The 128,628-nt window shown below is 46.6% G+C and overlaps 3 protein-coding genes and 1 long non-coding RNA gene across 5 annotated transcripts; 2 read left to right on the top strand and 2 right to left on the bottom strand.

The window, feature by feature from the left end:
- Positions 1 to 25,186: 25,186 nt before the first annotated feature.
- Positions 25,187 to 30,576, top strand: UPK3A (uroplakin 3A). Its single transcript, XM_083179572.1, has 6 exons — positions 25,187 to 25,326; positions 26,857 to 26,997; positions 27,259 to 27,505; positions 29,608 to 29,687; positions 30,017 to 30,149; positions 30,333 to 30,576. Exons 1-6 carry the CDS (start codon positions 25,272 to 25,274, stop codon positions 30,466 to 30,468), a joined length of 792 nt encoding a protein of 263 aa, XP_083035698.1. The 5' UTR covers positions 25,187 to 25,271; the 3' UTR covers positions 30,469 to 30,576.
- A 5,596-nt stretch (positions 30,577 to 36,172) lies between these two features.
- On the bottom strand, positions 36,173 to 92,313 carry SMC1B (structural maintenance of chromosomes 1B). 2 transcript variants are annotated; one of them, XM_083181287.1, is made up of 25 exons: positions 92,046 to 92,313; positions 85,797 to 85,985; positions 82,967 to 83,079; positions 81,122 to 81,325; positions 77,941 to 78,179; positions 76,329 to 76,587; positions 75,117 to 75,257; positions 72,821 to 72,903; positions 70,433 to 70,640; positions 69,380 to 69,565; positions 66,634 to 66,813; positions 64,858 to 65,004; positions 64,639 to 64,776; positions 63,503 to 63,619; positions 60,053 to 60,159; positions 58,763 to 58,904; positions 58,282 to 58,427; positions 57,650 to 57,803; positions 55,291 to 55,389; positions 52,510 to 52,666; positions 48,628 to 48,782; positions 45,868 to 46,019; positions 43,394 to 43,463; positions 41,985 to 42,064; positions 36,173 to 38,354 (listed from the first exon to the last, which is right to left on the bottom strand). In XM_083181287.1, exons 1-25 carry the CDS (start codon positions 92,152 to 92,154, stop codon positions 38,330 to 38,332), a joined length of 3,600 nt encoding a protein of 1,199 aa, XP_083037413.1. In that variant the 5' UTR covers positions 92,155 to 92,313; the 3' UTR covers positions 36,173 to 38,329. The 2 variants fall into 2 exon arrangements, with proteins under 2 accessions (XP_083037413.1, XP_083037414.1); XM_083181288.1 differs by having other exon boundaries at positions 41,954 to 42,064; positions 92,046 to 92,290.
- A 55-nt stretch (positions 92,314 to 92,368) lies between these two features.
- Positions 92,369 to 113,429, top strand: RIBC2 (RIB43A domain with coiled-coils 2). The gene is made up of 7 exons (XM_083181289.1): positions 92,369 to 92,580; positions 104,305 to 104,386; positions 105,303 to 105,647; positions 107,893 to 108,011; positions 109,773 to 110,000; positions 111,547 to 111,713; positions 113,007 to 113,429. The coding sequence occupies exons 1-7, from the start codon at positions 92,464 to 92,466 to the stop codon at positions 113,086 to 113,088; spliced, it is 1,140 nt and encodes a 379-aa protein (XP_083037415.1). The 5' UTR covers positions 92,369 to 92,463; the 3' UTR covers positions 113,089 to 113,429.
- Positions 113,430 to 116,100: 2,671 nt separating this feature from the next.
- On the bottom strand, positions 116,101 to 120,240 carry LOC146073811 (uncharacterized). The gene is made up of 2 exons (XR_014473314.1): positions 120,192 to 120,240; positions 116,101 to 116,216 (listed from the first exon to the last, which is right to left on the bottom strand). It is a non-coding gene; the product is annotated as an uncharacterized LOC146073811 (long non-coding RNA).
- Between the last annotated feature and the right edge of the window lie 8,388 nt (positions 120,241 to 128,628).

The following is a 128,628-nucleotide window of genomic DNA, read 5'->3' on the forward strand; positions in this document are numbered from 1 at the left end:
TGGGGAGGTATTTTGCAGAGGGAGAGATGCCGGTAGATCACCGGTAAGTGTACAAAAAGTAGATCCTGGGTTTCAAAAGTCCGGCCACCCCTGCAGTAGAAGATACTGGCCTCAATCTCGTTCAAAAAGGGGCTTCTGAATGATCTTGATGGCAATATCTTCCAGTGTGTATGCCTAATATCTTTAACAATGCGCCCCTTTGGGGTCACTCTTTGGGGAGCAGGGTGTTAAACATCCTAAATTATTCTGTTAATGATGTTTATTTTGTAGGTATTATGTTTTGTGCTGTATTATAGTTATTATCAGTTCCTTAGATGTTGGAAGTTCCCTGTCTGATACCCATAATTCCATAAACCTCTGAGCGTCTGATGCTCCCGCCATACTTTTACCCTTAAAGAGACTAAGAAACCCCACCCCTTTAAACATCCTCCCTCCCACCCCTTCCCTTTCCCTCTGCTCCCCTTTCTCCTGAAATAACCAAAACAGAGTCATTTGTTTATGGCGAATTAAAGGTCACATTTATTAATCAGATTACAATATAATCGTAATCGCTTATGTGGCAAAGAAAGCACTGCGGTCCACCAGCCCTCGAACGTAACTGAATCAAGCCGACCGTGGGGGGTTGCCCATGGACCCTTTCTCGCAACTGAAACCGGTAACCGACCTGGGTCCCCAACTTGCCCCCCCCCGACGCCAGGCCTTTGGAGATCTGCACCCCCTTTTTGGGTGCCTCCGCTTCCTGGCGCCACACTTTGGCTGGCCCGCAGGTACTTCCGCGCCCTGTTAAAACGAAGTTTGCTGTAAACAGATCCTTCTTGGATGTTCCTCCTTCTTCGTCCAAGGGTGGGTGGGTGGGACAATCCTTTCTGCCTCACCTGCTGCACTTTCTGACCCTCCCCCTTTACCTGTCCTGTGCTTAAGTATGGGTATACGCCCCCTGGGGAGGGGCCTGCACCCTATAGCCCTCTCCTACCTTCCCCCTTCTTTCCTCCTCCTATCTCTTCCTTACTATCTACTTGCCTCCTACCTAACCCCAGCAATATGATAGGGCACACCTCCTGGCTTTGGGAGCACAGCCTAATAGTTTACGGTCTCTCCCGGCTAGTCGCCTCTCGCTCCTATTAAACCTCTGAGCGTCTGATGCTCCCGCCATACTTTTACCCTTAAAGAGACTAAGAAACCCCACCCCTTTAAACATCCTCCCTCCCACCCCTTCCCTTTCCCTCTGCTCCCCTTTCTCCTGAAATAACCAAAACAGAGTCATTTGTTTATGGCGAATTAAAGGTCACATTTATTAATCAGATTACAATATAATCGTAATCGCTTATGTGGCAAAGAAAGCACTGCGGTCCACCAGCCCTCGAACGTAACTGAATCAAGCCGACCGTGGGGGGTTGCCCATGGACCCTTTCTCGCAACTGAAACCGGTAACCGACCTGGGTCCCCAACTTGCCCCCCCCCGACGCCAGGCCTTTGGAGATCTGCACCCCCTTTTTGGGTGCCTCCGCTTCCTGGCGCCACACTTTGGCTGGCCCGCAGGTACTTCCGCCAACGCTAGGTTCCAAGAACCGCCGCCCGCCACCTTACCGTGACCTTCCCTCACCCTATGACTCAAATATTCAATAACAACCCACTGCACACAATTCACATAAAATTTTGAAACCACAGGAGACCCTCTGCTCGGGTAGGGCGTTAGCTATGCATCAATTCCTACACATCGCTTAAACAGGGTTTTAAATTGGTATACCGTGAGTGGGGACTCATCCGCGTGCGCCTAGAAGGCCTCAGACCCTCCCTTACCCTCGTTGGCTCTGAGCGCCAAGTGATTACCAATATAATCTTAATCACTTAGGTGGCAAAGAAAGCACTGCGGTCCACCAGCCATCGAATGTAACTGAATCAAGCCGACCGTGGGGGGGGGCCCATGGACCCTTTCTCGCAACTAAAACCGGTAACCGACCTGGGTCCCTAACTTGCCCCCACCCCGACGCCAGGCCTTTGGAGATCTGCACCCCCTTTATTGGGTGCCTCCGCTTCCTGGCGCCACACTTTGGCTGGCCCGCAGGTACTTTCGCCAACGCTAGGTTCTCAGAACCGTAGCCTGCCACCTTACCATGACCTTCCCTCACCCTATGACTTAAACCTTCATAACGACCCTCTGCACACAAATTACATAAAATTACCAACCACAGGAGACCCTCCGCTCAGGCAGGGTGTTAGCTATGCATCAATTCCTTTCTCCCAAACCTGATGTGCTTCTTGTAGCTAGCTGAGCACCACCTCCCGATGCATTTATCTCTTTATCCGAACACCCTGCTTTGAACGCTGTGGTGGCTGCACCAATTCTAAACGAGTGCGTACCATACTCCTTTTCCTGCCAACCGTTAGCCTTCACACATCACTTAAGCAGGATTTTAAATTGGTATACCGTGAGTGGGGACTCATCCGCGTGCGCCAAGAAGGCCTCAGACCCTCCGTTACCCTCGTTGGCTCTGAGCACCAAGTATTATTTTACCAACTTAACGGGGCAGGTCTCTGGGTTGCTTCCTTCCCGCAATGCCACCCATTTTCCTTTGCCTTGTTGGTCTGTCTTAGACCTGTGTATCTTGCAGGCCACCACCGTTCCACTCACTGATACATTGTCCGCCAACATGCCTGACCCCTTGCAAGCTTTTGATGCAGCCACCAGCTTGCTAACCCTAAATGCCCCATGGAATGCCATTGTGAATGCTGTTTCAAACACCACCTTTGCACATGTCTTTCGCTGCCGCCATGAGCTGCCCCAGCATTGTCTCTGTAATGGGCCAGCTAGTATCAGGTTCCGTTGGGCTCCGCCTGCCCCAACCTTTCATCATTCAGCTGATGGTAAAGCTCTTTGTAATGTCCTCCTCCCCTGCTACTTTTGTAAAGAAAGCAATGGCTGCCAGCGCTACGCTCGCTTGCGCCCTAGACTTCTCGTCTTTGTACCTTCCCCACAGGAATTCTTTTTGCACTTTGCTTTCCCACTTACCCTCCTTCGCTGCTATTTTCTTATGTTTCCCCCATTCCTCCCAAGCTACCCTGTAGCTTCTACATGTCACAGGCACTATCAAGTCTTTCACCAGCTTGTTCACGCCATCTTGACAACCTGCCATAAATGAGGTGGACATGTTAAACCTTGCAGCTGCGCATGAGGTGCCGCTTCCCATTTTCCCCTTGAGAGGGCATCCGCTATAATGTTATCTACCCCTGGGACGTGCTTGGCGCGAAAGTTAATGTTGTGCCGCAGGCAAACCAATACCAAATACCTGATCAGATTGATCGCTGGTGGGGAGGAGGCACTCTGCCTGTTGACCGCCTGGACCACCCCCAGGTTGTCACACCAGAAGGATATTTCCTTGTTGGCTAACCAGCTACTCCACAACTCCACCGCTACTGTGATCGGGAACAGCTCTAGCAGCAGCATGTTCCTTGTCAGCCCTGCTCCGACCCAGCTCTGCGGCCACTGCGATGCGCACCATTCTCCCTCGAGATATGCCCCGAATCCCCAAAAACCTTGCTGCGTCGGTGTACAGCTGCAGCCTCTTGCTCGACACAGGCGGTGCCGGCAAGATGCGAATACCATTGAATTCCCTTAGAATTGTCTCCCACATCAACATGTCTTCTCTGATTTCTGTTGTCAGCTTAATCAGATGATGCGGCTTACTTACCCCTGCTGTGGCCCTTTCCAGCCCATAGGGATAACCCTGCATGTGAAATTCAGTGTCCCCCACAACGATTGGAGCTGTTTTAGTGTAATCTTGTCTGCTCTGGCATGCTTCCCAATCTGCCTCATAATGCCAGCAACCTTGTCCTCTGGTAATCTACACAGCCTGCTAGTGGTATCTATTTCAATTCCCAGATACGGCAGTTTGTTCATAGGCCCCTCTGTTTTTTCCGTTGCTATGGGAACACCAAAATTGTGGAACAGCGCCTGCGTGGATTTTAACAGCCGCTCGCATGTATCAGTGTTCACCTGGCTGACCATTAGAAAGCCATCCACATAGTGCGCAATTGTCCTGCAGCCCGTCCCTGCCTCAACGCACCAGTGCAGGAACGTGCTGAAATATATATATATATATTTTTTTTTTTTTTTTTAAGAATGCACATGAAATGGCGCAACCCATGGGTAAGCATAGAGCCATATAGTAACTGCCCTTGAACTTTAGTCCCATGAATCCGTGACTATGTAGGTGAAGGGGGAGGAGCCTAAATGCTGATTCGATATCTATCTTCCCCAATTGGGCCCCTACCCCGCAGCTGCGCACTATTCTGAGCGCATCTTTAAAAGACTGGTAAGCGACGCTGCACTGTTGCTTTTCTAAGGCGTCATTCACTAATTTTCCTGCTGGGTAAGACATGTGATGGCTGAGCCTGAGCCTGAATTTCCCGTGACCTGGCCGTTTGGCATGCGCTTTGCACTCTCTGCACTAACACATCTCCGGCTGACCTGCAGCTTCTCCGTGCCGCTGTCACTAATGCTTTCTTCACTATGGCGAATGTAAGGCTCTTGCTACTTTATGCGCATACTAACACAACGTAGAACTCATTCTTGTCAAGAAAGAGTACATTTGCATACTACGCTTTCGGCATCGCCGTAGCTCAGCGTCCGTCCAGGTCATGAGCCTGGCCATACCCCCCGATCCTTAGGCATCTGCAGGTGGAAGAGGAAGGGTTGCACTGCGAGGTGACATAAAGCATGTTAGTTTGTACTGTGTGTAAATACGTTGCACCATGCAGCCTCCCAAAACATGAGCAATAATCCTATAATGCCACCTCCCTGCATTCTCCCTTTTTTTTTTTTTTTTTTTATTTCCTACCCTGCCTCTATCTATATACAAGTGCCTGAATAGCTACCCCCATGGAAATTTGTAGTGTTCCATTAAGCCCCGTTGGCATTAGAATTTTCACTAAGCTTGTTCAGTAAATAGTGCATTACCTTTGTTCTAAATGACCATGACAGAGAACTTGTACTAAGCTTCCAAAGAAGGGGCTGTTATCCCTTGTATTAGCATAAAGGTTATAATATGTTGCCACCACATTGCTGGCAGGTGCACTGCACATAGGTCTCCTTGCACCCTTCTGATTCCTATACATAATTTGATCTACACCCTGCTCATGCTATTGCGCCTATGACTGATTTTGCTGTGATTATTCTGCTTTGTTTATTCCATTTCCAAATTTCCAGCACATTCTAGCCCCTGTGCCCTAATTATATTCATTACTTCTTATACAATTGCATGAATTGACTTAACAGAATTCTAACATCACAGGATTTTGTATAAAGCAGCAGATTAACCCAGCGCTTTTCAGGAAGTAACGTAAGGTTGCTCTGGCCTAGCCAAAGTATAACAGTCTAATATGCAGTAAAATGCTTATCATGCACAAACGTAATAAATTCAATTATTGATATCCTGTATACTATTATTATTGTACATACTAATTTGTATGTGACACCATATTATATTACTGACTGCAGCTTAATCTAACCTGATACAATATATCATTCCCCCATTCAGCAACATACTTATAATACTGTCTATTAATGCCCCTATGATGCCTTACACGCTGAAAATTGCACTATATAATGAATTTTCCTGCATTATATTAACTTTAAATAAAAATAAATAAATAATAATAAAAAAAAAAAAAACATGCGTTCCCATATTTGCATTCTGCCTATCTAAACATATGCTTTGTCATATCCTAATAACACTGCTATGCAATATTGTATTATGTTACCGAAAACTGTATGTAATTCCCCTAGTACATATGATAAGAAACAACTCAGCTCTACCAATGCTCATCTATAATCACACATATCATATTATTGCCCGAATTCTGCATTTGTTTATCATTGCTAGGCATCCTGCTGACTCCATTGTATGCCCTGCCTGGTGGGAGGGGTAGGTAAAGGTATTGTATATATGCCATGTAAACAAGCCCTCAGTAATATAATTAGGGGGAGGGGGGATGGGACTTGTTTCTAACTTGCCTGAATTGGGCCTAATTCTATGCTGTTTTCCTGAAGGCTGCAGCGACTAGAGTATAATAATAAATCCCTAAGTACTCATTTTTTGGCCTTAAACTAGAAGTGTGCATTTAAATAACTTCTGCACTGAATCTCAACTGTACTGTTAGGTTATAGGTGTAAGACTCTATTAGGTGCATTTATTCCTTAGGGGAAAGTTGCTCAGCATAATATAAAACATGTGATAAAATTCTATCTGCATTAAAGATTGAATTCATAAAATTACAGAGACATTGGGAGTTTGTAACAGCAGATTGCAGCAGGGTAGCAGGGTGCCGAATATGGAATTAAGTAAAAGAATAAGAAGGAATACTTATCAGAATATTTCTGTATCATTCCTCTGCTGCCTCCTGGATGTTCTTGCTGGACAATCCTTTCTGCCTCACCTGCTGCACTTTCTGACCCTCCCCCTTTACCTGTCCTGTGCTTAAGTATGGGTATACGCCCCCTGGGGAGGGGCCTGCACCCTATAGCCCTCTCCTACCTTCCCCCTTCTTTCCTCCTCCTATCTCTTCCTTACTATCTACTTGCCTCCTACCTAACCCCAGCAATATGATAGGGCACACCTCCTGGCTTTGGGAGCACAGCCTAATAGTTTACGGTCTCTCCCGGCTAGTCGCCTCTCGCTCCTATTTCACAATAGTGTTCTCCAATTTAGAGATAATTAGACAATCTGACCTATTTACAGATTAATTAGGCCGTGTAACAGGAACACGTAATCTCTTCCCAGCCACACGTGAAGCCTAGATCACATACACTCAGTGTTTACCACACACACACACACACACACACACACACACACACACACACACACACACACACACACACAACTGACATAATGCTGAATAACCCAGTGTGCCTCATCCGGGATGCAGTCAAAATCCCGAATGGGTCATAATACCGACAAGGACAAAATCCCGACATTTAAAATCCCGACAAGGACAAAATCCCGACATTTAAAATCCCGACAGGGTCAAAATACCGACATATAGAATGTACAGGTGAAACAGTCAACATGACTTTCCGTCGACAGGTCGCAAGGTCGACATGGGTTTTTTCACTGTTTTTTGACCTGACATGTGCCGGCAGGCGGTATTTCATGCCCTACCATCCACTAGGGTGTGGTGGAAGAATAAAATAGTGTGCCGAGCACAGCGAGGCACCGTTCCCGAAGCATTGTGAGCGAAGCGAGCTATGCGAGGGGCTGCGGTTCACCTCCAACTGTGTCCATGTCGACTGTGTCGACATTTGGGTAAAAAAACAGTGAAAAAACCCATGTCGACCTCGCGACCTGTCAACGGAAAGTCATGTTGACTGTTTCACCTGTACATTCTATATGTCGGGATTTTGACCCTGTCGGGATTTTAAATGTCGGGATTTTGTTCTTGTCGGGATTTTGTCTTTGTCGGTATTATGACCCATTCGGGATTTCGACCCTTTCGGGATTTTAACCGTCGGGATTTCATACCGAATCCCCTCATCCTGCCCCAGTATAATCCTGATGTGAAGTCCCAAAATTTAGACTTGCTTTACTATTACCCAGGAGATATGACTCTTGTAGTATCTTATTGCCAATTAGATTCTTAGCTTAAGGCAAGGTCCTCACTGCCACTAGAACATCGCAAGCTTGACCTCCAGTAAAATCATATGTCAGATACAAATTGTGTCTGACAAAAAGGCCTAGGAATGTGGAACGGGACGGTACCCACCAGCACTGGAAGACAAGTCCAGATGCTTTGCAAGGCCATCTTAACGTACGGGCTCAATGGGCAGCTGCCTAAGGGCCTCCAAATTCTAGGGGCCTTTGAGCTGTGGACATCTTCCTCCTGAGCTTCTTGAGAGACAGTAGATACTGTAATGCTGACGTCACCATGATTGTGAATCACACACAGAGCGACCAGGCAGCATTCGCTTTCTGCTTCCCAGCCTGCAGCCAGACAGTGAATAGCTGTCAGCATGCTGATTGGTAAATGGTTGGCTCTATCCACCAATCAGAGTTCAGAATTCTTTACCAGCCTCCCCACTCTAGACAAACAATGAATGCCTGTCGGCATGCTGATTGGTGAATGGCTAAAGCTATCCACCAATCAGAGTCCTGACAGCCATTCACTGTATGGAAACAAGTGGAGAGATGGCATGTGACCACAGGAGGGGCGTGTTATGATTGTTTTTGATTTACATTTTTTCCCTTGAATGGGTGCGGAGGGGCCCCAAATGCATTGCTTTGCCCAGGGCCTACAATGCTGTTAAGACGGCCCTGATGCTTTGAGCGCCTCCCATCACGTTAACCAAGCTCTCCGTGATTCCACCAGCCCTTCCGTCATATATTAACGTGGCCGAAGCAATTTGCTTACCGCTGAAGACGATCCCTAAAATGCATCTCAGGTTGTATTGCCATGGTACCAGGGCAGCCACCGGATAGTTATCTGCACTAGCCGGCAATGAGTGAACCCTTTGATGGAGCTTCCACTGGTGTTGAGTATCAAGTACATGAGCTGCAAGTCCTGCGACAAGTGGAGCATACTCGGGCCAGTCTGCTCTGTGGTCATTGTCCACTCGGGAATGTCAGGTTCCGGTCTGTGGCATTACCTATTCACAGGGTAAATACAACAAGTAGGTGGCTCATCTTCTACTCGTGGTCTGATTTCCTCCAAGGTAGACTCTAGGGTGGCAAATCCTGAGACTCCTGACCACACCCGCCCATGTAAGTAAGTATGTCAGGCATTTTTTAATCCTAGTCGAGTTAGGAAGGCTCAGTGAGCAAAGGCGGACTTGACCGCTTAAGAGACATTGGGGCTCCTTCATCCAGGACCTCATTGTTCTTATACCAGCTGGCTGCCTTCTCCTTAAGCAGCCGCTATGGGGAGAATGGTATCATAGAAACATAGAAACATAGAATTTGGCGGCAGATAAGAACCATTTGGCCCATCTAGTCTGCCCCTTTTTTACCCTTCAGGTAAACTCAACCCTTTTTAATCCTTATTTCTTTGTAAGGATATTCATATGCCTATCCCAAGCATGTTTAAATTGTTCTACTGTCTTAGCCTCTACCACCTCTGATGGGAGGCTATTCCACTTATCCACTACCCTTTCTGTGAAGTAATTCTTTCTAACATTTCCCCTGAACCTACCTCCCTCCAGTTTCAGTGCATGTCCTCGTGTTTTATTACTTGTTTTCCTTTGAAGAAAATTTCCCTCCTGTACTATGTTAAAACCCTTGATATATTTGAAGATTTCTATCATGTCCCCCCTTTCCCTTCTCTGCTCCAAACTATACATATTAAGATCTTTTAGTCTTTCCTGGTACGTTGTGTGATGTAGGCCATGAACCATTTTAGTTGCCCTTCTTTGTACACTCTCCAATGTATTTATATCCTTCTGAAGATATGGTCTCCAGAACTGGACACAGTATTCCAGATGAGGTCGTACCAATGACCTATACAGTGGCATTATTACGTCTTTTTTTCTGCTACTGATTCCTCTCCCTATGCAACCAAGCATCTGACTAGCCTTCCTTATTGCTTTGTTACATTGCCTCCCTGCCTTTAAGTCACTTGAAATAGTGACTCATACCTCCCAACTGTCACGATTCCGTCGGGACAGTCCCGATTTTCGGGTCCTGTCCCGACGTCCCACCCGCGGCAGGCATTGTCCCGCTGCGGGGGGTGGCAGTTGGGAGACCCCCCAATCTAGTAGAATAGACGCTGTGCGCATGCGCACAGCGTCTATTCTCGTATGAAAATGAGGCCGCGGCTAATTAGCATAAACCGCGCCCTCATTTGCATACGCCCCGCCCCCTTTTCGGGCGCTCGCGCGGCTTCGCCGCGCAAGTGGCCCTATTTCCTCCGGCCAGAAGTTGGGAGGTATGGTGACTCCTAGATCTCTTTCCTCCTCAGTAGTTTCCATTATAGTACCCTTGATACTATATTGAGCCTTTGGGTTTTTTAATCCCAAGTGCATAATTTTGCATTTTTTAGCATTAAACTGTAGTTGCCATTCTCTTGACCAATTCTCAAGTTTACTTAGATCATCAGTCATTTGATTTACCCCTCCTGGTGTGTCTACTCTGTTGCATATCTTTGTATTATCTGCAAAAAGGCATACTTTCCCTTCAATACCATTTGCAATGTCACTAACAAAGATATTAAAGAGCACTGGACCAAGTACAGATCCCTGGGGTACTCCACTGGTAACATGTCCCTCCATAGAATGCACTCCATTTACGACAACTGTCTGTTTCCTATCCTGCAACCAGGTTCTTATCCATTTAATTTATCCGCTATACTCAGTGGGCCTGGAATCCACCATTACTTCTCCACTATTCTCTCTGCTATTGATGGCCAGAGGACTCACAAGGCCACATCATGATGGCTCCTCTTTCTAGGGACATATTCCGTACCCTTCGGGATATGAAGGCTTCTCCAACAATATAGTACTTAGCCAGATCCCATTGAACTCTCACTACCCCTAAACCACAACCTAATACTTGGATTATGCTGTATGTCAGGTGTATGCATTCGGGCAGACCTTGGGCCTTATTCTAGATCACTCTTTCTGACAAAATGGACAAAACCATGTGCACTGCAGTTGGGGCAGATGTTACTTGTGCAGAGAGAGTTAGATTTGGGTGGGGTTTTACTTCAAAGTGAGATCTATATTGCAGTGTAAAAAGCAGCCAGTATTTACCCTGCACAGAAACAAAATAACTCACCCAAATCTAATTCTCTCTGCACATTTTACATCTGCCCCCCCCCTGCAGTGCAGCATGGTTTTGTCCATCTAAGAAGGAATTTGTCAGAAAGAGTGAACTAGAATAAGGCCCCTTATCCCTAACCTACCGCTGTCATGTCTCCAGGACCTCATTCATGGAGCTGCTTTCACCTTAGTGCAAAGCAAGCTCCAACTCTCTAAGTAGTGTGGACCCGTGCCCCATGATCCACACTACCGATAGAGTGATTCCTATTGGGGATCCATGCACGAGATTTGCCTGGAGAAGAAGGAGGCAGATCTCTGGTCTTGGCGGTCCTGCTTCAGAGTCACCTCACTGTCAGCCGACACATAGACCTCCAGATAAGCAAGACGAGCTACAATCGGGGCTGTAATGCTTCATATGCGCCCCGCTTCTGTCAGACACACACCCTGCAGGGAAGGAAGCAGAAGAATGCAGCACCAGCCTTTACAATGGGTCACAGAATCACATAACATCGAATATGATTCTTGAACGATTCAGCAGACGTGTGACATTCAGACAGGACATGGGATTTGTCAGTAACAATTTATTCTCACTGACAGATCTAGTTATCAGACCAGTCGTGTGTTCAACAGATTGAGTGACATGTTATCAATTCCGCTGTCCCAGGTATGTCATTATATCCAGTACTGGGTTTAGTGAAGCTGCAATCTGTTCCCTGGCTTCACTCAATGGGCCTGATTCAGTCTATACTGACTTTTATTTGGCTCGGAAATGTCGGACTTTTATTTCGCTCAGGTGCTGATGTCATGTGATGTCAGACATGCGCTCCGTGCAGGCTTCGACCCGCCTGCAATTGCATGGGGACACCCAGCGTTTTTCTGGGGACACCCAGCGTTTTTCTGGGTGCACCCAGCGTTTTCTGGGCACACCCAGGAAATGCGGGGCCTCCCCATGCGCCAGCTTCCTGTCCACCCACTGCCCTCACCCTCTGCGCGAACACCTTGTTGACTGTGATAGTCGCAGAGCGGCCCTGCAACCTATTTACTGACAACCCAATGTAAACAGCACCAGCGGCAGCTGCAGCGCCAACCAGGGAGTGGAGGGGGTGATCGCTAGGCATATGTACACATACATGATAACATGTATGTAATATATATGCTGGATCAATCCCCTGGGATCTTCAGCGCTCAGAGAATCCTTGTTTGCTTGATCATAGAGAGATGTGGCGGAGGGAAGCAGACCGGGTCTGATTCGGGCATTCCGCTGGTGGCAATGCAGATGTTTCGCAGTATACTGCCTATGAGTAAGGAATCGGGGACTACACATGCGCCGGATCAGGCCGACACACACAGGAGGAAATCACCAGGGCATACAGAATAATCAGTCCATCGACAGGCCACCCTTTCAGGTGGGTGTTTTCACTCGCTTTTTACATTATTTTAGTATCACCTAAAAGCATCAAAGGGCAAGTTGAAGAGAACTCACAAAATTCTCCAAGTTCTTAAATTCAGATTTTTTTTATTAAGCAGAATGCATTTCCCTATGGAAGCCCATTTCCGACACTGTATCTCAAAATATTGACTTAGTATCTCAAAATATTGAGAAACACAAAATATTGAGAAACTCTCAAAATATTGAGAAACATTCTTAAAATATTGAGAAACTTTCTCAAAATATTGAGAAACTCTCAAAATATTGACTTAGAATCTCAAAATATTGAAATGATTTCTCAAAATATGGAAATCATTTCTCAAAATATTGACTTAGTATCTCAAAATATTGAAATGATTTCTCAAAATATTGAAATAATTTCTCAAAATATTGACCTAGTATATCAAAATATAGAGAAACTTTCGCAATAATTTGAGTTAGGCCTGATAGCTAAAGTCATGTGCACTAGCCTGCTTCCTGCCTTTGCAATCGGAAAAGGGGGAGGCAGCACTGCTCTTAGGCACTGATGCAGAGCAAACAACTTAGATAGACTACAAAATACACATCTGCTTTGCGCTAGTCAAAATCGTCCATCCAAAACTGAACACATTCACTTCTCAAGGTGCGCCACCAACGTTCAATCCATTGATTGACAGTACTTGGACCTAAAATGACACACTCTATACTATTCTCATTCTCACTGCTGTGCTGAAATTTTTTGGTTATTATCCCGTAAACCCAACATTTCTGGTACATCCACCTGTAGACGCTTGTAGCTGTTGGTAAATGAAAGATGCCATTTCTGCCTCATCTGTCTTATTTCGTCTCCGCCAAAGATTTTTTTTTTGTAGCTCTCTCTGCAGTGTCCGGAGGCTTATTTTAATATTATGTGATTCCTCCAGAATTTCACGTTTTGTGTATTCACGCCGAAAATAGTCTTCAATGATTGTATCCATGTTGGTCTGCTAAGATTTGGTTTGAACACTTGCTTCTGTTGCTTTACCTCATGGAAACAGCACATTGGCTTATGCAACCTTTAATGATGTTTCTCAATATTTAGCGATACTAAAGGAGCCCATACACGGTCCGTTGTGGACCGGCTCCGTTCTGTACTATGCGATGCGCGCTCCCACGCATTACATAGTACGGTACAAAAAGTATGTGCTGCACATACTTTTTGTGGTACTTGTTTCCTAGAACGGCGCCCATCGCGGGCATCGCATGTACATCGCATGCCATTATAATGGCATGCGATGCGATGTCCGTGATTTTACATAGAAATGCATGGTAAAATGTAAATCGCGTCGGTCGCATCGCATGCGGCCAAAAAATTGCATGCGATTACCGATTTTACATAGGGAACAATGTTAAATGGCCCAATTGACCCGAGTTCACATAGGGAACAATGTTAAATGGCCCACAGACCCCAAATAGCCACCCTGAAGTGTCAAATGGCCCCCCCAATTGTTAACGCCACCCCACGATCAACGTCAACCTGAAGCGTGGCGAGCGCAGCGAGCCCGCGAGGGGCGGCGGTACGCGTCCTCCGACCTTTTCATACCCCAACTATCCACGTCGGCGTGGAGTTGAGAATAGAAAGTGAGGCGAGCGCAGCGAGCCACCGAGCCCGAAGCGTGGCGAGCGCAGCGATCCCCGCGAGGGGACGCGTATACCTGTGAAGCACGCGAGGGGACGCGTATAGCTGTGAAGGTATCCGCGTCCCCTCGCCACGCTTCGGGCTCGGTGGCTCGCTACGCTCGCCACACTTTCTATTCTCAACTCCACGCCGACGTGGATAGTGGGGGTATGAAAAGGTCGGAGGACGCGTACCGCCGCCCCTCGCAGGCTCGCTGCGCTCGCCACGCTTCCGGTTGACGTTGATCGTGGGGTGGTGTTAACAATTCTGGGGGCCATTTCACACTTCAGGGTGGGTATTTGGGGTCTGTGGGCCATTTAACATTGTTCCCTATGTGAAATCGGGTCAATTGGGCCATTTAACATTGTTCCCTATGTAAAATCGCGGTAATCGCGTCGGTCGCATCGCATGCGATTTTTTTGGCCGCATGCGATGCGACCGACGCGGTTTTTTTTCTTGCGATGCCTAAGATCCAAATCGTGGGTGCCGTTCTAGGAAACAAGTACCCTTTTTGTACTAGGTAAACATCGTATCGGATCGCAGTGCATGCACACTGCATGCACAAGGGATGCGATCCGATACGATGTGTGCTGTTTAAGTACAGAACGGATCCGATGAACGGACCGTGTATGGGCTCCTTTAGTCAATGTTTTATTTATTTATTTACAGTTTCTTATATAGCGCAGCATATTCTGTTGCGCTTTACAATTGGAGATAAGTCAATATTTTGGGAAATTAGCTCAATATTTTGAGATACCAAGTTAGTATTTTGAGATACCAATACCACATTCACACTGCCAAAACGTTTAAAAAAACTGTATTTTTAAACGGGTCTAATGCAGCCCACACACGCGCCGATGCCGGCGGTGCGATGCTGTACGATGGGGTGCGCGCTCCCGCGGCACCTCATCGTACAGTACAAAAAGTATGTGCTGCACATACTTTTTGTACTAGCTTTTTCTAGCACAGCATCGCATCGCATGCACATCGTATGCACAAGGCATACGATGCGATGCTATGTGTGCTAGTTAAGCCCACAACGCACGCTGGAATCGGTGCGTGTGTGGGCTGCATTAGCCTTCACATTGCAGTAGATTACCGTTTTAAATACTGTTTAAGTACCATTCACATCAGTCAACCCGTTTAATCCCCTGAACACGTTTCAAGGCAGAATGCAGGGGACACCCTATCACAGGTCTGTAATCTGTTATTTTTACTAAATACCGTTTCAGAGCCGTTCTCACTGCATAAAAAATGGCTCTGAAACGTATAGGATGTGAAATACCGGTTATCTTTAACCGGTAAATGAACTCTGGCACTTTCCCACTGCAGCCTTAAACGTTTTGAAGTTGGGAAAAAACGGCAATATACCGTTTAACAAGTGCAGTGTGAAAGGGGTATTAGTCAATATTTTGGGAAAGTTTCTAAATATTTTGCGAAATTATCTCAATATTTTGAGATACTACTGTAAGTCAATATTTTGAGATAAAGTCAATATTTTGAGAGAAGTCAATATTTTGGGAAATTATCTCAATATTTTGAGATAATGGGGTGAAACGTAATGGATGAGATATCCCAACTTTTGCGATTTTTAGTCAAAAAATGGCCGAATTTGCACGTTTTTCCGAAAGCCAACTTAATAGGAAGCCAATCCTGATCGGAGAAATTTCAATGCCCGGTCATGATTGGCTGGTGGGCGGGCCTAACTCCCGGTCTGTGGGTGAAACCTCAGATGTAAACGGAAGATCGCAGTGTATGTACAGTGTTCCTGTGGAGCCAGGGAAGCACAGAAGACAGCAAAGGGAGTATGATTTCTTTCCACTATAACCCAAATGGATACTACATATAGAAGAGGACAGGCCATTGGTGGACCCAGAGGTAACGTATGAGTGGATGATTGTAGTATGTAATAAAGTTTCACTGGTCATGTGTCTGTGTTTTTTTCACTATTTGAACTGTTCTTCAAGTACCTTGCTGGGACTACAGCCCGGTATCCACCGCACAGGTGCCCCAGGGACAGCCCCGGGCTTCAACCTGGCCAGGTAAATTCTGGAGGGGGGGGGCCCTTCATTTGGGGGTCCCCACTTCCTCAGGATCCCTGCCAAGGCTGACTGGTCAACCTGGTTACCTTGCTGGCTGTTTGGGCCCGGTGCTGGTTCTTGAAATACGGTGGACCGTGATTTTTTGAAACCAGGACTGGCTCTTTGAGCCCGGGGCTGGTTATGGTCAGCAGGGGGGTCCCCACACCATTTTTCTTTACAATAAAATCCCAAAAAAGCGCACATTACCATGTAAAAAAACTCACATGTCCACAAATTTGCACATTTTCAAGACTAAAAATCACACCATATCGCACTTTTCACCCACAAATTCCCAACCCATTAAATAGACTTTTTTTTTTTTTTTTAGTTCCCGATTTCGGAAAACGCGATAATGTGCGATTTTAGAACCTTACTAAATATCGCTTCCCATTAAATGTCACCCACTAAGTCAATATTTTGAGAAAGTTTCTCAAAATTTTGGGAAATTATCCTTCAGAACCCTTTTCAGTGCTAAGCCTCCTCTGGCTGTACAGGAAGCAGCTGCAGGTACATCAGGGACGGCGATCTGCAAATCAGAACAAATAAGAAGAACGTTCTGTACGCAGGGCCGCGCCACCACTAGGCAGCTCTAGGCTTTTACCTAGGGCGCCAGCACCTGGAGGGCGGCAGTTCGCCCCTCACCCCCAGCGAACTGTGTAAAAAAATTGCTGCCCCGGCGTCCCTGCAGTGCTGGGGTGGTCAGGGGTGTCCGTGCCGTAGGGGTACCTGCGGCGCCGTCATGTGTATAAAGCTGGCTGCGGCCGGCGGGGTCCCTGTAGTGAATAGCAAATAACTAGCGCTATGCGCGCGGCGGTGCGGGAAGCGCTAGTTATTTGCTATTCACTACAGGGATCCCGCCGGCCGCAGCCAGCTTTATACACATGACGGCGCCGCAGGTACCCCTACGGCACGGACACCCCTGACCGCCCCAGCACTGCAGGGGCGCCGGGGCAGCAATTTTTTTACACAGGTACCACCCCCCCCTCCCTCCCCCCGGCACCGGGGCGCCCCCACCCCGACTCGCCTGGGGCGCTCCGGTGCCTTGCACCGGCCCTGTCTGTACGGGTCGCGCAAGGGCAGATGGAAGCTCCAGAACATATTATCCTGTTTGAAGATGGACAGTTAATAACTTTGACGGAATTCTCCATCATTCCAGGTGTCACTGCCCCGCGCCCATGTGAAGTCCCCATTGTGTGTGCATGAAACGCGGCGTCAGATTATCAGAACGACTTGGAGAAACATTTAGTTTCTATAAGATAACAATTCATCTTTAATTACATGAGTTTGCTCATTATCACTGCAATTAACTGCACAGTTTGTGGACTTTTAATTCTGTTAGAAAACATTTCACTCCCACGTACACTAATTTGAGGATTAAGCAGTGCTGGTTTTATCCCTGCGGAGGGGAAGCCGCTGACAAATTTTTTGGGGGGGGTGTCGTCAATATGTCGAAAGTGTCTAGAGTGACAGTCAAAAGGTCGGCAGTCAAAATGTCAACACATGAAAAAAGTTGACGTGTATTCGGTCAAAAGGCCAGCAAAATGTCAACATGAGAAAATCGACATCAGAAAAGGGTCGACGTGAGTTTTTCATGATTTTTGTTTTTTTAAACCGACTTGTTCATACAGATGTAGCGCCTCTCAGTCAGCGCTGGGAATTGGCAGATTCCCTGCACTGGTATACGCTGGCGGAGAGGTGCTCCATCCGATGGGGATGCGCGTCCTGTGTACACGGCGGCGGGCGGTGGAATCCCTGCCCATCTCCGCTTCAGTGAGATGGGTAGGGTTGGGGGGAGGGATACGGGGAGGCGGTGGTGACCAGCGGGGAGGCGGTGGAGGGCGGCTGAGAGCTCCATCAGAACGTGACGCGCGACCGTCTCGTGCACACGAATCCCCTTCCGACGGATAGCGGGGGCTGGCGGTTGGTGATTCTATCGCCAGCTGCCAGCTGAATGATTGGCGCTCCATCTGTACTTTACCATCTCAGTGGGCACAGAGGGAGAATAAAATAGTGCCGGAAGCATGGCGTGGGGGCGCGGTACAGTATCCATGGCGACCTCTGTAGACCAATCAGTAACACCAAAAAAAAGTAAAAAAAAACTCATGTCGACCTTTTTCATTGCTTGTGTCAACCCTTTGACCATGTCAAACTAACGCACGTCGACCTTTTTCATGTGTCAACCTTTTGACTGTCGACCAATAGTGGTCGACCTTTTGGCCCGTACCCGTTTTGGGAGCCGTAACTTACATAGAACATAGAAGACAAGAAGTCGCCCGTCTGGGGTTTGACACCTGTCAGTCATATGAGCCATTAATGGGACTGAAGTCACTTATTTTTAGTCCGGTGCAGGAGGCTGACATGTGACAATGACACAGGAGGATCCTATGGTGATTTATGGGTTCTCGGCCTCACCAGGAGCTGTAATGAAGAAATACCTCACTGTTGTGGGGGAGATGTACTAAGTCTTGGAGAGAGAGAAAAAAAAGATAGAGATAGAGATAAAGGAGACAGAGATAAAGTACCAGCAAGCCAGCCCCTGGTGTCCGTGTGGTATCCGGACTATTTGTAGACAACAAGTAGATAGACAGCCATTAGGTCGACACCATTAGTTCGACAACTCAATAGGTCGACATGCTTTTAGGTCGACATACCATTAGGTCGACATGTCATTAGGTCGACATGTCATTAAGTCGACACTGCCATTAGGTCGACAGTGTCTAGGTCGACAGTCAAAAGGTCAACATGGTTTTTTTCACTGTTTTTTGAGCCGACGTGCCGACAGGCGGTATTTCATGCCCTACTATCCACTAGGGCGTGGTGGGAGAATAAAATAGTGTGCCGAGCAAGACACCGTGCCCGAGCGAAGCGAGGGGCTGCGGTTCACTTCAAACGGTGTCCATGTCGACTGTGTCGACATTTCGGTCAAAAAAAAGTGAACAAAACCATGTCGACCTTTTGACTGTCGACCTAGACACTGTCGACCTAATGACAGTGTCGACCTAATGACATGTCGACCTAATGACATGTCGACCTAACGACATGTCGACCTAATGGTATGTCGACCTATTGAGTTGTCGAACTAATGGTGTCGACCTAATGGCTGTCTATCTACTTGTTGTCTACAAATGGTCCCACATCTGTTCGTGTTACAGGTTGTTTGAAAAATGACAGCTGGTTTAGTTACTTTATATCTGTTCACTTTCTCCATGGCCTAGTAACTAGATCCCAGAGTACCAGCCAATCAGCTTATAACCAGTGGAGGTTTTTACCCTGAAAAGGTACTGGCCGCTACTGCTTATAACTGTAATCCAGCCTGTAACATGGCAATGAGGTGGCTGGTCTCTCCCACCTGGGGTTCACTCGCTCCTCAGTAAGCCAATCACGCAGCAATAAAAGGTCTGGTTTCACGAAGCGCTTCAGCTAACACGGGTTTGAATATCCATGATAATGTCGCTTTCCGAGTGATGACATCAGACCGATATTATTAATAGGAGTTTATCCATACGGAACATTAGTATGATTTGAATAATTGAAGACAGTCAGATTTATGGTATGGCAGAGATGAATCCATACTGCGGGGAATATTGCAGACTGGATATTATTAGCAGGCATGATTTATTTACTGATGATGACGGGCGATATTTCCCAGCAGCTTTATCTTGCGCACCATCAGTGTTACAGGCAGCAGGCTGCTTTGGTGGCTGATTCCCCCGGATGGTTGCAGGGCCCTGCTGGCGATCTCATACCCTATATGAGCACTATGTTGTCACCCTGAATCACCGTTAGAACGTACAGCGGACATGCACATAACAGCGAGACAGCTATATTAGGCTACGTGCTAATTCATCTTTAATGACCGCACCAGGGAAATGCACTGATTCATAAATGACATAAAGGTTTATGTGCATTATAATGGGCCCGGTGTCTGCTGGACGCACCTTCTAAGCAGGACTAGAATGTTATAAAGGCAGAACCTTGCATTTGTCTACGGCAGGGCTTCCTGACCATGGAGGTGATTCTGCTTTGATGGGACGGGGCTGAATTGGGCCCTGTTCCGATGGTGGAGGGTGCAGGAAACACCGACTTAGGGGGGAATTTACTAAAGGACAAGGGCGTAACTACCATAGCTGCAAGGGGTGCATCTGCTATGGGGCCCAGAGCTGAAGGGGGCCCATCTTTGCTGTGTAACTAATATCTTTTACATACATTTATTATCATCAGTCGCTAAATAGGGGGCCCTTACAAACTTTTGCTATGGGGCCTTATAATATCTAGGTACGCCTCTGCTAAAGGAAATTTGTAAAAAATAGGTGTATTTGTATCCAGAAATACACTTATTTTTGACATTTACTTTCCCGAAAATACGGAAATTCATATTCGTATTGATGTGCTATCAATACAAATACGAATTGCCCTATTTTCGGGATAGTAAATGTCAAAAATAAGTGTATTTCTGGATACAAATACACCTATTTTTTACAAATTTCCTTTAGTAAATTTCCCCCTTAGTGTCAATCACCTTACGCATTGCCATAAAAAAAAGTAGAAGGATTTTATCACAGGACGGCCGCACGCATGTGTTCTGTGGGCCGGGCGCATGTGTTCTATGGGCTGCACGTATTTGTTCTATGGGCCGCACGCATGTGTTCTATGGGCCGCACGCATGTGTTCTGTGGGCCGGGCGCATGTGTTCTGTGGGCCGCGCGCATGTGTTCTGTGGGCCGCGCGCATGTGTTCTATGGGCCGCACGTATTTGTTCTATGGGCCGCACGCATGTGTTCTATGGGCCGCACGCATGTATTCTGTGGGCCGGGCGCATGTGTTCTGTGGGCCGCGCGCATGTGTTCTGTGGGCCGCGCGCATGTGTTCTGTGGGCCGGGCGCATGTGTTCTGTGGGCCGCGCGCATGTGTTCTGCGGGCCGCATGCATGTGTTCTATGGGCCGCGCGCATGTGTTCTATGGGCCGCACGTATTTGTTCTATGGGCCGCACGCATGTGTTCTGTGGGCCGGGCGCATGTGTTCTGTGGGCCGCGCGCATGTGTTCTGTGGGCCGCGCGCATGTGTTCTGTGGGCCGCGCGCATGTGTTCTGTGGGCCGCGCGCATGTGTTCTGTGGGCCGCGCGCATGTGTTCTGTGGGCCCCGCTCATGTGTTCTGTGGGCCGCACGTATTTGTTCTGTGGGCCGCACGCATGTGTTCTGTGGGCCGCACGCATGTGTTCTGTGGGCCGGGCGCATTTGTTCTGTGGGCCGCGCGCATGTGTTCTGTGGGCCGCGCGCATGTGTTCTGTGGGCCACGCGCATGTGTTCTGTGGGCCGCGCGCATGTGTTCTGTGGGCCGCGCGCATGTGTTCTGTGGGCCGCGCGCATGTGTTCTGTGGGCCGCGCGTATGTGTTCTGTGGGCTGCGCGCATGTGTTCTGTGGGCCCCGCGCATGTGATCTGTGGGCCCCGCTTATGTGATCTGTGGGCCCCGCTCATGTGTTCTGTGGGCCGTGCTCATGTGTTCTGTGGGCCACGCTCTGTGGGCCGCACACGCATGTGTTCTATGGGCCGCACGCATGCGCATTTGATCAATTATTGCCCAGCATGCTAATTTGCAGCCGTGCGTTCAGGGTCTGATGCTGGGGCTTAACTAGTAATTTGAGGGCCCCATAGCAAAATCTTGAAAGGGGCCCTCTCCCCCATTGTCACTACAATACCCCTTAGGGGGGCAGGAGAGTGAGGGGAATGAGCGACAAAGTGGTCTACGTAATTCAGTGCGCTGTGAATAATGATGGGAGGGAGCTCCCGGGGCTATTCAAATCAGTGCACTGTTATGTCGGAGAATTTCGGGGGGCGCGGGGGTGCCGTCAGCGGCGTAACTATAGCACCTGTGCATGTGGGGGCCCCGGGGGCTGCGGTGCTATAGTTAAACCCCCCCTCAATCCCCCACAGCCTTACCTATCGCGCTGGTCCCGGCGGCTCCGTTCTTCTGCTGAGGACCACCACAAAATGGCCGCCCCCATATAGCACACAGTTCTCTGAAACTGTCTGCTGTATGGGGGTGGCCATTTTCTGGTGGTCCTCAGCAGAAGAACATAGCCGCCGGGACCAGCGCGATAGGTAAGGCTGTGGGGGATTGAGGGGGGGTTTGCATGGGCGGCGGGGTAGGGGTGCTTGGCGGGGCGGCGAGGGGGGGCTGCCTATCGGCGGTTGGGGCGCCCAAAATGTAGCTACGCCACTGGGTGCCGTGAATCATGGGGGACCCGCGAATCGTGGGAGGGGGGGTTTGCAAATCTCGGGAGGGGGCATGGGGGTTCCGCGAGTCGCGGAAGGGGTCCGCAAATCACGGGAGGGGGTCTGCGAATCGCGGGAGGGGGTGGGCGCGGGTGGGCGCAATGAATCTCGGGAGGGAGGGGGCGGGGGGTGCGGGAGGGGCCTGCGAATTGCGGGAGGGGCATACTTGCCTACTTTTGAAAACTAAACTTCCTTGAGGTTACCCTCCTATTTTAAGCGCTGTGTATCATTTAATGTGAATATATGAAAACATTTTTTAATAAATAATAAAAATGAAAATAGAAACTCCCTGGTATGATTTCAGCTGCAGACGGGGTGGTGGAACTGTGTGATCACACCTAGTTAGAAGGAAACTATCCCACACAGATGTGGGTTTACCTTCTATAGAACAACAAAGGAGGTTATTCTGGTTGGTGCGTAAATTTCCGAATTCTTTCGGAGCGGTCCGCACGCCACGCTGTGAGGACATCGTACGAAGAAACGCCCACCGGTCCTCCGCATTTGGACGGACTCACACTTTAAGAAGAGGGCCTGTTTACGGACGACATCCAAACCATGCGTGTGCGGTGGACACACACATATTCTGCACGGTCTTACAGCGTCTGCAAGGTCTTACCGCGTCAGAACGGACGGGAACCTGCCCGTACGCACCGATGCGGTGTATTTTCGCAAAACACACCACTATTATCTGAACTCAGAAATCGGTCACATGACCCACTTATGCAATTAGCCAACCTCATTAAAAAGGGATTGTTTTTAATGGTCATCTATTATTTCTCAAATTGATAATTAAACACTTTACTACCACTTTAGATTAACCCTTACATCATGCTAAGTTCAAAACATTCTTTCTTGCCCCTTTACGCCCATGTGTTATGTATGCATATTACATCATAAATTATTCTTCACATGCAAACACACACATACACATCAACACACTATGTACATCTTTACATTACCCTTCACTAAAGGAGTGGATTGGATTGTGTTCAGGTGACATTGGTTGAGGTGCGCCCGTACTGATTGGGCGTTCCGAATGCCTAGCGCATGACCGAGTGGTGTCCGCAAAGCAATACTTGCTTATGAAGACCGCATATTTCCTGCCTTTTTGTTCGTGTGCATTCGGTGTGCTGTCCGAATGTACGCGTACCAGAATGAGTGCACTCCCTCGTGTACGCCCATGTTTACGCCCAGTTTAGCCCACTTTGAAACTACGCCCCTGTGTACTTCCGAATGACGCCCATAATACGCCCATATCTCCAGAGTGAATGCGGTGCACATTTCTGAAAGGTATTAGTGAGAACAAGTACGGAGACCTTGCGTGGCACATGCGCATAGCGTTGCCTACGCATGCGCAGACGGCTAAAAAACGCCATCCGAAAGAGTTCGAGAAAGTACGCATCGACCAGAATAAGGCCCAAAGAGAGATAAAAATCCCAGTGTCTGCGCTTTTGTCTGTATAGAGTGCAATATGGCTGAGTCACCGTTCCACACAATTTTTAATAAATGATTATTTAACGATTTGTAAAAAAATCTCATTTATAAAACATATCAAAAAATACAATAAATAATTTTCACACAATATTAAATATTATTGAATATTAGATGGATAAATGGACAATGCTCATATAATTTAGGTGGCCACCTATTTCTGTTGGTTTATATGCAAGCTATAACATAATTAATGAAAATAAATAAAAAATATCAAAAATATATATAGAAATAAATAATACGAAATATATATGCATAAAATTATATAAGATAAAAATGAATGTCCCCAGGATTTAATCAAATTCCATATGTGAATATATGAATATAGATTGTCCACCAGGTTGCCAATAAACTACTCGCCTCCAAGCGTATTTGGTTATTTAGCAGGGATAATATTTCCACATATGTGGTACTCACGGACTCCAGTAAATATTTTGTAGCAAGATGGAAAGAAGCAGGGAGACTGAGGGACGATTCCGTGAAGTGTTCACTGCCCCCAGTGGACCCGCGAATCGTGGGAGGGGGGGTTTGCAAATCTCGGGAGGGGGCACGGGGGGTCCGCAAGTCGCGGAAGGGGTCTGCAAATCATGGGAGGGGGGCCGCGAATCGCGGGAGGGGGTGGGCACGGGGGGGGGGGGCGCAATGAATCTCGGGAGGGAGGGGGCGGGGGGGCGCGGGAGGGGCCTGCGAATCGCGGGAGGGGCATACTTGCCTACATTTGGGAGATTATAGTTAGTAGAAGAATTTTGCACAGCGCCCCATTAAGGGGGCGTGTCATACTCCACCCAAAGGGCGTGTCTAGTTCCATATATGGAGAGATTGTGAAAAGAGATTGTAAACGTGGCACCTAGAAGCGTGGGTGTGTACTGCTACATCTGAGAGGAATCTTTTAAAATGACTTATATCCAAATGTAGATGAGCCCCAAAGCAGTCAGTAAGAGATACTATACTTGGTAAAGTGCTGGGAAATGGTGCTGATGATTCAGTGAAAATGTATCTGTCTCTCATTCCTTTTTACCCAAAAAATATAACCGTGTAATGTGGTCTAGGGGAAATGAGGGAGATTGCTAGACTAATGAGGGAGAGAGGGAGATTGCTGCTATTTCAGGGAGTCTCCTGCAGAATGCAGGAGGGTAGGCAACTATGGGGAGGGGGTCGCGGGGGGTCCGCGAATCACGGGAGGGGGTGGGGGTCGCGGAGGGCCTGCGAATCGCGGGAGGGGGGGTCGCGGGGGGGGGCGCGAATCGCGGGAGGGGGGGGTCGCGAGGGGCCGCGAATCACAGGAATGGGGGTTATTGTCAAAAAGAAAGACAGGGACATTAGAGTTAGACATTTATAAAAAAAAAGGACCGGGCATGGAGTAAATATTTCCCCCACCTCAGGTCCCCATGCTCTGAGCTGTTTATCCCATTGTTTTCTGCATAGGGAGATTGTCACTACACCAAACCTTACCATCTACTGCACTGGTTCTTCAATGTGTAATGTGATTGGCTGAGGAGGTGGGAGGAGCCAGAGCTGCAGGTGTATCTGTGCACACCTTGCGAAGGTTCCCAGTTATTACCTGCAGGTTGGATCTCAGGTACACCAGTTACTGGTCCTATCTATGCAGAGCTATGGGGACCATTAGTTGCGTCTTTGTGTCTGTGTGGCTGTTGCAGCATTGTCTGGGTAAGTGGCTTTATATACAACTATACTTCAGTGTAAGGCACCGTGTAGGTAGTACATTCTATTCCTTGTGGATGGATTAGTCAGGGGGGGGCTGCTAACAGGGCATGTTTTCCATCTCTCCTCTGCACAGGCTCAGTATGGTAATCATTATTGTCACCTGTGGCTCATTAACTCTGGCAGACATTAACCCTTTGAGTGCCCAGTGAAAAGTGGCAAGCAAACATTTGTAGTCATCACAATGACCTGTAATTTTACCTTACTGTATATAGGAAATATAATCCCCTTTCTTCTTCTTTTTTATTTATCGCAACATTTTTATTTGAATTTATATAACAAATGTGAGCGACGCTGGGATTTTTATCAGAAATTCTGAACATCTCACACAGAGATACCGGCATTCAAAGGGTTAATGTTATCCAGTAAAGGTTGGAAAATGTGGCTCTAGAGTCTAGACTTTGTCAATTTTATGATCTCTTCTGCTATTGTTGCACTACAAACACCAGCATGCAGTGCTGCACTGCCAGCGCGATATGTCTGTGAATGGTGCCGTTCATAGACCTATCGCTGGTACACGCTGGCCGATTGGTCCAGGGATATATTGGACGATGTGTACGCAGCTTGTGTCAGGCCTTCCCATCCCTGCTGCTCAAGGGGCATTAAGGCTAGATACACACCTAAAGATTAATCTGTCCTGCCTGATGGTTGTCCTATGCTCCCATACATTACCAGAGTCTTGTTCCTAGATAAATCATTCTGATTGAACGGCTGATATATCGGTGGTGCATTGGCCAGTGTTTCTCGGTAGGTCTGTGAACGGTGGTGTGCGTGTGCACTCATTACATATGTCTATTGCGTAGGCTGTGCAACACAGCTGGTGTCCGATATGCCAGTCGGAGGTGATTGACAGCTCAACTGGGCAGGTGCATTTAAGTGTGCCCACTCAGGTGTGATGTCAGACGGAACAGATCGGGCAATGTGGATGGTGACCACACTGCCAGCTCAGACGAGAGATCTATCTGCAGATCAAATGATCTGCAGATATATCTTCTCGTGTGTACCCAGCATACAGTGCAGGTTTTGGTGATATCCAGGCTTCAGATGCTTAAATAAAAAAGAATAATGGAGGCATTAATTCACCTGTGTTCAAGCATGGCTAATTAAAATCCGGGCTGTATTGCTGGTTGCACACTGGTCCGTTGGCCAGGTTGTACCAGAAATGTGTGTGATTTGCGTTGACTATAACACATCTGTTGGCTAATCTATCTGTGCATCGTGCTGTGTGTAATGCACCCACCCGCCCAGCTGTGACATCATGACTGATTGTGCAATGTGTTCACTGTCCAATATGTCTAGAGATAGATCAGCAGATCAAAGATGTGATTTAAAAAAAAAAAAAAAAATTTCATTAAGATTAAAATGACTTTGCTTAATAATAAATCTTGGACCAAGACTTGTCTCTATTTGTGTTGTCTCATTAGCATTTAAATATCTTGAACTAAATAAAATGATTCCTTTGTGTTTATTTCCCAGCACAAACCCAGGTACCGTTACTGGCTAGCCCAAGCATTTGCAGATTTAATCCCACCCAGACTACAATTGCTTTGGAGAAACCTTACTGCTTCTATATAAGTGTAGCGCCAGTCACGGTCTCTCTGTACGTAGTGACAAATGGTAAGTGCCGTATTTTTCTGGGTATGGGTCATTGGCTCAACCAAATTTGTATTTACTGTGTAGACATTCGGGACCACATGTTTCAGGTGTCGATCTTCAGTGGTCGACCCAATACTTGTCAACCTAGTGACCGTATTCCTACATTTTTTTATTACAAAAACAATATTGTTCAGAAACAAAGTGCTACGGTCCCTCTCTCATATGTAGCCCCTGTGAGAACATTGTGGCACGTGAATGTTGACATTAATGTTTTTCTTCCAGGTGCCCCAAGCACGGCCATTTCTAGCGCCAACACCTACACATCAACGGGTGTCGGGTTTACCGCTCCATACTTTGCGGCAACTTTTGCAAACCCCAACTGCACATTTACCTCGGCGATCTCTCAGCTGGGAAACCCATCCGTCGTGCAACGCATTCTGGACACCTACATCATCCGAGTGGGGAATGATGAAAACTGCTTCAATACAATTCCTTGCAATGGGCCACTCAAAAATGGCACGGGTTACAGGTGAGTAAATGTGGCAGGCCTGAGCAAGGGTTTGTGCTGTGTAACAGTCTGTGCACAGTGAGGCTTTGTAGGGTAGCTGGCTTGTTCCCATGATGGGAGAGGTGATGTGACTATCTGTATTTGGTAGAGCATTGCCACAAAACCTGTTGGAGATTTAGGAAATCTATACACAGTATGTTTTATTTTATGTAGCTTCTTCATGATCCCTGTAATCTTGGGGTTAACTTTCCTGGAGGCAGCAGGGTCAGAGTAGGTGATGTCATATATGTGAGAAACGGAATGGAGGCCGCAGGCTGAAATTTACGCAGTGAAAGGAGCAGGCTCCCCTAGCAACACAGAGTATACCAGAAGATGTGTGGTGCTGAGGGGGATTCAGTATGAAATCCCGACCGCCGAAATCCCGCAGCGGGCCCGGTGCCTCGCTACGCTCGGCATGCTAATTTATTCTCCCTCCAGGGGTGTCGTGGACCAGGGCCGGCCTTAGGCAAACTAGGCAATTGCCTAGGGCATTTGGAATGCCTAGGGGCATCAGCAGCTTCTGCTGATTAAAATGATATGCAGCATGCCTATATTCTGTGTGTGAGTGAGGTTGTATCTGCATATGAAATAGTGTATTCGTGGAAATCACTGTAACATAGCATTCCGTATGCAGGTACAGCCACAGTCGCACACAAAATATAGGCATCTGTATCCAAGCAGAGGCAGAGGTCACAGTGTTAGCGGCTGTGCGAGTGCTGTCTGCGGATGGGTTGGTTGTGCAATAGTGTTCGGCATATGTGTAAGGGGCATTATGTGTGTCATTATGTGTATGAAGGGCATTAATAAAGGTTGGCATAATGTGTAAGGGGCATTATGGTTATAAGGACATTAATAATGTGTGTCATGTGTAAGGGGCATTACTGTGTGGTATTATCAGGGGTGCCGAGAGAAAGGGGTAGGGGGTACAAATTACCCAGGCCAAAGTCTGATGGGAGGGCCCAGTGGGGACCCCGGGCCCCCTCCCCTTAAGTGACAGCAGCAGCTGCAGCTCTTCTCCTCTGCCCAGCACACACTGCTTTGTGCTGGGTTGCAGTGTGGCCATGGAGATGGTTAAAATACAATATTTTCTCAGGATTTTTTTCTGAGGGTATAATGTGAATAATGTGCGGAGTAATGTATATAAGGTAAAGTGGTACTACTGTGTGATGTAACGTGAATAAGGGACACCATCGCATGATATAATGTGAATAAAGTTGCACTACTGTGTGGCATAATTTGAATTGGGGGTAAAATTGTGTGGCCATGCCCCTTCCCAGCAAGAACACACCCCTGTTTGGGCTGCGCACCAAATGCGTGCACTGTTTCTATTTAAAATATTGCGGGTAGGAGCACCAAAATGATGATTGCTATGATGAGGGTTGATGGTGCTGGAAAAGGGGAGCAGGGTCAGAGGGGGAACTAGTGGCGGTGCTAGGGAGCACCAGCCAAAATCTTGCCTAGGGCGTCATTTAGGCTAGGGCCGGCTCTGTCGTGGACACCCACGGAGGGAGAAAGTGTCGGGATTCCGAACGCCGGGATCCCGACCGCCGGGATTTTAACTGCATCCCGCTAAGGGTATTCTTCAAAAGAGAATATAGCAACCGATAAGATTCTGACTACTATTTATGTAGTGCAAAAGTTCTCAAAGTTGGTCCTCAGGAGCCCACACAGTGCATGGTTTGCAGGTCTCCTCACAGAATCAAGTGAAAATATTTACTCCACCTGTGGATCTTTTAAAATGTCAGTGAGTAATGAGTGCACCTGTGCACCTGACCCGGTGACCTGTGTGGGGTCCTGACTCCTGAGAGCCGCTGAACTAGTACATTGTATGAAAATGACTTGTTTGCTGCACTTTTCTCTTTAGAATATTTTTAAAAAAATCTGCAGTTGGAGGTCTGCGGCGGCCTGGTCCCAATTCTGATTTTGGCTGTAATGCACAGACCCAAAATACGCTTACCTGGGCAGGGAAATAATTTGAACTTTGTTCAGTTATGTGGTGTTAGACTGTCTACCGCACCGCACCTCACCCCCATCTTATTTACTGAGCAGATATATTCCGAATATATGTTTGTTGTATATTCCAGATTTAAATATTTGTTTTACGATTCAACTGGAAAAATGGTGTATGAATCGGACTGGTCATCAGAAATCACTACTAGTAATGGTATGGAACATAAAAAGCCTATCTATCAACGGTACTGTATATACGTTTATATTGTCTCATCTAGCAGCTCACTTGCTAAAGCCAGTGGCATATTGTGCAAATGACAAGACAAAATAAAGTCCCATACACACTAGGCAATCCTGGATGCAGCCGATCTAGATAATAGCGGGTGATCGACCGAGTGTACACGCTGGACGATATCGTCCAGTGACGTCATGGGATCCTACCCTTCCCCTCCATTAAAAAAAAAAAAAAGCGCCAGCATTTCTGTATGTAGAATAATGTGGTGCTGCTTTTCCACTAATGGATTGCTGGTACATTATCCGCAGGGAAACCTGCCCGACTCTTGGACACCTGGCCTGGAGGACGAAGCGGCGGAATGATTATTATCACCTCTATTCTCAGCGTACTGATGTTCCTCATCTTGACCGGTCTCATCGCAACGGTTATTTCCAACCTGGTGTAAGTATGCACCTGTGATCTGGGGAATTTGTGTAGCCGTTGTCCTGATCGTTCTATTTGGTTGACCAGCTTCGGAGGACGATAGTGATGTGCTAATTGAATGAAACGCGTCATAAAACACCGATACCTGAAAGCTGGTTCTTTCAAACGTTCACAGTATTTTTGTTTTTTTAATCCAAACAGGAATCCGCCTTCTGTTCTAGAAAGTTCAACACATGAATCCCGTACGACGCACAGCGCGCCGCGTAAATCTGAAGGTGTTACATTCGCTGCAGTCGTGGAACCTGGAGAACGATATTCCGCGCAACCACAATCTTAATCATCACATCACGGTTTAAGAACATATTGAACTGTTTTGCATACTAATATATAAAATAAACTGTTTTTTCTTCAATAAGGAACGGCTCATTCTACACTGCAGAATTCAGGCAATACATTTTTAGAACTAAATGTATATTTCTTTACCTCCTGAGGTGAAGTAGCGCCAGTGACCACTAGAGGCCACTGTACGGCCCAAAATACTCCTTTTGTGTGCTTAAAGAGGTCATAACAGAAAGTGAAAGCAACTTTTGCAGGGACATCTGATCTGTTTCAAACCTGCTGGCTATGGAGAGAGGGAGCTGTGAAGCCAGAGATTGGAGGTAGGTATCTTATAGATGAGTTCTGTCCAATTTCTTATGAAGGGTCATATTTTTAGGACTAGAATGTGGAGCACTATTCTCTTATACAGGAATGCAACAGAAACCAATTCAGATAAAAAAAATTAAATTCAGAAGATGGGTAGCACAAGTTGTTCCCTTCTCCAGAGATCTCCCACAGCACAGCCTGTTCTCGCATACAGCATTTGGGGAAACTCTCCTCCCGATCACTCACTCAAATAATGTCACTTTTTGTTCTTGTATGATCATGAACAAACAAATACTGGGCCCATTTGTCTGCATATTTAGCAGCACATATTCCATATCCCCTGTATGTATGATGGAGGCCGGGCTGGATTAAAGGGAGGGCAAAGAGGGTCCATACCCCTGGGCCCCCCTCTAGCTAGGGGCCCCCTGTGGTTGGAATGTAAAAGTTATGTGCATGGGAGTGGGGTAGTGCTGCAGCTTCACCTATCTGCCAATGTGACAATGATTAATGGTGCTGAGCATCGGGAGCCAAGACACACTGACTGCACAAGTGTGCACTGTGCAGTGCATTACTGGGAGTTGACCAAGTCCCATGACACTTTGCACAAGAGGGCAGAGGCTGAGAGGTTTATGCTGAGCTCTGATTGGTGGAGCTCATCACATGCTTCTCAGGCCATGGAGGACAGCAGCAGCATAGTCATAGTAAGGTGCAGAGGGACAAACACAGGGTTTTCATGTGGTATCTATATGTGTGTGTGTGTATATAGATATATATCTACTAGGTGATTCATCGCGCCCTACGGGCGCTCTTCACACCGTCGTAAGGGGCTGCGCCCCCTTAATTTGTGAACATTTGTATATGAGAAAGATGGTTAGAATTGTATGAAAGATTTATGAAAGATGCCTGTATTGCAACTTGAGTTATAGGTGTTAAATAGAGAGCATATGATGTGGAAGGGGGTGTGTATTGTTTTGTTTAATTAAAAAGCGGTTACAGAGTAAGATGTACATTGATAGTGTGGATGGTACAGTGACATTTGTGGGTGTGTGGGGGGGGGACTGTGTGTGCATGTTGTTTAGGTGTGTGTGTGTGTGTGTGTGTGCAATAGTATAGTAGAGTGTTTCTGAGTCAGCGGCTCCCCACTGGCGGAGGTCACGACACAGGAAAACAGGAGGCTGGGTAGTGATAGGGGTGTGTGGGCATAAGGGGGACTAAAGAGGAGGGTGGGAGATACTGTGCAGCTTCTGCCAGTGGGTGAGGGTCCAGCGTGGCAGTACAGGATGGTGGCCCTTAGTCAGTGTCTCCTCCTACTGGGTGGGAGTTCAGGTGCATGAGAGCAGGAGGCTGGGCTATGAGGCATGATAGGGGCATGTGGGCAAAACAGCGTCAGCGACTCCCCAGTGGTGGAAGTTACGGTTCAGGAGAGCAGGAAGCTGGGTAGTGATAGGGGTGTGTGAGTATACGGGGGACTAAAGAGGGGCTTAGGGGTGCCGTGAATTGCGGGAGGGGCGCGGGGGTGCCGTGAATCAAGGGAGGTAGGGGGTGCAGGTGTCGGCGAATCGCGGGAGAGGGCGGGGGTCCGCAAAGCGTGGGAGGGGGCGTGAATTGCGCGAGGGGGGGTTGCGAATCGCGGGAGGGTTCGTGAATTGCGGGAGGGGGGGGGCCACGGGGCGCGATGAATCACCTAGTTGGTTATATATTCTTGTAGAAGGATGGTAGGACGTTGCTGTCATTCAGAATGCATTTACATAAACAGTAATAGTAGCAGTAAAAGGTCTGACTTAAAACACCTACAGTAAAACAGAACAGGTGTTATATATTATACAAAGAATTGGTTGATGATGTGTAGGTTGACGTGCACATAGTTCATAGTTGTCACTGGAAAAAAATTGCTACAAGAAAAAATCAACACAAAGTTCAACACATGTAAATGTTGACATAAGTGTGACACTTCATCGGTGTACATGTCGACACATGAGAATGAATATGAAAACATTCAAAAAAAGTAAAATAAATCTTCAAAAACTTATGTCAACCTTTTTCATTGTCGACCATAGCCGTGCCAGTGTTTTGCATGTGCCAATTAATCCTGGGGTTGACGTGAATCACGCGCGGGGGGGGGGGGTGTCCGCGAATCACGGGAGGAGGGGTCGTGGGTGGATGCCGTGAATTGCGGGAGGGGGGGTCGCGTGGGGGGGGTGTGTGGGTGCCGCGAATTGTGGGATGGGGGGGCGCGGGGGGTTGCAGTGAATCACGGGAGGGTGGGTCGCAGGGGCGGGGGGTTGCCGCAATGACAGGAGGGGGGGGATCAGGGGTGGGGAATCGCGGTAGGGGGGGTACCGTGAACCGCGGGAGGGGGGGCCCGGGGGGTTGGCGCGAATCGTGGGAGGGGGGGTCGCGGGGTGCCGCGAATTGCAGGAGGGGGGGGGGTGGGGCCGCAAATCGCGGGAGTCACCGGGGGTGCCGCGAATTGCGGGGGGTGTGCTGCAAATCGCGGGAGGGGGGTCGCAGGGGGTGCCGTGAATCGCCACAAGAAGAAATCAACACAGAAAGGTCAACACATGTAAATGTTGACATAAGTGTGGCACTTCATTGGTGTCCATGTCGACACATGAGAATGAATATGAAAACATTGAAAAAGTGAAAAATAAATCTTGTCAACCTTTTTCATTGTCGACCATAGCCATGTCAATGTTTTGCATGTGCCATTTAATCGTGGGGATGCCGTGAATGGGGGGAGGGAGGTGCATACCCAACATGACCCTCTCCAGGAGGGACACATTGCTCTGTTTCTGGACTTTCTTCTTAATTTATGGATTACCATCACCTGTGCTTAAACACCTTTCTTATCAATTACCCTGTTTAAAATGACAGGTGATGACAATCATAAATTGAGATGGAAGTCCACAAACAGAGCATTCTGTCCCTCCTGGAGAGGGTCATGTTGGGAGGTATGGCGGTGTGGGGCGCTCACCTGGTGTGTCTGGTGAGTAGCTGTGTAACATGGAGAGGCAGAGGGTGTCTGGCACTGTCTGTGGGCTCACTGGGCTGGTTCTCTGTCATGTGAGTCAGCCATGTGAGTCAGAGGCTCCACCCAGCGTTACAGCTCCAGACACACTTTGAGTGACAGATGTAGCCAAATATATAAGAGATATATACCCTGCAATTACCCATTGACCAAGTTTATACTGCCTTTACTCTGTGTTTTGACAGTGTAATATTCTCCCATGCCGTTTGCGGCCAGTAATGACAAGTGCAAGGGGCTCCCCTGTCTAAAGTGCCCCGGGCCTCCCGAAGGGATATCCTGGCACTGGATGGAGGGACATATATTCCCGCACATTCTGCCCAAATACTGATTTTGGATCCCACCACCCATTGTAGCCTACAGGTTACACATCACATTGTTGGCTAGGCAGTGGGGTTCCCTGGAAGTTGTCGCTGTTCAATGCGGTCATTGGCAAATTGGGGAGCATTGCATCTGCCTAAACAGCCTATGAGGGATCGCAGCAGATATCTGTCCCTCCTTCATACATAGGAGGGATACTTATCACTCTAAAGTCGAGGGGGGAGTGTTATTGCCCACCTCAGCAGCAGCACACCCACTAGCTTGCACCTCTTGTAATCTGTCTGTCTCCTCTTCCTACTAGATTGTAAGCTCCTCCGAGCAGTACCCTCTTCTCTTCACATGTCACTCACAGCTCTCCTATACTCAAACACTCAGTAACCATCTTTGTCTGCATACTCATCTCCATCATTGGCCTCAAGCCTCTAGTTGTATGTTGATTGAGTCCTCACTACTTATATTTAAGCTGTAATGTGTATTGAACTGTGGCACTCTTTATTTGTACTCTATTTTTGTTATTTATTCAATGTTATGCCAAGTTTTGTTTGCCTGTACTGTTCCTTTGTACGGCGCTGCGAAACACCTGTGGCGCCTTATAAATAAAATGATGATAAATAATAATAGCAGGCTCAGCATGAGCTCTCACGCTGTCAGTGAGACGTTTGTGTGCTGCTGCTGCCCAGGAGGGGGATCGGGCCAGGGCCCCCGCCAGGCCCCTACAGCAAGCCCGGCCCGGGTAATTTGTACCCGCTCCCCCCCCCCCCTCTCGTGTGTGGTAATTAGCAGACCTCGTCTTATACTACACAAAACAGCTGGTAAAATCAGATCGTTAATGGTAAATGGCCCTCTATATGTATCAATCCGCTTTAATGGCCAGGTATACTTATGTATACTAGGGATTTATATAGGTATAGTGTGATACCTGGTGTAATTGGGTCAAAACAGGTGCTAGTGGACCCAATGCCGGGACCAATACACTACCATATTATCACATTCTATGGGCTGCCAACAATAATATTAATACAGAATAAAGTTTTTTTTTTTTTAAGCAGCATATCCACGCACCTACGGAGGCATCGCTATTGTGTGACCAGTAGCAGATATTGGTTCATTAGGAAACCTTATGCCAAATACATCAAGAATTAGACTGGTTTTGGTCATGGGGTCTTTTTAACAAAGCAAAAATGGGCAAAACCATGCTGCACTGCAGGTGGGGCAGATGAAACGTGCAGAGTTAGATTTGGGTGGTGTGAGATTAAACTGAAATCTGAATTGCAGTGTAAGGACAAAGTTGTCTAACATCAGTGGGCTACGTGCGAAAGCAGCCAGTATTTACCCTGCACAGAAACAATATACATGTATTTTCTTGCCTTACATAGTAATAGTTTGTTAGTTACTTGCTTTTTTTTGCTTTACTGAATCTTGCCCATTGTCCACAATAGCCGCCAGCAAAGGGCTTAGGTGACCGATGTAAAACTAATAGTAGACAGAATAAGGGTTATTAAAAGTGTTATGAGCTAGAATCATCACCATTACTTTCAAAACATGTGTCCCAGGAAGCAAATGGTGTATTCACAGTATACAATTTTCATATACATTGCAGTCATACCTGCCTACTTTTTATCATTCCTCTTCTGGAGAAGCCCGGAGAGGAGCGAAAGGGGGGCAGGACGAGGCGGTCACCAAGCCCCGCCCTCATGACAGTCAGCCGCGTTAATTTGTGGGGCCGCGTATTGGGGGAGGGGCTAAAGTGATGTGATGTGGGCTTGAAGGGGGTGCAGGGTTAAAGATAGGACAGTGTAGTGTGTGCGGGGAGCCGATACTGGGGAATTGGTAGTGTGGTGTAGTGGGTTGCAAGGTTGGGGATAGTGTACTGTACTGCAGGGCCAATGATTGGTATACAGATGGAATATAGATTATAAGCTCACTGATGTGAATAATCAAATAGTCTCGGTAAAGCGCAGCGGAATATGTGTGCGCTATATAAGAAACTGTTAATAAATACAATAAAACTTCTCTTTGTACATTTTCCCATAGTACAAAATGTGCACAGTTATCAGAGCACAAAAAACTATTTAATTGCAAACAAACATTTCTTTACAGATCAGACCTGAGCAAAGGAAAGCGGATAGTACTGTACAATCAGATTATTTGGCACAATCGTTTTAATGTACAATCCTTTTAACATAAAGAAAATAAATATTCAGTCAAAACCGGTCTGTTAGCCGGCCAATATATTAGAAATCAAACTGCACCGTGTGTGACAGCCATAAAGGTCCGTGGGGCTGAAGACACAGTTCGCCATGTTGAATAAGAGGTCACGGTGTCTCCGACCAAGACACCCCAAGAAGTAAATTTCATCTGGTTCTAGAGTTTATAATGGTTCCAGTCGTTGGTTCCAGTCGTTGGGTCACAACAAGTGACAAATAATTCTGATCTGGTAAAAGCGCTCTAAACAAAGGCAACACTTAAATACAACACATAACTGTTCAAAACACAGAAAAGGTTTCTACGCAGCACTTACCTATCCCCAGCGCACAAATCGCTCTATTGTGCGGCTCAAAATAAATAACAATTTTATGAAAATTCTACAAACAAAAAAATGAAAGTCAAAATCGTATCTTGTGCAAAAAACCTCCGCAGTTACACAATCCAGAGAGACTGGACACAAACGTAACTGAGCTAAGTTTCACCCGGGACAATTGAGTTCCATGAGAAGTGCAGCTCTGCAATAAAGGCCTGATTCAGTGCCCATCACCGAAGTGTGGAAATCACTATTTGGCCATCGCAGTTTCTGAGGCAGTGGTGTTTTGCAGGCATGTCCGGACCACTTAGGGGGGAGGGCCACGCCAGCTCCGTGACGTCACATACAGCCGCTGCGACCCGGAACATTGCTGGCCTGCGTCTGACTTTGCAGCCAGGGGACAACTGATAATGTGTGAGTGTGTCACTGTGTAGCGAAGCGCTCGCACTTTAGCAAACATTTGTGGGCATATAGGGGGGAGGGACCCGGTGAGTGGATCGGTCTTATCCTGTGTTGGGTGGCCCCCCTTCAGCCTATTGCTGCTGATTGCAGTTCTGCAAAGTTTTGCAAAACAGCAACTGACTCTGAATCAGGCCCTAAGCTTGCCAGTGTTTATAAACATGGAACAACGCAGCTAATTACATTGTGAGATTCTTGTGAAGAGGGCACAGAACCCAGTCCGTAGGGGCAGATGTATTAAGCCTTAGAAAGAGATAAACGATAGGGTGACAAAGATAAACATGCAGCCCCTAACCGTATTTTATATCCAAACACAGCCTATAAAACATGATGGTTAGGAGCTGATTGGCTGGACGGTTATAACGATCACCCTAGCGTTTATCTCTTTTTTTAAGGTTTAATACATCTGCCTCCCTGTTCTCAGGTGGCCTCAATACTAATAGTACTTCTGTGAGAGTGGCTGGGACGTCCCCATTGCAGTATCAGGGATCCGCACCAGCCGACAGAACTGATGTATTATATCTTACAATGGATAACCAGGACCTTTACGCACGCTCGTTGCTACATTTGCTGTGGGATGTATCTTATACTACCAGAACCTGATTATCCCACTGGGGAACGGGTGTGGTATAGGATCCCGAAAGTCATTAGCCCGATGTTGGGATCCCGACTGGCAGGACTCAACAAAGCCCCTTGCGGGATCGCTGCGCTCGCCTATTCTAGTCTCCCTCTATGGGGGTCGTGGACCCCCACGAGGGAGATAGCCGGTGGCCGTCGGGAACCCGTCTGTCGGTGTTTTAACAGTCGGGATCCCGACATCGGGTAAGTGACTGTCGGGACCCCGTCTGGCACCCCTGGGGAACGTCTTATATAGCTATTGGTGAAACACTATAGACCCTATACATTTCTGATACCATCTCTTCCATAAGAAAGGATTTTGACCTTTTAACATTGTTTCTCTTTTATACATTTTAAGTGCATATGGTTATTTTTGACACAAGCTTTTGCACGGCTTGTTTAGTAACGCGTTATGTGAAAATAGGTAGAGAAAACCTATACTCAAAACACAATTCATATTAAACTAACAAAATAAATGAACGAAACTGAGGGTACATTTCTGGAATTTCAATACAAGGAGGAACGTCGGACACTGATAGTCTCATTTCTTTCTGGAACTCTCAGAGTCTTCCTCCTCATCGTCGTCATAGATAGTAAGGTCCAGGGTCATCACTTGGCTGGATAATTCGCCTTGCTACATAAAAACAAAAAAACAAACACAGGGTCAAAGTCATATTCTAGGGAAAAAATGTTCCCTTCCAAGAAGCAGCGCTGCTCTCTTATGTACGCCAACCATACTACATGTGGCTTATTTAAGGTCATTATTACGCATGAGCCAGACCAAAATTATGTGAATGAATAAATACATTTACTTCTCAAAACTGATTTTGTGGGTCTGTGTTTTGCTGCCCCTTGATTATCCATAAAATGCACATATGTTAGACAAACGGTTACTGACCCAACCACTAGACTAAAATGTTTCAAAATAGAATTAAAATGCAAAGAACAGTTATTAAAAAAAAGAGGTCTTCTAGTTCCTGTCAATCCGTTTAAATGCTGTACCTGTCAGATGAGACGATTATATTCCTTTTAACTTTTTACTCTTGAAAACTTGTGGGTCCCATGCTTAATAGTGGAAATATTGAAGAGCACTGTTCAATATTAGCTAATAGAAGGTACCGTATATACAGTATGACCATTTTGAGATTATTCTGATATACAGTCCTGATCCTGAGATGCACATAACTCTTAATGCAATTTAAATACATACGCTACTTAAAGTACTGACTATATGGGCAACGTAATTATCTTGGTCGCTTCTCACTTGATGTGGGTTAATGAGGTATTCATACACTAGAACAAATTGGCAGTGAGAGTGTGCAAGCATAGATCGCAGGCGGAGTGCTGGTGCACATACAGATAATAGTGATGGCAGCTGCTATAACAGGCGGAGTGCTGGTGCACATACAGATAATAGTGATGGCAGCTGCTCTCACAGGCGGAAGGCTGGTGCACATACAGATAATAGTGATGGCAGCTGCTCTCACAGGCAGAGGGCTGGTGCACATACAGATAATAGTGATGGCAGCTGCTCTCACAGGCGGAGGGCTGGTGCACATACAGATAATAGTGATGGCAGCTGCTCTCACAGGCGGAGGGCTTTTGCACATACAGATAATAGTGATGGCAGCTGCTCTCACAGGCAGAGGGCTGGTGCACATACAGATAATAGTGATGGCAGCTGCTCTCACAGGTGGAGGGCTGGTGCACATACAGATAATAGTGATGGCAGCTGCTCTCACAGGCGGAGGGCTGGTGCACATACAGATAATAGTGATGGCAGCTGCTCTCACAGGCGGAGGGCTGGTGCACATACAGATAATAGTGATGGCAGCTGCTCTCACAGGCGGAGGGCTGGTGCACATACAGATAATAGTGATGGCAGCTGCTCTCACAGGCGGAGGGCTGGTGCACATACAGATAATAGTGATGACAGCTGCTCTCACAGGCGGAGGGCTGGTGCACATACAGATAATAGTGATGGCATCTGCTCTCACAGGCGGAGGGCTGATGCACATACAGATAATAGTGATGGCAGCTGCTCTCTCAGGCAGAGGCTGGTGCACATACAGATAATAGTGATGGCAGCTGCTCTCACAGGTGGAGGGCTGGTGCACATACAGATAATAGTGATGGCAGCTGCTCTCACAGGTGGAGGGCTGGTGCACATACAGATAATAGTGATGGCAGCTGCTCTCACAGGTAGAGGGCTGGTGCACATACAGATAATAGTGATGGCAGCTGCTCTCACAGGTAGAGGGCTGGTGCACATACAGATAATAGTGATAGCAGCTTCTCTCACAGGTGGAGGGCTGGTGAACATACAGATAATAGTGATAGCAGCTGCTCTCTCAGGCGGAGGCTGGTGCACATACAGATAATAGTGATAGCAGCTGCTCTCACAGGTGGAGGGCTGGTGCACATACAGATAATAGTGATGACAGCTGCTCTCACAGGCGGAGGGCTGGTGCACAGACAGATAATAGTGATGGCAGCTGCTATAACAGGCAGAGGGCTGGTGCACATACAGATAATAGTGATGGCAGCTGCTCTCACAGGCGGAGGGCTGATGCACATACAAATAATAGTGATGGCAGCTGCTATAACAGGCAGAGGGCTGGTGCACATACAGATAATAGTGATGGCAGCTGCTCTCACAGGCGGAGGGCTGGTGCACATACAGATAATAGTGATGGCAGCTGCTCTCACAGGCGGAGGGCTGGTGCACATACAGATAATAGTGATGGCAGCTGCTCTCACAGGCGGAGGGCTGGTGCACATACAGATAATAGTGATGGCAGCTGCTCTCGCAGGCGGAGGGCTGGTGCACATACAGATAATAGTGATGGCAGCTGCTCTCACAGGCGGAGGGCTGGTGCACATACAGATAATAGTGATGGCAGCTGCTCTCACAGGTAGAGGGCTGGTGCACATACAGATAATAGTGATGACAGCTGCTCTCACAGGCGGAGGGCTGGTGCACAGACAGATAATAGTGATGGCAGCTGCTATAACAGGCAGAGGGCTGGTGCACATACAGATAATAGTGATGGCAGCTGCTCTCACAGGCGGAGGGCTGGTGCACATACAGATAATAGTGATTGCAGCTGCTCTCACATGCAGAGGGCTGATGCACATACAGATAATAGTGATGGCAGCTGCTCTCTCAGGCAGAGGCTGGTGCACATACAGATAATAGTGATGACAGCTGCTCTCACAGGCGGAGGGCTCGTGCACAGACAGATAATAGTGATGGCAGCTGCTATAACAGGCAGAGGGCTGGTGCACAGACAGATAATAGTGATGGCAGCTGCTCTCACAGGCGGAGGGCTGGTGCACATACAGATAATAGCGATGGCAGCTGCTCTCACAGGCGGAGGGCTGGTGCACATACAGATAATAGTGATGGCAGCTGCTCTCACAGGCGGAGGGCTGGTGCACATACAGATAATAGTGATGGCAGCTGCTCTCACAGGCGGAGGGCTGATGCACATACAAATAATAGTGATGGCAGCTGCTCTCACAGGCGGAGGGCTGGTGCACATACAGATAATAGTGATGGCAGTTGCTCTCACAGGTAGAGGGCTGGTGCACATACAGATAATAGTGATAGGAGCTGCTCTCACAGGTGGAGGGCTGGTGCACATACAGATAATAGTGATAGCAGCTGCTCTCACAGGCGGAAGGCTGGTGCACATACAGATAATAGTGATGGCAGTTGCTCTCGCAGGCGGAGGGCTGGTGCACATACAGATAATAGTGATGGCAGCTGCTCTCACAGGCGGAGGGCTGGTGCACATACAGATAATAGTGATGGCAGCTGCTCTCACAGGCGGAGGGCTGGTGCACATACAGATAATAGTGATGGCAGCTGCTATTACAGGCGGAGGGCTGGTGCACATACAGATAATAGTGATGGCAGCTGCTCTCACAGGCGGAGGGCTGGTGCACATACAGATAATAGTGATGGCAGCTGCTCTTACAGGCACGTACAAATAATACGCGGCACTGTTGCATAGATGCATCCGTCAGATATATGTATTGGATTTCCGATAAAATGCAACTTGAGTGTCAGGGCCTAAAATGTAATCACTGCTACCACAAAACAACAGCTCAATAACACAAGCCAGCAGCTTGGGGCAGACTTACAGAGAATTCTGTCAGCACTCAAGGAAGATATATTATATCTTTTTGTTCTTTTTAATTTTAATATCAAAATATAGGCTATTTTACCTCTGTGCACACTCCAAATAATGCATCTGACCTGGAATAAAACTCCTCCTTTAGAGAAATGACCACCATCTGGAAGTGCTCTCTGGTGTGCTCTCTGATGTAACTGGTCACCTAAATGTAGATCCGGAAAAGAAGATATTGAGTTTTAGTCCGTTTGTGTGTTTTCACCTATGAAGCAAATTGATTAATAAAAGCAGGTTACCAAGTGTGAGAGTAAGGGAAATAAATCTAGAATTACGGGGCCTAATTCACGGACGCAGCTGCTCAGTGTATATTTTTTTAAATGCTAATGCTGCAAGAAGCGTCTTGCGCAGAAAGATGCCTCCTACAATCTTGTGTGATCCGCTGCTGTGTCCGGGAATGCAGCATCGGATCATATGGGAAAGCATCGTCCTCTTAGAAACTCTTAAAGTCCTCCCATACACTTACGAGAAGTCTCATAAGAATTCCCTTGATCCGCCTGGGATCGCATGCGGTCCTTTAGCAGGAAATATATTGCATGTAATCTAATTCCCCACTGTCGGAGGGCTGCCCGTGTCGGAGGTCGGACCTACAAGCATGGGACTGCGCATCGGATTGGATCAAACGTAAAACACATCCGAATTGGCCACTTTCCACCTGATTTCTCAGCCCGATCCGTCGGAATTGGGTGAAAAGTTGCCAAATCGGACAAGTGTTTGGCCAGCTTAACGTTACAAAAAAAATGTCCGATAATTTCACTTTGTCTTGGCCAGAAAACCTGATTCGAAAGGCTTAGACTCTGGCCAGGGCATGCCTACGAAACAGGGTGGCGTCACACCATCGGGTTTGCGTACTGTTCTGCATCAGAATCATGGTGTGTATGCATCTCCACGCGGGTCTGCTAGGCGGGATGCGGTCATTCGTCAGACTGCATTTAGGTCTACAGTCATTAGGTCGACCCCACTAGGTCGACTGGCAGGAAGGTCGACCTGACTTAAGGTCGACATGGGCCAAGGTCGACATGACTTAAGGTCGAATTTGCATAAAGGTCGACATGAGGAAGGTCGACTGGTCATAAGGTCGACATGGGTTTTTCACTGTTTTTTGAGCCGACATGTGCCGACAGGCGGTATTTCATGCCCTACCATCCACTAGGGCGTGGTGGGAGAATAAAATAGTGTGCCCAGCGCAGCGAGGCACCGTGCCCGAAGCATCGCGAGCGAAGCGAGCGATGCGAGGGTCCGATTCTCATTGCCAACTGTGTCGACATTCGGATTAAAAAAACAGTGAAAAACCCATGTCGACCTTATGACCAGTCGACCTTCCTCATGTCGACCTTTATGCAAATTCGACCTTAAGTCATGTCGACCTTGGCCCATGTCGACCTTCCTGCCAGTCGACCTAGTGGGGTCGACCTAATGACTGTAGACCTAAATGCAGTCTGACGAATGATCCCATTCCTGCTAGGCAGTGACTTACTTTGCCAATGTTACTGTTATCCAGGGCCGCATCTACCTCATCTAAAATGAAGAATGGAGCCGGACGAAAGCTGTAACAAAGAGAAAGAAATGTACCAATGATTACGTTTATTACACCTTCATCTAAAACAAAGCATACATTATATTGCTATATTTCGCAAAGTTATTGTATGCCATGTGTATTGGCCAAATGGGCATTGACTATGGCTTTATCAGCTTACCATGGTCCCCAGGTCTTTGCTATTTTGTAAGTAATCCCCACTGAAGGGTCTATCAGTCAGTTACAGTATCGTGGCTTTCACGTCACACCACCTCGGTGGCTGCAAAATCTTAATTGTATAGTAAAAATATAGGGACTTGTTGCAGAACCCTGGTATATATACTGTATAATGCACTTCAGTAGTAATTCTGTAGTACTATCTGGTCAATAAAGGCATTATTCTCATGTGTCTATAAAATGCTCACTAATGGGTTACTTTTGTCGCACATGTAAGAAGAGGAGTTGTATAGACTATAAACTTGCAAGTGGCAGCTATTCCCAATAATGTAACTGTTTTAAAATCGCAACTGGACACTACTTGCAGACCTTCTGTCCTCTCAGCCCGCTCTTGACCGCCAGGCTAAACAAGGTCAGGTGCCAGGCGATGGACATCACTTTTAATAGGACGTATTTTATTCCATCCAATGGACGGCACATATGCTTCAAGTGAATTCAAAGTTCATGTCACCATCCTGAATGCGGCCCGTTGTTTAATTGCCAAACGATGGAAATGTATTGATCCTCCCTCTGGCCAGCGACTAATAAATAAAATATGGCCAGTGGCATCCATGGAGAAAATATTTATTTATTAATTAACAGTTTCTTATATAGCGCATACAGATTCCGCAGCGCTTTACAGAGAATAGTTGAACATTCACATCAGTTTTCTGCTCTTCCCATTAGAGTAGCCACTGATTTACCGGAGTACACCCTGATTTACCTATTTATAATTTTTTTTTTTTTTCTTTCTGATCCCTGCGGTTCGGGCCCAAACTCGCTCTCTTTCTATCCCCTCCCATTTCTCCCCTTATCCTCCTCTTCTTCTTCTCTCCTTTTCTTTCTTCCTTATCTCGTTTCCACATTTTTTAAAAATATTTCTTCTATTTGGTTCACAACCTCATTTGATGCTTTGATACTTGTGTAGTTTCACGGTGGCACTTCCCTGCGGATCGCATCGCATGCAAATACCGAATGCGCTTTGCATATGATTTGCATACGTTTTGATACGCATTGCTTTTTAGTATGCCCCCACTATCCTAATTTTTCCCCAATTTTCTATGTATTATTCGCATCCATGTTTCACTGTCTTTAATTGCAAAACTAAAAATAAACTTGTTAAAAAAAAAAGTTCATGTCACCTTATTGTCATGACCTATCTAATAGATCCATTATACTCCAATGAGCATGGGAAAGCTTATGGAATATTACAATAGAAGGTAGTATACAGAAACTGAGGGGTAGATGTATGAAGCAGTTACAGGGGAGGAGAAATGATGAAGTGCCTGGTACTTTATCACCGGCCAATCAGCACCTAACTGTCCCTTTTTAAACCCAGCCTGTAACTTAACAGTCAGGAGCTGATTGGCTGGTGATAAAGTACCAGGCACTTCATCACTTCTCCTCCCTTATCACTGCATAGAAACATAGAATTTGACGGCAGATAAGAACCACTTGGCCCATCTAGTCAGCCCCTTTTTTAAACATGTTACCTCAAGCCATATTTGATCCTTATATTTTTGTAAGGATATCAATATGCCTATCCCAAGCATGTTAAAATTGCTCTACTGTATTTGCCTCTACCACCTCTGATGGGAGGCTATTCCACTTATCTTCTACTCTTTCTGTGAAGTAGTTCCTCACATTTCTCCTGAATCTTCCTCCCTGTAGTGTCAGTGCATGTCCTCGTGTTCTGTTGCTAATCTTCCTGTGAAGAATGTCTCCCACCTGTACCTTGTTAAAGCCCTTGATATATGTGAAAGTTTCTATCATGTCCCCCCTTTCCCTTCTCTGCTCCAAACTATACATATTAAGATCTTTTAGTCTTTCCTGGTACGTTTTGTGATGTAGGCCATGCACCATTTTAGTTGCCCTTCTTTGTACAGTCTCTAATGTATTTATATCCTTCTGGAGATATGGCCTCCAGAACTGAACACAATACTCTAGGTGAGGTCGTACCAATGACCTATACAGTGGCATTATTACTTCTTTCTTTCTACTGCTTCATACATCTACCCCTCTATGACATTGGGAGAGCACAATGAGGATGTGCACCTGTATACAGGTACATTTTGGCCAAATAATGTGCTGCATGGCAGCGAGTAACTGCGATGGGATGAAATTGTTCCCTATGGATCTTAAGAAAATTATTTAACAGGCAAGAACAAAAATGTCCTCATTATAATTGGGCTAAGGGGCTGTTAGTGTTGTAGCCTTACCTGTGAATAGCAAACACCAGAGCCAGCGCAGCCACGGACTTCTCTCCACCAGACAAGTTGTCCATGGGCATAAAACGTTTTCCTGGAGCTACACAGTTATAGCCAATTCCATCAAGATACGGCTCCTCTATATTCTCAGGACTAAGAAAGGCCTAGGAAAAAAAAGCTCAGGCTAGATGACGATATCCGGCGTGCCCAAGTCCCTAAGCTGTAGGCTGCGTATACTATTACACAGGTCACAGGATCCATGCTGTTTCTAGTTCCAGAAAACAAAATCATAAAACTGATCCTGTATCATATTTTTTCCACATATTGTAATACAATTCTACTGAACCAAGGTTATAGAACTCTATTATTTTATATGGAAAAAAGAGGATGGGTGGAGCGCTGTGAGCAATAATTGGTTAAGAATAAATTTATAACATGAAAAATTTATTAAAAAAAAATATATAAAATAATCAACTAGTGCTATGCACTGAGTAGGTATAGGTTTAGAGTATTGGACACAATGTGTTGCACAAATAAACAATATGTAACGAATTACATTATAGAAAGATATGCATTGATATGAAAGATAAAAATAGATAGGTTGTAAAACTGGGTCTGATACTTATGGTCTGAAGTCCCGTTTACCCCAGGGTGGGGAGACAGAGGTACAGTTGGGGTGATCCTGGGATCATTCCTTGGATTGCTGGGAATAATGGGAGTCCATAAACCTTGCCGGATTTTTCACGCTGGAGGATGCGGTTAGAGCCCCTGATGGAGTGTGGGGAGTCCTCAACAGTATTGCGGAATTTGTAATCCTGGATATGCAGGTGGTGGTTCCCAAATTGGTGTTAAAGCTTTGTAGCCCAGAGTTGTGGTACTCAGTCTCCAAATGACTGTGTTGCAGATAAGTAGTAGGGAGGGATCAGACCAAAGATGCCCAATTAAAATCAGCAGGTGCTCCCTGGAGGGAGCACCTGCTGATTTTAATTGGGCATCTTTGGTCTGATCCCTCCCTACTACTTATCTGCAACACAGTCATTTGGAGACTGAGTACCACAACTCTGGGCTACAAAGCTTTAACACCAATTTGGGAACCACCACCTGCATATCCAGGATTACAAATTCCGCAATACTGTTGAGGACTCCCCACACTCCATCAGGGGCTCTAACCGCATCCTCCAGCGTGAAAAATCCGGCAAGGTTTATGGACTCCCATTATTCCCAGCAATCCAAGGAATGATCCCAGGATCACCCCAACTGTACCTCTGTCTCCCCACCCTGGGGTAAACGGGACTTCAGACCATAAGTATCAGACCCAGTTTTACAACCTATCTATTTTTATCTTTCATATCAATGCATATCTTTCTATAATGTAATTCGTTACATATTGTTTATTTGTGCAACACATTGTGTCCAATACTCTAAACCTATACCTACTCAGTGCATAGCACTAGTTGATTATTTTATATATTTTTTTTTTTAATAAATTTTTCATGTTATAAATTTATTCTTAACCAATTATTGCTCACAGCGCTCCACCCATCCTCTTTTTTCCATTTTGTAACCGTACCCGGGGACTGACACCCCCAAGTTAGGAGCAGCTTGACAAAACAACCCACAAAGGCGCCCTCTAACTACTGGCCACCAGGCCACGAGTTAAACCCCCATTTTCTCTATCTATTATTTTATATAGCGCATACATATTCCGCAGCGCTGCACAGAGAATATTATGCCGTGTCTTGCCTCCTGTCATGCAAGATCACCCAAGCGCAGTTCCGCGGCCGTCACAGCCAGTTGCAGTTCTGTCACGGCCCGACAGTGGCAGCTGTGGGAATAGTCAGCACCACTTACTGTTCATACATTTACCAGTACATCAGCACATAGCAGCGCCGATAGAGACTGGGGTACATAATGCCAAAAGCAATGAGCAAACCCCCCTGGCATCATACATCCATGAAAGCTATACCCTGTAACGGCTGGTACTACACCTACCACAGAGCGGGCAGATACAAGAGGTTGGGTGGCAGCCAGATTAAATTCCTCTGTGGATCGCGCATTCTTTTCACAGTTCAAGAAACCTCAACTCCAGAATCTTTCAATAACAGACCCAAGACTTAGCTCTTTACTCAAGTTTTTTTACTATTTAATTAAAAAAAAAACAGATACAGCCCACATGCTTAGTTCTTTGTTCTGGTGATCTTTTTTCGTTTCATGTGCTTTTATTACTGTTATTATTTGTGGTCTTATTATTATTCCTGCAGCCACGACTGGGTGATCCTTGAAGGACCGCCCCAAATTATGTCTAGGGAGGGGGGTGAGGGAGGAGCGGACATGCCAAGCAAGGCCTTCTGTGATCCTGAAACCACTAAAATTTAATGAAAACAAAAATTTTTTAGGAAGTCTACGAGAAACAAAAAACAGCCTAAATACCCTAAACTAATGCTTTGTGGAAGCAATTTTTGAAATAGGGCGGGAGGGGTGTTTGGTATGTAAAGAACTGTTGGGAATGTGCGTTTTGGGTACAGTTGGGGTCATTTACATCTTTAATGCATTGTGCCACGTACTGCCACGTGGGTATCACTCTTCAGTGGATCACAGCAGAAAAAACCTGAGCTTTTGCCTGCACTTTTCCGTTGCACTTTACAATTAGAAACAACAGTGATCAATCAAACTGGGTAAACACAGACCGGCATCGAGGTAGGAGGGCCCTGCTCGCAACCTTACAATCTGTCATTTAAGATGCGTGAACAAAGTAACTGAAGTGATACGAACCTGAGCACTGACGTTTCTGCAGAGCTTCTTGTAGATTTCATCGATAGCTACAGAAACGTGCTCAAAGCAGTGGATGAAAAGATCATATCTCTTCTGCTTCACCTTGTCAAACTCTCTCCTGCACAGAGTTGCTTTCTTTCTGCTGGCCTCAAACGCTGTGAGAAAAACGAACGCACGGTCAGTAGAATTGGAAGCGAGGGAATTCTGTGTAGTACAGCAATAGGCATATCGCTCAAAGCATTGATCTAAAAGGTAACATTAAGAAAACTATTGGGCTAATGATAAAATCGTCCAGGCTCGGTACTCTTTAGAACAGGGGTGGCCAAACCTGTCCTCAAGATCTACCAACAGTGCATGTGTCTCAGGCCACCTGTGGATCTATAGCAGGAATGAATGCAGCAGGTTTGAAAATGTGACAGTTAGTAATGACTACAGCTGTGCACCAGCTAGGTGGTCTGGGAAATGTGACAGTTAGTAATGACTACAGCTGTGCACCAGCTAGGTGGTCTGGGAAATGTGACAGTTAGTAATGACTACAGCTGTGCACCAGCTAGGTGGTCTGGGAAATGTGACAGTTAGTAATGACTACAACTGTGCACCAGCTAGGTGGTCTGGGAAATGTGACAGTTGGTAATGACTACAGCTGTGCACCAGCTAGGTGGTCTGGGAAAACGTGGACCGTTGGTAGATCTGGAGGACCGGTCTGGCCACCTCTGCTCTAGACAGTTACATTCTGCTATATTCAAGATAATTTCCATTGCAAAGAGATTGACAAAATACACTGGGTTAGCCAGAAATGCACCATTTTCAAGGAATCCATTCAGGGCTTCTAGAGAAACCCCTCTTTACACATGGGTTGCAACATTGTGCAATATTGTAGTGCTCAAGTTCCCATTTTTACAAAAATATGCCTAGTGTAGTGGTTCCCAAAATGTTTTGAATCACGGCACCCTACAGTATCAGAATTGTGTTGACGGTGCCCCCAAGGCCAAAAGTTTGTTAATGAGAAATTTTGAGGAAACAAAAAAAATAAATATATAATTTAAGTAATTTTCAATCTTGGCCACTATTTCCGACAGGGGAAATCGAATCTGCCGCCTACACAATGCTGCAGTTTCAGGCAGCATTGAAGGCGGATTTTGACAAGACAGATCCGACTTATAAACCAGTTGGATCTGTGGTGTCAGAAACGGTCGTGGATTGTCGAATTCAATTCAGATTGTCAAATTTTCGAGAATCCGCAACCCAGGATTCCGACTATGGGGACATTTATGACAGTTGGAATCCCGCATTGAATACTGCCCTTAGTGTTAATGTAATACTTACAGTAGGTTTCGTTTCTGTTTGTCCACATAGATTATGTTTGGCAGCCGCCATCAATGATTTTGCCTATTACATTGACCATAAATATTTTGAATTAGTCCTAGCACCACTGCAAGTTCCCCAAGGCATCCCAGGGTGCCACTGGCCTAGTGGGTGTCCAAGCGCCACCCTGTGGCCTTGTCTAGTATCATTCTTCCCCAGCATTTTCCACTAACCCTTGTAGATACTCCTGTAGCAACTGACCCAGTGGTGAGGAGAGGGAGGGGGGGCAGTTAGTGAGAGAGAACAGGCTGCTGCAGCAGTACAGCCTCTCTCCCCAGCTCAGCACACGCTGCTCAGTGCCGTGTGCTGAGCTGGGGAGAGAGGCAGTGGCAGCCTGTCCTCTCTTCCTGTGTCCAATCCCACCCACCAGCACCCTGCACCCCACTGCCGCCCGGAAAAAAAAAAGAATATAACTTTTTCTTCAGAGGGACATGACCACGCCCCTTCTTGTGACCACGCCCCCATTTTTACCAGGCCCGGCGGACCTGTCGGCGCCTCTGAACTGACCCACTGTAGTGTTAATTCTCCCTGTAACATTACCCCCCATCCCTGCTGCATATTCCTATAACCCCTTTAGCACTTCCCTTCTAGCACATACTTTGTACATACTTCTACATACTTGCCCTGACTGTGCCATTACCCCCCTTCTAGTAGAGCCCGGTGCTACAAAACCAGAGGGACACCATACTCCATTCTTACCACGCATCTTTAGAAGCAGGGCCTGCTTCGCTTCATTAAATACAGGAGACCTCACACACATTTTGTTCTCTGTATTTCTTGAGCTGGTTATGAGACACCTCCAATTTTTTTTCTTCATATTATTAAATATTACACACAGAAGCCTGCACAGACCACTCTGATACATGCAGACATCTGAAAACTCGCAGCACAGTGGGTCATTAGCGGTCCCCGCGTAGAATCCTGACACTATGGCCAATGACATCTATACTCCTGGATGTGGCTGCTGAACTATACCGTTTGTAAACTCGCATAATGTGTAAGCACTATATCGCTTGTCAGGGAGTTCCAGCGAAATCGTTGATGACATTGCATTGTTTGCGGTGTCGTCTGTGTGTACCCAGCATTAGCATACCTCCCAACTGTCCCGCTTTCCAGGGGAACAGCACATTGTTTGTAGACGTGTCCTGTGGCGGCAGGGGGTGGGTGTGTGTGTGTGTGTCAGTTGGGAGTCACCTGCTGAGAAGCGGTGAATTGGCCAAGTACACATCCAGCCGCATGACTGGGACTGAGCATTACACATTTTTCCCAAATCTTTACCAACTTGTTGCCAACTGCTTTTGAGCGTATACTGACACCTTGTGGAAACTCTGATATACTACATGATAAAAAAAATAATAATTGAAAGGTAATAAAAAAAAAGTGTCATCAGTTCCTTGGGACTTTCCTCTTGTTTATAAAACTGATCCTATAGCTATACTAAAAATATATAGTGTGTATATATATATATATATATATATATATATATATATATATATATATATATATATACACGTTGGGGAAGAACCGTCACTCAGGTCTAATCTGTGCTTGCAAAGCTGCAGTCTTTGCTCAGGTGCCGGCAGCTGAGGGGTTAATTCCTCAAATACACTATAGAAATGAAGCGGCACTCTGAGGCTGTTTAGTAGGTAAAGATCGGACCAACTTTAATCCATAGCTTAGGCAGCTATCTACATTTCGGGGTCGGCACACCCCGTTGCATACAATATCGCATCTCATTGCGTCTCGGTTTTGCGATGAGATCTAGTACAAAAAGTATGTGCTGCACATACTTTTTGTACTAGATCTCATCTCATCGCAAAAACCGAGATGCGATGAGATGAGATGCGATATTGTATACAATAATTGTAACATGTATGGGCACCTTAAGCTATGGATTAAAGTTGGTCCCATCTTTACCTACTAAAAAGCCTCAGAGTGCCGCTTCATTTCTATAGTATATTTGTGCCCTCATAGAGGGCCTTACCCGCTCCCGGAGTCCGGCCACGCTGCCTGGGGGAGATTCCGGCAGTGCTAGGCGCTGTGTGTCTCCCCCGCCGAGTACCCCTCTTGACCAAGTCGTGGGGGAGTTCCAGCGCCGGCAGGAGTGATATGGCCGCCCATGCTGCCGTCAATGATTGACAGCGGGGCGGCCTCAGCCGCATAAGCGGCTCGTGTAAAAAAAACAAAAAAAAAGCTTCATATGGGATTACCTCAGGGAGGTAACCCCTGCTGATAAAAACGATGCGACAGCTTCCTGCTGGCACCAACAAAAAACTGAGGAGATCAGCCTGGAGGCAGGGTTATAGGGGAGAGGGCGGGGGCATTCTGGGAAACTTCAAAAGAGCTTCGCTGATTGGTGCCACGGACCCCTGGATCCGCCTACAACCCCGATGTCCCCTGTGGGACCCATGGATCCCGAAGAAGAAAAGGCCCTTTATATCCGCCCACTTTCTCTCTGTCTCTATGTGTCACTTAATGCTGTGCCGGTTATATTGTTGCGTAGAATATAATGCTTACCATTTGAGGTTTCGTTAAACTTGTTACTGACGTTCTGCAGCTTTTCCATCGCCTTTAAGTTTGGAGCCGCGGTTTTTAGTAAACTATTTTCATGGTCGATACATTCTTGACGCATTTTCATAAGTTCAGCCGAGATTTCGCTATCGGTCACTAAGCCCTGTCATGGGAATACAGAGCGCACTGTATAATCAGTAACGGTGCAGAATGTAGGAATATAACAGAAACCCTACCCTACCCTACCCTACGACAACATGTAACAGGAACTATCGACCTTATAGACAAGAGGTTCGCAGAAGAAGAAATCCTCTGCCCAGCTATTTACCATCATAAACCAAGGTGATCAGAAAACCTTGTCGACAATACTATTATGTATAATACAATTTATGAAACCATAAGCTGCATGGTGGGTGTCCCGTGTATAATCAGAATGCACTATGTAACTCCATCATCCACACTGTGCAGCGGCTGTGTACATCACAGATCATTACAGGAGAGAACTCATTTTACTGTGCATCCCTACGGGTGTATGAGGTGAAATAAAAAACACCGGGCAGATGTATTACACCTGGTGAAGAGATAAAGTGGGAGGTGATAACGCACCAGCCAATCAACTCCTAACAGTCATCTTCCAAACATAGCTGATTGTGTGGTGCGTTGTTACCTTCCACTTCATCTCTTCCCCAGGCTTAATACATCTGCCCCAATGTGCCTGTAATGTGCCACACTTATGAGCATTCCCACATCGTTTGAAAGGCACATTGCCAACATAATTTGCAATTGGCTAATATAAGTCTATGATAAGGCCATGGGCGCTGCCAGGTGTAGATAGGGAGGGTTATAGTTATAGGGGTAGAGGGAGAGGGGGGGTGGGGGTGGGTTAAGTCTAGGCACTAGAGGTAAGTCACTAAGGGGGAGGGTTAAGGTTAGGCTGCGGGGGAGAATGGTTAGGCATTAATGGGGAGGGTAAAGCCACATACACACGGGGCAACTGCTGCCTCCGCGCTGAGCGACGAGCTTAAGCATGATCGCTCAGCACATCGTGTGACCCTAGCAACGCTGTGTGCTGAGCGATCGTGCTGAGCAATCTAGCAGGAAAGACCATGCAGGGCATACACACGGATTGATCCATGCTCCATTTCTAAGCAATCTAGTCCAGGGTTGCCAACCCTCCCGGAATGGCCGGGAGGATCCCGAAAATCGGGTCCCCCTCCCGGCCCCCCGGGAAGGGGGGGCAACCCTCCCGGATTCCGGCTGTCCCCTCCCCCCCTCATGTACCTGGTGGTGGCGGAGGCTTTAAATTGCCGTGATTCGCGGCATTTCGGTGAAAGGGGTGTGGCTAAATATGCAAATCACGCATATTTAGCCCCACCCCCCTCCCCGGAGACCCGCATATTGCAGTATTTCCATTACTGGGGGCAGGGACTGATGATGTCTCCCTCAGGCCCCGCCCCCAGAAGTGATGTTGACAGTCTCCTCTCCGGAGAGTAGATTGTAAAAGTCTGCAACCCTGATCTAGTCAGATCGCTTAGAAATGGGGCTGATATCACTTGTGTGTGTGCCCTTTAGGCTGGAGAGGGTAGGGTAGGATTAGGCTTCAGAGAACCCTACAATGATTTTACACAATGTCATGTGAATACGACCTTTCGCGCCAATATATTGTTTGTACATTTTGTAAAGTGGCAAATCGTATGCGTTTTCCATCCCGTGAGTATCGGTCCGGAGACCCTAGATCACTAGCGCTGCACTACTGATTCATCGGAATCGCATGGAATATGGAGTGTTATTTTGTGCATGCAACATATCGACCGGCATTTCCAGCCCCCTAATCCAGCCCATCAAATATATTGATGGTACAATTGTATACCATAAGATATACTGCATGCGATTTATCGTAGCTTGAACAATCGCATGTATAAATCTAATGCAAAAATAGCACAAAAGTACAAAATCCTACTGGAATCACACCCGGGAAGGTTCAAGGGAAATCGCATCTGATTTCAGTTCTAGTGTATGGGACACATTAGAGTTAGGGGGGTAGGGGGAGACGGTAAGTATACTTGCCCAGCCCCAGTCAGGATTGTGATCATCAGGGCTGCCCTCAGAAAATGTGGGGCCCGGCACTGACAAAATCCCCCCAACCCCCGCCATGTATTAATAGGATACCTGCGGCACCAGCAGTGGCTTCTCCGGCTTGGTCTCCCGAGTCCTCCGGCATTCTGGGCGCCTGCACTGTAAGCTGTGCAATGACGTCACACCATGCGTGGCTTACAGTGCATTCCTGCTGCACTGACTATGTATGTCCCCGGGCAGCAGGAGGATCCGGCCGGGCCTCGGTACTGTCTATGTGCGGTGGGCTGCGGAGGACCTGCTGCCAGAGCGTCCGGGACAGTTGTACCCAGAGCACCCCACTGTCGGCGGCCCTGCTGATCATCGGAATGTTGTTTTCGGTCTGCTGACTGCCGGCATCCCATCCGCCGCCCTCCTGTTTGTTTTACGTCCGCTGATTATATTTTTTCTTAATGTGCTCTTGCAAACCACGTTTCCTCTACAATAATTGTTTATCGCAATGCAATTACTTTAAGACTTGGTTTAATGTTAAATTTGGATTTTGCAATCTTGACAAAGTTCTACCCACTGAGATATAAAAACTATAACGAGAATGTTCTCATTTATTTGATTGATTAATTATTTTTAAGCATCAACCAATCATTCATTTCAGTAGTCATAGTTTACATATTCCTATAGGACATGCAGCATAGAGGAATAAAAAACAAAGTTTACCTTTAAATCATTGGAAAGAGCTCGATAATCAATGCAAATGTTCTTTTCTCTTTCATAAATATCTGCAGAGGCCAGAGTACTTTCAGATTCTGTGTCCAGCTAAAAAACAGAACATGTTTTAGAAGGATATTGCCTAAATCCTATTATTTGTCCCTAAGTTTAGAAGGTTATTGGCGCCTGGTTATGGTTCCTGCTCCTATAATGGGAGTAATTATTGGTGTCCTAGTTTATTTTAATTTATACAAATTATTTATCAATTCTGTGAGTAAAGTGCAGGAATCTGTAAGTGTTAATCATACAGTAAGTCCCACATCAAATAGTAAAATCATCAATGCAATGGTTAATGTAGCACCGTTATAAAAACTTGGGGCACACCTGTCAATGGCCATCCCTGGGACTCTTCTGGACAATTGAAAAGGTTTTAAATGACAATTATGAAGCATTTTTCTGAAGGATTTCAGCTGCAATTTTTTTTAAGAGCAAAATCAGGTTAGATTTCCATTTTCCCAAAATGAGCGCGTTAAATCTAACATTAAAATTATATGTGAAAAGCAAAATGACAGAGTATGTGCAAAACTAGCTACTGACCGTGGCTTCGCCCGAGATGAAATAGTTGTCACCGACATTTTTTATTTTGTTTGAAGTGTTATGGTCGAATTGCCTTGTTTCGAGAGTGTCCCACATGACCAGCAGATGGCACCAGCACCTGCACACCAATGTTACTGTGTGCCTGTGCACGGACTGCTATTCTATTCAAGTGAACGTGGGTCCAAAGCACCTCTACGCCCACCCTGTACCTTCAGCGTGCATGGTGCCGCACCTATTTTTGGATTGACGATGCCAATACATTTTATTTTCGTTATTGCTCAGCCTTAGGGGCCCACTTATCAAACCATATTTGCGGCTAAATCCCCGAAAATGTTTAGCTGCAAATATTAAGTATCTCCTAAATGTATCAAAGGGGGACCGCAGCAGGGATCTCCGATCCCTGCTGCGATCCTCCCTGCAGCGCCGCCGGCCGCATCCCCATTCTGATATGGCAATTGCCCATTGTAGCCTATGGCTACACTTCGCACTGCCCGAGCAGGGCAGTGCGGTAAGAGGGGTCGGCGGGCGTCAGCGCATAACCGCGCATGGGCTGACCTCCCGGCTTCCGGGTTAGGGCTTCGCAGGGACAGGCTCCTATCGGAGCCCTGTCCCTACGCCCTTAAAAATGATACATTGCCCCCCTGGGCAGTAATATTCTGCCCAGATCGCATTGTAAAATGCGATCTTGATAAATGCGCCCCTTTACTTGTCAGATCAAGATGAAACAAAGTGCAGGTTATTTCTGAGAGTTTTTGTTGAAAAATGATTTCATGAAATTCAGTTCAGTAGTTTTTGTGCTGATAACTGTAGCAGGGGCTTTCAACCTTTTTCAAATCGCGGCTCACCAAACAAGATTTTAAAATTGTCATGGCACACCATCAGGCCCTCGTATGAACAAAAAAACAGTTGATTGTCCCCATATGAAAAAACAATCACACTGGTCCCCACAGGAAACAGAAATAAAAATACATTTGCCCTTACATGAAAACAAGAGACCAGTAAATAACAGTTGAACTGGTGGTGGCTGTAAACTGGTTTGGGCATCTCCAGATCTGGGGGCACATTTGAGAACAGCTCAAGGCACACTAGTGAGCCACGGCACAGAGGTTGTAAAACGCAGAACTTTAGCATAGATAAAGAACTTTAATAAAAGTATAGAATGGAAAGCCAGCCTTAACTATTCTATAATAGAAATAGGTACTTATGTAATATCTGGGCTCCCGGTTTTCTTATGAGACCGCGTGCGCTCGCCACGCTTCGGGCACGGTGGCTCGCTGCGCTCGCCACACTATATAAAATCAACTCCATGCGTAGTTGTATAGTAGGGGTATAAAAAAATGGGGTGCATTTAACATGGGAGCCCAGATAATACATAAGTACCTAGAAATATTTATGTCCACTGCAATCAACAGGTGTATAAAGAGGGAGGAAGCTGATCTCTCGGAGTTACATTTAAAAGTAACTAATAACCCTTTCACATTGCAAAAATAACCCGGGTCGATCCCGGGTTATTGCCGGATCGAGCTGGGTCTCTGTGCCAAGAAGAAAGGGCCCTTTCAAATTTCCAGCATCCCAACATTCAGACCCCGCCCCCAATGACGCGTCAATTCTCCACCCCCACCACCCATCTGGCAAACCTGGCAAATGCCGGGTCAATGTGAGGACCTAAACCTCTCAAATCCTGGGTCACTCCCGTGACGGACCCATGTTCAAATCCCAGGTGAGTCCCAGCATTTGCAATGTGAAATGTGCAAAAAAACCAGTGCTTTACCTCTATATCTGTGATGTCATCCAGGGAGCCAGCGAGCAATGTTACTTGTATATCTTGTACTTTGCAATCCAGAAGCAAATTGTGTCTTTCTAATTTCTTCTGTTCTAGCAGACTTTCAACAGTCATTGTTTCCTTCTGCTTCTTGCCCACCTCCCTGCAGACAACACACAAATATATATATACAATATATTACAGAAAGGCTGCTGTTGTTTAGTGCCGGCTCTGTAAAGTACATCTACAATGTGTCTGCTTTTGATAAATAATGTACACTTGTCTTTAATTGAAAAAGCAAAAATAGACACTTGGGGGTTATTCAATTAAGGGACATTTCGTTGACAGTTTGAAAATTAACACACGGTCAAAAAAAAACACACGGATCGGCAAATTAGTTGCCGATACACATGTCTTCAGCAAAATTGCAGATGTTTTATAGTTTTTTCAACGATGCCAATTACAAAAAAAAGAATTGAATTGGCATCGGCAGAAAAAGACTAGAAAATGGAAACAATTGAATACTGAAGTCCGTTTGTTTGGCTAAAAAGTCTAAAAAGTCAGAACACAATGAATGATGACAGATTGTTATACGATTTAAGCATTTAGATGTATTTAACTGTATCCTGGAATTCTGTTACCTGCTGATAGTCAACAGTTTCTTTCGTATTTCTTCAACAATCTTCTGAGCATCCGACACCTCTGATTTCTTAAGAGTTAACTGGTTTTTGAAGTCTTGTTGCTGAGTTAATGTTCTCTCCACCACGTTGCGAAACCGAGTTTCATCCTAAATGATGTCAGTGAATCACTTTCAAATGTAAACCGTTACACTTTTTTTATTTTATCAGTCAAGGTTGTAAAATAAATACAATTAAAAGTGACCTATCTTAACCCTTTGATTGCCAACGATGCTGTGAGAGATCCTCAAAATATCTGCCAAAAATGCCAGCACGCTGTGAAGTATTTATTACTGTATATTTGCGTTCCATGTTTTAGTGCGGTTGTATTACCATTACTGGAATAGGCGATGAATTTCTGGTGGGTGTTCAGATGTAACTGCCATTTTTTAAATCTATCATGTAAGATATTTTCTAGGTTGCCTTTATAGAACAGTGAATGCACCTTTTTAAGCTTGGCGATTTCCTCTTCTTCATTACCCAAAGCGTCTTTTAGCTTTTTCGTCTTTTCTGTCTCTTTCTTAAGCTGTCCGCGACTATATCCAAGTTGAACTTCTAAACGGGTCGCATGGTTTTCAAATTCGAGCCTGGGAAATGGGGTAATTATGAATTCATCGTACTTTATCTACATTTACTGTAGAATAGCACATCTGACATAAAACAAGATTTACAAAACACCATCGCCCCCAAAAGGAGATCCGCAGGTACAGATACAGACACATAAGCAGTACTATTTTTCTGGAAAAATAGGTTCAGGAACTCTGGGAGGTGTTTACAAAAACCTATATCGATAAATTATATAAACACACATATATAAAATTCTGAAAAGAAGCCACTCAAGAAGAGCTTAAAAATAAAACTTATTATATGGAAAGTACGTCATATTTAATTAGCGGTTCAGAAACTGAGGGGTAGATGTATGAAGCGGTGATGAGGGAGGAGGAGTGATGAAGTGCCTGGTATCACCGGCCAATCAGCTCCTAACTGTCCCTTTTTAAACCCAGCCTGTAACTTAACAGTCAGGAGCTGATAAAGTACCAGGTGATGGGGGTCTGTGCATGCGCGAATATGCTAATTAGCAAATGCCTTCGGCGGGTATCACACTCGCCAAGGCGTTTCGCTGTCAGTGGAGGGAAGGGGGCGAACAGGGGGCTGGTGCAGAGGAACGGCACCCTGGGAATGCAGGCAGGTCGACGCCTGCTCAAGCCATGCGGCTGACGTCACATGACATCAGCACCCGCCCCCTTTACCGCCATCTTTGTCAGAAATGTAAAAAAAATTGCGAAAAGAATCATTCGATGGTCGCCATCGAATGATTTGTCACCTGTGCAGCCGCATGATAAAGGATGTGTAAGCTTACACATCCCCTTGCATGCAAATGCGGGGACTCGTGCGGCGGTGGGGTCGGCTGGTGGCAGCGTTTACCTTCGCTAGACTGCAAACATACGCAGCCTAGCGAACAGGTCTGAACGAGGCCCATCCTTCCTTGAGCATCGGTTCTTATCCAATGGCTGGAGAGCGACAACCTTCCAACAACAAAGTCACAAAGGTGCTTGATGTCTTCCATCTAAGACTGAACTTGCCATAACGACTTCCTCCGGGGTTTTTATTTTATTGTAAATACACAATTATTTATTTATCATAAACTGCAGATAAATGTTATAAACGGTATATCACAAATACCCGCAGTAACTCATAATTCAATTCCCTAATCATCATAGTCAAGTAAAAAGACCTTTTTCTGTCGGTTTCTTGGTGTTGCTTCACATACTGCTCCTCGTAATCTCGAATGTTGGCTACTCCAATCTCCTCACAGAATCTCCGGAACACTTTATCCTCTACCTTTAAACACATATTAATACATAAGCCCGCTGTACTGCTTTGAAAGGGAGAGTGAAAAATCAAAGACGGAGACTAATATATTTTGAATTACTAACAGTTTGTGGTGAAGCCTTTTACTTTGTTATTTTAATAAAAAAGTTCAGTGATATATTTGTTAAATGACAAGTATATACTGTAAATGCCCAATAACAGTACTGTACTTATATAAACTATGGATAAATCCAATTAAACTATCAGTATATTTTTTGAGCGTGCGTGCGTGCGGTGGGGTTATTGGAGAATATCCACGCAAAAACACAGTGAGAGCATACAAACTCCACACTGCAGCAAGCAGGTGAGCATTGTGGATTACTTAGAAGACTAAAAAGCCATTCTTTTGGACTAAGAAAAATAAGATAAATGTTATTACCTGTTAAATCCTTTTCTTGGCATCCATAGGGCACAGCTTTTACACTGGGTATTGATGGGGAGTCGGAGTCTGGGCATTAAACGGTTACGTTTTTTTCTCCCAGCAGCACAGGCTCCCTCTCTCCACTATACCCCGCCCCCAGCTACTAGACGACCAGTTATGTTAACAAGGACAAGGAGTGGAAAAAGAAGAAGGATAAGAAAGACTGACACACACTCAGATCAAAACATGGAAGAAAAAAGGGTAATCAGTTCAAAACCCTTACAAGCCAGGGGTACCCAATGTCCCCTATGGATTCCAAGAAAAGGAGGGCTTAGATCCGGATAAAAGCTTGGACCCTGTGCCAGAAGATCTGGGCTAAGAGGAAGGAGCAGTGGTGCATTGATGGAGAAGACCTGCTTAACAAGCCATTGAAGACCGCTCGCCACGAGGATTAAAGTGCTGCCTTTCAACTTCAGCTTGTGGAGAACGCGTCTGAGTGCCAGATGTAGCAAGCTTCAAATAGTGGAGAGTGATAAACAACCAGCCATTCAGCTCCTAACTGCCATGTTACAGGCTGGGTTTGAAAAATGACAGGTAGGAGCTGATTGGCTAGTTGTTTATCACTCTCCTTTTTGTCGCTTTTTGAAGCTTGAGACACCTAGCCCTGATTCATTGAAAATGGAGGGAAGATGTATATGAGTGGGAAGGTCCACTGGGCATCAATGTCTGACAAGCCCCAGCAGAGAAGCAGGAGCTGAAAGATGTCTTGGTGTAAGGCTCACTCTCCCTAAAACCATCCGAGTTCGACCGGCATCCCGCACCTCCGGCGAATTCGGACTCTATACACCCTACCGCTTGAATGTAGACCACTCTCTGCCAACTAAAGAATGTGACTCACCTCCTTCATGGCACAACAACTTCAAGTGCCCCACTGATGTTTATGTAGGTGACATCTGTCCAACTGAGCCCTGACCGTCTGATGATGGAGAAGGGGCTATGCCCGGCAAAGAGCTCTGTAAACTGCTCTGAGATTTAGAAGCTGTCCACCAACCCTAAAGCTTTTGCCCACAAGTCACCGCCTCCCACCCTCAAAGACTTGCACTGGTGGTGAGCAGGACCCAGTTCTAGATTCAAAAGGGTGGCCCTTGTCTAGTTGGGTCTGTTATAGCCACAGCAAGAGTGAGAATGACAGCCTGTGACTTGAGACGTACATGGGATTTGTTCAACTGAGTCAAATCTCCATTTGTCAAGGACAGGAGTACTCTGCCATGTCACAATTTGGGACCAGAGAGACAATACCTGCATGCAAGAGTGGATCAACACTTCACAGTGACTCAAGAATGTGCAAACTTGGTCTACAAGGACTGACGAGCGTCCATGAGGAGGAATACGTTCTGAACTCTTGTTTCCAGGAAGGTATCGAAAAGAACTTTCACAAAAAGGAGCCTTTCTTAAGAGTCTGCATTGGAGCGCAAGGTACAAGCCACAAGGCTCTCCTGGCAGACACAGCAGAAGATGAAATCTTAGGTATTATAATGACGATCAATGGCTGCCTTGTCAAGATAGGAACCTGCTTCACATACCTGTATGTGTTCCAGAACAGAGACTATCTTCTAGAGAGATTCCACCTATCGACCAATGACTATAGCCATTAAAGCCTATGCAAGGGCTGGTGGTGCGATAGCTCATTCATTATAGTAAATCACCTTAAGGACGTTTTTCCGCTCCCTCTCCTTCAGATCCTTAAGGGAGGAGTGTTAGGGTGGCCATACACACGCAGATTTATCTTCAGATCTGGCTGGTTGGAACAAAAACATGGTTATGGATGAGAGCAAATGACAGTTGACCATTTGCTTGGAAATGCTGGAAAACTGACAAACTGTCAGTCATCCATAACCATGTTTTTGTTCCAACCGGCCAGATCTGAAGATAAATCTTACTAGTGTATGGGCACCTTTAAGGATCAGAAGAGTAGTCGATTTGCCTGGCTGGGTGATGTGAGTATCTACCTGCAGGGGGAATTCCACTTGGTAGCTGATAAAAAGCAGCAATGCGCTTAGAAACTTGGAAGCCCTTGTTAGGATAAGACCATGTTTCTGATAGGAGGTCTTCAAGCTGCGCAGAGAAATGAAGCTCAGCAGCCACCTACTTCTTTAAACACCAAGGCATCTGAATGGTCAGTGTCCCTGATCAGAAGTACAAACTTGACTGCCTTGATCAGGGCCCCAACATCCATGTCCGAAGCCATGGCTATGCCCCCTTGCCATGCCAGGACTGTCAACAAAGTGGGTAATTGTTCCTTCAGATTGTTGGAATTGAAAAATAAACAGGAATCTACCAGCATCAATCCATCTGTTTTACTGTACTATACCAAAGTTCTGCTCTTTATCCACCTCTGCTGTATTCTTTTCAGTATATGACATTATTTACTTATTATTCAATAACTGATGAAAGCGTCAAACAGTGAAATAATTATTTTACTTACACACAAAGCCATAAACCAAACTACACCAACATACATATCTTCTCTTATCTCAAAATATCATCCAACACGACCTCTACGCTCCTCCCAAGATCTGCGTCTCTCATCCACACTCATTACTCGCTCCCATTCCCGACTGCAGGACTTTCTTCGGGCTGCACCCACTCTGTGGAATGCCTATAAGCGTTCCCTAAAAACTCATCTCTTCAGGCAAGCTTATCAAATTCCAGAACCAGTCATAGAACCTTGCATTCTGGTGGAATCGATGCAATAAAGAATACAGTATCTATCCTTATGTATCAATACCTATTTCCCTATAGATTGTAAGCTTGCGAGCAGGACCCTCCTACCTTTTGACTGTCTGTAAATACCCTGTTTTGTTGTATCACTGTCCCCTATGTAAAGCGCAATGGAATATGCTGCGCTATATAAGAAACTGTTAATAAATAAAATAAATAAAATGTATCCACCTTATTCATTTGTTCTTCAATATCTTCAATTGTCGCTCTTCGTCTTTCAAGTTCCTCCATCAACATTGCAAGTTGAGAATCAAAATTTAGGAACTCACTTTCCAGCCTGGATCTCTCCTGCAGACGATAACAGAAATGACATAAAGAGGAATAGGAAATGAATGAGTACAGTCAGTGGAATCGCTACAGGAGGGGATAAGAGGAATGACACCGAAATGCCGGCTCCTGCTCAGTGACGGCTGCACTGTAACATTATGTGCAGCAACTGGCTCCTATCACTGTGTAGGAGCCGGCAATTCAGCCAAAGAAGTTTCCTGGTGTATCCCGCATCTTCCAAAACCTAGAGTGATGCAAATGGGGTTCTGTGGTGCAAAGCCACCCCCTTCTGAGGGTACACACACAGATCACTCAGAGCAGGACTGGGTGTCATAGGAGTAAGTGACGTTCCTGAATACAGTACAATGTTATTCTGTAGTCTGAGCAATATAAAACTGATGTTTGTCATTATTCTTCTTATTATTGTTGTTACTTTTACTACAGATGGAGACGGCCTCCTTTAGCGGGGGTCTGGCGGCCGGATCGCCAACCACCAGCCCCCGGAAGGGGACGCGCACATTCCCTTCTAACTGAGCTCCCCGCCGCCGGTCCCCACCTCCCCCACACTGGGAAGCGCGTCTCAGTCAGGTGGAGCGCCATCTCGCCAGCGGGGGCATTCTGGCGAGCTCCGGCGCTGGCTGAGAGGCACTCCATCTCTACTTTAAGGCGTAACATCTCGGAACTTCAAAATAACCTTCTGTTACCCTACTTTTATATATTTATCTTATCTATAATACCCCAGTAATAAGTAAAATGAAGCAAGAATACATAAGTAAGAGTAGAAATGAAGGCCATTCATCATTATTCACAATTCAGATCTGCTAATTCTGCTTTCTTTCAGGAATTGTTACATTCTCGTTAGATTTGGATGCCAATCAACCTTAATGAGAATTCACTAAGACTATCCTTATGTACAACAGAGATTTCAGTCCACAGAGATATTGTAAGGTCGGTGGTGGTGGTGTTGTGAAGAGGAGGCAGGTATAAATCTGAATGCCATTCTAATTTGAGAATAAATGAATACAAATGTACTTTATTACCGCAAAGAGGTTTGCAAGATGTTTCTTCTTAATGGCTTCCAGCTCGTTCTGAGAGTACTTGAGACGAGTTTGGGTCCCCTGCGCTTGAGCTTGCAGTTGCTTTAAATCACTTTCCTTCCTGTTTAACTTCATTAGCTCCTAAGTGAATTAAATTAGTTTTAGAGAATATACATAGATGCCTATAAGAATAGTAAATGGGAGCGGCAGTGTGATATTTACTTTCAGCTCGTTCATCAATGTATCTCTCTTTTCCTTCAATTCGTTTATTTCCTTCTCATCCCAGCGTTTAGCTTTGAAGCGCAAGTCACTTGATCCTCCAGATATTACACCCGATTTCAAGAACAAAGTTCCATCCAAAGCAACAACCTGAATAACACAACATTTATAATGAATAACACAAAACAATAGGAAGTTTCTGCTTTTCAAAAACAGGTGCAGCTGAATGTCTGGGGCAATCGCCAAATACCACAAGGATTAATGTAAAACAAAACCAAATCAAATAGTGGCACCAGCGCACTTAGTTGGGATTTTCAAAAGTGTTGAAGATGGTCACGGTTGTCTCCTCCTTGGAATTTTCGATCCTCAAGAGTAGCTCAAAGACACGAGAACACAAGACGCTCATGGTGCCCCATCAATGGGTTTCTGAAGAGGTATTAATCTGTGTTTTGAAATAAATATATAGGTCTCTCTCTCAGGCCAGGTTCGTTTGTATGTTGTTACAAATAAAATTCTCCTTCCTCACCTCATAATTTCCGTATGGGGCCTTGAGGGAGGCTTTGAGCCGAAACGCGTTGTTGGTACAGAAGAGTGTGTGACCACTTGAGAACTTGGACTGTGACTTTTTGTTGGACCTTATCTGGATGGTGTTACCCCAGTTTGACATCCACCACCTGATGAGCAAATACAAGCGTCTCATGTTTAAGGCCCCATACGGAAATGATGAAGTGAGGAAGGAGAATTGCTTTTCATTTGTAACTACGATCTGGTATGATTTCACAATTCCCAACTGCAATAGGTGCGGTGCTGCCACTATTTGTTTTGCTGTACAACATTTATAATGCCCAGTGGGGATTTACAGTTGTTTTGCAGAGGTCAAGACTCTCAATCCACCAGATAACCTGAGAATAGTACCCAGAAAGCAATAGAAATTGTGGGGCCCAGGACTGGCCAAATATACAGCGGCAACCCCCCCCCCTAAAAAAAAGTCTGTCACCTTCTAACTGGTCATGGCACAATAGTCGAAACAGCCTGCAATACAGTGTAAAACCGTCTGCAATACAGTATAAAACAGCCTGCAATACAGTATAAAACGGCCTGCAATACAGTATAAAAAGCAACCACAGTTCCTACGCTGCTTGAAACCACTTGTGCAGCAGCTTGACTGCCGCACCCATTTTATGAGCAGCAGCCAGCCCAGGTCGGGAGTAGCTCAGAGCAGCAGAAGGGCTGGAGAGTTACTGTACTCAAGCACAAGAGAGGAGGGAAGCAATAGCCCTGTATCAATCCAATGTCTAGGGCGGTAGCGGGCAGCAGCCGCTGTGAAGTTGTGAAGTCGGAGCCGCCTTGCTTCCTCCATGGGGCTCTGTATGTGCAGCGCAGTGGGGCGGGCTGCAGACTAATCGCCGCTGTTAAATGAGGGGAGATGGCGGCCACTGCCGACCAGAAGACCCGCGGGCGCGATGGCGGCTATGTAGACAAACGAAGGGAGGTGCTGGTAGACATGCGGGGATATAGCTGCCCGGGCCCTACCTTCTGTCAGAGTGGCCGGGCCTGGAACAGTTGTCCCCATAGCACCCCCCTGATGGTGGCCCCGAGAGGGATTGTGCTCGACTTAAAGGCATCTCTGAATCTGTCCATTAATGAGCAATCTTTTCACTCTGCTTTGTAGTAATGCTTTATACGTCTTTTGAGACATACAGCAAACATCAAAGAAATAATAATAAACAACATAAAATAACGAGCAGGCGATGTGGAAGGTACATGTACAATACGTACTTTAAGCCGTTCCGGGCCATCGAATGCAATGTGTCTCGCCTCCTGTACGGTCTCACACACCAGGCCATTCCCACACACAAAATGAATGACCTTCTTTAGATGAGCACTGGAACACTGAATGACATCAATCATCATTTTGCAGCCTTTTATTTGCCGAAGTTTTTCGTTAATTGGTTTTATCTGCAAATAAATCACATCCTTATTTATAGCGATCAATCAGGAGAACGCAACACCTTATAACCGGGATGGCCAAACCTGTCCTCAAGATCTACCAACGGTGCATGTTTTCCAGGCAACCTGTGGATCTACAGTAGAAATGAATGTAGCAGGTTTTAAAATGTGACAGTTAGTAATGACTACAGCTGTGCACCAGCTAGGTGACCTGGGGAATGTGACAGTTAGTAATGACTACAGCTGTGCACCAGCTAGGTGACCTGGGGAATGTGACAGTTAGTAATGACTACAGCTGTGCACCAGCTAGGTTACCTGGGGAATGTGACAGTTAGTAATGACTACAGCTGTGCAGCAGTTAGGTTACCTGGGGAATGTGACAGTTAGTGATGACTACAGCTGTGCACCATTCTAGGTTACCTGGGAATGTGACAGTTAGTGATGGCTACAGCTGTGCACCAGCTAGGTTACCTGGGGAATGTGACAGTTAGTGATGACTACACCTGTGCACCAGCTAGGTGATCTGGGGAATGTGACAGTTAGTGATGACTACAGCGGTGCACCAGCTAGGTGATCTGGAAAACGTGGACCGTTTGTAGATCTCGAGGACCGGTTTGGCCACCCCTGCCTTATAGTATAATGAATTTTGAAGATCTACTCAACTATAAACTAAGGGGTTCTGTTTACTAAGACGGGATGTAGCCCCTAGCAACATATTTATATAGCACTTATTTATAAAGCACCTTCTAGAAGACAATAGATAGATTCTGACTGGTTGCCCATGGCAACATCCAATCTTCAATAGAACTCTAAATTAAAATACCTAAAATGTAATACAGTTAATTAAAAAATTAGATTTATGTAATTGCGTTAGTCCTTTTATCTGAATCCATTTTGGGAAAATAGTCTAACATTAAAACTTACGGATTCCCTGTACCATCATTCTGCTACATGGGCGATGCTATGATATCTGGGTATATTGTGCATACCAATAGTTATAGCCAGTGGCATAAGTCCCAGAGGTAGAGGAAGCATTGGCATCCAGACTCCAGCTGTCAGGGGGGCACCAAGGAGGAAAGACCGAAGGAACTGCTGAGCATGGACAGATTTTTCTCTGCACATGTTTGAGTAATATGCTGGAGTCACTGCTGGCTGCGGTCCTTCCTCACAAGCTCCCTTGTTAAACTCCCAACAGGAGCTATGGGGGGGGGGGGGGGGGGGAGCGCAACAAAGTTATGCTCGCCATCTATTCTATTCTCCCTCTATGGGGGTCGTGGACCCCTACGAGGAAGAATACCCGGTGGGCGTCGGGACCCCGAGTGTCGGGATTTTAACGTCGGTGTAATTACGGTCGGAATCCCGACTGCCGGGCACCCATCCGGCACCCGAGATAGCGTACAGTCCAATGAATGTCTTCAAGGGCTCCGACAGCAGCCAAACCAGCGACCACAGTAGCTGTGCTATTACTGTGCTTGACTGCTACCAGGTCACCTATAGTTGGGAGTTTTTTTGGGGGGTGTTTTGTTAAAATTGTTAAATGCTGAATAAACAGCTTCACTTGCAGTACTTGGGTATGCTAACCATGTCATTGGGCAGTATTCAATGCCTCAGATTCGCCGTATTTTTACAGCGAATCTGGCAATTCGCCGGGGTAACAGCGAATTTTCTGTCAGAAAAAACAATTCGCCCTATTCAATGGAGCCAATTCGCCATATACGATTCGCGGCAATTTCGAGGGTGGTTTTCAATGGGGTTTTTAGTGGAATTCGCCGAGAGTGTATCCAATGCTCAAATGGAGAACTGCTTTCTTCATTGATTTTCACCATGATTCTCCGTTTTACATTCGTCATCTTTCTTAGGTGTACTAGAATGTGATCTTTTAAAATAATGCGTTTTTTGGGTGTCAAAAAATCAGATTTTTTTCTGTGAAGGGGCATGCTTTTTTATTGTAGCACATGAATATATTTAAAATTTTTTTTTTTTTTACACATTCGCCAGCAGGATCGGGACCAGTGAGTGCAGCGGCTTCTATCCCAGCCCCGTGCCAGCTCTAGGGGGGCTCTCCCTGTGTCCCTGCCAGCCCTCCTTCACCCCCACAGTGTCCGGCGCAGGCAGGGAGGCTTCCATCTCCCTGCCTGCAGCCGTCCCCCAGCTCCCCGCGGCATTCGCCGGGGGTTTAAAATTTGCCGCCAGGGGCAGAGAGCCCCTGAGGCGTTGAATAGGGCGGCCGGGCGGCTGCCGGGCGAATCTCCTTGAAGGGAGAATTGCGGCGAAAGCGCAGCGAATCCTACACAGGATTCGCTGCCGGCCGCGATCCCGGCCATTGAATACTGGCCATTAAGTGCCATCACCTGTGTCCCCGCCGAACATGCAGTCACTGACAATATTGTCTGATTTTTACTGCATATAGAGTAGAAGAACTTAAGCAATACACACACTCAATGAGATACCAAAGCAGGATCGTTTCATTGACACGAAACACCATTTGGTTTTACTCAGGTGGATTTAGTAAGTTTCAACTTTATAAAGTGCTCGTTAACTTTCTATACAGCAGTTCACAATAGATAAAACTCACCTCCAGGTAGTCGAGAGAAAGGAAAGTCTCCCGCTCTGCCCTTTCCTCCTTGAGAAAGCGAATGCAGTCGCGTGCCACCTTCTCAGATGATACAACAATGGCATTCATGTAGGTGCCAAAGACTTTGGTAACAGCAAGCTGATATTTTTTATGGATTGGGCTACAAAGCTCAAATAATCTGCCAAACTTCAGACAAAAAACAAAAATGTGTACAATTAAAATCGCTGGTATTCTGTCAGAAAGCAAAGGTTATGTAAGATTGGTTATTGTGCTAGATACAAGGTCTTCACATATACTACATTTTTAAAATGTTGTGCAAAATTCCAATTAAGTAACTATTATATCCTGTAAAACATTATTTATTTAGTGTTCACACAAGGCTGCCCACTGCCCGATTTTTAAAAGGCAACATGCACCCTGCCCCTCTAGCAGCGTTCTGCTAAAACAGCCTGCTGGGGAAGCCCAGCGCCGCTGTAGATGCCAGACGCTTTTCAGCTGTGACTTCGGCGGGGGCAGGCCTGCCCCTTATCAGAGGCTTTCGTCCCTTTCGTGACGTTGGAGGCCCGGGCCCGCCCACAGCGGTGACGTTTGCGGGCCCGGTCCGCCCCCCTTATGCTGCCATCAAAAAATGCAATGTAGCAGTTACCAGACAATTACATGTTCATTCATGTGGACCCAACGCCTTTATGGAACCACCACCAGCTTGCATGATGCCTTGAGGACAACTAGGGTCCATGGCTGAGTCGGAGGTCGGACCTAGAAGCAGGTCTGACCTCCGACTTGGACCCCTCTTGTGGCTGCGGAGAACAGGGAACGCATGCGACCCTACAGCCCGGAAAGGTCCCGGACGGATCTGATGGCCATACACAGCTGCAATACATTGCAGTACTCTATGACCACCTTTACTCTGTTCCAAAGAAGTACAAGAGAAAAGCAATTTAATGGACAGTACAATCCTTTAGTAATCCTCTTTTTGAGTAGCTGTATGAATACAGTCATCTTCAACAATAGTGACCGGATACATATGCCCAATTCTCCAGCTTATATCTTTACCACAGAATCCGGATACATTCTCTTCATGCTCTCTAGAATCTCTGCTTTCATTTTCTGGCGGCTTCCTTCATTGTAATCAATCCTGGCATTTTGCAGTTCGCTAACAGTGCTATTTAGTTCCTCATTGACCTCGGACATCCTCTGTTTCCCGAATTCAATTTCATGTACGAGATGTTCTTCTTGGTTCCTGTAGTCTTCCAGTGATTTTCTTTATTATAAAAAACAAAAACAACACACATTAACCATCTTATCCCATAAATAAAGCATTCCATGATTAACAGTATACACATTTAACAAGTAGCTGCAGCCTACAGTATTTATCCCCTGCATAGGGAATTCTCTCCCCTGTGATGAGCCTGTTTGGGAACTTTTGGGGCTATCCAATTGCAACTAATATTGCAAACTAATTTACAATATTACTCATTTTTTGATGCCGTAGGGCAGGACAGGCCAACCCAACCTGTGGCTCTCCAGATGTTGTGAAACTACAAATCCCAGCATGCCTTGCCACAGTTTTGACACTCCCTTATAGAAAAACTGTGGCAAGGCATGATGGGATTTGTAGTTTCACAACATCTGGAGAGTCACAGGTCGGCCAGAAATTACTAGCTGCACTTTGGGTGCATCAGCTAGAGATCTATAAAGGGCCCCATACACTACACCGATTTTGCACGATTTCATTCAATTACAACCTTTCGGACCAATATATAGTTTGAAAAGTGTCAAATTGTTTGTGTCTCCCATCTGATCCAATCCGATGCGCGGTCCCGCGAGTGTTGTATAGGAGCCCCTAGATCGCTCATACTGCACCAGTGATTTATCGGAATCAGATGAAAAAAGGAGTGCTTTTTGCACATGCGATATATCGCAGAAAGTTTGATTGGCATTTCCAGTCTAGTCCCCTATTTCAGCTCATCAGATTTATCTTATGGTACAATTGTATACCCTAAGATATATCTCATGCAATTTATCTTGGCTTATTCAATCGCATGAGATATCGCTTATGCAAAAATGACACCAAAGTACAAAATCGGATGGAATCACTCCCGGGAAGGTCCAGGGGGAGTTCAAGGGAAATTGCTTCCGACTTCAGGGTCAGCTATATCGTTGTAGTTTATGGGGCCCTTAAGATATGCACAGTTAGTGGTCCCTGAGGACTGCTGCAGCGTGACTTGGTAGTGCTCAGCGTTTGTTTTATTTTGCAAATTTTTTCATTAAAATTCACAACATGATGCTCACAAGACACACAAGCAGACTATGCTGATTAAAATGATATGTGGTAACGCTACTACATCAGTACTCTACATTAAATCTGTACACTGCAATACATGCCCCCAATATGGCACACTACATCCCCCTCCACGCTATACTACAGTACATCACTACACCCCCCTGCATACCGCACTATTTCACATCCCTGCATTACATTACTACATCCATTACTTTACTACATCCTCCCTACATAACTTCTCTACATTGCCTCTGTACACCGCAATACATCCCTGCACTACATCCCCCTACAAGCCAAACATTACTACACTACATCCCCACTATGGACATCCCTGCATTACATCCCCCTACACGCCAAACTACATTACTACACTACATCCCCCTACATACTACACTATGGACATCCCTGCATTACATCCCCCCTCCACAACACACTACATAATTGCACTGCACTACATTCCATATAATAACATTTACACATCCCGCTACTGAACTCTACATGCACTTACCATGATGAAGCCCTCTGTCCACTGGAGTGACAATGTAGAGTTTAAGTGGGAGGGGGGCCTGGTCCTCTGGCCGGCAGAGAGCAGAATGGAGGGGAAGCAGTAGGGTGAGGGGACGGGATTGGTCCTCAGGTTGGAAAAAAGCAGGCTAAAGGGGAAGAGGGTGTTTCTATGGCCGATAGCAGGGTAGGGGAGAATCGAATGGGCTGAAGGGGAAAGGCCTGGTTTTATGGATGCGTTTCAATGCTGGAATGGTCATAAGATACCTGTGGCAGCAAGAGCAGGACCAACTCCCCCTCAGCGGCAGGAGAAACTGAAGAGGCAGAGAGTAACAGCCAGGTAGACATGAGGGAAGGGAGCCCCTGCCCCTCCCCTTTTTCCACCTCCAGCCAGACCTCATTCAGCATCTTCTTTGTCACTGCCTATGGTACAGTGGTGCGGCCGTATGGTCTGACTCATTGTTTCAATGGCTGTGCGCCCTATTATCCGCCTTTGATTCTGTAGTACCTCTGCTCTGATACTAGATTTCCTACATTCTGTGATTTGATATTGGCTCCCACATTCAACTATTTATTTATACACTTATATTTTTTACATATGGAATGAAGGGTTCAAATATACAGTAAGATAGCTTCAAAGAAAGAATACATACATGCACGTGTTGATGTAATCTTCTAATTTCCCTATCTTCTTGCTGTACTCTTCTATCTGTTCCTCAACACAGTTTTTATTTGCCTGGGGAAAAAATAAGGCAAAACCGCTCTTTGATAATCCCATGTTCTAAATCAGGGCTGGCCAAACCGGTCCTCCAGATCTACCAAAGGTCCACATTCCCCAGACCGCCTAAGCTGGTGCACAGCTGTAGTCATTACTAACTGTCACATTTCCCAGACCGGCTAGCTGCTGCACAGCTGTAGTCATTACAAACTGTCACATTCCCCAGACTGCCTAGCTGGTGCACAGCTGTAGTCATTACAAACTGTCACATTTCCCAGACCGGCTAGCTGCTGCACAGCTGTAGTCATTACAAACTGTCACATTTCCCAGATCACCTAGCTGGTGCACAGCTGTAGTCATTACAAACTGTCACATTTCCCAGATCACCTAGCTGGTGCACAGCTGTAGCCATTACTAACTGTCACATTTCCTAGACCGGCTAGCTGCTGCACAGCTGTAGTCATTACAAACTGTCACATTTCCCAGACCGGCTAGCTGCTGCACAGCTGTAGTCATTACTAACTGTCACATTCCCCAGACCGCCTAGCTGGTGCACAGCTGTAGTCATTACTAACTGTCACATTTCCCAGATCACCAAGCTGGTGCACAGTTGTAGTCATTACTAACTGTCACATTTTCAAACCTGCTGCATTCATTCCTACTATAGATCCACAGGTTGGCTGATATACATGGACTGTTGGGAGATCTTCGGGACAGGTTTGGCCACCCCTGTTCTAAATACACTATACTAAATGTGATTCATGTTTTGTTCAATACTCTTAGTAAAGCCGATACATATTAACATACATTAGGGACAAGTGAATATATTGTATACTACATGTAATAGGGTTCCCTGCAATGAAGCAGGTACAACAGTATCTGTAACAGCTTGGGAGGCAGCAGATATGTATATTACAATTTACAGAAACTCCGTGCTAAACAGTCCATCACAACAAACCATGAACTTCAGTGGGAGAGAGACTTGGGGAGTCCTCCTGATGAAAACACATGGTCAGGGGTTCCTAGGTAAGGAGAACGCAGGCAAGCTCTATCATAGATGGTATTATTGCCCATCTGATTATGAAAATGTACGCCTAAACCTCAGACCAGTGTTGGAGGACCTGTGGCGAAGTGGGTTCTTATATTTGGTGGTCATGCCCAAAGATGACCTAGTTCTGGGAAGAGTTGCTGGTCTCCTTTCCGAACTTCTAAAAGTACCAGTATCCAAGTCTCCTTGGTCGTTTCTCATTGGCTGCCCAATAGAGGGATTGAATAAATGTGACAAGCTCCCTATGCATATCCCAAATACGGCCCGATGCTTGATTGCCGGACATTGGAAGTACCTAGGTCCCCCTTCATGCCAACAGCTTTGGAATACAATTTGGGGAATCGGAAAAACAGAAGGATACTGACAGGGTACATAAGTGTTTCACATTTACCAGCATTTACTACACATCTGAGTAAGAGGCATAGTATGACATGGTTCTCCCATCTCACACATTCCCAACTCAAAAGTTAAGGTATGGGAGTAGATGGATTATAAATTGCTGCAGCATCTGAAGTGGGAGCATTCTATGGTAATGCTAATTGACGGTGCAAAAACCAGGTGGTATTTTCAAACATCTTTTGGATAAAGGATTGGGTGCCACTATCTAAACTTAATATCACCGTTTCTCATTTTCTGTAAAAACGTCTCACTCCCTTCTCTATAGTCTGAAGTCTTTCCTGAGTCTGAGCCTGTCTCTCAAACAAGTGTTACCCATTTGAATTCCACTATGGTGGGAGACTTATTAGATATCCAGTGTGTGAATATCAGTTCCTTGACTATTGTCAGAAAAACCGTCAATGCTGGATAACTGACATTTAATTTGGGCCTAAAGACCATTCTTTAAATTAGAGAAACAAGCATGGAAACAAGCGTTATATGCCAGTTTCACCTGAAATCTCAAATTCAGGTGATTAATAAGTTTATGCCAAAAAAATCAAACCTTCCTACACTCCCAAAAATTGTGGAATAGTGTTTCCGGAATTTGGGATCTTTTGTGCTGACAGCCTTTCCCACTGGGAACTCGGATTCAGCCTCCTTCTTCATCTTTCTGCCCCCCCCCTCAATTCCCCCTACCCATATCCTTCTGCTGCCCTCTCCCTTTCCTGTCTTTTGTTTTACACTTTGGTCCTAATTCAGTACCACACCCCTATTTATTAACGATTGAGCTTAGCAGACGATGTACCTCTACTTCTTCTTGCCTCCTCTTATCGGCTGCTAGCTTTTCCTGATTCGTCTTCTGTTCCCACCGATGTTTCTCCAGTTGCTGCCCCAAAACGGCACTTTTCTTTCTCGATTCCTCCTTCAGTGACCTGTACTGATCTAACTGTGAAGGCAAGCGTCAACGGCAGACATTAACCTCATACTGTAGCTATACTGTGAATTGGACAGCTCGTGATTGTGTTCATTCAATGGAGTCCTACCTGATCAAGTTATGCAGCCCACACACGCACCGATTCCAGCGTGCGTTGTGGGCTTAACTAGCACACACAGCATCGCATCGTATGCCTTGTGCATACGATGTGCATGCGATGCGATGCTGTGCTAGAAAAAGCTAGTACAAAAAGTATGTGCAGCACATACTTTTTGTACTGTACGATGAGGTGCCGCGGGAGCGCGCACCCCATCGTACAGCATCGCACCGCCGGCATCGGCGCGTGTGTGGGCTGCATTAGGTGGGCTCCTCTTTTAAGGGGGTGATTCAGGTTAATTTGCAAAAACAAACTCCTTCAATGGACAAACCCATGTGAAACTGCAGGTGGGGTAGATGTAACATGTGCAGAGAGAGTTACATTTGGGGGAGGTTTTTTTTTCTTTATTTTTACACTGCAATTTAGATTTCAGTTTGAACTCACCCGACCCAAATCTAACGCTCTCTCTGCACATGTTACATCTGCCCCACCTGCAGTGCAGCATGGGTTTTGCAAACCAAACAGAATCCGATCCTTAGGCTGATATTCAATCTCCCGCCGCCATTAAATAGCAGCGGGGTAAATAGCAGCGGGCCCCTATTCAATGCTGTCTTCCCCGACAGCATTGAACAGGGATCTCAGCAGAACGGCCGGGAATTGTCGAGCTCCTGGCCACAGCTCGACGATTCCCGTCCGCTTCTCACTGCCACGCCCCCTTCTTGGCGCTCAGCAGGCGGGACATAGAATCCCGCCTGCAAAATCACTGTCAAGCCATCTGAGAATGGGACAGGGTCACGGCTGTCAGGCCAGCCCGACAGTCGTGATCCTACATTGAATACCCCCCTAAGTCTCCACTGATAACAGCTTGGTAGGATTTTGGTTACAGCACACAATACAATTTATTCAAGGGACAAGGCTGCAACTTCCCAAATAATTACGGTTATTATTAGAAAAGTCTCTGCGCTGGTAAATTCATCTTCTGTTACCTGACTTTGTTCCAGCTCCACGTTAATCTGCCTTTTCGCACGCTCCTCTTCGACTTTTCTATCGAACTCTCTCCTGGCCTTCTGAACCTCATCTATATCTCTTTCTAGATCAGCAATCTCCTGGTCCAGTTTGTAGCAGCGTTTTTCACTGTTCTTCACGGAAGATTTAGTCATTTCGACTTTCTTTATTTGGTGTGCAGTACTTTCTTTTGCTTTAATGTACTGGGGCCTTGACTGATTCAGAGATCTGTCTTGAGCCCTAAAACACAATTAGAAAAATGAGTTTAAACTCCGTTGCTTTCCTAAATATAGAGATTAAATATAAAGACAGATCTTCTAGACAGTTTAAGTTCCTTCTTAAAAGTTTCTATTATGAACAAAAGACTTACAAATTACCTCTGACACCTAGGAAGAATGGTTTTACCTCTGTACTTCTCAGTCAGTACCCTCATCATCCTCACTTCCTCAGTGCAGCAACAATATCGCATACCCCAGCTTTGACTATGGATTAGGGTGGGCAATCCCGGGATCGGCGGGATCCCAGGATTTGGCCCCTAAAACACCGGGAATTCAATCCCGGGATTAGAGTCTAATGCCAGGCAGTGTCTGAGTGGGTGACTGGCTTCTCCCATCCCCGGCAGTGTGGTTCTGCGCAGCGTGAGGACGTCAGAGGTCACGCAGCGCAGCCCACACAGCGGCCTCGTTCTAGGCATGCTGCCCTCCCGCCCTGGCAGCCTGATTCAACTGCCCGCCCGGCTGGCTCCATTCGACCACCTGCCGGGCTCCATTGTCAGCCATCCCATCTGGCTCCATCGCCCACCCGCACCGCAATGTAAGTAAAATGTAAGTAAGTATGCAGGGTGGCCAGGGCGGGTTTTTGTATTAGGGATGCCAATCCTAGGAATGCTGGCATTGGGCATTTTTCAATCCCAAATTCCGGGATTGAAAAAATGCCCCGGGATTGGAATCCTTACTCTGGATTTATCAAAATACAATTAATTCTTTACACAGTTGTGCTTTTCACATATTCATTTTGTTAGATATGCTGAAAAACTCGTCTTATACCCCTTTCACATCGCACTTTTAAAACGGTATATTGCCGTTTTTTTTCCATTTTAAAACGTTTAAGGCTGCAATGTGAAAGTGCCAGAGTTGATTTACCAGTTAAAGTTAACCGGTATTTCAACACGGTTAAAAAGCAGAGTCCTACACGTTTTAAAGCCATTTTTTTGGCAGTTTGAATGGCTCTATTTCAATGGCTTGAAACGTGTCCCTTGGGGGTTAAACGGGTTTAATGTTTGAATAGTATTAAATGATTTTTAAAACGGTTTTCACCTGCAATGTGAAAGGTCTCAAGGCTCTGACCCGTTTTAAAGTCCCATTTAAGAATACCGTGTCATTACCCATTTCTGCAATGTGAAAGCAGTATTGAACTGCCTAAGATCAGGAGCATTAACATGCTGCCCAGAAATAATAAGTGTAGTTGGCAGAGTTAGGATACTGCTGGGTAAAATATAAAGGACTTCAGTAAAGGTGACTTATTTTTTTCCTTATGAAAGCACTAAATGCAATGTCTATCAATGTCGTATCATTCGAACCAATGACTGCTTACTTTATTTCTTTTTCAATTTGCTGCATTTCCCTGTTCAGCCTCCCTAGTTCCTTTTTAGAATCTTTTAACTCTGATTCAACCTGTGAAAGCTGCTGTTTCTGGATATGATTGTCCTGTTGTTTCTTATTCAAATCCCTCAGTAAAGATTCCATTTTTTTCTCGTTGTAATAAAGCTGAAAGAGCTGGAGCTGCACCTTGCTTTCCATCGCTTCCTGCTGTAGTCTCTTATAGTAATCTGCCTGCAGATAGTCATCCATATAAACAGGTCTCAGTGTAATGGTGTTAGGAACATGAGGTTCACATACAATACAATAAGCCCCAACCTTTATTTTTTTTCAGTAATATTAAATGAAAAAAAAATGAAAATGATGTAAATTAAAATATACAGGAATTATTTAGTGACCGGGGGGATGTAATAAGGTGTGAGAATCAGAAAGTGAGAGATTCGGGCAGTTTTCCCATAAATTTTTATTTTTTTTAAAGCGGCAATCATTTACATGGCAAAATCAACCTGGTTTTACAGTGTACATTAGGCCGACTTGTCCTTAGGACAAGTCAGACCCAATTCTCCTGTGAGCCGCCCGGCAGCTCCCCGGGAGGCTCACATACAATTTGGCACTTGATGAGCCAGTTTTTACATGTGATAAATCGCTTGCGATTTATCACATGTAAAACAAATGGGGAGCTGCAGGGCGGTGAGGAGCAGTGGGGCGGGCAGCGGCAGTAGTTGGGGCGGGCAGCGGCGGTAGTGGGGGCGGGCAGCGGCAGTAGTGGGGGCGGGCGGCGGCAGTAGTGCCTGGCCGGCATGCTGTGATCACAAATAGCAGCGCTGCCGCTGTGGGACGGGACGCACAGTGGCGGCTATTAGATTTTCAAAATACCTGTCAAATGACCGGCCGTTCTGTGATTGGCTGAGAGAGCTCTCAGCCAATCACAGAACGGCCGGTCATTTGACAGGTATTTTGAAAATCTAATAGCCGATACTGTGCGTCCCGTCCCGCAGCGGCAGCGCTGCTATTTGTGATCACAGCATGCCGGCCAGGTCAGCATCACTCGCCGCACCCGGCACCCGCCAGGAACTCATTTGTGAGCCGCCGCCCGCCCCCACTACTGCCGCCGCCCCCACTACTGCTGCCGCCCGCCCCCACTACTGCCGCCGCCCGCCCTCACTACTGCCGCCGCCCGCCCTCACTACTGCCGCTGCTATTTGTTATCACAGCATGCCGGCCAGGTCAGTGTGTCTGCCCGCCGTGCTCCCCCGCCCCCCCGGTGTCTGCATGCATATGCCTGACAGGTGGGCAGGCATATGCATAGCATACAGGGAGGTCGGATGATCTTATGTGCTGACCGTCCGACCTCCCTGATCGGGACCGCGCATCAGATCGGATCATATATCACACACCTGCGATTTTGGGGCGATTTCATCCGGTTATCGGCCAAAAGTGCCGAAATCGGATGAAATCGTCCCAAAATCGTATAGTGTATGGGGGCCTTAATTGATTGCCGCTTTAAAAAAAAAAAGGAAAACTCTCACTTTCTGATTCTCACACCCTATTACATTGAACCCCAGGTATTTGGGGGGGGGGGGGGGGGGGTGTGTGTGGACGACCCATAAAGTTAAGTAAATAATTGTCATACAAACAGCAAGGATCTCTGGGGGCAATTCAGTTGTTCTGCATGCCCCTGCTGTTCACATATAGTAATGTGCGTCTATCAGAGCAATTCACACATCTGTGTCAGCCTGTCAAATAAATTCATACAGAATAGTCTCAGCACTTGAACAAGTGCTGTCTTCAGTATATTTCTTTTCAGGTACAGTGCGGTGAGCATCAATCAGTTCCCATGGCTTCCTCCACTGACCAGAAGCCCTCCAAGCATTACCCGATATTGAGATCTGACTCTGAGAAACTACCTCCACCTCATCATCAAAGTTAACCAGACATCTAACATACATTTTCACTTACTTATTAATGTAAACAAAGGTGAATCCAGGGGTGCACCGGACCACCCAGTAGACCGCCGTCCACACACAATTTAAATAAATGACAGCCGGGCAGAGAGAGCTGTGCGCTGCCCGGCTGTATAGTCTAAGAAGGTCCATCGATGTTTTTAATTCTCCCGTTGAATCGCGAGCCAATAGGAGCTCCCAGTCCGGCAGCCAATCAGGTGCGGCCACCAATACCGCTACTCATTGCTGCCAGACAGCGAGCTCCTATTGGCTTGCGGGCCTGGGGGAGAATTGAAAATATCGCTGGACCTGCTTAGACTATACAGCCGGGCAGCGCACAGCTCTCTGCCCAGCTGTCATTTCTTTAAATTGTGGGCGTCAAGCGGCTGTCGGTCTCCCTCTCCCTTGGCAACGAGCAAGTCCCTCCCCCACTTGCCAATGACCAATTTAACTCCCCCTTGGCAATGAGCAATCCCCCCCCCCCCCGGCAACGAGCAATTTCCCTCCCCCTTTACAATGAGCATTTAACTTCCCCTTGGCAACGAGCAATTCACTCCCTTTTGGCAACAAGCATGTATTCCCCTTGGCAACGAGCAATCCCCCCCTCCTCCGGCAATGAGCAATTTCCCTCCCCCTTTGCAATGAGCATTTAACTCTCTGTTGGGGCAACAAGCAAGTAACGAGCATCAAGTCCCCTTGGCATCGAGCATGAAGCCCCTGACATCGAGAATGAAGCCCCTGGCATCAAGCAAGAACCTACTAGCAATGAGCATGTAGGTAAGCGGCACTTATGCGTCAAATATGGGCATTATAGAGTTTGCTAAATGTGTAACGGGCATTACGGTGTGTGGTTTAATGTGTAATACCACGCCTCTTTTTGTGATGCTACACTTCCTTTCCATAAGCCCACGCCCCCTTTTCGCTGCACGGCGTCGCCATGCAAGGGTCCAACCTAGTTGAGTATTTGGATCTTGGTCCAACCATTACCATATTTCTAGATTCGCCTATGAATGTAAGTTGTGCTACGTAAACACGTTCTTGTATAGTAAAAATGCAAAACATTTTTTATAAAGAGGAGCGCGGGCTGCACGCAAAGAATTCTTAACTCCTTGGTCCCCTGTCGCCGAAGCTTCACCCACACCCACTGGGACCACCATCGGTATGAAAGAGAAATAAGAAAAACGGTGAACTCGCAGAACAAGGCGCCGGGTTAGGTAGATGTGACACACTCACTTCATCCTTTTCTAGCCGGGCATTTTTACGCTCAGCAGCTGCAGTTTTCTTCTTGGCATAGCTGTGCTGAGCATCTTCCTCAGCCTCCAACATCAGCTTTTTCTTTACCGCGTATTCTTCTGCTAATTCTGCTGAGTTGCTGATCTGTTCAAAAAGATGCGTCCTTTCCTTGGGCTTCTTCATCGCAATAGACTCCACTTCTCCCTGCCATTGTGCAAGTTTAAGCATAAAAGCAACATTTTATATACCCTACATTCCTAATCAGGGAAAAGATCAAGGGCCAGATTCTCTAAGCTTCAAAAGTGATAAAAGGGAGAGTGATAAACAGCCAGCCAAATCAGCTCCTGTCTGACATTTTTCAAACACAGTCTGTGACATAGCAGGCAGGAGCTGATTGGCTGGCTGTTTATCACTTTCTATTTTATCACTTTGAAGCTTAGAGAATCTGGCCCCAAGGAAGTAAGTACTATATTTAAGGTGAGAGCAGGGGAACAAGGACATGACATGTAAGGCCGGGGATATGACGCAGGAGAACGAAAGGTAACGTTGTAACACGGTTGTGTTAAAATATACTCAAACTATATCCAAAGCCATTGTTGAGCTTTACTATAATAATACACGTTACCTTATTTTAAAAAGGTTACTTTTATCTATACATTAGGTAATATTTATGGGGATGGAGGATTGCAGGCATTGGATATACTGCAGCAAGGAATTCATCTATGGTAACCCTTATATCAGTTCTCAAAACTCGCCCATTACAGATTTTAAGGATATCAATGCTCGACGCCAGATGGTTGATTCAAATTGACTGAGGATCTAATTAAACACATTAGACGATATTTTAACAGGCATGCACGATAACGACAATCGGTAACAATTATTTTTGTGCATATCATCTCAACGCACTATGGGGGGATATGCAATCCTCCACCGCCATATTTGACGGGGGAAATAGCGGCGGGTGCCTAGTCAATGCGGTCTTTACTGACAGCATTGAAGAGGCATCACGCCCTCTTTTCGCCGAACAGCAAACGGGACATTGAATCCCGCCTGCCAATTTGCTGTCGGGCAAACTGCAAACGGAGCCAGGATCACGGCTGTCGGGAGGGACGGACAGTCGTGATCCGGGATTGCATACGCCCCCTGTAACGTTAACGATGCGCAATCACGTGGGTCGTTAGCGATTCCCTCTGTCGACTTTACATGAAGCTCAATCGACTATATCGTTAACAACAGCTATAATCCTAGATGTGACCAATGAACAAAATATTTTGTGATGTCTGTTGCAAAACCGCTCGGTATGTATGCGCTATATCGCTTGTTCAAGGGAGTTCAGGGGAATCGTTGATGACATTGTATTAGTGTCCATTCTAGCACCCGCCATCTTTGAAAACCCATGCAGTTCCTCTTCCCTGCCTGGAGTGTCGTTGTCTGCTCTGGTGTTTGTAGCACAGGTCTGGTTTGCATATCAGTGCTGATATACAGACCACACTGTGCTAGAAGCACTACAGCAGACAGCGACACCCCAGGCAGGGAAGAGGAACTGCATGGGTTTTCAAAGATGGCGGGTTCTAGAATGAACACTATTGTATCATATGCAGTGTTGTTTAATGTGCAGCCAGCTTTAGTCCCCTGTGCTCAAGAATGGATATCATTAAAATCTCTTCGCCGGTAATGGTGGAAACTGCCTTATATTGATTCACAACTTCAGCACAATAATAACAGACCTCACTCTATGCTGATGTAGGCCTAGTTGAAAGTGAATACACTAAATATTCCTAAACACACATTACAACACCCCACGGCTATATTGGATCATATTAGTGAACAGCGGTGCCTTACCTGAAACACCAGGCAATTCCTGGCTTTTACAATGATTCCAATCGTTTCAAGCTCAGCGACATACGCTGAACGTCCTACATGACTGTTATTGAGGCGATATTCTGAAGAGTCTCCTGACAAGGAACATAGGATTGTTAGGCTTATGGTACATATTTTTGCCCCTGAATCTATGTGGGAACACTGGACCATGGGGATATAGAGCCGCTGCCCCCTCCTTTAGGAATTTGGCACATTAAACAAATTCACATCTCTTCAATATCCCCATTCTGCAGGCATTTTCCTAGCCAGAGAGAAACCAAAGCAAGATAGGTGGGGAAACATCACTCTCGAAAAACAATGACATTTACCCACTGGGTGCATCTAGTCCGTTCTAGAACACAGACGTACCTGGTTGTCTTATTTGGTCATTTCTATTGGGAACAGTAGAAGTGAATTGAGTGGATACTAGAGGCTACATGAATACACAAATATCTATTAGGCTTTAGTATACTACAGCCTGGAACTGGAAGTCTGTCAAACCATAACATTTCGTTTAATGGAATGGAACACATTCATTACAGCACGGCCTCCAGTTGACACATAACTTACTGGATTCATGCATTAGTGTTTGATGAGGCCCTGAGGTAGGTTTAACATGTTTTCGTATCTTTTTGATGTACCCATATAGGTGAAGGCCGTCAATATACCAGAACAACAGAGTAATGTCAGTGCCAGCGACTGTCCCTGCACAAACAGAACACTTGAATTGTTCCGTCGAGGGCCATATTTAATTAGTGAAGCTCTTTCTCCGATAAGCCCCTGACTTTTTCTCTATACTGATTGTTTCTAATAGACACTTTGCTGCCCTCCGTGAGGGGCAGAATGGCTTACTGACACCTGAATCTCACCTGTACCAGCAGAATGGCTTACTGACACCTGAATCTCACCTGTACCAGCAGCGTGAGAGGACTGAAACAGGCCTGTGACTTTAGCAAATTAGCCAGCAGAAAGTAACTCTTCCCAAAAGTGGCCTTGCTAATGGTCATCTACTGTCCAGCTCCAAGAACAGATCATCTGAAATAGGATATGAGTACAGTCTACTCACACTCTGAACCAACCTCCTGCACCAAAGGCATCTATCTATCCATCTATCTATTTATCTATCTATCCATCCATCCATCTATCCATCCTAGACACTTTGAAAAGTTACGATAAAACATTTCCAGGTTTACCTGATATGAATCCCTTTATCAGGCACGACAGATAAAATGAGACAAGACTCATACAGAATACACAGAACAGGACAATTATCCTGCAAATGATAGAACACCCAACATTATTATTATTATTATTTTATTTATAAGACGCCACAAGTGTTTCGCAGCGTCGTACAAAGGAACAGTACAGGGAGACAAAACTTGGCATAACATTGAATAAATAACAAAAATACAGTACAAATAAAGAGCGCCACAGTTCAATACACATTACAGCTTAAATATAAGTAGTGAGGACTCAATCAACATACAACTAGAGGCATGATGCCAATGATGGAGATGGGTATGCAGACGAAGATGGTCACTGAGTGTTGGAGTAAAGGAGAGCTGTGAGTGAAATGTGAAGAGAAGTGGGCTTTGACAACAGGAGGGAAGAGGGCCCTGCTCGGAGGAGCTTACAATCTAGTAGGAAGGGGAGACAGACAGATTACAAGAGGTGCAAGCGAGGGGGTGGTGGTTAGATAGCAGGATGTAAAAAGGCAAGGGGTCTGAGAACCGGCTGGTTTATGCAGTGGAAGGGTATGCTTTGATGAATAGGTGAGTTTTCAGTGTCCGTTTGAAGCTTTGCCAGTTCGGGGAGAGTCTAATGGAGCGAGGGAGTGCGTTCCACTGAAGGGGTGCAGCACGGGCAAAGTCCTGTACTCTAGCATGGGAAGCAGTGATCAGGGTGGAGGAGAGACGACATTTGTCAGCTGACCGTAGAGGGCGGGAGGGTGTATGAATGGAGATGAGGTTAGAGATATATGGAGCAATGGAATTAGAGATGGCCCTGTATGGGCCGCATTTATCAAACAATATTTGCGGCTAAATCTTTCGGGGGTTAGGTGCAAATATGAGGTATCACCCTGATGTACCAAAGGGGGACCGCAGCAGGGATCAGAGATCCTCCCTGCACCGCCGCCGGTCGCATCCCCGATAGGTTTCTATGGGGAATGCGAAGCTGCTCGATATATCAACATGGAGCTGCAGCGCTTCGTATCCTTGGGCCATCGCCATTCTGAGATAGCGATAACCTATTGTAGCCTATGGTCAGCAGGGGGTCTGCGCTAACCGCACATGCGCAGTGATGCTAGATCGCTCAGCAAGCTCGCTCAGCACACAGCGCTGCACGGCCCTATGCAAAAGACACTGCCACAGCAAATAATTCACAATATTAAATAGCAGAGTTACAATCTTATCATAGAGCAGGCAGGCAGGCACACTAAAGCAAAACTGTCACCTATTAGTAGATAGCATTGTGATCAAATGTCAGCTGGTATGCTGTGCAGCGTGGAACTGGGCAGCAACAAGGTAGCCAAAATCCTGAGCCCCTTTCCCCTCCTCCCCTGGTGTAGTGGGAACCAGGTGTTCTGCCTCATCTGCTTGCTGCGCACTACATTTGCTCTTGGACGCTGCATCCATAAAGTAGCCCCCTCTATTTGTGGAGGTAAGTCCTTTTTATAATGAAAATCCCCCGCTGTAATGATATTTCCCAGTTAACCACTAGTTGTTTTTATCTCTCATGAGAAATACACCGGAAAAACATCGCTGAAGATGGACCAGACAATAAGGACGTTGTTGTTACATTTACTTCATACCTAGAATGATCCTGGAAAAGGTCCTTTCCTCCCCGTTCTCCTCAGAATAGACCAAGTGCACACTGGCTGTGGAGGACACCGCTTTCCCTATGTTTGCTCCATGAATAAGTTCTCGAAGACTTTTTACTCTTAAGTTACTTGTTTTCTCGCCCATCACAAAACTAAACGCATCCATCAAGTTTGACTTTCCTTAACAGAGTAAAGATAATTGTATCAGTATTGCAATCAAATGACAAATTAAAAGCACTAAAACGTATATACTGTATATAAAACATGTGTCTTCCTGTCATGGCTCCCAACATTCTAAATGAATGAGTACTTGTACTGATGTAATTGTTGTGTTCATGGTAAAACCAGAATGCAAAACAATGACCTTGCTTGACCCATAGGTATCAGTCAATATTTGAGACATAAGGCCATATGTAACGCAGCCCGTTAGATGGGATACGGTCATTAGGTCTACAACTATGTCGACAAGCATTGGGTCGACATGGGTCAAGGTCAACATGGGTCAAGGTCAACACAAGCATTGACTGTCGACCTAATGTCATGTCGACCTTGCTGCATGATTTCTCCATCTTTTCCATAGATTCAGGAATAGACCTGAGAATTACCAATGTAGTGTTCACTTTAGCATCCTGCATATTTCAAAACCCCTGCGGTTCCTCTTCCCTGACTGGGGTGTCGCTCTCTGTTGTGGTGCTTACTGCACAGTGTGGTCTGTATTTCAGCACTGGTATACAGGTATGCTAGAAGCATCACAGCAGAAAGAGTGACACCCCAGGCAGAGTAGAGGAACTGCAGGGGTTTGAAAGATGCAGGGAGCTAGAACACAGCTAGGGAGTTAGGCCCGCACACCAGCCAATCATGATCGGAGAAATCCTGATGGCCGGACATGATTGGCTGGTGGGCGGGCCTTATTCCCGGTCTGTGGGCAGAGCACAAGCTGTAACCAGAAGATGGACTTGTGGCTACATCATTGCAGGGGTCTCGGAGAAGCACCGAAGCCGGCTGGTGAGGAACCCCTCATGGATTCTACAGGAGAAGGGGACCGAACTACTATCAACATAGTTAAGTATCTATATGTATGGGCTTCGTATGTAATAAAGTTTTATTATTCTTGTGTGTATTTATTAGACCAGGGCTTGACAAATTTCTAAAAAATCTAGGAGCCAGGATGAAAATGTAGGAGCCAGAAAAAAAATAGTGACAGTGTGCGCCAAAAAGTAACACCATAATGCCTATTACATATGTCACATACCACAATGCCCATTACACATTATGCCACACTCCGAAAAACCTTTTGCATACTATACCACACACAATAATGGCCATTACATATACAATACACACCGCAATGCCCATTACACGGTGAACCAAACACCGTAATGCCCATTACATATAATACCACACAACGTAATGCCCATGGCATATTATGCCACAGTGCTGCTTACTTACATGCTCATTGCTATGGGTTTCTGGCTTGAAGCCAGGCAGGGGCAGACTGAGAAAAAAATGACGGGGGTTTGCCTCTGGTGTCTGGTGCCTCTGGTGTCTGGTGCCTCAGGTGTCTGGTGCCTCTGCGTGAGCAGCGGGTCCCCGTGGCTGGTTATACTATCAGCACTTACAGTAGCCTCGGGTGCCCCTGTTAAAACAAAGACACTAAACAGATGGCCCCGCAGTGGGATATTATGTTCAATATAACAGCCAGCACGGCGGCAGCCCGGCAGAGCGGTGCACAGCTCTCCCGGCTGCCGCTGCATCAAAGCAGGTCCGCAGCGTACCTATTTCAAAACTCAAGCACGGAGCAGCATTGGTAGCTCCCGATTAGCTTGTGAGCCGCCTTGACTTATGTAATAGTCGTGCCGCGGACCTGCTCTGATGCAGCGTCAGCCGGGAGAGTTGTGCACCGCTCTGCCGGGCTGCCTGTTATAATGAACATAATAACCCACCGCGGCGCCATCTGTTTATGTGTCTGAAACGGGCACCCCAGGCTGCTGTATGTGCTGAAAGGATAGCAAGCCACGGGGACCCGCTGCTAACGCAGAGGCTGCTGCCAGCTCCCAACCTCTCCATGTCCCTCTCCCGGCAGCCGGGAGAGTTGTGCCCTGCACTGCCGGCTGCTGCCATGGTGGCTCTTACCGTATATCTAACAGTATAACCCACAGCGGGGCTCGCTGCTGTAAAGCCACCACTCTGCCCGGGGGTTCTGCTTCCTGGCAAATCTGGTCGCCAGGAAGCAGAATCTGGTCGCCATGGCGACCTGGCCCCCGGGTTTTGTCGAGCCCTGTATTAGACTATTTGTACTGTTGTGGGACTACAAGTCCCAGCGCTCTCTTTAGTGCCCCGCATGCTGAGACTTGTGGTTCTCCAAGTCCCTGCATGCGGTGCAGGCTTGCTGGGACTTGTAGTTCCACAACAATACACCATAGTAATTCTGGAGGGGGGGTCCCCACTTCCCCAGGATCCCTGCCCATGCTGATCAGTAAGGGGGAAAATGCTTTGGCCGGGGGGACTTGTATTAAAAGTCTCCACCTGGCTGTGGCGTTACCCTGCTGGCTGGTTGGGCCCGATGCTGGTTCTTGAAATATTTTGTCCCCTGTATTTTGGGAACCAGGACCAGCTTTTGAGCCTGGTGCTGGTTTTATAAAATCCAGGGGAACCCTATTTGTTTTGCCCTGTGATTTTATGAAACCAGGACCGGCTGTTTGAGCCCAGAGATGGTTATGCTCAGGAGGGGGGAGAGGTTGTTTTTGTTATCACTTTTTCACGTTCCCAGCCGCCATGCTGACATGGACATTCGCCCGTCCCCATCAGATGAACTTCCTGTCCACCAACCTGCGGCAGCTCAGGAGATCTGGCGGTTCCACAGGCTGGCTGACATGCGCTCCATCTGTATTCTAGCTTGATCCCTGATATTTTATGGCCGATGTGGATTTGTTATGTCATTGATGGGGAGAACCAGATGTTCCCCCTCCATCGATGACACAGAATTGCCAAATAGGTTTTTTATAAAAAATTTCCCCAAGGACACAAAACATGGCTCCGCCACCTACACCCAAAAAGCCCCACCCCCATGTTCTGCTTGGCCCATGGACCAGTCAGTCAAAGAAAATGGATGACCATTGATCGGTAAGGACATTGGTGATCACCAATCACATGGTTTGCTGCCATCGATGGCAACCACCGATGGTGATCACCGTAATGGCCATCCCTAAGGGCTATTTCACACGCTCCGCCATCTGCAGCAGATTGACCCCTCAGTGAAGGGATGGCCATCAGGTTCATAATCATTGAATGTTAATAGCGATGTAGGTTATTTTTGCCATCAATGGGGGAAAACCAGGTGGTACCCTTAATGGCACAGCAAAACCAAATAGTTTTTTATTAATTATTTTCCAAAAGGAATGTTTTTGCCATGGAATAGCTAAACAAGAAAAGCGATGACCATCGATCAGCAAAACCATTGATGGTCAATTTCGTCAGATGATGCTATCGATGATCGCTTACAATATCACCATCAGTTAGGATGGCCATTGGTGCAGTCGCGATACTGCAACCAGCCATCGATAATAATAAACTATGTGATGGAGGACCACCGATAGTTTTACCTATCGATGGACATCCATTTTCTTTATTCGACTGACCCATGTGCCAACCAGAATGTGGGGGTGGGGCTTCACAAGTGTCAGAGTTATGCTGTGTCCTAGGGATGGCCATTGGTGCATCATCGATGGTGATTCTGCAACCAGCCATTGATAGCATTAAACTAATTGATGGATAACCATCGATAGTTTTAGCTATCGATGGTCATCTATTATTTTTTACTGAATGGCCCGTGGGCCTATCAAAACTCAGGGGTGGGGCTTCCAGGTTCAGAGCTATGCTCCATGTCCCAACACCTTGAAAGAAAAATCGTAATATCGGTTCTCATCTGCCATCGATGTAGGGATGTCATTAACATTGGCCTAGGGATGGCCATCCACAATCGATGTCACCAAAACATCGATGGTTGGGACCAAATGCTTGATGTTTTGGGCAACAATATGTGAGGATTAAATAGTTTTATGCCATCGATGAACGACATCCGATGGTGATTTCCCCCCCCCCCCTTCCAGTCCCACAGTCCGTCTCCTGGCAGTGGCTACCACTGGTCTGGGTCTCAGTTGGCAGCCAGCGATGCGGCACTGGGCAACAGCTACGATATATAGCCGGACAGGGGCGCAGCATCGGACCGGTGTCGTTGGCTGCCGATGGGCTTGGCTGTGTTCATATTCGGCTCACATCCGCCCGCCCAGCTGAAGCACTACCCCTTCCCCTAGCTGTACATAATACTGTTCTGTAGTGACACAACTTGCTGGGAAGCTTCATGCTTCCAGTGCAGCCACTGAGGATGGCTGATCCTGCCTGTACTGTACGTGTGTACACCTACAGTCCGCCCTGTGGCCCGGGAGGTTCGCGCATGCGCAGCTTGATAGCTAGGTAAAGTTTCCACTGCGCATGCGCGCACCTCCCAGCGGGGCAGCCCATCCTGTTCTTCTGCGCATGTGCAGCTAAGCGATGGCGGGAACCATCAATGGCCAGTGATACAATGTTTTATAGCCATCGATAATTCCTGCCTTAAAAGCCATCGATGGAAGATGTGTCAATGGCCATCCCTACATCGGCCATAAACCATCAATGATTCTGATGAATCATGATTTCAAATCACAATGTCGATGGTCATCCCTACTGTGTCCTAACACTTTAAAAAAAAAAAGGTACTTGTGTATTTTGGCGGCACCCGATTTCAGCATCGTACGATAAACGTATCGTATCGCATGCCATGTACCCGATGGCATGCGATGCAACGCGATTTTGACCCCCTATACGATGAAAAATCGTATAAGCACCCTAAAGAGTGCTTTTGAGCACCCTAATGGGTGCTTACAATGTTAAATGCACCCCCACGCCACCGCCCCACTATAAACGTGAACCCGAAGCGTGGCGAGCCCGCGAGCGGTGGCGGTACGCGTCCTATGACCTTTTCATACCCCCACTATCCACGTCGGCATGGAGTTGAGAATAGATTAGTGTGGCGAGAGCATCGAGCCCGAAGCGTGGCGAGCGCAGCGAGCCCCGCGGATACCTGTGAAGCCCGCGAAGGGACGCGTTTACCTGTGAATGTATCCGCTTGCGCTCGCTGCGCTCGCCACACTAATCTATTCTCAACTCCACGCCGACGTGGATAGTGGGGGTATGAAAAGGTCATAGGACGCGTACCGCCGCCGCTCGCCACGCTTCGGGTTCACGGGGGGGGGGGGGGGGGGGGTGCATTTAACATTGTAAGCACCCATTAGGGTGCTTATACAATGTTTAATCGCATCACATGGCATTGTATGCCATGTACAATGGCATACAATTTTCAAATTGTATGCCATCGTACACTAACCAACGAAATCGCGTCGCATCGCATACCATCGCATGCTTAATGGTATGCGATGGGCGCCACCAAAATACACAAGTACCAATTTGATTTTGTTCTCCCTCAACGATAGCAAAAGTATTCGACATCGGCCATAAACCATCAATGATTTTGTATCATCAATGGCCAACCCTAACCATCAGTGGCACTTTAGGACATATAAAACTAAAAGGAATACACTGAACACTGGAGTGTAGTACTGTTGTCCTCGGTCTGACAGGGTGTGGATCATAGGATAGACATGAACTAAATCGACGCCACTAGGCCGAAATGCAGGATTGCCAACATGAGTTAAGTAAACAGGGTCATTAGGTCAAAATGGGGGTCTCTTTTTGTTTTGGTCCCAAATTTCCCCGCACATGACTCGTCCATGATTCGGGGACAGTGTCTCGCTACGCTCGGCACATGGTTTAATTCTCCATCCATGCCCTATTGGATGGTAGGGCCTGAAAAACCGCCGACACATGTTGGCTCAAAAAAAAAAAAATGCTTGTGTCAACCATGTCGACCTTCCTGCATGTCAACCTAATGTTTGTGTCAACCATGTCGACCTTCCTGCATGTCAACCTAACGCTTGTAGACCTAGTGGCCGTATCCCGCCTGACAGGTCAGTGGGGTCTGATATAAAACCAACTTTGTGGAGCAGCAACGGAGATCTGACACCACAGTCCCGACTTTAATGTAGAAAATCGGGACAGAGCACCAGCAGCGCACATGGCAAGGACTGTGTGGCAGTTAGATAGCGGCTCAGGGGGCGACCCCGGCACTGGGTGGGTGACTTTTACCTGAACCATTGGGGCCGATCACACAATTGAAGCGCCTGAAGGGCCCTATGGTTTGCCGCCCCCGCCACGACTTAAAGTCTTCCAGTATGAGGTGGCTGAGGACGCCCATGTCCCCGGCTGCACTGGCTTGGGAGCGGCGGAGGGAGCTGCACGGTACTGGGAGATAAAATGGTTGCAGCTTGACTGTGACTGTGTTCTCTTCGGAGAGTTTCCCGCCAAGCGCCGGGCGTGACGTCACTCGACCCAGAGACAGGGGTGGGAAGCAAGGGGCGGGGCGGTGTGGGAGGCGATGGGGCGGGCCGTGTCAGGGAGGGGAGGGGCTTCCTGCTCCCTAGCAACCGCGTCCTGGTCTCCCAGGCGACGTGCAGCAGCCGCAGCAGCTGTGGTGGCGGCCGGTGTTGGGGCAGCAGACATCGCCATGGAGAAGCTTTCGCTGTCCCGGGACCTGGCCGAGGCCGCCGCCCTGCAGAGGAGGAAGGACGCCGAGCGGCAGCGGCAAAGCCGGGTCTTCGACGCTGGGGTCCGGACAATAGGGGTGAGTCCGCCTGTTTGCTCCGGCATCCTCATCTGCCAGTGCTAGTAAGCGGCTGGGAAGTAATGCTGGGCTAGCCAGCGGCTGGGAAGTAATGCTGGGACTTGTAGTACCCCAGCAGCAATGAATGGGATCGCATGTGATACATACATGGCCTTTATTCTGGCCACAGATGGTATGCCCAGCGCTTCCATGGGTGCGCCCATCATTTTTGTCCCCTATGTCCCCCCCCCCCCCCCCCCCCCATCCTGGGGCAAATGCCCCGGCGAGTGTGAAACTCTCCGAAGACATTCGCTCTAGGGGTTTGCACATGTGCGTATTCCTAACATCAGAAGGAGGAGCAAATTTGGCCTGCAGCGAGCGTGTCTGAATTGCCCCTACAACCATCCGGATTCCATCAGGCCTACCGGCCAATCCGAGAGGGTAGGTAACCCTGGGGTAATGGGAGACCTTACATGCACAGCAGCGAATAACCAAGTCGTGTTTTCTGAATGTTCATGTTCTGTAATTAAGATGGCCATGTACCGATGTTCAGTATGGGTCTGTGACATAGTTTACAGTTCTGCAGCACACTGTCAGCGATTGACCGCCTGCTGACATCCGGGACATCGATGGCACACCAAAACTAAGGTGCGTCACCGCCGATGCTGAGGAATGTCGATGCCAGGATCTTAAGCAGCAGACGCATTGCACTTCCCCATTGGTCAAGCAGCCAGCCAGTGGTGTCGCAGGTGTCCTAGGTCGCAGCTCAGATCACTAATGCAAACAGGACTCGGCGTGCCATATTAGTGCTGTTGCTGCTGCTTCCATGTAAGCAGCAGCGACAGCTACGCCATCCACATTTCGAATTAGGCACAGAGTGAGGACATATGCTGAAGGCGAGCGGTACTGTACAGATGGAGTAGATTACAAGACGTTTACTGTGAAAGATGAGTACACACGTGATCACAAATCAGACATTGGGGGAAATTTACTAAGATGTGTATTCTACTTCACATGTGATGTTGCTCTGGGCAACCAATCAGAAGCTACTTCTTATTTATTTAGCACCCTCTAGATGAAGATAGTAGACAGGACCTGATTGGTTGCCCCTAGCAACATCACATATGAAGTAGTATACACATCTTATACCACATTCTCATTGCCGCCCCTGCAAAAACCCGGGTTTTTGTTTCCAGGTTTTTGGCAGGGCACAGAGCATCTCAGCTCTACAGATCCCATTCATACTGCACCTTAGACCTGGGAAATTCCCGTGTCTGCCGCAGTCACACTGCTTCCCCTGGTCTGCCTGCCAACAAGTGTTTGGAATCTAAGAGCAGCTTTGATTGGCTGTTGAAAAAGTATCTTTGATTGGCTGTTTAAAAAGCAGCTTTGAACAATGCAATGAGCTTGCTTTTTTGCATCTTGTGAGAAAAACCTGGGTCTGGCCCGTTCACACTGCCATACACCCGTGTATTACCCAGGAAAAACCCTGCAAAAAACCCATGTGTAATTCCCAGGGCATTACACCCGGGAATTTCACTCACACTTGTTCACACTGAGACAGGACACGTGAAATTACTGCTTGCCCTGGCAAAAACCCGGGGTTTTGCGGCAGTGAGAATGGGGTATTAGTAAATTTCCCCCATTGTAACCAGCGTTGACCAATGCCTGTTATTAGCCTGGTGCTTTATGCGATCTGGACCCATACATACAATGGGGGAAATTTACTGAGAAGGGAGTTCTGTTGCTATAGGCAACCAATCAGATACTGTTTATTATCTTCTTGAACGCGCTAAATAAATAAGACGTTGATTCTGATTGGTTGCCCATAGCAACATCTCATGTGAAATCTTAGCAAATTCTGGCCAATGAAGCTACTTCCAGAAAAAAGGCTTTAGAAAGGCACCTTAATTATGTGCCTTAGCATCTGTGCCAAACTAGTACTCAAAGCGTGTTTAAATTTGTATATAAAGTTGTATGGAAACTGCATTGCAATACTATGAACAGTAGATGGCGCCAGAGTTTATGGTTTGATGACTTTATTTAATCCACCACCCAAGGGGCTAATGCCCTGACGGCGAGCTATCGGCACATAGAAATGTGCCTTTTTGCAGATGACACAAAGATATGCAACAGAGTAGACATGCCAGGAGGGGTAAATCAAATGACTGATGATCTAAGTAAACTTGAGAATTGGTCAAGAGAATGGCAACTACAGTTTAATGCTAAAAAATGCAAAATCATGCACTTGGGACTCAAAAACCCAAAGGCTCAATATAGTATCAAGGGTACTATAATGGAAACTACTGAGGAGGAAAGAGATCTAGGAGTCACTATTTCAAGTGACTTAAAGGCAGGGAGGCAATGTAACAAAGCAATGAGGAAGGCTAGTCAGATGCTTGGTTGCAGAGGGAGAGGTATCAGCAGTAGAAAGAAAGAAGTAATAATGCCACTTTATAGGTCATTGGTACGACCTCACCTAGAGTATTGTGTTCAGTTCTGGAGGCCATATCTCCAGAAGGATATAAATACATTAGAGACTGTACAAAGAAGGGCAACTAAAATGGTGCATGGCCTACATCACAAAACGTACCAGGAAAGACTAAAAGATCTTAACATGTATAGTTTGGAGCAGAGAAGGGAAAGGGGGGACATGATAGAAATCTTCAAATATATCAAGGGTTTTAACATAGTACAGGAGGGAAATTTTCTTCAAAGGAAAAGAAGTAATAAAACACGAGGACATGCACTGACACTGGAGGGAGGTAGGTTCAGGGGAAATGTGAGGAAGAATTACTTCACAGAGAGGGTAGTGGCTAAGTGGAATAGCCTCCCATCAGAGGTGGTAGAACAATTTAAACATACTTGGGATAGGCATATGAATATCCTTACAAAGAAATAAGGATTAAAAAGAGTTGAGATTACCTGAAGGGTAAAAAAAGGGGCAGACTAGATGGGCCAAATGGTTCTTATCTGCCGTCAAATTCTATGTTTCTATGTAAGTGCCGATAGCTCGCCATCAGGGTATACAACTAATCTGTTTTACTCGCCTGTTCCCTGAGGCGAGATGGAAACGGCAAGTGTGGCCATAAAAATGGTGAGGCTCGCCACAAAATGCGGTTTAAGGGGATCTTCGCCGGGTTTGATGGCGAGGATGGATTATTTTCTGCAAGGAAAAATCCCATCGCCAGTGGGGGGTCTGTAGGATATAATAGATGTATTATGATCATGGTCCGTGGTCAGGACATGTTGGGGTGTAGTGTCCTATGTCTGTATAGGGTGTAATTGATGTATTATGGCCAGTGGTCAGATCATGTTGGGGTGTAGTGTCCTATGTCTGCATAGGGTGTAATAGATGTATTATTGCCGGCGGTCACGACATGTTGGGGTGCAGTGTCCTATGTCTGTATAGGGTGTATACCTCCCCTATCTTCTGTGTGGGGTGTAGTGTCCTATGTCTGTATAGGGTGTAATAGATGTGGTACTTGTTTCCTAGCACGGCCACAATTGTGTGGATCGTGTACCTTTAAGTTAAGGTACACGATGGACCCGATTTCCTTTGAAATCAGGTCCATTTTGCCGGCAAAGGTACAAAATCGGGGGCATCGCGTCGGTCGGGACCATTAACATTGGTCCCGACGCGACCGACGCGATGCCCCCGATTTTGCCATAGGCTTCAATGTTAAAATATTTTTTAACATTGAAATCGTGAGGATCGCGTCGGTCTTGTTCCATTATAATGGCACAAGATGAGATGGACTTGATTAAGTCCATCTCACCTTTAAAAAAATGTGAAAAATGTGAAATGGGCCAATATGACCCATTTCACATTATAGATGTCCCTGTCGTCACCCCACGATAGACGCCAACCCGAAGCGTGGCGAGCGCAGCGAGCCCGCGAGGGGCGGCGGTGCGCGTCCTCCGACCTTTTCATTCCCCTACTATCCACGTCGGCGTGGAGTTGAGAATAGAATAGTGTGGCGAGCGCAGCGAGCCACCGAGCCCGAAGCATGGCGAGCGCAGCGAGCCCCGCGAGGGGACGCGTATAACTTCACAGGTATACGCGTCCGCTCGCCACGCTTCGGGCTCGGTGGCTCGCTGCGCTTGCCACACTATTCTATTCTCAACTCCACGCCGACGTGGATAGTAGGGGAATGAAAAGGTCGGAGGACGCGCACCGCCGCCCCTCGCGGGCTCGCTGCGCTCGCCACGCTTCGGGTTGGTGTCTATCGTGGGGTGGGGTTTACGTCGTAAAATTTGGGGGTCTAGGGAATATTTCACATTGAATCCAATGTAAAATCGGGTCCCAGGGACCCGATTTACATTTCATTCAATCAAAAAATCGGGTCGGTCGCGTCGATCGCATCGCATGCGACCAAATCGCATGCGATGCGATCGACGCGATTTTTCCGACACGACCACCCCGATGTAAATCGGGGTGGCCGTGCTAGGAAACAAGTACCATAGATTTATTATGGCCAGCGGTCAGGACATGTTGGGGTGTAGTGTCCTATGTCTGTATAGGGTGTAATAGCTGTATTATGGCCAGCGGTCAGGACATGTTGGGGTGTAGTGTCCTATGTCTGTATAGGGTGTAATAGATGTATTATGGCCGGCGGTCACGACATGTTGGGGTGCAGTGTCCTATGTCTGTATAGGGTGTATACCTCCCCTATCTTCTGTGTGGGGTGTAGTGTCCTATGTCTGTATAGGGTGTAATAGATGTATTATGGCCGGCGGTCAGGACATGTTGGGGTGTAGTGTCCTATGTCTGTATAGGGTGTAATAGATGTATTATGGCCAGTGGTCAGGACATGTTGGGGTGTAGTGTCTGTATAGGGTGTAATAGATGTATTATGGCCAGCGGTCAGGACATGCTGGGGGTGTAGTGTCCTATGTCTGTATAGGGTGTAATAGATGTATTATGGCCAGTGGTCAGGACATGTTGGGGTGTAGTGTCCTATGTCTGTATAGGGTGTAATAGATGTATTATGGCCAGTGGTCAGGTCATGTTGGGGTGTAGTGTCCTATGTCTGTATAGGGTGTAACAGATGTATTATGGCCAGCGGTCAGGACATGTTGGGGTGTAGTGTCCTGCGTCTGTATAGGGTGTAATAGATGTATTATGGCCGGTGGTCAGGGCATGTTGGGGGTGTAGTGTCCTATGTCTGTATAGGGTGTAATAGATGTATTATGGCCAGCGGTCACGACATGTTGGGGGTGTAGTGTCCTATGTCTGTATAGGGTGTAATAGATGTATTATGGCCGGCGGTCAGGTCATGTTGGGGGTGTAGTGTCCTATGTCTGTATAGGGTGTAGTGTCCTATGTCTGTATAGGGTGTAATAGATGTATTATGGCCAGCGGTCAGGACATGTCGGGGTGTAGTGTCCTATGTCTGTATAGGGTGTAATAGATGTATTATGGTCAGTGGTCAGGACATGTTAGGGGTATAGTGTCCTATGTCTGTATAGGGTGTAATAGATGTATTATGGCCAGCGGTCAGGACATGTTGGGGGGTGTAGTGTCCTATGTCTGTATAGGGTGTAATAGATGTATTATGGCCAGTGGTCAGGACATGTTGGGGGTGTAGTGTCCTATGTCTGTATAGGGTGTAATAGATGTATTATGGCCGGCGGTCAGGACATGTTGGGGGTGTAGTGTCCTATGTCTGTATAGGGTGTAATAGATGTATTATGGCCGGCGGTCAGGGCATGTTGGGGGTGTAGTGTCCTATGTCTGTATAGGGTGTAATAGATGTATTATGGCCGGCGGTCAGGACATGTTAGGGGTATAGTGTCCTATGTCTGTATAGGGTGTAATAGATGTATTATGGCCAGCGGTCAGGACATGTTGGGGGGTGTAGTGTCCTATGTCTGTATAGGGTGTAATAGATGTATTATGGCCAGTGGTCAGGACATGTTGGGGGTGTAGTGTCCTATGTCTGTATAGGGTGTAATAGATGTATTATGGCCGGCGGTCAGGACATGTTGGGGGTGTAGTGTCCTATGTCTGTATAGGGTGTAATAGATGTATTATGGCCGGCGGTCAGGGCATGTTGGGGGTGTAGTGTCCTATGTCTGTATAGGGTGTAATAGATGTATTATGGCCGGCGGTCAGGACATGTTGGGGTGTAGTGTCCTATGTCTGTATAGGGTGTAATAGATGTATTATGGCCGGTGGTCAGGGCATGTTGGGGGGGAATGGGATCATTCGTCAGACTGCATTTAGGTCTACAGTCATTAGGTCGACCCCACTAGGTCGACTAGCAGGAAGGTCGACCTGATTTAAGGTCGACATGGGCCAAGGTCGACATGACTTAAGGTCGAATTTGCATAAAGGTCGACATGAGGAAGGTCGACTGGTCATAAGGTCGACATGGGTTTTTCACTGTTTTTTGATCCGAATGTCGACACAGTCGACATGGACACAGTTGGCAATGAGAATCGGACCCTCGCATCGCTCGCTTCGCTCGCAATGCTTCGGGCACGGTGCCTCGCTGCGCTCGGCACACTATTTTATTCTCCCACCACGCCCTAGTGGATGGTAGGGCATGAAATACCGCATGTCGGCTCAAAAAAACAGTGAAAAACCCATGTCGACCTTATGACCAGTCGACCTTCCTCATGTCGACCTTTATGCAAATTCGACCTTAAGTCATGTCGACCTTGGCCCATGTCGACCTTAAGTCAGGTCGACCTTCCTGCCAGTCGACCTAGTGGGGTCGACCTAATGACTGTAGTCCTAAGTTCATTCTAATAGATGACCGCATCCCGTTGGGGGTGTAGTGTCCTATGTCTGTATAGGGTGCCGGTGTAATAGATGTATTATGGCCAGCGGTCAGGACATGTTGGGGTGTAGTGTCCTATGTCTGTATAGGGTGCCGGTGTAATAGATGTATTATGGCCAGCGGTCAGGACATGTTGGGGTGTAGTGTCCTATGTCTGTATAGGGTGTAATAGATGTATTATGGCTGGTGGTCAGGACATGTTGGGTGTAGCATCCTATGTCTGTATAGGGTGTAATAGATGTATTATGGCCAGCGGTCAGGACATGTTTGGGTGTAGTGTCCTATGTCTGTATAGGGTGTAATAGATGTGTTATGGCCGGCGGTCAGGACATGTTGGGGTGTAGTGTCCTATGTCTGTATAGGGTGTAATAGATGTATTATGGCCAGCGGTCAGGACATGTTGGGGTGTAGTGTCCTATGTCTGTATAGGGTGTAATAGATGTATTATAGCCAGCGGTCAGGACATGTTGGGGTGTAGTGTCCTATGTCTGTATAGGGTGTAATCAGTGCTATTTTTCAGCAGGAACCAGCAGGAACTCAGTTCCTGAACCTCTAATTAAATATGACATCATCAAGAACTGAAAATGTACTTTTTATAAGATAAGTTTTATTTTAAAGTCACCTGTGAGTGCCTTTGTTTCTAAATACAATATATACATCTATCTCTCCCTCCCTCTCTCTATTATATATGTTTTTTTTTATTTAATTGATCCAACCCCAGACCTGGAGTTCCTGCACCTATTTTTACAGAAAAAAAGTACTGGGTGTAATAGATGTATTATGGCCAGCGGTCAGGACGTGTTGGGGTGTAGTGTCCTATGTCTGTATACGGTGTAATAGATGTATTATGGTCAGCGGTCAGGACATGTTGGGGTGTAGTGTCCTGTGTCTGTATAGGGTGTAATAGATGTATTATGGCCGGCGGTCAGGACATGTTGGGGTGTAGTGTCCTATGTCTGTATAGGGTGTAATAGATGTATTATGGCCAGTGGTCAGGACATGTTGGGGTGTAGTGTCCTATGTCTGTATAGGGTGTAATAGATGTATTATGGCCAGCGGTCAGGACATGTTGGGGGGTGTAGTGTCCTATGTCTGTATAGGGTGTAATAGATGTATTATGGCCAGTGGTCAGGACATGTTGGGGGTGTAGTGTCCTATGTCTGTATAGGGTGTAATAGATGTATTATGGCCGGCGGTCAGGACATGTTGGGGGTGTAGTGTCCTATGTCTGTATAGGGTGTAATAGATGTATTATGGCCGGCGGTCAGGGCATGTTGGGGGTGTAGTGTCCTATGTCTGTATAGGGTGTAATAGATGTATTATGGCCGGCGGTCAGGACATGTTGGGGTGTAGTGTCCTATGTCTGTATAGGGTGTAATAGATGTATTATGGCCGGTGGTCAGGGCATGTTGGGGGGGAATGGGATCATTCGTCAGACTGCATTTAGGTCTACAGTCATTAGGTCGACCCCACTAGGTCGACTAGCAGGAAGGTCGACCTGATTTAAGGTCGACATGGGCCAAGGTCGACATGACTTAAGGTCGAATTTGCATAAAGGTCGACATGAGGAAGGTCGACTGGTCATAAGGTCGACATGGGTTTTTCACTGTTTTTTGATCCGAATGTCGACACAGTCGACATGGACACAGTTGGCAATGAGAATCGGACCCTCGCATCGCTCGCTTCGCTCGCAATGCTTCGGGCACGGTGCCTCGCTGCGCTCGGCACACTATTTTATTCTCCCACCACGCCCTAGTGGATGGTAGGGCATGAAATACCGCCTGTCGGCTCAAAAAAACAGTGAAAAACCCATGTCGACCTTATGACCAGTCGACCTTCCTCATGTCGACCTTTATGCAAATTCGACCTTAAGTCATGTCGACCTTGGCCCATGTCGACCTTAAGTCAGGTCGACCTTCCTGCCAGTCGACCTAGTGGGGTCGACCTAATGACTGTAGTCCTAAGTTCATTCTAATAGATGACCGCATCCCGTTGGGGGTGTAGTGTCCTATGTCTGTATAGGGTGTAATAGATGTATTATGGCTGGTGGTCAGGACATGTTGGGTGTAGCATCCTATGTCTGTATAGGGTGTAATAGATGTATTATGGCCAGCGGTCAGGACATGTTTGGGTGTAGTGTCCTATGTCTGTATAGGGTGTAATAGATGTGTTATGGCCGGCGGTCAGGACATGTTGGGGTGTAGTGTCCTATGTCTGTATAGGGTGTAATAGATGTATTATGGCCAGCGGTCAGGACATGTTGGGGTGTAGTGTCCTATGTCTGTATAGGGTGTAATAGATGTATTATAGCCAGCGGTCAGGACATGTTGGGGTGTAGTGTCCTATGTCTGTATAGGGTGTAATAGATGTATTATGGGCAGCGGTCAGGACATGTTTGGGTGTAGTGTCCTATGTCTGTATAGGGTGTAATAGATGTGTTATGGCCGGCGGTCAGGACATGTTGGGGTGTAGTGTCCTATGTCTGTATAGGGTGTAATAGATGTATTATGGCCAGCGGTCAGGACATGTTGGGGTGTAGTGTCCTATGTCTGTATAGGGTGTAATAGATGTATTATAGCCAGCGGTCAGGACATGTTGGGGTGTAGTGTCCTATGTCTGTATAGGGTGTAATCAGTGCTATTTTTCAGCAGGAACCAGCAGGAACTCAGTTCCTGAACCTCTAATTAAATATGACATCATCAAGAACTGAAAATGTACTTTTTATAAGATAAGTTTTATTTTAAAGTCACCTGTGAGTGCCTTTGTTTCTAAATACAATATATACATCTATCTCTCCCTCCCTCTCTCTATTATATATGTTTTTTTTTATTTAATTGATCCAACCCCAGACCTGGAGTTCCTGCACCTATTTTTACAGAAAAAAAGTACTGGGTGTAATAGATGTATTATGGCCAGCGGTCAGGACGTGTTGGGGTGTAGTGTCCTATGTCTGTATACGGTGTAATAGATGTATTATGGTCAGCGGTCAGGACATGTTGGGGTGTAGTGTCCTGTGTCTGTATAGGGTGTAATAGATGTATTATGGCCGGCGGTCAGGACATGTTGGGGTGTAGTGTCCTATGTCTGTATAGGGTGTAATAGATGTATTATGGCCAGTGGTCAGGACATGTTGGGGTGTAGTGTCCTATGTCTGTATAGGGTGTAATAGATGTATTATGGCCAGCGGTCAGGACATGTTGGGGTGTAGTGTCCTGTGTCTGTATAGGGTGTAATAGATGTATTATGGCCGGCGGTCAGGACATGTTGGGGTGTAGTGTCCTATGTCTGTATAGGGTGTAATAGATGTATTATGGCCAGTGGTCAGGACATGTTGGGGTGTAGTGTCCTATGTCTGTATAGGGTGTAATAGATGTATTATGGCCAGTGGTCAGGACATGTTGGGGTGTAGTGTCCTATGTCTGTATAGGGTGTAATAGATGTATTATGGGCAGCGGTCAGGACATGTTGGGGTGTAGTGTCCTATGTCTGTATAGGGTGTAATAGATGTATTATGGCCAGTGGTCAGGTCATGTTGGGGTGTAGTGTCCTATGTCTGTATAGGGTGTAATAGATGTATTATGGCCAGTGGTCAGGACATGTTGGGGGTGCAGTGTCCTATGTCTGTATAGGGTGTAATAGATGTATTATGGTCAGCGGTCAGGACATGTTGGGGTGTAGTGTCCTATGTCTGTATAGGGTGTAATAGATGTATTATGACCAGCGGTCAGGACATGTTGGGGTGTAGTGTCCTATGTCTGTATAGGGTGTAATAGATGTATTATGGCCAGTGGTCAGGACATGTTGGGGTGTAGTGTCCTATGTCTGTATAGGGTGTAATAGATGTATTATGGCCAGTGGTCAGGACATGTTGGGGTGTAGTGTCCTATGTCTGTATAGGGTGTAATAGATGTATTATGGCCAGCGGTCAGGACATGTTGGGGGTGTAGTGTCCTGTGTCTGTATAGGGTGTAATAGATGTATTATGGCCAGTGGTCAGGACATGTTGGGGTGTAGTGTCCTATGTCTGTATAGGGTGTAATAGATGTATTATGGCCAGCGGTCAGGACATGTTGGGGTGTAGTGTCCTGTGTCTGTATAGGGTGTAATAGATGTATTATGGCCGGCGGTCAGGACATGTTGGGGTGTAGTGTCCTATGTCTGTATAGGGTGTAATAGATGTATTATGGTCAGCGGTCAGGACATGTTGGGGTGTAGTGTCCTATGTCTGTATAGGGTGTAATAGATGTATTATGGCCAGCGGTCAGGACATGTTGGGGGTGTAGTGTCCTATGTCTGTATAGGGTGTAATAGATGTATTATGGCCGGTGGTCAGGACATGTTGGGGTGTAGTGTCCTATGTCTGTATAGGGTGTAATAGATGTATTATGGCTAGTGGTCAGGACATGTTGGGGTGTAGTGTCCTATGTCTGTATAGGGTGTAATAGATGTATTATGGCCAGTGGTCAGGACATGTTGGGGTGTAGTGTCCTATGTCTGTATAGGGTGTAATAGATGTATTATGGGCAGCGGTCAGGACATGTTGGGGTGTAGTGTCCTATGTCTGTATAGGGTGTAATAGATGTATTATGGCCAGTGGTCAGGACATGTTGGGGTGTAGTGTCCTATGTCTGTATAGGGTGTAATAGATGTATTATGGCCAGTGGTCAGGACATGTTGGGGTGTAGTGTCCTATGTCTGTATAGGGTGTAATAGATGTATTATGGCCAGCGGTCAGGACATGTTGGGGTATAGTGTCCTATGTCTGTATAGAGTGTAATAGGTGAATTATGATCACAGATTTTGACATTGCTGAGATCAGCGGTTATAGTCACATGATAGGCCCCTAAAGTTGATAAATCTATTTCTTTCCATAGACAAAGATCTCCAGTGCCACCGATTATAGAAGCTGTTATTATGTTATTTATTTTCATTGCAATTACTGTATTTTATTTTATAGGTTGATAAACAGGGCTTAGATGTTCAAGTGCATGATAAACAAATCCAGAAAGAAAATGAAAATAAATGGCAAGAAGCATTCGGTATGTATCTTTTCTTTTTGTGTTTAAAACTGTGCCTTATATCTATCAATATTTGTACTAAAATAATGTGAAAAGAGTGTTTTGGTTTAGAATTTGCTAAATTCTCTTCCAAGCCCCTATATTAGCTTTTTTTGTTACCTAATACGACCACATTTACTATGCTTTTAATGTGAATTTGTATCTGACCAAACTTACTAAAGCTAAATTGTGAAAAGCATCTTGAACGGAGCCCTGTGCTATTAATGCCATCTGCAGATAGCGTTATCCAGGCTTCCCTCTGGTTCCCCTACTCTATCTTAGCCTTCCTTGCCTTGCAGAAGTCAGATGCGGCGCCTATTGTCAGCCAAGTGTGTCTGATACACCAGACGCCGTTCACTGTGTGAAAAAAAAAGTTAGTAAAAATAAATAACACTTGTCACACCAGGTAATGGTGATTGGATGTTTATTAATTTATTTATTTATTTACAGTTTCTTATATAGCGCAGCAGATTCCGTTGCGCTTTACAATAGCTTATCTCTGTGCTTCTGCTGTGAACCCCATTGCAGTAAAGTGAACTCAGATTCTTTGAAGCCAGCATTTCACTTTACTGCACTGGGTGTCATAGAAGAAGCACAGGATCATATAGGGTGGAGATAGAGGACAGCCATGAACATTTAGGGTTCTTCTCCCTTAGATAAACAGGTCTTCAGTGCACTAAGCTTCAAAATTGATAAACAACCAACCAATCAGCTCCTGTCTGACATTTTTCAAACACAGTCTGTGACATGGCAGGTAGGAGCTGATTGGGTGATTGTTTATCACTCTCCATTTTATCACTTTTGAAGACCTATGTCTTGTATGTGCAGTTGTTTCACCTATTTTAAATCTATGTAAACCTATAATGCTGATCACATCTATTTACTCTTCTTCACTTAGATGCACAAATGGTACAAAATGACAAGGTCATCTGCTTGCTGGACGAGCGACAGAAGGAGGACATCAGGAACCTGAACAAGTCCATCAATGAGTTCAGACTGACATTCCAGAAGGAAGAGGACCGGCGTGAGTTTGATCTGTATGACCCACAGGCCTTAAAGAAAGACCTTCCGGCGCGTCTTTCTGACGACGACCCCCGCTGCAGCATTTCTGGGCTCCAGCGGCTGATGGGAGAGGACCTTACCGAAAGTGAGAGAAAGAGGGACCAACAGGAGCAGCTCAGGGAATGGTGCCTGCAGCAGCAGCGGGAACTGGCCAAAGCATTAGAAGACCAGAAGTTTGCAGGTAAATAGTGGACTCCGGGACTTTGTCAGAGGGGGGGCGCTATAGTGATTATTGTGACCACATGTGCAGATCTGGGGCTGGGATGTTGCTCGCGGAGTGTAAACGCCAGAACAAGATTGGCAAGCAGCTGTTTGGGTGCGGGGTGGGATGCTCTGTCTTTAGTCCCAGCAGATAATCACAGAAGCTGCCTGCTCATATTTACTTAACCCACTGTATAGATGGAGCCCCTCTCCTCTTTGCATGGGCTGGCGATTCTATCGGTAGTCGTCGGAAGGGGACGCACGCGCACAAGACGCTCGCTGGCCCTGTTCCGCAGCCTCCCCCGCTGCGATCGCTGGTCCCCACCGCCGCCCCTAACCCTGCCCATCTCCCTGAAGCGGAGACGGGCAGGGTCCCGCTGCCCAGCCACCGAGAGACTGGGACGCGTGTGCACGTGAGATGCGTGTGCACGTGAGACGCGCGCACACGTGAGACGCACGTGCATCCCAGTCTGATGGAGTATCTCTCCGCCAGCGCTCACCTGCGGGGACGTTCTGGCGAGCGCCGGGCAAAGAAGTACCTTTTATATGTTTTAGCTGTGTTATAGCATCCACCTCAGAATGCGTATCCGGACGGCGGATCAATCTTGTTTAGGTTGACAATACCATGATCGACCACTAGTGGTCAAAAGCATCTAGTTAGACGCCTAAACTTGGTTGACGGCATCTAGATAGACATCGATGGGATCGTGGTGGACAGTAGCAGGTTTTTCATGTTTTTTTTGGTGCAGGTCCAATTGGTTCACACTTTACTAACCAACTAGATAGTAGATTTTACTATGAGCTATGCGAGGGGGCATATACATAGTGTCCATGGGGACCCATGTGTCATTGGAACAATAAAAACATGAAAAACTTGTGTCAACCTTGCTAATGTCGACCCATCGATATTCACAGGCATCGATCTTCCGTCGCTGTCTAACTAAATGCGGTCGACAAAGTTTAGGCTTCGAACTAAACGGCTTCGACCACTAACAGTCGATCACAGTATGGTCGATTCTATATCCCAGAATCCTTTGAATCTGATCCTTATTACTTTAAAGCTGATATGAAATTTTTTAAACGTCCCCTTAGCTAAGAAAGCAATTTTGTAATACAATTAGCTAATAGGGATTGGTTTGAAATCCCGGTGGTCGGAATCCCAGCGGTCAAAATGCCGATGCCGGAATCCCGACCGTTGAAATCCTGACAAGGGGGGGACGTGGAACTAGTCATTTGCAGCTGATCTCAGACTTTTTTTTTTTTTAAAGGAGCAGTCATTTACTGGGCGTGGTTTTTCTTTTTAAATGACTGCCCCTTTAAAAAAAACATTCAAGATCGGCTGGCATGCCAAGCATCCAGCAATCTTGAACTTTATATCCCGCCTGTGGTCTTATCTCACTTCTATCGGCCCTTCTGTTCCACAACCTTCAGCATATGTACACCCAGTGCTTTTGTCCATGACATGTTTAGCCTGCATTCTCCAAATAACCATACCACCCAACTATGTGTCCTGGAATCAGGGGTGGGGCATCATGGGGAGGTCTGGAGTCTCATATAGAAGGGGCGTGGCCTAGCGACACCCCCGTTTGCTTCACTGTGGGGTCATTGATTCCTATTGGGAACATGCCAACATTTTGCACAGTAAGATTCCAAACAGATCCTGACTGTACCATGTGCTTTATTCAAAACCATGTGCACTGAAGATGGGGCAGATGTAACATGTATAGAGAGAGTTAGATTTGGGTGAGTTATTTTGTTTCTGTGCAGGGTAAATACCAGCTGCATTATTTTGACACTGCAATTTAGATTTCAGTTTTAGCACACCCCACCCAAATTCAACTCTCTCTATACATGTCACATCTGCCCCACCTGCACATGGTTTTGCCCATTTTCCAAACAAATGTGTACTGAGCTCAGATCTGAATAAGGCCCCATGTCCCATTGCCTTGCATGCATTGCTAGAACAGTCGTTGTCGCAGGCAGCCAATCAGCTGTTCCGGCAGATCCTGGGTACTTCCTGTGTACTGAGCACGTTCTCCTGGCTCTTACCACTGTACAATCAGACCAAGCAGTGGAGAGTGGGGTGCGCAGTTCCTGTAGCGGATACAATGTTCTAGCAAGAGAGCGGCTGCTTGCGCTGTGTGATGGTGATGGGCAGTGTATCAAGGCTGGGGGGGTCTAGCCCCCTCCTCCCTAATCTCTAATCATTGCCTCTCATTGTACAGGCAGTCTATACGACAAGATGAGGATTGAGCTGGACAAGAAAGCCATGGAGTTACAGAGAATGGAGGAACAGGCCAGGCGCGACGTTTGTACTTTCACCAAAGAATTCAACAGAGCGCAGGTCTGACACAAAAATACCCAAAAACCCTCATGTCGACCTTTTATGCCTCGAACCTTTTATCTGTGTCGACCATGTCCACATAAACGCTGTCAACCTTTTGACTGCCAACCCTTTATACCATAACCTTTTCACCATGTCGACTTAATGCATATCGGCCTATTGGACCCGATTCAGAGCTGATCGCACTGCTCCGAATTCGCACAGCGGGCGATTTATCTGTGAACTGCGCATGCGTATGGGCCGCGATGCACATGCACGACGCTGGCCGGCGATGAAGTCCCGCTACTTTTTTCTATTCACAAGCCGAACCCAAGGTGATTGACAGGAAGTAGGGTCTGGTAGCGGCGATTGGCCGTTTCATGGGCGTGTCAGATAAATAACACTGGGAGTGTCAGGGAAACCGCAGGCGCGGCCAATCGTCAACAGCCTGGATATGCCTGTATTCATCGCAGCCGCCAAGTCAATCTCTGGCTACTCCTAGCTTGCGATGGCCGGTGCCCAGCGGAAAAATCATTCCATAGTGAGCATCTAATCAAGAGTTTCGTACATATTCATCCGGCTGCGAAGTCTTCGCTAGGTGTATACACCCAAATTATTTTTCTTCCCTTTGCTACTGTGATGTCCGCCGCCCGCTCCAAGCAGGCAGCGACACTCCTGCATTCGCAGGGGTACGTCCATCGTTACTATGGGTGCGCCCACTGCTTTTGTGGGCACGCCCATGAAATGCTGGTTGGTCCCCTACATCCGTCCATCCTGGAGCGAATGCCCTGGCCAGTGTGACACAGGCGCAAACCCCTAACGTCAGCCGAGGTAGCGAATTCGGCCCGCACAGAGTGCTTCTGAATCGCCCTCTTCATCTGTTGCTACACAGGAAAAAATATAATTTTACCAAGCGGAATGTTGTGAAATGACGGCGTCTGCTGAGTACGAGCAGGGCATCAGACGGCCGGAGTTTTGGCAGTTGTTGTTGAGAACCAATCATTTATTTGAGATTTAAGGGTCTTCCAGTCATCACAGATGCGCCCACTCCAAGCAGAAGTTCCGGAATGCAGGGCTGGTTGCAGGATACTATAATCTGCCTCCTCCAGAGCTTTGATCTGCAGGTCGTTAGGACGATAACTGTTTCAGCATGCTCGTTACCAGCCGCAGTTGCAAAACCTGACTTTGCTTTTCCATGGAAATATTCCCAGTTCATTTTAAGCTATTTAATGCCCCTCTCTAACGATCTTTTACCAGATATGATTATTATTTCAGCAAAATAGGATTGGAGATGTTTTACTCAATCAGAAATCTTCTCGTCAGCAGTAAAACTTAGGTAGGAATTTAAGTAGGAATCACTGGCTCCTGTCTCCCCTGTCCAACCCCCTTTCCACACACACACCCCTCCTCCGCCATAACATTTTTCACTATATTATATATCCAGGGATACCTTTGTTCATTTAATTTGTAGTAAGTTGTCAGAATGTTAGAATGTTAACAGTAGCACAGAATATTTCAGCGCAGCCGCATCCTATGTGTGATTGTGACGCCAAGTTTCAAGTGGGTGGGGCTATGACAATTTGCAGCCACCAATCAGAGTAGCTGAACATTCTCATCAGCAAACTGTAGAGATGACTGCAGATAATCTGATGGACAAAGATTGCGGTGGTAAACGCAACGTTATTGTTGCAAAGCTTTTACAGAACGGGACGTAGGCGGACTCGCCATGAGGCACGTCAGCGTGAGGTCCTTGTAATACTAGTGTTCCTTATTTATGGCTAGGCCGAAGAGGCTTTGGAAAGAAGAAAGTTAGAGAGGCGGCAGCAGGAGGAGGACAATTCCGTGGAGATCTCCAACCTTATCGAAGGTGACCTGCTCTCGGAGAACCCCGCACAAGCCACCAGCGCCTTTGGTCCGCACCGCGTGGCTACCGACCGCTGGAAAGGGATGTCCCCAGAGCAGCTGAAGGACATCAATAACATCCAGCAGCAGCAACAACAGGAGAAAATGGTAATATAGCTACGTACAGTGTATTCTGTTACATCCAGCGACGTATAGTGTATACTGTTACATCCAGCAGCGTATAGTGTATACTGTTACATCCCAGTCTCCTGATCAGTGTAACCCGAACCTTATTTGCTGTGTGTTATGTGATCCTCTGATGTCGGCTACTCATCTGTCATCAACTCGACGTGAATGACTGTGTCATATATCGCTGATATCGGAATAGTCCGATTCTAGTTCTGTATAATACCTTTATAATAATTATACCTCCTTGAGTTAGACTGTACCCAACATGCTGTGCCCACATGTAGTAGAGGTGTAAGTAGAGATATGCACTGGGGAGGGGCAGCGAGGGCATATGCAGTGGGGAGGGGTAGCGGGGGCATATGCAGTGGGGAGGGGTAGCGGGGGCATATGCAGTGGGGAGGGGTAGCGAGGACATATGCAGTGGGGAGGGGGTAGCGAGGACATATGCAGTGGGGAGGGGTAGAGAGGGCATATGCAGTGGGGAGGGGTAGCGAGGACATATGCAGTGGGGAGGGTTAGAGAGGGCATATGCAGTGGGGAGGGGTAGCGAGGACATATGCAGTGGGGAGGGGTAGCGAGGACATATGCAGTGGGGAGGGGGTAGCTAGGACATATGCAGTGGGGAGGGGGTAGCGAGGACATATGCAGTGGGGAGGGGGTAGCGAGGACATATGCAGTGGGGAGGGGGTAGCGAGGACATATGCAGTGGGGAGGGGTAGCGAGGACATATGCAGTGGGGAGGGGTAGCAAGGACATATGCAGTGGGGAGGGGTAGCGAGGGCATATGCAGTGGGGATGGGTAGCGAGGGCATATGCAGTGGGGAGGGGTAGCGAGGACATATGCAGTGGGGAGGGGTAGCGAGGACATATGCAGTGGGGAGGGGGTAGCGAGGACATATGCAGTGGGGAGGGGTAGCGAGGACATATGCAGTGGGGAGGGGTAGCAAGGACATATGCAGTGGGCAGGCGTAGCGAGGACATATGCAGTGGGGAGGGGGTAGCGAGGACATATGCAGTGGGGAGGGGGTAGCGAGGGCATATGCAGTGGGGAGGGGGTAGCGAGGGCATATGCAGTGGGGAGGGGGTAGCGAGGGCATATGCAGTGGGAAGGGGTAGCGAGGACATATGCAGTGGGGAGGGGTAGCAAGGGCATATGCAGTAGAGATGATGGGGCAGAGATCGATATGCAGTGGGCAGGGGTAGCGAGGGCATATGCAGTAAAGATGATGGGGGCAGAGAAAGATATGTAGTGGGGAGGGGTACAGAGGGTATATGCAGTAGAGATGATTGGGTAGAGAGGGCATATGCAGTAGAGATGAGGGGGCAGAGAGGGATATGACAGGGGGAGGGGTAGCAAGGGCATATGCAGTAGAGATGATGGGGGCAGAGAGGGATATGCAGCGGCGAGGGGTAGAGAGGGCATCTGCGGTAAAAATGATGGGGGCAGAGAGGAATATGCAGAACACCCTCTTTCAGGACACTGTGTCACCCTAATACAGCTTCATACTATACCTTTCCTTTACAGAGGCTGAAGGAGGCAGAAAGACAGAGGCAGGCCGAGTGGGACCGGCAGAAGGCGCAGGAAGCCCGCACCATGATACTTCTCGAAAGACAACAAAAACGCCAGGAACGGGAGCTGCGCAAAGCTCAGGATCACATCAACCTGCAGCTGGCGCAGGCGAGCAAGGCCCAGTAAGTATCGCTGGCAAGGGGTAGAGTCTGCTACATGTCCTCCCATATACTGCCTGCATACACCTAGCACGTCAGTTATCTGTTCCATGAATGCTTCATTTGTAATTAACCGACATCGCTTTCTCAACCCATCGCTTTGGATTAAAGGGCGGCCATGTAAGTAAGATTACCCAGAAGCCTTCTCTCCCATTGTAGGCCAATCTGAGTGGAAGAAACACATGAATGTGATATGACCCACAGTTGGCTTTTAACTGCAGTCTGCTCTAAGAGGATTTTCCTTTATGGTATTAGGGACTTCTCATTGTTCTGCAAGATCCTCTGCTAGTTCTTACATACACGCATCTGATCTCCTTTCTTACTGTGTAACATGGCGGTGCTACAGTATATAAGCAGTAATAATAATCATATATTAACCACTTGAGTTTTCCGAGCATACCACTATGTAGTAGGTGCGCGCCAGTGGTGCCTCCATCGGAGCACCACTGGCGCACTACCTTTAGGGCCCCCCTCCGTCACCCCCACCCCTCCTGTTGGTCCCCCTGGGTCCCTCCGGCGTACGCCGGAGCTCCCCGCCCACCAGCCGCCAATCGCCATACTGTAGTGACGTAGGCGGCAGGCTCTGGGATGTTCGGGGCGGCTCGGGGGGACTTGGGAGAGTTCAGGCACCCGAGTCCTCCCAAGCCGCCACAAAACATCCCTGAGCCTGCCGCCTGTCTGATGACAGACCGGCGGCAGGGGAGCTCCGGCGTACTAACGCCGGAGCGAAGGTGAGGGGGGGGGGGGCGGCTCCCTATTATCTGTGGTGGGTTATGGTGGGCAGGAGAAACCTGCCTTGGTAGTTTTGTCCTGCCCCAGCCAAACCCACCACTGAAGGGGTTAAATGACAATTTAAGCTATGTAATACTCTGACACCAGCTGTGTCATAACGATAGACATGAACGCTCATGCTAGCAAGAAACAAATGATATTAAATGTTGGTTCCTAAACATAACGTATTTTATATCTCATTCACACCACGGCCATTTGTCTGGGCCTGAAATGTGTTAACATGAAGTTGCTTGAATACAGTCTACTTAGGCTCAGAGGCTTCATGTGCGTCACTTCAGATCCAGTTGTTGTCAACTTAAAGATGTAGATTGTAACATCAAGTATAGGTTCCATTACTGCAACTCTCTTCCCCCTCCTATAGTAAGCCGTTATAGAATTACATGGTTCTTGTCAGGATCTGGGGTCATCTCTCCTTTGTGGACATCCGGCATTATTTAACCAGCTGAATCTCTTTATAATTTACAGGAAAATCTACCTGGACAAAGAGGTCTTTTCCAACACCCCCACAGCCCAATATTTTGAACAATTCAACACGACCAGCCGCTGAGGCTGAAGCCGGTCATCACATTGCAGTACATGGGGGACGTCCGGAGGCCTCTGTGATCACTGAGCGGTTAATAATTGCAGCTGTAATAATGATCTTTATACTTGTAGACTGTGTCCTTGGTGAGGGACCTTGTACAAGTCTGTACTGATCCTGCAAACATCTGCTTTCCTCGTTTTCCCACTACACACGTAAACCGGCCGCTGACAATGATTCCACCATGTGTGTGGCGTGATTTCGTCTCCCCAGCCGGGGTGTTGCTGCAGACGTTTGCTTTCAACACTCCCAATGAAAACAACGTTGTATTTGCTGGGTGTAATGGGCTATTAAATATGGAGATATTCTTTTATTGTACCTACTGCTTACAGATAGTGCAGGGATAAATCGTAGAAGTACAGTTTAGGACATCATCATATGTCATTGCATCTAAATGGCATCGTTTTGTCCAGCATCATAATCACCCTAAATGTCATCATTTTGTCCAGCATCATAATCACCCTAAATGTCATCATTTTGTCCAGCATCGTAATCACCCTAAGGGCCTTATTCTGGTTGAATCGGACGGATGCCTATTTCGGACGGCCAGCGAGTGTTCTTAGCCCCGCCTACCGTACGGATCGCTCACGCCGTCCGAATGCGGTAAGATGCCGAGCGAACGGACCGCAAGTGGATGTTTCTTGTGAACACCTCCCCCATCTGTGGGAACCTCCCCCATCCTCCGATGGTCGCCGACCATCGAATGATGGACCGAGCGGTCAGGCAGCACCGAGTGCTCCAGACCCCTCAGACTTTTTTCAGGGATATGGGCGGGCAGCTGACACCCGGCTATGTCAGTTGTCCGCCCCCCACACGTGTGTCACGGCCGCATTACCATACATACGCCCAGCGTTTTCCTGGGAACGCCCATGAAACGCGGGGCGTACGCATATGGTAATGAGCCCAAACAGCCCTTCATGCCCCTCTCCACCCCCTGCTCGGATGGTTCCGTACGATCGTTCTCTGCACGGAATTCACTCTGTGTTCAGACGTGCGAGGAGTTCGCACATGCGCAGAAACGCCTCTGCACATGCGCAAACACAAAACATCGGCCGGCCGCACACGCAGCCCTCAGACTCAATCAGAATGAGGGCCTAAATGTCATCTTTTTGTCCAGCATCGTAATCACCCCACATGTCATCATTTTGTCCAGCATCGTAATCACCCCACATGTCATCATTTTGTCCAGCATTGTAATCACCCCACATGTCATCATTTTGTCCAGCATTGTAATCACCCCACATGTCATCATTTTGTCCAGCATTGTAATCACCCCACATGTCATCATTTTGTCCAGCATCGTGACCTTAGTGCCCCAGTCCATCACCAGAGTTTCTCTAGCTGCCATACAGCAAATACGATGCATAGACATAAACAAACAGGCACACAAAGCATGCAAAAAGGATGAGTAGAATGGAGAGGAGAACGTAAACGCCAGTAAGGACTGCCCGGCCTCTGTAACATCTTACACCAAGGAAAGCCATAGTGACCGTAGTCTCCAGCTCTGAAAAATACAGAGAATATATATCCAATGATATATTACTAGTAAGCCCGCGCAAAGCAAATGCTTTAAAGGCTAGTCTTCTACCTTATGATTGCCTCTGTGTTTGTGCATGTGTGGGAGAAAGGGATGTAGTTTCACTCGCTGCCAGCAGATGGCAGTGTTTCAGAGAAATACAAACAGACAATAGACATATATAGATGATAAATTGTGTCCTAATAGCATACAATACCTTATTTTAGCCTACAGATGGCAGCAGCTGTTTGTAGTAACTGGGCAAGATACTACAGCTGTGTACACACTATACGATATCGATAACAATACTGTCATCGCTGCACGATGAACTATATCGATGGCGAACGACATACACACGGAATGATATCGATATTGTTAAGTGATGTCTGCCAGCTCCCCACTGAATATGCAGTTATTGACAATACAGGCATATGTGATTGCATTTCAGACAATGAAAGGGAGGGGGGGGGGGTTCGATCACGACTTACGGGAGCATGCATCATTAACAATGATGTGCCTACACACTAAACGATATGCACAATTACATTTTTAATAAAATCATTATACTGCATATCATTTAAAAAAGGCTTAATATGTGTAAAATACAATACATGAATGACAAGCTACTAACAGAATTATTTCCACGGATTGTCCCCAATGCAGACAATGTGGGTTACAGCCTATCCAGTAAGATTTGCCACCAGTAGCGGCAGTGGCTTCCCATTGGAAACATTTCCAGCTAATCCGAGCAGGGTGTTTCCTCCCCATGCCAGTCTGGGCTGTCATAGCAGAAAGAGTTTTCATGAGGAAGTCAATCTCCTGACATTCAAGCAGACCTTACCAGCTGCTAGAGGCTGCAGCTGATGCAGTCCTCAAAAGCCAGCCCACTTGCTATAGAATAATTCCATCTATAGTTCATCCTACGGAGCAAAGTACCGGAAATAGGCAAGCATAGTTTTGGCTATGGGTGCAATTATAAAGTTTCTGTACAGATATCCCTGTTTGCAGCTGCAGAGATGGGCCTAGTACTACAGCCCTGGCAGTTGCGCCCCTAATGGCAACGGTGCCACAAAGGGGGAATCATGTAATCCAGGGGTGGCCAATCCTGTCCTCAAGATCTACCAACGGTGCATGTTTTCCAGGCAACCTGTGGATCTATAGTAGGAATGAATGCAGCATGTTTTAAAATGTGACAGTTAGCAATGACTACAGCTGTGCACCAGCTAGGTAACCTGGAAAACGTGGACCGTTGGTAGATCTCGAGGACCGGTTTGGCCACCCCTGATGTAATCGAACCGCCCCGTGCAGCCCATTTAGTTTGTGGAAGCAGAGGAGGACCTCCGGAAGATTTGCCCACTTTTACCTTCAGTCGGGAAGAGCCACACGTGACAGTTGTAGGTCATGTGACCGAGGGCTCCCAGAAGCCCCGGTGCGGTGTACTTACAGGCAGTTGTTTGCGGATAGTCAAAGTTCCACCTCCTTCCTATAAATCATCTCCCTGCATCTGCTGGGCAATCAGCGGGGTCTAATTGGACTGATGGCAGATGACAACCAGCAGAGCCGTCCGCTTTGATCTTTTCTGTAAAAAAAAAAAAAATGACATGTTGCACAGGATTACAGACATATTTCTCTGACAGAAACTGGGTCACGCAGCGTGTCAGTAATATCTTTATCCTGTTAGGAAGAAAACAGATTTGTATTTAACCCTTTTGCCAAAATGAATCCTTGAAAAACGAGTGTAGCCCTGCCACCTGTTGTGGAACTACAAGTGCCAGCATGCCATGAAAGCATGCTGGGACCCGTCACTACACGGTCGGCCGATTACCTCTGCAGTTTAGGAAAATGGGACTCTGGGGTCTATGTACTAAGCCTTGGTGACATAAGCTAAAGATAAATAAAGTACCAATCAGCTCCTCACGGTCATGTTACAGGCTGTGATTGAAAAATGGCAGCTAGGAGCTGATTAGTTGGTACTCGTTATCGCTCTCCAGAGCTTAATATACCCTCTCTTTGATATATCTGGCTGACTGGGACATTTTTGTTGGGGGAGGACTTGGTGACGTGATTTGCATATTAGTGATCCACCCACTGCAGTAATCAAATGACATTAGCATTCTGGCTTCCGCCAAACACTACCCAGTCTGGTTTGTCTTCAGGGAGATTGCCAGACTTTCTCCGGAATGCGGGAGATCACACAATATTTGGGGAGTCTCCCCGACATTCTGTGACAGTGGTAAGTATCATATTTGGCATCTCTGGGTTACTCCGTCTGCAAGATCCTGGAGGTGAGATCCCAAGGGCAGTTGTGGGAAGTGGGCAGCGCGGTTCCTTGTGTTCTGTTGTCCTGAACCTTAGAGGCTCATGGATTTGGTAACCTGGAATTTGTTGGATACCATCATCGAATGATTTTCTCCTGGGTTCGCAAATACAAGTTAGTGGAGACTGACTTATATTTGCGGGCTCCAGGACGAAGACAGGGCGGGTGTCTGATGTCATGTGACGACAGCCGCCCGCCCCCGGCACACAGCGTCACAGCCACATTTACATGGGAACATTGCATGGGGATGCCCCTGAAAAGCGGGGCGTTCCCAGGTCTGAGCGCCGTCACTGCCCTTATCCGCCCCTGAACGGCCCTGTGCAAACGCCACTCCAACAGTGCCGGTCGGCCAAGGTGCCCGCATAGAGGTCCTGCATAGTATGAGAATATGGTCATGCGCAGGGCATAGACATCGGTCCCCGGTGCGAACACGCCGGGGGCTGAAGACACCGGAATCAACCCCATTATGCCCTACAGCATCACCAGTTCATATTATGCCTCCATTTCATATTGTGAAACATTCTTAGCATGCCCCAGCTCATATTATGTAGCATTATAGTGTCCTCCACATTACAGTGAACAGATCAGATTACAGTGCCCTCCAGTACATATTGTGCCACATTACAGTGAGCAGATCAGATTACAGTGCCCTCCAGTACATATTGTGCCACAGTACAGTTAGCAGATCAGATTGCAGTGCCCTCTAGTACATATTGTGCCACATTACAGTGAGCAGATCAGATTACAGTGCCCTCCAGTACATATTGTGCCACATTACTGTGAACAGATCAAATTACAGTGCCCTCCAGTACATATTGTGCCACAGTACAGTTAGCAGATCAGATTGCAGTGCCCTCCAGTACATATTGTGCCACATTACAGTGAGCAGATCAGATTACAGTGCCTCCAGTACATATTGTGCCACATTACAGTGATCAGATTACAGTGCCCTCCAGTACATATTGTGCCACATTACTGTGAACAGATCAGATTACAGTGCCCTCCAGTACATATTGTGCCACAGTACAGTTAGCAGATCAGATTGCAGTGCCCTCCAGTACATTTTGTGCCACATTACAGTGAGCAGATCAGATTATAATGTCCTACAGTACATATTGCGTCACATTACAGTGGCCTCCAGTTCAAATTATGCCAAAATTACAGTGTCCCCTTACCATTATAACATCCACTACATAGACCTCAATTGCGTAACAGGCAAATCTGGGAAGTTTGTATGCAACTTTATAACCTGGGTCCAGGCTCCCCATTCCTCTGGGCCCCATAACAATGATGCCCTCTTTAGTTACACCCATGGTTGGATCTATTCATGACTCTGTCCAATCTCGGTACACATGCAGGAGCAGAAAATGATGTAGGCAGACTTAAACCAACATAGGGGAACTTACATAACCCTCCTGCCCCTACCCGCATCCCTTTCCTTCCCTTCCTGCTTTCCATCTACAACATTGCTCAGAAGCTCCGACTGTGTCCTTGCTGGAAATCCTGATATTTCGCCTCTCTGTTGTTATCGCAATGTTTTCATGACTTAATCTGCGCTGACATTTAATCAAAGTATTACATTTAATCAGAATAAAAAGGGATGCATTCCGGGAAAGCACAGGACATGATTATTTAATTGAGATATAGCAGTTACCAGTAAAATGTTCGATGAGATAAAAAAATTGGCTTAAAAATGATCTTCCGTCAAATGTGATCCTTTTTAGTTTCCTGTTACTTTTGCTGACTGATTTTTACTACTATAAATGGAAATGCCATAGCTGGGCTATATGACGTCAATCCGATTTCAGCCCAGAAAAGTGATCTGATACTTGGCCGGGTGCAGGATAGCTGAATGAATTTCACCACAGATACACATTACTCGCTTTAATACTCACTCTTGGGGGCGTAAAGAGCAGCCGTGGGGACCCCATAAAAGGACAGCATTAGGGGCTGAGCATTCGCATCTACATACAGTAGCTGTCTGGGAGGCCTTGCCTGCTCAGTGGAACCCAAGGACCAGTGGCGTAACTACTGTAAGGCAGCCCCAGCAGCCGCTTGGGGGGAGCAAGCAGCAGCAGGGTCTGTGTGGGCTCCGGCACCCGCTCGATGCACTGATATGCTGCTGCCTGCCGCTGCCCACTGACTGAGCACTGGAGGCGAGTCAGCCGCAGCGCGGGTGGGGCCATGGCAGAGATGACAGATTCCCCCACTGATTCAATTGACTGTACACAGAGCCAGCTATTGGCTACTGTGTACAGGATGGGCGGATGGGTGTGCTGGGGATGCCTCGGAGCCAAGGGAAGCAGCAGTGTCTGCTAGTCTCTCTGCCTCTCTCCTGCTTCAGCTTCTCCGTTATGCGTGTGACATCATCACGTGACACGCTAGGGAAACATGCTGGAGAGGAGCCTGAAGGGGGGGGGGGGGGGGTGCCACAAACTTTTTGGCAGGGGGGAGCAAAATTTATAGTTACGCCACTGCAAGGGACTGACACTCGGGTGTGGGTTCAAACAGGCTCCCATCAGAAGAACAGATCTGGGGGCCCCAGAGCACATGGTGTACACATGGCCTGCCCTCAGCCCACCGCTGGAACCAACATCAGCCGCATGGGAGTCCTCAGCACTAGTTACCCCGCTGCTCACTATGGTTCATGTCTCATGGTTGAGTAATTCTAGAAAAAAATGCTTATACAGGTTGAGTATCCCTTATCAGAAATTCTCGGAACCACTAGAATTTCGGATAAGGGATTTTTTAGTTTTTTGGATTATTTTTTTTTTTTTTACATACTTACCTGTGGGACCATCGGGAGGAACGGCGTCCTCGGCATCCCCCATTGTCCACGGCGGACTTCAGGATCTTTTTCAGCGCTCCCAGGGGTCATCACTCGTGCGGGTGTGGTATGGGACTCCGACAGTTGGGATCCCAACAGTCATTATCCCGGAGTCAGACAGCATGGCGAGCGCAAAAAAGCCCCTTGCGGGCACGGTGGCTCACTACGTCCGGTAAACGACTGTCGGGATCCCGACTGTCGGGAACCCGTCCGGCACCCACTCCTGCAATGCACTCCTGGGACCACTGAAGACGCTGAAGAAGATTCTGAAGGCCGCTGTGAACGTCGGGGGACTTGGTAAATATGAAAAAAAGGGCAGAGGGGGGGGGGGGGGATTCCAAAAATATTCTAAAAAAACATGGTGTTTGAAATGTTTCGGATAAGAGATCTCCGGATACGGAAGACTCTACCTGTATCTAGACTGGAACTAAGAAGATCTCCACCCAAAACCTTGTTGAGAAAGGCATGGTAGAATCGCTGGTCCATCGACTGTGGCTGTGGGAATGGATGAACCATCTAACTATAGACTTTTATGCAAATTTCTATTTGAAATCCTACCGGCAAAGTAAAAAAGAATAAAAAAAAAAAATGTTTGATCATTTAAAACTTGATAAACCATTGCCTCTAGATAAATGGTTGAAGAGACAGGAACCCCCCTCAGCAAAGAACAATGGTGTCAGGCTGCTGATTAATCCATGTGGTAAGACTGTGGTGATTAATAAGCCTCTACTGGAAACTACGTTCCTGCAATCAACGTGTTAACCCTATGGTTCCCAACCTTCAGATAGTTTTAGGTATAGATTTACCCGCGGCCTTCCAACCCCTATGTCACAAATAGGTAGAACGTTGTGGACCTGCAGAAACTATTCGCAGGGAAGGCTTGTTTTTTGAGAAGTCCTTTATGCCAGGCATGTCCAAACTGTGGCCTGCCAGCTGTTGTGAAACTACAAGTCCCATCATGCATTGCCTCAGTTTTGCTATTAGGGAATACTACAACTATGGCAAGGCATGCTGGGATGTGTAGTTTCACAGCAGCTGGAGGGCCATAAATTGGACATGCCTGGTCTATGTTCATTGGCCTGCTGTTGTTGCACAGCCCAGTGCATCAGTAGTAGGAGCCAGAGATGTGCCCTCCTCTCTGTCCAGAGACTCTTGACTTTGTAAACGTCTATGTATGTGTGTGTGTATCTAAATACACAATCATTGGACCAGACCGAGCTGGATAAAAGGGGGGGGGGGGGTGGCAGAGGGGGTAATTATCCCCAGGCCCCCTATCTCAGGGGCCCCCCAACCAGAGCAGCTTCTGAGTCCAGAGTAAGAGTGAAATTATTAGCTGTTACCTCAGCTAGCTCAGCCCTGCCCACTTTGCAGAAAATCATTATCAATAAAGTTTTATTCATTCAACAATTTCTAGTGTATAGTCAGGTGTCCATTTCTTGGTGTTTTAAAATCTGTTTTTATTTTGGGGTGTTAGTTCCACTTTAAGCAATCTTTGTTCCTACAGATAATTTATTGCCGCAGTGCTATGATTACTCATTACCCCGACTTGTCATCTTACACCCTGGTCCTCAGCCAATAAATTGTCTTCGGAGATGAAAGAGCTTAGGGCTGGAGAGCGGTAGGAAAGTGCCTATGGTGTATGCAGACTCGCCGCTCATTGCACAATCTGGCAGCGGTTTAGTCCATAATCCGGCCGCCTGGTAACACTTAAACGATAAAAACAGACTCCGGGTCCTGTTAATGTAACTGAGATATTTATTGGTGTGCTCATAGCATGTGACCGTGTAACGAGTCTCACAGAGGAAAGCACAAGTCCCCCAACAGTAGAATGTCAACGTTTTGTCAATGCCATGTGCATGTCGACATTTTGTCACTATTGCCCGTGTGCACGTCGACTTCATGGTGTCGACCTATTGACTGTCTATCTAGACACTGTTGACACTTTAATCCAGAATCGATAAATGTCCCCAGTTGAGTTCTACTTCTAATTAGGGTTTTTTGGTTGCATCATTATTATTTGTCGACAGCGTCTAGTTCGACCAATATTGGTTGACAGACAGTAGGTCAACTCATGAAAAAAGGTCAACATAGTCGATATTTGATTGTGTACAATAGTGGTTGACCAACTGAATGTCGAATTAGATACTGTCGACCCATGACCTTGTAGTTTGGCCTGTACATCGCTCAGTACGCTGGAGGTGCCATATAACTATAAGGTCATAATAATAATCCTGATACTATAGGTCTACCTGGAGTTTTAATTCAGGATTTCAGATTAAGGAGGGTATTCAATACGGGATCCCGACTGTCGGAGCGTCCCGACAGTCGAAATCCCGGCCGTTTTCATTTGATTCGACAATAACTTGACAGTTGGAATTCTATGTTCCGGCTGTCAAGAGTCGGAAAGTCCTTTGATCAGCGAAAACGGGCACGGATTGACTAAAAACGTCCGTGAATTCGTCAATCCATGACCGTTTCCGATCAAACAGATCCAACTTTTTTTTTTTATAAATTGGATCTGTTTTGTTGGAAACGGCCGTGGATTGTCGAATTCACGTCCGTTTTCTGACAATCCGCAGCAGTCTCCACATGGCAGCATTGAAGTGGTGTTATTTGCCATGTCGGGACTGTGGAGCGAGCGCACGGGACCCAAACTTCTAGTATGTAGCAAAATATCTGTGAGAACAACTTCTGTAGAGCTGAATGTGCCATAGCACCCCCCCCCCCCCCCCCCCTCACACTTACTGAGCGTCTTATGACTTTTTCAGATGAGAGACGGGTCTGAATCAATTGCAGCGGAAGACTCTGGACCACTGGCTGTACCGGTGGTGCAGAAGATGGGGCCCCGGCTGCATAACAGACGTACAAAAGTGTCTCTGCAACATTAACCAGAAGGGATGAGTGTTACTGAGCAGTTTCTTGGTCTCATACATTTCCAGCAGCCCCCGGGGAATTTTGTGACATGGTCTATTAAGTGTTTCATAAGATTCCTGGATTACCTGTGGTTTATCTGCAGGCTTACGCTCTACCTCGGTGATCATAAAGATGATTATATCAGCAGATGGCTTCCATTCGGGCCCCCCTCCTCCGGTAATGTCAAAAAGGATATTTTGAACAAGTTAAATCTGCAGCTAATTTGTATTCCGCGGAAATTTTTTTATTCCAGAAATGTCTTTGGCTGAAGAAATAGCCCAGTCTAGCCGATGTTTACATCTCGTTTAAATCTACGGTAAATCATCTCCCAGAATCGCTTCCAAGGATTGCGTAATCCAAATCCCCAGCTTGGAATGGTCAATGAAACTCTACACCCACAGATGACTGCAGGGCCTTTGCTACACATGTGGTTTAGAAGACTCGAGATTGACACACGTTTAAAACACTGATCGGAGTTTTAGAACCTTTATTTAAAGAAAATGTCCCTAATTCTCTATCTGTTCGATGTATGACGTGTAATAAGAGGTACGTCAGACATCGCAATCTCCCCTCAGCAGTACAGCAGCAGCCTCACAGCAAAATAACTTATAGTCTATACGTACTGAACGAGAACAGAGCTGGCCCTAAGCAATTTGCTACCCTAGGCAAGATTTTGGCTGTTGGCCCCTAGCACATTATTTATTAACAGTTTCTTATATAGCGCATACATATTCCGCAGTGCTGTACAGATAGTATTTGAACATTCATATCAGTCCCTGCCCCAGTGGAGCTTACAATCTATATTCCCTACCACATGTACACGCACACACAGAGATTCTAGGGTTAATTTGTTGGCAGCCAATTAACCTATCTGTATATTTTTTGGATTGTGGGGAGAAACCGGAGTACCCGGAGGAAACCCACGCAAGCACAGGGAGAATATACAAACTCCACACAGTTAGGGCCATGGTGGGTATCAAACCCATGACCTCAGTGCTATGAAGCAGTAATGCTAACCATTACGCCATCCGTGCTGTGTCTTTACTCATGTTACTGTACATCACACATTAGTGACCGTATTCACATTATACCACACAGTAGTAGGTGACCCTTACATCACATTATGCCAAGCAGTAGTAGTGACATTAACATCACGTTATGTCACACACAGTAATGCCCACTGTATCACATCACACCCATAGGCAAACGCGGGGGGGGGGGGGGGGGGGGGGGTTTCCTGGTTGCCTGGAAACCCCTCTTGGACAACAATAGCTGGTATATAATATGATAAATAGAGCTGGCACCACATCATACAGTGTAAGGGACAGAGCGGATCTGCTGCACATGCCCAGTGTACCAGCTTCTTCTACCACATTTCCTGTATGTGTGGGTCTGATCCCTCAAACATCGCACTGGACTAGAGAGCAGCTGCCAGGAGGAAGAGACAGGAACCTTGCCATGAAGTGGAGATTGTGAGCTTAGAAAGTGCAGTACGGTTTCTATTATGCTTGTGTATTTATTTATTATATGTTTAACCTTTTCCTGACCACTTATCTTATTTAAATGTTTGAAAGTATAGACCATCTGTACTGTTAATTATCAATACTGTATTCCATACAGTATCCAGTGTATAAAAAGACCAATTTTCGGGGCTGTTACCGCTCCCCCATACTCACGTACTTACTCCAGTGTGAGATTTTGGATTACTGTATATTCGGAAACCTCCCTTGAAAAATCCTTGTGTTGCCACTTACACCCCATTCAGTAGTGCCTATTGTGCCACATTCCATCTCACACAGTAAGGCCCATTCTGCCACATAATGCTGTAATGTCCATGCACATTATGCCCCACACAGTAATGTCCAGACAAGACAAACTGTGTCTTAGAATTACATCATATATTTGCCATCTCGGATTTCGCTTCATTCTTTAGATCGTGGGAGCACATCTGCCCTGTGCCGGCCTTGCAGTACTGTTCCTGCTATGTAGGTGTCCATACACATACCCTCCAGCTGTACCTTTAGCAGCCAAAAAGGGTTTTGTACCAGTTTCTGATTCTATAACTCTCCAATAAAAGAATAGGAAAGGGGGCGTGACCATGCTCCCTTGACACTTGGCCACGCCCCTTTTCTGAAATTGTACCGGTCCCTACCGGTTTAGATGTTGGAGGATATGCAGACATATATACAGAATAATGGTTCCTCTGTGACAGGACATTGCTACACCAGAACATGTGGCTGGCCGCCATCTGGTTATCATCTACTAACTAATCAGTTGTAAAAGTACATTCTCCTGCCATAGGGCTGTAATGTATAATGGTGTGGATGGGTTAATGCAGAAGAGCAGCTCCTAGTAGTACCCGTTTCCTCCTATGTAAACACTTATGAACGTTTAATAAGTCTGCCGTTTCCCTTTCTCATCCAACCAATGTCACTAGCTCATGTTTAAGTGTCCCCTGGTACCGCCTATGGCTGCATTCTTGAGTATGAAATAGTAACCTCTCTGCACTCTCTGGGTTGAGCAATTTACACGCTCTCTTCTTTATACTATATTCATTTCATATTGAGTCTTTTTTTAATTCCTAAATTTTTTCTTTTCAGGATATTTATAAAAAAAAAAAAAGGGGGGTTTCCGGTGGGACCCAATACGGTCTTGTGTTGATGTGTGTCATTTTTAATGCCTCTAACTAGTTTCAGAAATTAATTAAACAATCATCTGAACCATAATTGCCACAACGGCCTGGATACTCCTTAAAAATTGCCCGGAAAAGTGGGCAAGTCTCCCGGAGCTGGCCGCAACCGCCTACTTACCAAATAAGAATAGACAGGCCATATATACAGTAGGTACATTTTTGGCAGCTCAAAATTTAGGTCTTAGAGACCCAATATAAAATAATGTCCAGATAGTATCAGTGTCCTGAACATGTGCGCCGAATGTTCCCAGCGGTATCTGACCTCTGCTGGTGATTTGGACAGTCACATGGCAACCGTATCCACATTTGATGGCAATGCAGTATACTGACTGTTTTTTTGGCAACAAGTCCACAAAACCACTTGTAAACTCACTGGATACCCAGTTCCAGAAACCCCTGATGTCTGGCTCCTTAGCTCAATGGGTATGCCGCTTTCCCAATACAAAATGTTGTTCATACGTCATCTAGTAAACGCGGCTAGGGCTACCATGCCTTGCTTTTGGTGGTCTTCTACACAACCGCCCATATCCCGTTGGATACAGAGTTGACTTCTACATGGCTATGGAAGACCTCACTGTTACCTCACATACCACATCTTACAGGTTTACTACCACTTGGCTATCTTGTCTTACCATCAGGGAAGCTCCCTCCTACAAAAATTACATGATACTGACAACTAACTCAACGTCTTAGTACCACACTGACGAAGAACTCTTTTCTTCCTACTCCTCTCTTGCTTTATATACATCCCTCTTTCTCCAATCTTTTCTCCCCCCCCCCCCCTCCATATTTTCATTAAATGTCTGATTATTTAATTATTTTATATATTAAAATAATTGATATTTAAGAGGTGGACATATTATTGTACTGTATATTTGAATCTTTGTTCAATGGACAAGCTTATTGTGGTCCCTTCTGCTTCACAATGACTTTAATTGCAGCTACGGGTAAAAAAAAAATGTAATTGCATCACCACACCCGGAGGCTCACCCACTTTCCCCTGATACCCCCACTGAGCCGATCTGGCCGTCCTCTCCTGGTGGTATGTCTAGAGCAGTGATTTTCACCCTTTTTCAACTAGTGACACACCAAACAAGATATTTTAATCACCAAGGCACACCATCAGACCCCCACAGGAAAAAATACAAACTCAGCGGGCCCATATGGAAAAAAACAATCACATTGGTCCTCACAGGTAACAAAAATATAAAATACATTGGCCCTCACATGAACACAAGAGTGAATAACAGTTGAACTGGTGGTGGTGGTGGTGGTTGTAAACTGGTGTGGACTTCTCTAGATCTGGGGGCACCAGCGGCGTAACTACGTTTGGGCGCCCCCCTGCCGCCCATGCAAACCCCCCCCCCAACCTTACCTTTCGCGCTGGTCCCAGCGGCTCCGTCCTTCTGCTGAGGACCACCACAAAATGGCCGCCCCCATACAGCAGACAGTTTCTGTCTGCTGTATGGGGGCGGCCATTTTGTGGTGGTCCTCAGCAGAAGAACGGAGCCGCCGGGACCAGCGAAATAGGTAAGCCTGCGGGGGATTGGGGGGAGGTGTAACTATAGCACCCCAGCCCCCGGCGCCCCCATATGCACAGCGCCCCCCGCGGTGGCGGGGGCTGCGGTGCTATAGTTACGCCACTGGGGGGCACACTTGAGAAATCTCATGGCACAGTGGTTTAAAAATGTTGGTCTAGAGTATGGAAACTTTTTTTATGAGTATTTGTAGCTATATTTCTTGGGGGGGGGGGGAATTGTTTAAAAGTGAATTTGTTTTTCGGTGAAAGATAAGTATTGTAGGAAAATAGCTTAAACTACTTACCAGCCAGTCAAAATGGCAAAACAACATACTAGTAATGTCAAGGACGAATCGCTTGAATTCCCTCCATAGAGGTGAGGAGCAAAAAAAAGAAACTGAAAAACAAAGCTGTTTTTGCATCCGTTCCTCCCATCTATGCGCCGCTGTTGAGACCTGTTGGTGTGATCAATAGTGCGGTTCATAGAGATAATTTCCAACCACTATATACCAACATGCCCGAAAAATTAGTCCTGAAATGTCAGTAAGGTCATGAGTTATCACAGATGCTTTTCGGCCATCACTGCTACCATATTGGGCTAATTTGCATAACCCCTTCCTCCTTCTCTTCCTGGTTGGTTCTCAATGTTCACATGTTTCTGCAACATCTGATGGGCAGAATCGGTACACACCCAGAAAGGGGGCGTGGTCATCGGTAAAGTGGGTGTGGACACTGGTAAAAGGGGGGCGTGGTCACACAGTCCTGTCCCCTGAGTGCGCCAGCGTGTATCGTCATGACGCATCACATGCTGGCCTGGGACCCGCAATGCACCCTTGGGAACGGGTGCTTGGCCAGGATAATAGATCTCTCAGTGCCGCCAGCCAGGGAGTGCAGTGACAGCCTGGAGGACAACTGGAGAGAGTGAGAAAAAAAAGAAAAATAAACGGTACATTCGGTACAGTTTTTTGTTTGCCGGTACAGACGGTTAAAAAACTGTACTGTACTGGCAAATTCGGTACAGTTGGAGGGTATGTTTCTGGGGTACCTCTAGTATGAGAAAAATACCTCTAGTATGAGAAAAATACATTGTTTCCCTCAGCACACTGAAAGACACCAATTAACCAGATTTAAATACTACATGGTAATAGAAATCAGAGATCTTGGTTACATATATTTGCAAATAAATAAATAAGCCCCCAAGCCGTCATCAAGCGTCCTGTGTATACACAGAAAAGCCTTGACGATGGTTCGGGGGCTTATTAATTTATTACATTTAATAAAAAAAAATTTTAATTTTTTTATTTATTATAACACTAATGAAGAGGGACAGTATGCGTCTTTTTTTTAAGGCTATATCAAGATAAGGGAACTGACGCAAGTAGGATGTTTTTGGATATTAGAAAGATGTCAACTGTGGCCGTTGATGTGGCCAATGATGCGACCGCCGCAACCGCCAAGGAATTAATTCCGGGAAATATCTCAATCCTCTGTATTTCATCTGAACCTTTTCATACCTCGCCCCCTCCACCCCCATTAAACTCCCTGTTACATAACTGGCACCACTAAGTTCTAAGAAACGGGGATAAGATGAATAATTCAGGACCTCCTGACCCCGAGTTCCAGCAAACATCTCTCCGCACTGCAGGCGAGTCTAATTTCTAAGCCTGATATTTATTTTGGATAAGTGATGATGTTAACAGTCCGTGTCTGAGGATCCGATTTA

Source organism: Crinia signifera, chromosome 4, assembly GCF_055691185.1.
Source record: "Crinia signifera chromosome 4, ASM5569118v1, whole genome shotgun sequence".
Classification (NCBI taxonomy): Eukaryota; Metazoa; Chordata; class Amphibia; order Anura; family Myobatrachidae; genus Crinia; species Crinia signifera.

What these genes read in the sequence shown, in the direction of transcription:
- UPK3A (XM_083179572.1), top strand. Translation starts at nt 25,272, where the DNA reads ATGGGGACCATTAGTTGCGTCTTTGTGTCTGTGTGGCTGTTGCAGCAT. An exon ending in GCTGTTGCAGCATTGTCTGG is followed by an intron (nt 25,327 to 26,856) that starts GTAAGTGGCTTT and finishes TTTATTTCCCAG; the next exon opens with CACAAACCCAGGTACCGTTA. An exon ending in TCTGTACGTAGTGACAAATG is followed by an intron (nt 26,998 to 27,258) that starts GTAAGTGCCGTA and finishes TTTTTCTTCCAG; the next exon opens with GTGCCCCAAGCACGGCCATT.
- SMC1B (XM_083181288.1), bottom strand. Translation starts at nt 92,154, where the DNA reads ATGGGCGTCCTCAGCCACCTCATACTGGAAGACTTTAAGTCGTGGCGG. An exon ending in TGGAGCTGGAACAAAGTCAG is followed by an intron (nt 75,258 to 76,328) that starts GTAACAGAAGAT and finishes TTGCCTTCACAG; the next exon opens with TTAGATCAGTACAGGTCACT. An exon ending in CTGGTGTTTGCTATTCACAG is followed by an intron (nt 43,464 to 45,867) that starts GTAAGGCTACAA and finishes TCTTTGTTACAG; the next exon opens with CTTTCGTCCGGCTCCATTCT.
- RIBC2 (XM_083181289.1), top strand. Translation starts at nt 92,464, where the DNA reads ATGGAGAAGCTTTCGCTGTCCCGGGACCTGGCCGAGGCCGCCGCCCTG. An exon ending in CTGGGGTCCGGACAATAGGG is followed by an intron (nt 92,581 to 104,304) that starts GTGAGTCCGCCT and finishes TTTATTTTATAG; the next exon opens with GTTGATAAACAGGGCTTAGA. An exon ending in GCGCAGGCGAGCAAGGCCCA is followed by an intron (nt 111,714 to 113,006) that starts GTAAGTATCGCT and finishes TATAATTTACAG; the next exon opens with GAAAATCTACCTGGACAAAG.